Source organism: Panthera pardus, unplaced genomic scaffold (genome assembly GCF_024362965.1).
Source record: "Panthera pardus isolate Hobbes unplaced genomic scaffold, ASM2436296v1 HiC_scaffold_4, whole genome shotgun sequence".
NCBI lineage: Eukaryota > Metazoa > Chordata > Mammalia > Carnivora > Felidae > Panthera > Panthera pardus.
Window position 1 is genome coordinate 12,716,514 of NW_026526969.1, and position 144,179 is coordinate 12,860,692.

General features: G+C 50.3%; 1 long non-coding RNA gene across 1 annotated transcript; it reads right to left on the reverse strand.

The window, feature by feature from the left end:
• Positions 1-19,181: 19,181 nt before the first annotated feature.
• LOC109251152 (uncharacterized) lies at positions 19,182-89,750 on the reverse strand. Its single transcript, XR_002073381.2, has 5 exons — positions 89,639-89,750; positions 88,975-89,123; positions 82,104-82,235; positions 63,128-63,252; positions 19,182-19,693 (listed from the first exon to the last, which is right to left on the reverse strand). It is a non-coding gene; the product is annotated as an uncharacterized LOC109251152 (long non-coding RNA).
• Positions 89,751-144,179: the final 54,429 nt, after the last annotated feature.

Genomic DNA, 144,179 nt, shown 5'->3' on the forward strand with positions numbered 1-144,179 from the left:
GTAACGTCTGATGAACTTTCACCCGAAGAAATGGCGAGTCCAGCCACGAAACATCCAAGAAGGAAGAGGGTAGTCAGATGTCATAACGTCCCCTGCATGGTTCCAAACGTTAAAAAAATGAACCACCGGCCGACGAAGAACGCTTCTGGGAGTCACAGATCCTGAAATTCTTTGCGCTTCTGTCTCTTTATCAGTGAATCGGGAAGTGATAACCCACCCTGTATCGGGGCAGGGACAAGGCGGTTCGGTGCCCGTCTCGGCAGAGGGGAGCTTTGCTGCTATTGTTGTGACGATTATTTCTATTAATTCATCTGTCGGTTTTGAGTGAGCTCCGTGAGGGCAGGAACTTGTTTTCTAGAACTGGAGACTCCGCTTTTAATAGAGTGCCCAGCACTTGATAAATAGTTCAGTGAGTAATTGGATGAATTATGTTAATATTAAAATCCCCCAAAGTCTACGCTTTTATCTCTGAGGCTGGAGACTGAACACTTCTGTCTGCTATGCCAGTTCTCAAATTCTTTGTGACCCCCTCGTGGTGCCCAGCAGGGCGCCCAGGAGGCTCTAAGAACACTTTGGTTGAATGAATGGTTGCATCACGACGGACACTTTTTTTTTTTTTTTTAAAGTTTATTCATTTTTGAGAGACAGAGAGAGACAGAGCATGAGCGGGGAAGGGGCAGAGAGAGAGGGAGACACAGGATCCGAAGCAGGCTCCAGGCTCCGAGCCGTCGGCACAGAGCCCGATGTGGGGCCCGAACTCACGAACCCGTGAGGTCACGATCTGAGCCGAAGTCGGACGCTTAACCCACTGAGCCACCCAGGCGCCCCAACGATGGACACTCTTATGGCTCTTTGCATACAGAGATTTTGATGAGCGTTACTTTGTGGTTGGAGAGAAGTATCCCTCGGGAGTCGAGCCTGGTGCGTAGAGCCCCTGATGCTCTGGGTGAGTCTGGGGAGTGTCAGCTGGTGGCACCGGCCAGCTTTGTCCCCGGCAGCTCGGGGAACCACGCAGCTCCGACCGGCTCCCGTGTCGTGGACCCACCAGCAGGGCTGGCTGAGCCGAACACACGGCCTGTGTGTCTTTTCCGTGGACGGCTCATCCTCGCGGCAGGAGTCACTCCTTACACGTGGAATCCTGCCAGGACTGGAGGGCCAGCCTCGGGGTGGGCAGTGATTGCTGTCCGGGGGCCCCCTGGGACCGCAGAGCTCTGAGGGGTTGGCGTGGACCAGTGTGCATGGCTGAGGCCGCAGCAGACCGTGGCTGTGAGCGTCTGAGGCCAGAGAAGCTCCCGAGAAGACGAAGCCGGCGATCCAGCAGGACCGGCACAGGGAAGCGGCCAGGGTGGTGGACACAGGCTGTCACCTTCTGCTTGTTGACAATGCTCTACCTCTGGCTTCTCCTGCCATTTCCGTAAGTAACTCTGACTTTTGCAGAACCCCACTTTGGTGCATGACTCACTGGCAGCCCTGATGGCCCTCCTCCGTTTTCTGAGAGGGAGAGAGGGAGAGAGGGAGAGAGGGAGAGAGGGAGAGAGAGAATCCCAAGAGGGGCACAGGGGGAGACAGAGAGAGAGAAGCGGGGTTCACCCGAAGCGGGGCTCAAGCTCACCCAATGTGGGACTTGAGCTCAGACAGTGAGATCGTGACCTGAGTCCGGGTCAGATGCTTAACGAATGAGCCACCCAGGCGCCACGTCCTCCTCCTTTATGGTGACCCATCTGTCCCCCAGTAAAAGGATGCTTCCACCTCCTGTGTGCCAGGGCCCGGCCAGGTCACCACGGGGAGCCCCATGCCACCCTCACGTTCTGATGAGCAAGTCTTGTCTGCCCAGTTACCTGAACGCTTGACTGCATTTTGCCTTCGTCTTTCAAAATAGTACTCTTACAAATGACCTACTGCTAAAGCTGGGAGCTGGGGGGCTTCAAACAGAAACGTGTTCTCCCGCAGGTTCAAAATCCAGGCGTCCACAGGCCCACGTTCCCCTGAGGGCTCCAGGGGAGGATCCTTTCCTGCCTCCTCCAGGTTCCGGGGGCCCCTGGGCTTCCTTAGCTTGTGGCCGCGTCGCTCCGATCTCTGCCCCCCGTCTTCACACAACCTTCATCCGTGTGGCGCCCCTTGTCTCCAATCTCGCTTCCTTCTCTTACAAGGACACTGGCCATCGGGTACGAGACCCAGACGCAGGATGAGCTCATCTCAAGATTCTTCATCACGGCCTCAAGGACACGGTCTCCGAGTGAGGTCACATTCGCGGGGGCCTGCAGTGCGGGCTGGGGCGTATCTTCATGAGCGACACTGTGGCCGCCGAGGACGAGGAAAGCGCTTGAACGGATTCCTCTCTCACTGCCTGGCAGACAGCGGGGTCACGTAGCCTGGAGAAGGAGGTCAACTATTCCCACTTAGGATTATGCCGGTAACTTCCGTCTGCTAATGTGTTTTCCTCCCAACCTTGGTCGTCCTATTTTTGAACTTACACACACCTTTACAGAGAAACTTCTCAAGCGTTAGCTCTAGGCTCCCAGCTGCAGATCCGGGGGTTGGAGGTCCGATCGACTGGCCGCTATCCTGGGTGGGGGGAACGGGAAGGGACAGTTGGGTTGCGTCCAGCGCCTGGAACTGAAGGAGGCCCCGTATGCAGCAGACAGGTACTAAATTCTTAGCGACGGCTATTAAAATGATGTGAAAAACACAACCGCACCAGGAGGTTTGGGATTCCTGTCATCCACACGTGAATTACCATCTGGCAGGTAGAGGACGGTATCCAGGAATGAGAGGGAGCCCGGGGGAAAGATGTTGCAAGGAGAGATATTTATACATTCCCTTCTTTTGGCTAAAAGGTCGTTGGAAAGCCGGAGGTCCCCTCCCTCCCTCACCTGCTTCTAAATTGGGCGGACTCTCCTATTTAAATCTCTGCGAAAGTTTTGATTCTTTATGATAACATCATCCATTACGGAAGGCCTACTTTGGAGATCTAGGCATGGCCGCCACCTGCCTTGTAATTTATCCGCCTTCGCGTTTCATTTGGGATTTGGAAGGCCGAGATAGGTCAGAAGCTACACGCTTCTGCCTTTTTCGGTTTGGATTTACTGTCAGATGCAGCAACAGAGAACGAAGGCTGCAAATCCCCGCTCTCACCCCTCGGGCCCTGCAGAAGACTTGGGAAAATTCCTTATCAAAAATCAGATGCAGACATCCCTTCTCCATATTCAAGGACAGCGGCCTCGGGCAGGCCCGTCATCTGCTTTCACAAGGCTTTATCGAACCCTCAGACTCGGAATATTTTTCAGGTTGTAAATCTAACACTAGGCGTAGTATGAAAATACTATGTTCCTTGCATCAAAACATCACTCGTGTTTATAATTAGCTTCCTATCTGCACCCCTTTGTTCCTACTTTCCTGAGACGCCCTTATTTCCCAGGACCGCACAGATGGACCTCACGTTGTGTTTCCCACTTTCCCCCTCCTTCCTTCCTGTTTCTCGTAGTGTGGCCTTGATCACGTTGGTTCTCCTCTTGAATGTCTCATGGGCCACGTCGTGGCCACGATGCTCTGAGCATCTGACTCCCCTTCTTCTCCCGGTTCCCCGTAAATGAGGCGCCCGAAACCGTTTCTCCAGACATGCCTTCATGGCTCTCTTTCGTGCAAATTTTACTAACTGGCTCCCAAAACCGTCTGTCGTCAGGTGTTCATGGGCCCGGCTTGGAGACTCCCAGGGAGATAGTAAGACCGCTTAGAATAAGAGACAGGTCCAATAAGATTATGGGAAAAGAAAAACGAATCAAAGCCATGAAAAAGAACAAGTAAGATTCCTCAAGGACTAAGCTACTGTGATTACATTTTAAAACTTGCACCGGAAATCCTTGTGGTCTGGGCAGTGAGGGAAATAGCACTGCCCGAGTCATGTTATTTAGTGGGGAATAAAGCTGGCTTGTTTGTCATTTTCTGGTTTTAAACTATAAAAGGACTTTCTCGGTGGATGTCATACAAGGGACGATGCTGAGTAACACAAAATGCAAAACAGAGACGACCTTGACCTGAAAGCTTCCTGCCCACCCCCCCACTCCCCGGGACCCGAGACATCCCCTCCTTGGGGACACTGCTGTGTGCCTGAACTACAATGCCCCCCGCCATGGGACTGAACGGGCCGACCACCCGAGCACAGGGGACAGAGGCGCCCGTTCCTTGTGGGGCAGCACCGGCCGAGCTCCGGCATAGACTCTGCTCTCCAACTACCTTCTGCTCCCTGTTGGTGCCACGAGGGGCGTGGGGTGGGCTCCGGGCCGACTGCTCCCTGGAGCCACTCTGGGTCTCTGACGATAAGACAAGCTCATTAATTTTACCTGGGAAAGTGGGCAGCAAGCGGGTTTTTCCACAACCTTGGCTTCACCGCTGGCCAAAAATCATTACCTGGCCCAAGGGAAGGCCTCAAAAATGATGATGTGACGTCCGTGACCAATCAGCAAACCTCAGCCTCACCTTGGTTTACCTGTCCCTTGACCTTGGGGCTTTCCCTTTCTTGGTTTCTTCCCTCGTGTTGGTAGAGGGCACCTTCTTATTTTTATTTATTCCCAGGCTTACTGAGATGTAATTTACAAAGGACACTGTGAAGGCGTCAGGTGCACAACGCGACCGCCCAGCTACGTGCATACACAGCAGAGTGCTTCTCACGGGAAGGTTGCTTAACTCACCCTTTGCCTCACGTCTGGAGCTTTCTGAGAAGAGATGCATCATGGTACTTTTTTTTTTTTCCTTTAAGAGCTTGCACACCTGAATGTGATTCTGCTTGGGGGCTAGTTTAAGCATACAATTGTAGGAAGGTCCGTAGGCTTGGCGTAAAGCTCATCACTCCCTCGGTGTGGGGGTGGGGGTGCTCATCTGGCCAGCTGACCAAAAACTGGGCAGCGGCTTGGCCAAGGGGACCCATAAAATTAACCATCACAGGAACAAAAAGACATTTCCCCCCTTTTTGCCTAGAAGAGAACTCCCCCTGGGCTATTACTGCTGGGTGAGTGCTGTCTGAACCCCCTCTTTTGCTGCGTATGGTTGCAAATCCCAGCTTAGTTCCTTAGTAAAAATGCTCCTTTTCGCGGGGGGACGTTCTGGGGTTTCAGACTTTCCAGAAATGGTGCCAGAGGCCCCACCCAGCAGTGGCCAGGTGTAGCCCAGGGCTCTCTTGTCTGCTGTGAGGAGTCTCAGGTTTCCCCTCAGCTGGCAGCCCGGCCCTCTGGCTGATTCAGCCCAGGACTTCCTCTTCCAACTTGTAAGCATCACCGAGAGGCTTTTTTCTTTCCTGGCAGGTGCAGATTCCCAGGGAGGCACAATCGTACTTGGTATTGGGAGAAGCGCGTCCAGGGGGACCCTGGTAGAGGCTCGTCAAGCTCGGTGTGCTAGAGTCAGGCTGTTCTGTTCCTGGCACACGCTCTTAAGGAGCCTTGTTTCCCTGGATGGTTCTGGAACTTCAGTTTCCCGAGCAGCCTGAGATTCACCTTTGGGGAGTTTGCACACATTTGCAAACTCTCCCCCCCCCCCCCCCCTTATTTCCAAGGCTGCTTTTCTTCGGGCACCTTCTCAGGAGGCGCCCTGGGGCTGACTTGAGCAGGGAGGGAGTGTAACTGAGGTGAGATGGTGCTTGTCTATTGATTTCAAGTTTCAACCTCCCAATGAGGTGTGTGTGTGTGTGTGTGTGTGTGTGTGTGTGTGTGTTTAACACAAAGGGAGAATCACTGATACGCTAGAAAAGAGATGCTTTGGCAAAATTATTAGGAAGTTAATGTAACAATAGACTCGACACACAGACGGAATGCTGGTGGGGCTGTTGAGGCTAATCCAGCTGTGATCCTTCGCCCCAGGCCGGGCCCCTGCGCGGAAGGTTAGGCGCTCACGACCAGAAGGCCAGCAGCCAGGGTCTCTACTGCAGGAGGCTCTCTGCTTTGGATTTCCTTTCCTGCAGACCTGACCTGATCCTTGTTTCTGAAATCCCACTTCTCCCGCTCAGGCCCTCAGTGCCCAATTACTGCCTAAGAACTTCCTGGACTTCCTTCCTCCGAAAAAAAAAACCCAAAAAAAACCAAAAAAAAAAAAAAAAAAAAACCCCGACAACAATAATTTCCTTTCCACTTTTCCCAGATCAACTCCTTCGTGGACGCACCCCCAGACTCACAATTCTGGGACCCTGTTTTGCACAGTGAAAACATCAAAATCACAGCCGGAACTCAGCGATGGGTAGTTTTGGTGTTATTTATTTAAGTGACAGAAGTGAAAACTCGGAGCAAGTGTTTTATTTATTTTTAAAATAACTGTATTCTTTTTTTAAGTTTATTTTGAGAGAGACAGAAACAGTGTGTGTGGGGGGGAGGGGTGGAGAGAGAGAGAGAGAGAGAGAGAGAGAGAGAGAGAGAGAGAATTCTAAAATTCTAACCAGGCTTCACGCTGTCAGCACAGAGCCAGACCGGGGCTGGAACTCACGAACTGTGAGATCATGACCTGAGTGGAAACCAAGAGTCGGACGCTTAACCGACTGAGCCACCCAGGCGCCCCAGAGCATGTGTTTTCACATTAGCTCCATCTTTTTCGGAGAGGTGACACTGTCCCCTCTTGTCCGTTTGCGGTGGACGACTGGAGGGCAAGTCTCCCTTGTCATTCATTCATTCATTCATCCGTCCATCGCTTTCTCAATCAACAAACACGTCTCAGACTTAATGGAAATCTGCTAGACTGAAAGAGGTCACCGGTGTCTTAATTTCCTAAATCCCCTGGAAATCTAGCAGGGCTCCTGAGATCAGTGAACAGGGTGGTAACTGGGGGTTCCGAGTGTGCAGGCCACGCTGGCTTTCCCTCAGCATCCGTTTTCCCACGTGGCCCTGGAGGTAAGAATTCAGACGGTTATGAGATTTAAAGACAACCCACGTCCCACCAAACACATCAGAAAGCACGGGGTTATGCGGTCTTCACAGACAGGCTAAGATGTTCGGACTCTACAGTACTCGCAGACAGTTCGAGAGAGACTTGAAATTCTCCGTTTCGATATTTCCTGTGTCCTCTCTCCTTTTCCGTAAGACGTCACGAACCCCTGCGGTGACAGGTAGTAAGTCGCATTTCATCTGCTCTGGGTCAGTTCTGTCCTCATTAGGGGCAGGGCTCATTACATTTAGATTAGTAATATGTTTTCTTTCTTCTCCCAGGGATTTTGTGATTTTGATGCAAGATGTTTTATAAAGCAATGTGGGGGTGAGTTCTGGAAACTTCCAGCTGACAGGCTTGCTAGGATGAGGCCCCTGTGGTGTGGACGGTCTCTGTCGAGAGCCCCTTGGGATGAAGGCCTCTAGCGAAAGCCTCTGGAGCCTTCCCTTCCTGGATCCCATGAGTCACCAGGTCGAATGTGAGTCAGGCCGGGAGACCTGCAGGGCGTCACTGATCTGTGGCCATTGGTGCCCAGGGACCCCCAGCATGGCTTTCTGTCTCGTGATTACCCTTCTTCTCCATTTCCCCTCCTTACGTCCCCTTTAAGTGCATAAAATGCATTATTTCAAGCCCTTGTAATGTTTGCCCATCAATGCATGTCATTACCTCTTTCCCACATGATTCACTTTTCATTAAAAGCCCCAAATCCCTTATTGAAATTTTGGATTAAATATGTCATTTTGAAAAGTGGGCTATGGGGCCATCGGTGGGGAAACCATTTCTGTTCAACTTTTCTTACTTTCTCTGCAAGTGTGGGGTTTGTTTGTTTTATGTTTTAACATTAAGCCAAGATTTTTCTTTCAATAAAAAAATACGGAAGAGGGGCGCCTGGCTGGCTCAGTCGGTTGAGTGACCGACTTCGGCTCAGGACATGATCTCACGGCTCATGAGTTCAATTCCTGTGTCGGGCTCTGCTGACAGCTCAGAGCCTGGAGCCTGTTTCGGGTTCTGTGTCTCCCTCTCTCTCTGCCCCATCCCTGCTCGTGTTCTGTCTCTGTCTCTCTCAAAAATAAACATTAAAAAAAATTAAAAAATATGCAGAAGATTGGGGCGCCTGGGTGGCTCAGTCCATTAAGTGTCTGTCTCTTGATTTGGGCTCAGGTCACGATCTCATGATCTGTGAGTTCGAACCCACATCAGGCTCTGTGCTGACAGCATGGAACCCGCTTGGGATTCCCTCTCTCCCCCTCCCTCTCTCTCTCTCTCTCTCTCTCTCTCTGCCCCTCACCTGCTCGGCTCTCTCTCTCAAAATAAATAAACGAACTTAAAAAATATTTATTAAAAAAAAGTATACATGAATATTTCTGTACTCCAGTCTATGGACTTGAAGGCATGTAGGATATTTCTAGATCACGGTGGTTACTGGTGCGCTGGGGTTTGGTGAGGCCGAGGGAGGGGTGGAGTGTGGGGCTGGGCTGCTCACAGCCAGCGGGGGTGCCCCTCCCTCCACCCCTCTTCATCTTCTCTCAGTGGCCAAAGAGAGGAAAGTTGAATATATTCACACAGAACTGATATAAATAATAAATAGAAATATAAATAATAATGGAAATATTTCTCTATCTACCCATATCTAGTGAGGTAAAGCAACGTTGTCACTCTCTCAGAAAAGAGCAGATTTATCGTGTATTTCTGTGACATAAATACTCCCATTGTGGTCCATTTCAAGCTGGTTTGGCATCCAGCTCATAAAATTCCATGGTGGTGGTGGTTGTGGTGTGTGTGTGTGTGTGTGTGTCCATCCAGATGGGTGTTTGTTTACAGGTGTGTGTGTGTAAAAGGGTGTATGTGCATCAATATGGGTATGTTTGTGTATAAGTGTGTGTGTGTACAGATGTGCATACAGGTGTGTGTGTGTGTGTGTGTGTGTGTGTGTGAATATGTACGGGGTGTGTGCACACACATTAAAGGGCAGGATCCCAGCAGTTGTGTTGGGACATCGAGGTCCCTGGCGCCAGTGGGCTGTGCGGGTTGAGGGGCAGCGTCTCCCTGGATTCATTAGCCAGCTCGGCCACCTGAAAGCTGGGGGATGTAGTTACTCAATGCTGGGGAGCCTCAGTTTCCCCATCTGTGATACAGGGATGATAATGGCACCTATAGTGGGGTTTTGGTGACGTTGAGGACGTTAATGCGGTTGATGCTCTCCTGTGATACGAGACACCACTGAGCCACCTAGAGTGCTGGCCAAGGTCGCTGAGATTCGTACTTGCTGCGCAGGCTCTTGTCGGCTGCAGAAGCGACACAAGTTGCCTGGTTTGGCACAGATCTATTTTTTTTTTAAGTTTTTTTAAACGTTTATTTATTTTTGAGACAGAGACAGAGCATGAGCAGGGGAGGGGCAGAGAGACAGGGAGACACGGAATCTGAAACAGGCTCCAGGCTCCCAGCTGTCAGCACAGGGCCCGACGCGGGGCTCGAACTCACAGACCGCGAGATCGTGACCTGAGCCGAAGTCAGACGCTCAACCGACTGAGCCACCCAGGCGCCCCTAGCACAGATCTATTTGCTGAAGAGCCAGCTTGCTGAATGACTCAGTCCCGGGATTCCTGAAGATACTTTCTGAGGTTCAGTTCTTCCCCCACGCCTGACTCTGCTGCGAAGAAGACGGTTTTCCTGGAACACACTTTACTAATTTGCATCAGGACGTATGTCCTGCCGTGACACCTGCCCATCCCTTGCATTGTCCTCTCTTGGGCCCCCCTCGGCCCCCATTCTGTGGGCACACTACTGTTGTATTTTTGTGGAGTGATGTCTCTGTCTCTGACATTGAAACGAGAGTGATGGAAGTTTCTGGGCCTCACGTCTTGCAGTTTTGGCGAACAGACTTATCTTGAGTTAAGAACGAGAAGGAAACGCTGGGCTTAAAGCCAGACCACGTTGTCATGGCCGCGGCCACACTGGCCAAAGCTCGACCCTCCTGATCGCGGTGGCTTTCAAGAAGCTTGCGTCATTAAGCCCACGAGCCTTTGTGTCATGCCACAGGAACGGGAACTAATGATTATTTAAGTGGCCTGTTTGCAGAGTAGTGTGGCCTCTGCACCCGCATCTGCCTCCGCACACTCTGGCTGCTGTAACAAAATGGCACGGACGGGCCGGCGTATAAACAGCAGGCGTGCATTTCTTCAGTTCTGGGGGCCAGATGTCGAGGATCAAGACTTCGGCGGATTCGGTGTCTGGCGAGGCCACTTGCTGGCTCATCCCCTGGCACCTCACGTGGCGGGAGCAGAAGGGAGCTGGCGGGGGCGTCTTTTCTAAGAGCGTGAACCCCAGTCCTCAGGGCTCCACCCTCACGGCCCTCCTCTTAGTACCACCACTGTGGGGGGTAGGCTTTCAACCTGTGAATCTGGGGGGAGGGGACACGAGCCTCCAGATCACTGAATTAGAAGGTGGCCACGCAGAACAGATGATTCCTTCGTTCATGATTCGTTCAAAATCAGCGTGACCGCGGCGGTGCACCCAGGGCCCAGGAATGCAGAACTGAGCCAAGTGTGTTCCTACTCAGGGGGTCTCGTTATTATTATTTTATTATTATTATTATTTATTTATTTATTTTTGAGACAGAGAGAGACAGAGCACGAATGGGGGAGGGGCAGAGAGAGAGGGAGACACAGAATTGGAAGCAGGCTCTAGGCTCTGAGCCATCAGCCCAGAGCCCGACGCGGGGCTTGAACTCACGGACCGCGAGATCGTGACCTGAGCCGAAGTCGGACGCCCAACCGACTGACCACCCAGGAGCCCCTCGTTATTATTATTAATGCAACGTCTTTAGTGTATATACAGTGTGACAGATGTCACCATAGGCACTTTCATGAGATGCCGCCAGGTTTTGGAGGAGGAAGTCAGGACAGGGGGCATGAAGCCGTGCCCTCCGTGGTCCCATGCCACCTGTGTGGGACCCGGTGCCCCGGTGAGGGTGTTCTACAGGCATTTCTCCGGCTGGATGTCTGGCCCGTGGGACCTGCCAGTGAACGGTGACAGAATCGACAATCTCGGTCGTAAAAAAGGTGCCTTGGGACGCCTGGGTAGCTCAGTCGGTTCAGCGTCCGACTTCCGCTCAGGTCACGATCTCACAGTTCGTGGGTTCGAGCCCCACGTCGGGCTCTGTGCTGACAGCTCGGAGCCTAGAGCTGCTTCCGATTCTGTGTCCTTCTCTGCCCCTCCCCCGCTCATACTCTGCCTCTCTCTCTCAAAGATAAACATTAACATTTTTTTTAAAAACAAAAGAGGTGCCTCAATGTTTGGAAGGAGCTTTTGAAATATTGAAAGACATAAAGGCAAAGGTAGCCAGCACCACACCCTACTGCTCAGAACCCAGAATTTAAACCATTAATGTGTTGTTTTGATTTCAGATCAATATTTTCTAATATTTAAGGGCCTCAGGCTAATGCGATAGAGACGAAATACCCTCTGTACCCCTCCCCAGTTTCAATCTCTCTTTTTCGCTCCCCGGAGGCAGTATCATCATAAATTTGTTATGTGTTTGCCTACTCTATTTAAAATGATTTCATCACGTTTCAATGAATATGTATTTCTATACCATATTGCAGACTATCATTTCATGCATTTTCAACTTTTACACAAGTTATTCGTTATGCATAACATCCTAGAGCTTGATTTCTCATTCAATGTTGTGTTTTCCAAGCCACAGACATCTTGACACATATATTAGCTTACTAATTGTAAATGCTGGACGGCATTCTTTTTTCTGTCGAATGACTATTCTATGATTTATTTATAATTTTTTCCCTACTGATGGACATTTAGGTTGTTTCCACTTTTTTTTTTATTAATGTTTATTTATTTTTGAGAGAGAGAGAGAGACAGAACACAAGTGGGGGAGGGCGGAGAGAGAGTGAGGGAGACACAGAATCTGAAACAGGCTCTAGGCTCTGAGCTGTCAGCACAGAGTCCAAAGCGGGGCTCGAACTCGGGAATCGCGAACGGCGAGATCGTGACCTGAGTCGAAGTCGGACGCTGAACCGACTGAGCCACCCAGGCGCCCCGTCCACTTTTCTGCTCTTACCAGCAGTGTTGCAAAGATGCCTGTACATCTCCTGGTGGAAGGCTGCAGTTTTGGACCGCAGCGTGCGTGTGCCGTACCAGATCAAGCCACAGCGCTCTCCAAAACCGCGGGACCAATGTACAGAGCTTGCACGTTTTAATGCATCTTTCTATTAAGCCCCCGGTGTCGTCAGGCTTTTTGATTTGCCAGTTAGATGTGCGAGATGGTAGCTCGTCGCCAGCCATGTGCTGAAGCTGGTCTGGATCCCAGGAGAGCCGATCGTGGCCGGGCTCGGGGATGTCACGATGTTAGCGTGGAATCGGCTCTGATGGGAGCACCGGCACCACGGAAGCCGGCCAACACCGCCAGTCAGGGTTTTCCTCTTGGGGGGCCAGGCGAGAAGCACTGACCAGCACAGCGCCGAGGTCCGCTTTCCTCCCCGAACCCCGTCTCCTTGACCCCCAGGTGACGAGGTTGAGGAGACTCCTCTTTTTGGTGGCCGTAAGTCTTACACAGGGTAGCTGTGACAGCTGTCACCGTCACAGAATTTAACAAGGTGGCGGCCACCCCACTGTTCCAGACTGAAGGGGCGCCAGCGAGAGGCTCTCCTGTAAGCAAATTTTAAAATACATACAGACCGCACAGGTCTCTTTACCGAAAGGCTAGGCAAACACATATTTAAATACGTTACTACCCCGTTCTTAGACTCCTCTACTATCGAACTCTTTTGCAGCTTTATTTTTCTCAGTTAACAATATTTTTGGGAATCTGTTGTACAGATTATGTTATAATCCGCTTCGTGCCTTTTTACAGCGTCCAAATGCTCCATTTTAGGGGTCTACCACAGTAGGACTCAGTCCCCTACTCATGGACATTTGGGTTGTTTCCAGTCTTTTGCGTATACAAAAAATGCTACAGTAAATAGATTAACGCATGGCCATTTTGCAGTTTTGCTAAGGTGTATTAAGGATCGATTCTTGGGTGCAGAGTTTCTGGGTAACGTATAGAACACGTTTGTTTGTTTTTAAACAGCTTTATTGAAGTATAATTTATATACCATAAAACCCAACTGTTGTAAGGGCAGGCTCAATGGTTTTTAGTAAATTAGTATCTTCTGCACCCACCCGTTACCCTGTTTTAGAACAATTCTGTCACCCCCCGCAAATTTTCTTACGTCTGTTCCTAACCTCAAAGTCAGGCAATTATTGGTCTGCCTGCCATCTCTGAAGCGCTATCCTTTCTAGAAATTTCATATAAGTGAAATTATACAACATGTAGACTTTCGTGTTGAGCATAATGCTTTTGAGTTGCAATTGTGCTGTTTAATATATTAGCAATTTCTTCCTTTCTATTAGGGAGTCAGAGCCCAATGTGTGGATGTATCACTTTTTGCTTATCTATTCACCAGTTGATGGACCTATGGGTTGTCTATTATGAGTCATAATACCACGAACATTCGTGCACAAGTCTTTATGTGGACATATGTCTTCATTTCTCTCGGGTAGAGACGTACGAATGGAATTGCTGGCTTATAAGTGTACGCTTAACACTTAAAGCAACTTCCAAGTGTTTTCCAGTTTTACATTCCTACTGACAGTGTGTGAATTGAAGCCCCTCCAAGTCCTTGCCAACTGACAGTCCTCTCGATTACAGCTCCCTCAGGAGGTGTGATGGGGTTCCACAGTAGTTTTAACACGTGTCCCCTTGATGACTAATAATACCAAGCATTTTTGCTTGTGCTTATTAACTATTTTTTGGTGAAATGTCTCTTCAAACCTTTCACTCATTTCTAATTGGGTTGTCTTCTTATTATGGGCTTCCTAGAGGGGACTTACATATCATGCAGGTTCTTTGTCAGATACATGATTTGAAAATACCTTCTTGGGGCATCTGGGTGGCTCAGTTGGTTGAATGTCCGGCTCTTGATTTTGGCTCAGGTCATGATCCCGGGGTCGTGGGATCGAGCCCTGCATCAGGCTCTGTGCTGAGTGTGGACCCTGTTTGGGATTCTCTCTCCCTCTCTCTCTCCTCTCTGCCCCTCCCCTCTGCTTGCATGTTCTCTCTCTAAAAAAAACAAAAAACAAACTTTCTCTGTGGTTTGTCTTTTTGTCTTCTTAATGGTGTCTTTGGAAAGCAACAGTTTTTCATTTTGATAAAGTCTCATTTATCCTTTTTAAAAAGGATTGTGATTTTGTTGTCACACGTAAGACGCTTTGGCCTAACCCAAAGTCACAGGGCTTTTTTCTTCAATGCTTTTTTCCTTCTAGATGTTTAGGAATTTAATTCTTACAGTTAGGCCTAGGATCCATTTTGAGTTTGCTGTTGTACACAGTGTGAGGTAAGGATATCGACCTGTGCCATCACTGTTTATTGAAAAGGTGATTCTTTCCCTTTGGGTTGCCTTGGAGTCTTGGTGATAAATCAACAGGCTACCCATAGGTGGGTCTGTGTCTGAATTCATTTCTTGCTTCTGTGTATCTCTCTCCTTTCAATAGGCTTTTAAATATCCTTTGGACGGGATCACTTTCTTTTTCTTTGAATTGGTCTTTTTTTACTGTTCACTGTAGGGCCTCTTCTTCTTGGGAATCTGGCCTGGGTACCCTTAAGGTTTGGGTCAGGTGAGGTGTTCACGGGTGTCTAAGGCTGTCTTTTGAAAGCATTTTCGTTACTCAGCCCACCATTCCCAGTCCCGGTGGGCCCCTGCCCCATGGGACACAGTACTCAGCTGGGCCAGGAACCACCCATCTCCTCCGGTTTGCCTTTCCTTGGAGTCTTCCTAAGACCCTAGAGATGCCTAAAGTCTACGACCCTCTGCTATACACACCACAAAGTCATGAAGCGTGCATGTTTATGGTCATTATATGCCCACTGGAATTACATTCCATCTCCAAATATTTGGGTCTTTGCTCTCTGCCCTGGATGGCTGAGAAACTGCCCGGTTACCATCATTCCTTCATGCACCCTCCCCACAACAGCCCTGGCCTACCGGGGAGACACGTGTGGACCAGCAAACAAGTCGCCATAATAGTACTTGAAAGGATGGGGCATCTGACTGGCTTAGGTAGTTGAGTGTCCAGCTCTTGGTTTTGGCTCAGGTCATGATCTTGTGAGCTCATGAGTTTGAGCCCCCATCCAGCTCTGCACTGACAGCGGGGGGGGGGGGCGCTGCTTGGGATTCTCTCTCTCTCTCTCTCTCAGCCGCCCTCTCTCTCAAGATATGAAAGGACAACAACAGAAATACAGACAGGGCAAAGGGGTGGCTCCCAGAGAGACTGGTAAACTCTCCCAGCACGCTGTAGGTGGTCAGATAGGAGAGCCTTTGGAAAGTTGACGTGCGAACTGGGTTTGGTTAATAAGTAGGATAAGGAAAGGAAGATAACCCCGGGACAGGAAAGAGAAAGGTCTACCCTACTCTGGTATAGACCAGCAGAGGGTCACCAGGGAGTCAGGAATCGGTGGGATCGTGAAGCCCCAGGTTCGGCTGAGGGATTTCAGTAGTTGTGTGACTTCACCCCACTTAAAAAGATGTTATAGACTGTGATAAAATACATATAACAGCTTAACCATTCTTATGAGGAAGACTCCATGGTGCTGAGAGCATTCGCACTGTTGTGTGGCCATCACACCATCCATCTCTAGAACTCTTCATCTTGCAAAACTGGAACTCTGCCCCCATTAAATATGGACTCCCCACCCGCCTCCCCAGCCCTGAGGACCCACCCTTTCATCTTCTGTCTCTCTGAACTTGACTACTCTGAATCGAGGGGCACTCCATGATAGAATCACACAGTGTTTGTCTTTTCGGGACCGACGTTTCACTCAGCACAACGTGCTTAAGGTTTATCCGCACTGGAGCGGGTGTCAGAATTTCCTTCCTTTTTAGGGCTGAGTACTATTCTTTTGCACGTATGTATAGGCCATATTTTGCTTATCTGTTCATCCGTCAACAGGTACTGGGTGGCTTTCGCCTGTAACAGCGTCACCAAGTAACGCTGCCATGAACATGGGTGTGAAAATACCCCTTCGAGGCTGTCGTTTCTCCTCTTTAGGGTGAATACCCAGAAGGAGAATTGCAGGACCATATGGTCATTCTCTTTTTAGTATTTTGCAGAACCATCATACTTTTCCCACAACCACAGTACCAATTTCACATGCCCGCCTGGAACGAGGGTTCCAATTTCTTCACATCCTGGCAACACTTATGGTTTTCTGTGTTTATTTTTCTTTGGGTGGAAGCCATCCTAACAGGTATGTTCACCCCACTTTTGACAAGAGACTCATTTATCTCTGAGCCACTGGATTGTAAAGATTAGCTACAGTTAATGAATTTTTTAAAAAAAATTTTATGACCAAGGACTTGAGTGAGGTCAGTCAAAGCTTGGTTCTTTGCATAGCAACAAGTCAGTGAGGGTCATTTCTGGATCGTCAACCACCAGGTGGTATTTTCATTGCAAACCTTGCCAGATAGGTTCTAGTTCACCAGAGCTCTGACTGACCCCTGCTGCTGCCGAGCCCTCTGCTCTGTGAACATGAGCTGCTCCTTCTGGAACAAGGGAACAGGGCGGCGTACCGAACACAGGGAGGAGGAGAGAGAGCAGGTGAAAGTCAGGGAAACAAGGACTTATTTCTGAGCATCGCCACTGAAAGCTGGAAAAGGTTACCTTTTGGTCTCTCCTCTTTTTTTTCTCTAAGTGAAATTGTGTGAGTCCTTGGCTCCCTTTAATCGGATGAGAGAGTGTTGGATGTTCTTGACAAGCTCACGGGGCTGTTATAAGGATCAAATGAGATTGTAGATGAGCAAGCACTCAGGTTTGAAGTGCTACATCAATGTACGGGATTATTATTAATCTCCCATTGATCTCTTAATACAGAAAAAAATAAAGTCTCATCCCATGGGGTTTCCATGGCAAAGAGATGGCTGTGACTCTCCTCGCCCCGGCCCCGCCTCCCTTTGTCTGCTGGATCCAAAGTTCCGGCCCTGGAAATTTAATCGCCTTTGTGCATTATTACCCATTAGACTTCACTGAAATCGGAGGTTTCGAGTCTGTTCTGAATCGGGCGCATGTATTTGTTTTGGCTGGCTCGTAGAATGTTTAAGAATCTTTTTTGTTGGCAAATTACAGAAGTCAGGAGAGTCCCCGGCCAAAAAGCAAAAATCTGGGTTTCCGACATGTTGGGGAAAATGAGAAGACAGGGCCACGTCGGGACCGCATTTCTACCTGCTAACAAGGGTCCTTTCCCCTCCTGCCTGGCTCGCTCTGGGGGCTTGAACGGCAAGTCTGAGGTGAGCCAAGGACCTTCATGAGGATGGCAAGCTTGAAACTGACCGGCAATCTCCTTGGGGAAGTTGTGGACAGCATTGAATGGGTTTGGCGAATGTCTGATTTTGGTGTGTCGTGGTGTGTGTGTCCTTCCTGGGGCCTGGATGTGGTCCTCGTCCCCGTCTCCTGGTGACTTAAGTCCCTCCGAAATGCTGGGAAGCAGTGTCAAGGCTCAGAGTGATTTTCAAAAACTCACTTTCAGGATAAGCCTACGTGACGGTTCGGTTTTAAGAGGAAACACATCCCAGACAAACTCGGAGTGTAATCGGATTAGGGGATCCGGAATGATGAAGGCGTCCAGAAACCAACGTGTGAAATAAAAAGTCCTGGCCAGCAAGATGGTCGAATAAGACGTTCCTCACACGTGCTCCCCGCCCCCATGGACAAACACGTCTTTGTGGGAGCCCTGGAATCCACGTCGGAGACTGGAGCCTCGGCCCAGCCCGAGACCAAGGTGAGGATTTTGGGAAGGAGGGGTCTGAACCCAGGCAGCTGGTTTGCCAAGTGCAGTCCTTGCCACAGCCCCAGAAAGAGCTCTGTGCCCCCAAGAACTCGGCCACGCCCCACCGGGCTTGGTCCTGTCATCGGCACCGAGTGCACGGCACCGGTAAAAACAGACACATAGACTGATGGAACAGAGTCGAGAACCCAGAAACAAACCCATGCGCATATGGTCAGCTAATATTTGACAGGGAAGCCAAGAATACTCAGTGGGGAAAAGACAGTATTTTCAGGAGCGTTGGGAGAACTGGGTGTTCACGTGTAAAAGACTGAAACTGGACCCCATCTCACACCACTCCCGAGAATGAACTCAAAATGGGTTGGAGATTTGGATGTAAGACCCGGAACTGGTCTAGAAGAAGAAAAGGGGGAAAAATCCCCTTGATATTGGACTTGGCAATAATGTGATGATGTTTTGGATATGACACCAAAAGCATAAGCAAAAAATAAAAAAGGAAAATAAACACACAGGTTTCCATAAAACTAAAAAGCTTCTGCACAGGGGTACCTGGGTAGCTCAGTTGGTTAAGCATCTGACTCGATTTTGGCTCAGGTCATGACCCCAGGGTCGTGAGATTCAGCCCCACATCAGGCTCTGTGCTGAGGGGGGGGGGGGCTGCTTGAAATTCTCTCTCTCTCTCTCTCTCTCTCTCTCTCTCTCTCTCCCCCCCCTTCTGCCCCTCCCCCACTTGTGTGTGCTCTTTCTGTCTCTAAAATAAAATTAAAATAAAGTAAAATAAAATAAGCTTCTGCACAGCAAAAGAAACGATCAACAAAGAGAAGAAGCAACCTACAGAATGGGAGAAAATACTTGCAAATCATTTATCTGATAAAGGGTGAATGTCCAAAATACATAAAGAACTCACACAACTCAGCAGCAAGTTAATAACAATAATCAATAATAATCTGATTAAATAAAATGTGGACAGAGGGCATGAACAGACATTTTTCCCAAAGAAGCCGTACAAATGACCAAGATGTACATAAAAAGGTGCTCAACATCAGCCACCATCAGGGGAATGCAAATCAAAACCACAGTGAGGTCACCTCACACCTGTTCCAGTGGGTGTCCACGGGGATGTGGGGAACAGGGAGCCCTTGTGCACTGGTGGTGGGAATGTGAATTGGTGTAGCCACTACAGAAGGCGGCATGGTCGTTCCTCAAAAAATTAACAACAGACTACCACATGATCCATCAATCCCACCTCTGGGTATATATCTGAAGGAAAGGAAAGCACTATCCCCAAGACGTGTCTGCACCTCCATGCTTGTTTTAGCATTATTCACAATAGCCAAGACACGGAAACAACGTAAGTGTCCATCAATGGATAAATAGACAAAGAAAATGTGGTGTGTGTGTGTGTGTGTGTGTGTGTGTGAGAGAGAGAGAGAGAGATATGTGTGGTTTATATACATATAAAATGGAATATCATTCAGCCTTAAAATGATAAGGCACAATGCCATTTGTGACAACATGGATGAACACTTTGAGGGCATTGTGCTAAGTGAAATAAGTCAGACAGAGAAAGACAAATATGATATGACCTCACTCACATGTGGAATAAAAAAGAAGAGTCAAACTCATAGAAACGGAGAGTAGAATGGTGGTGGTCAGGGGTGGGTGGGGGGGGAAATGGGCAGACCCATCGGTCAAAGGGCACAAACTTCCAATGATGGCATGGCTACGTTCTGGGGATCTCGCGTTGAACATGGTGACTGTAGTTAACAACATCATATTATATACTTGAAAGTTGCTAAGAGAGTAGATCTTGAATGTTCTCACCGTCCCCCCCAAACACCATCGTAATTATGCGATGTGATGGATACGGTAACTAACCTGGTCGTGGGAACCATTGCGTAATGTATACTCGTACTTTCCGGCTTGTTGGTCCGTTGTCTTCTAGCACCAGTGCTGCCAATGAGAAGATAGAACCCAATTTGACTTTTGTCAAATTGACAACATTGTAGTCAATGGACAGATTGTAGGCAATCTGTTTCCTTTTATTTTTGTCTGCTTTTTAGGACTTCCCCTTTATCCTTGACGTTTTGAAATTTCCCAGCGGTGCTCTGTAGGTCCTTATGTGTTTCATGCATTCTGATCAACTTCCAGTGAACTCACTCAACCCCGATACTCGTGTGTTTATTTAACTGTGGATAATTTTATTATTAATTTTTTCTCCCCTTCATTCCCACAATTCTCTGCACATGAAATTCATATTAGGTGGCTCTTGGAATGGTTTGATTATCCAGGAAGGAATTCGTTTTTAGCTGCATCGGCGTACTGGCCACCTGATCTGTTGAGTTTTGAGGTTTTAATATCGAATTTTAAACTCCTTTGACTTGTGTTAAACGTCTGATTCTTGGCTTCGGCTCAGGTCACCATCTCCCGATTCGTGGGATTGAGCCCCGCCGTCGGGATCTGTGCTGATGGCTCAGAGCCTGGAGCCTGCTTCAGATTCTGTGTCTCCCTCTATCTCTGCCCCTCCTCTGCTTACGTGCACTCTCTCTCTCTCTCAAAATAAATAAACATTAAAAAAAAATAAGTTTCTTCGACTTGTACTTGGTCCTTTTGTAAAACTCATTCCCCTTCCACCTCCACTTCTACGCACATATCTGCTTTACTCTCACAAGGTGTTCTGTATCTGGGGCAACAAAAAACTTTACGAGAAAACAGAAACCTTTTCAGTGTTACCCAGTATTTCAAATAGCTTGAAGATTATGCATTCGCAGTTGACCTTCACCCTGGTCAAGTGCGGGAAGATCTGAAGGAAGTAAATCAGCCAGAAGCGCTGCTGTCTGAAAAAAAATTACTCCTGTCAAGGCTAACGTTACCGATCTTGAGATTCATTTTAAGCTGAAGCAGCATGGGACTTACTCTATTCCCCAAAGAGGGACAAGTAAGCGAAGCAGACATTGTCTAAAAAGATTCAGGAACTCTGCCATTGCTATTCCGACTTGTCACACAGCCCTATCCGTAAGCTTAATTTTAGAAGCGTTCCTTGTTACAAAACCAGGACATTCTGTTTTCGTTCAAAAAGGAATGACACACAAGTCAGTTCAGCTGCTTTTAATTCATAAAACAGATTTAAATTTAGCTGAGGAAATAGAGATGTTAATTACGGCATTATTTATAATAGCACACATTGGAAACAACCCAAATGGTCAAAAAGAAGGAAAGGAGAAAATAGATCATGCTACATTCAATCAAAGTATATTATGCAGACATCAAAAATGAGAGCTATGAGGAGTCAGTGGCAAGATGAAAAACACTTATATAAGGTTAAGTGAAAAGCGGGACATAAAATTATATATGTCTACAAATTATACATAAAAATGTATCATTATGCATATGTAAAATACACTCGAAAGTAGGGAAATAAAAAAGAAATATAAAATATAAAAGAAAAGGCAATGAACTGGGATGCTTTCCTATGAGGGAATCTTTTTATTTTTATTTTATTCATTTTAAAAGATTTTATTTATTTTTTATTTAATGTTTATTTTTGAGAGAGAGAGAGAGAGAGATACAGCATGAGTGGGGGAGGGGCAGAGAGACACGGAGACACAGAATCCCAAGCAGTCTCCAGGCTCTGAGTCATCAGCACAGAGCCTGACGCGGGGCTTGAACTCACAGACCGTGAGATCGTGACCTGAGCTGAAGCCGGATGCCCAACCGACTAAGCCACCAGGCGCCCCGAAAGATTTTATTTTTAAGCAATCTCCACATGCAATGTGAGGCTCAAATCACAACCCTGAGATCAAGAGTGACATGCCCCTCCCACAGCCAGCCAGGCACCCCTTGTTTGCTTTTTAACGCCGAAGTTTTGTAATCTGAGCTTACTTTTAAAGTATTAAATTATTTAGGAGAATATTTACCAGAGGTACAGAATGTGATAGAGAAGTCAGTGGACAGCCGGGAATTCTGGGTTCTGCTCTGGGCTTGGAGCGTCCCTGAATGGCTTTAGCTTTTGTGTTGCCTTTGGGCTATTTTTTGTTGTCTTTTCCCCTATAGTGTGTCATATCCTGTGTACTTCCTATTTTTTATTTTATTTTATTTTTTATTAATTTTTTTATTTTTGGGAGAGAGAGTGCGAGGGGAGAGGGGTAGAGAAAGAGAGAGAGAGACTCTTAAACAGGCTCCATGGTCAGTGCCGAGCCCAACTTGAGGCTCGATCCCACGACTCTGGGATCATGACCTGAGCCAAAATCAACAGCCGGATGCTCAACCAACTGAGCCACCCAGGCGTCCCATATCCTGTGAACTTTCTATACTTCGAAAAACCTTCTAAAGTTCTGCTGTAGTACTATTACGTGTTTATTTTCTTTAAATTATATTTTCTGCCATTTTATGGGATTTGGAATCAGAGGACAGTGACACTTCGGTACGTCATTTTGTTATGTCTCCATTGTGTATTTTTCATAGACTAATCGCAGTCTGTGTTCTTCGAATGGCATTTCTCCCATAAATCTTTGTTTCTTTTAAACCATAAAGCCTCATTCAGTTGTTTCTAGAAACTTAACCCATGAAGCCAGGCATAGGATAGTATATGCTATTTGTAACTCAACTTTAAGATTTATTTCAGCCTTTAGTAATTTGTCGCCTCTTTGAGTTAAAAGAACGTCTTATTGCTCATGGTATTGATTATGGATCTAGATTTTTGCTCTTTGTTCCACACAGCCTGGGTAGGAGGAAATGTTCAGCACTGATTATGTGACATCACACTGAAAGTCACAATGCGTGGGCTCTGCTTTTAGCCGAGGCTCCAGCTTACGGAGCAATTTAATCTCGCCGTATCAAGTTTTGTTTTACTTGACACGTATTTCACGATGAACCACCTCCTGTATTGGCCAGCCCAGGACCCATTCCTTAAAAAACAAACAAACAAACAAACAAACAAACAGCGTCAGTGGGTAAATGTTCATGGGACTAAACTGTGGCTGATTAAGACGGCGGTTCCATAGCGGTCCACTTTTGAAAATGTGGCTACTAGAAAAATGTAAAATTACATATGTAGCTTACATTTACATCTTGCGTTGTATTTATATTAGGGCTGAAATAGAGAACCCAGAAATCGATCCATATGCATATGACTGATTTTTTTAGCCTTTGAAAAAAATGCTTATTTATTTATTTTGAGAGAGAGAGAAGGAAAAAATAGGAGTGGGGGAGGGGCGGAGAGAGAGACTGTGCTGTCAGTGCAGAGGGCACAAAAATGATTCAAAAGCAAATTATGAAACTTAAAGACATTGATAAATTGGACTTTAGAAGGCATTTAAAACTTCCTGTTACAAAACCATTAAGTAAACAACAGGGATCATTGGAGGGGTTTTTCATTTGTTTGCCACATTTGTAATATGTAGATTTTACAAAGGGCTCTGGTGATACATATCTTGTTACAGCTCGATGATAAGAAGATGAATTGCCAAATATTTGAAAAGACAATTCACAAAAGGTGATACTGTTGGAAGACAGCTCCTCATGGGTTTCTTGTATTCCTGCATGGTCCAGGCCACCTGCACAAAGAACACGCTGGAATAGCAAGCCCGTGCTGGAAGCGAGAGATGCTCCCACCAGAGAAACGTAGAGAAATACCTCCCTGGTGATGTCTCCAGATAGGAAAGATAAAATCTCCTTCCCCTTCTTGAAATATTTGCTTACGTTCCGGGGGAATGAATAATCTTTCTCTTCAGAGAGGAGGACAAGCAGATACGCCAGCAGCTTCACGAAAGTTCAGAGGCTTTCGAGTTTAGGGTCCTGTGGCGCCTGCACCCCACTGCACGTACGGATAACCTGGCCCTCGGTGCCTGGCCCTGTGGGGATTAGGGTAACACACAGGATGCTGCTCTGTTTATCGTTCTTGCTGTGAGTAGTAACCCCTCCCTGTCTCTGACCCAGGGGTCTTGTGTCCTTCTGCTAGGATATGGATATAAAATTCTGGCAACCCAAGCACTTGGGATGCAAGTTCAGTAAAATCCCAGGCCCTTCCCAGATTCGGACTTAACGCTTTTGGCAATGAGGCTGGGGTACTGGGCTTCTGGACAAGGCAGATGAGGGCCCTGAAGACCAACTGGGGGGACGTGAGGGAAGTTCAGGAGAACTGGTACTTGACACAGTGGCCATCCTGTATGGTCAGGCGGGTGACACGGTGTCCTCTGGTTTGTTGCCCGCAGATAGGATGGTTTGGAGGTGGCCGTGGGGTGGAAGCAAGTAGCCCACATGGGGTTTTGGGTGTTGCCCTCTCCTGCAGGTAGAGGGAAAGGGTTGCGCGTCCCAGGGCTGGCAGAGGGCTTTGGGTGGATTGTGGACATTGGGAGACCGGTCGGTTGAGCCACAAGCGGTGGTCGTGCTGTTGAAGCCTGAATGCCAGAGACTCGTTCTCCATGTCACCCTCTGCCCCTCGGTGGCTTTCGCGGTTCAGGGTGGGGCCGAGGTCTCCTCGTGCCAAAGGAGGACTGGAAGCCTGGACGTTCTGTGAGGAGAGCATCTCAACTTCTCTTTCTCTGTTGGCCATGGGTACCTGGGTCACCACCGTACCTGGTCCTGCGGGGGAAGGGGCCCCGGGCGTGGGGGGGGAGGAGAGAAGGTACTGTGACGGTTTATTTCATGCGTCACCTAGGAGGCTGGTTTTGGATGAGATTCACATTGAAAGTGGTGAACGCTGAGTAGGCGGGCCGCCCTCCAAATGTGGGAAAGCTGTATGTGCAGAACCGAAGTGCGTTAAGCCCCTACTGTTCGCTGCCATCGATGGATCGGCATCTTGCGGGAATGCTTTTAGCTGTAGGGGACAGACCAAGCATGAAGACATTGCTAACTGCAGTCCCTGGGCTCCAAAGGGAGGCAGGCTTCCCCAGGAGGACCTTTGGGGTTTTGGACTTGTGGCTTTGGCTTGCCTACTAGATACATGACTTTTGAAAAGCAGCTATTAATACCTTGCTACTGACCTTTTTCTGAAACTGAATGCCTGACCTCTAGATGTCTGGGATTCTCCGCCCGACATTCCTATTTTGGGGGGAGTGAGGAGCCCTGAAGACAGCAGACGGTCTTGTATGAGAACGTGGCCGCCGGTCTCCCACTCCGCTGCCTTTAGCAAAGGAGTCGCTGGCTCTTTTGGGGTCGTTCATTCACAAAATTTCCCCCAAACACCTGCGCTTGGCTAAGCTGACACCCACCAGTGTCTCACAGGGGAACACGGCCTCAGCATGGGCCGTGCAGGCTGAGCACGGACAGGTCTGTTCCACCAGCGAGGGGAGCTCAGACTCTCAGACCAGGGTAGATCAAGGACACCCCGATTTAAGGTCATGAACTGTGGAAACAGATCACGATTGCTGAGTGAGCTGGCTGGGTCCCTCCCGGAGGTGGGACAGGGCGGGACAGGGTTCCTGCCGTGGATGGTAAGGTCTGTGTTCACCGGGCACTCGCTGTGTTCTCCGAGGAGACCCACGGGAAGCACGTGGTGGACGGGGCTTGAGACTTGTCTTCAGTATTTCACAAACAAGGCCGTGTGAACATCCAAGGGCATGACTTCTGTGCATGAGGGGAGGTGTGCATCCAAAGAGACAGAGCTCTGGGGTTGCAGGGTGTGAGAATTGAAAACCTTTGGAGACGCTGATAAATTACCTTCCAAAGCAGGATAAAATGTGCTGTTTTTCCTTGTGCTTTTTAGTCTATGGCTTAAAATATATTTTCCTAAAACGTAGAGTGTCTGGCTTATGTTTCATAACAGTATTTTCGTTTGAAAAGCTCTAGTGCCGCCTAGCACCTGATACGTCGTTTTCCACTCGGAAACACTTCCCGAGCACCTACTCTCCGCCGGGTGCTGTCCTAGATGTGAAAATGCAGCCGGAAGCAAAACAAAGCCCCTCTCCCTCGGAGCTCCAGCTGGGAGTGGGTCAAGTCAGCAGCACAACGCACGCTAGCGGAACGGAGGTCAGGCAGTGGCGGGAGCTAGGAAGAGAAGCAGACGCGGTCGAGGGGGTGGGGGGTGCAAGGGGGTAGGGGGTGCAAGGGGGTAGGGGGCGCAGTCTTCTCTAATGTGGTGCCATATGCACTTAGAGCAGTACACGTCCAGGAGAGTCCACATGAATGGCCCCAGCCAGAGGCCATGGATGGAGGACCATGGATTTGGATGGACCCCAGACCCCTCCTGGACCAAGCTGACGACAGTTGCCAGACCAGGGAGCAATAGGGCTTTTTTTTTTTTTTTTTTTTTTTTAATGTTTATTTATTTATTTAGAGAGAGCGAGAGTGAGCGAGAGCATGTACGCAGGGGAGGGGCAGAGAAAGAGGGAGAGAGAGAATCCCAAGTAGGCTCCACTCTGTCAGCACAGAGCTCGACATGGACTCGACCTCACGAACCACGAGATCATGACCTGAGCCGAAATCAAGATCAACACTTAACCGCCTGGGCCCCACAGGTGCCCCACAATAGGGCTTGTTTTAACCAATGGTGCACACACCGAGGGGATCATTCCGTTCTGTCCACGGCCGAAGTTGTCAATTGTTCATCAGCAACCCCCTGTCTGGGATTTAAACCTTGCCTTTCCGCTCAGGGCTTTTCCTCATGGGCACACTCTCCTCTGCCGTTTGAACAGACTCGACTTTGTGCATTTTATTTAAGCTCTGATTAGTCTTTGTTTTCATTTTTGACGGTATCCATGCCGATCTAAATAAAATAAAGACACAAAGAGTCAAAGATGTGAAAAGGTCAGAAGTAATTTTTATTCATCTGCAAAGCCTTGCACGGAGGATTAGCTTAATTTCGGTGTCTTTGTTGTCTGTGGCCTCTGAGTACTCGGCTGCCGATCCCTGCTGAAACGTGGTGCCCCCCGCCCCGGCAGCCGTGCCATCAAAGATGACCACCAGCAGAAACTAACTCCCCAAAGGCTTTCCAAGCAGGCCTCTCAGACAGTGGAAGGCCAGACAAATGTCTCCATGACACTCAGGAAACCGGAGAGAATTTACTTTCCATAAGAGCAGGTGATCCGCTAGAGGTTTGCGCCGGGCTTCCAGCTGTCTGGGCTTCGGAGGCACGTCATTGTGGTGCTGACGGAGCCTCCGCGAGGCTACTCCGGATGCCCGGTGAGTGGAAACGCACGGAGCCAAGAGCTGAGCCAAGATTCGACAAAGTTTGCTCACGACGCTGAAGACGGCAGTGAACGTAGCAGCACTTGGGGCACAGACGGTGTCCTCGTGGCCTCCAGTATTATACTGTGCTCTTCAATAAAGATACGACATGGAAAACACTGTCTGATGCCTCGTACTTCTAAGTGGAATGTATATACTATGCTGCACTCTGATGTTACTTAATTTTGATGTGTTATGTTTATAACTTGATGATACGATATAACGTGACACAACATGGCACAACGTAATATAATACAACACAATATGATATTCATAGGATTACTTGGTTGTTTGGGCATCTCAGTCCTTGGAGGAAGAGCTTTAAATCAGATAGAAAGAGCAGAAATCCAATCTGATTGTTAAATAGCTGGGATTTAATCCACCCAAACTTTGCTCGCTAATTAGGCTGGAAGTGTGCTTCTTGAGCTCTAATGAGCACATAAATCGATGGTGATCCTGTTTAAGATGTGCAGTCTGGTTCAGAGCGTCTGGGGCGGGCCCTGAGAACCTGTGTGTCTGACCGGCTCCCGGGGGGGCCGGATGCCGCGGGCCCGTGGACCACATGCTGAGCAGCAGGGACTTGGGGCCTCTCCGTGGCCAGCCTGGAGACGCCGTGTGCCTGGTGTGGGTCCTGCGGGTTGAGATCTCTCTCTGCAGCCAGGCAGACCCTCTTGAGCCAAGAGCAGCCCCCACTTTACTCCAGCTGTTCTGTTTTTCTATGCGTTACACCAGGCCAAGAACCAGCGGAACCATCTGTATCGTCAAATTCTTTGGATTTCAAGGGACAGAAAACCACAATCCAAGATGATTTTGACGAAAAGGAGGCATGGGTTCCTGCATTTGGAGTGTCTGGGAACAGGCCTGGCTTGCAGCATTTAAGTGGTGTCACCTCGACCCAGTGTTTCCCCACATTCTCCTGGGTCCACGTGGCACCAGGAAGGGGCTGGCTCCCTTGTGTCCACACGAGCGTGGGCTCCTATCCTTCCGTGACGGGCCCCAAACAGCTGGCCACGTCGGACCTCACGTCCTCCAAGCTCCAAGCTCTGACCCAGAATCTTAGCGGTGTGTTGTTGCATCTGATTGGCTCCTGTTGGGTCACATGTGCCCATGACTATACAAATCACAACTGTCAGCGGGGTGCCTGGCTGGCTCAGTCAGTAGAACATGTGACTCTCCTTCTTTCTTTCCTCTTCTTTCTTTCCTTTCCTTTCCTCTCCTTTCCTTTCCTTTCTTTCTCTTCCTTCTTTTATGTTTATTTATTTATTTATTTTTGAGAGAGAGATAGAGAGCCAAGTGGGTGAGAGGCAGAGACAGGAGGACAGAGGATCCTGTGCTGACAGCAGAGAGCCCGACGCGGGGCTCGAACTCACGAACCTCGAGATCATGACCTGAGCAGAAGTCAGATGCTTAACCGACTGAGCCACCCAGGCACCCCAGAACGTGTGCCTCTTGATCTCAGGGTTATGAGTTCGAGCCCCACGTTGGGCACAGGGATAACTTAAAAATAAAATCTTAAAAAAAAAAAATCACCATTGTCAGTGATTGTGATTGAATTGTGTCCCCAAAGAGATGTCGAAGCCCTAACCCTTAGTAACTGTGAATGTGACCTTATTTGGAAATAGTCTTTGCAGATGTAATTAGTCAAGACGAGGTCTCGACGGTGGCCCGATGACTGGTGTCCTCATAGAAAGGGAAGTTTGGGCACAGGGACCGGAGGGCACACAGGGAGAAAGCGGAGATGGGGGGGGATCCCTCCACAAGCCCAAGAAGGCCCAGGGTTGATGGCAAACCACCCACGGCCGGGAGAGAGGACGGAGCACACGTCCCTCGCAGCCTCGCAGGACCCAACCCCGCCACCCTGCCCTCAGACACCCGGCCTCCACACCGGGAGACGGTAGGTGCCGCGGGGTAAGCCACAGGCTCCGTGGCCTCTGTTTTGGCGGGCTCAGGAGACCAATACCCGGGGCAGCGCGGGACCCACCACGCTCTCCCGGCACTGTCCTCCGCTCCGTGCCCAACCCGGTGACCACCCCGGGCTGCCCTTCCTTCTCCCCTCTGCGCGCTGCCCTGCTCCTTCAAGCGGCCGGCGAGGGATGCTCACCATGTGCTCATTGTCCATCTGGAATCCCCGGGGGTCAGGGGCAGCTAGGACAAGTGCCTTGGAGGCCCGAGTCTCGGGAAGCCGGCCTGAGCCGTCCCGTCCTCAAGCCTCCCTCGTTTGGGGTGCTCAGCTCGAAATCTTAGCACTCACTCCTCGCAGCACTGCCTGGACCGTCGTCTCCTCTCATCGCGGCTGCAGCCAGGCCTGGGAGCGGAGGGCCTCCGTCTCACTCGGGCACCATAGGCGCACCAACTGGCAACTGGGGTCTAGATTTGGGAGGAGAAAGCTGAGAGCTCCTCTGTGGCCTGTGTGTCAGGAGAGGGACCTGTTTACCCACGACCTCTTTCCTCTCCACATCCTGCCATCGTTCACATTTGTGTACGGCCCGACGTGCCTCAGTGCGGTTCTGGAGAACCTGGCCTAATTTACGACGTTAGGAGGCAAAACCGCTCCTGCTTTTCCGAGAGTTTTAAAGCGAGGAGTTATTAGCGGGAGCGCCGGCTGTTCATCAGCCAGAGGGAAGCGCGGGCACCGCTCCGGGGCTGGTGCTGTGTGTGACAGCTCGCCCGCCAGCCCCATGCCTGCTGCCGGCCACAGGCCCCTGCCACGGGTCTTCTCAGGCTGAAGGACAGGGGCTCCGTTCTTGCTCAGCCCGTAGGACTCTGGCCACACGCGTGGCTGGCGAGTCCCTCTGTGCCAGTCCCAGGGCTCTCCCCCGACTCCGGCTGCCAGGACTAAGAGACGAAAAGCTTACGCTAACGGTGGGGAGGGCCCTCCCTCTCCAAAGAGCCTTGAAACAGGATAAGAACTCGGTCAACAAAACATCAAATCGGCGTTTTATTTGCCCAAAAAGGACACCGAGCTTACCAGTGAGGCAAGGCTGGCTCTTTTCCTCCAGGCAGAATGGGTGGGCTAGATAGGGCTGCGTGGGAACACCGGTGGACTCAGGAAGAGCGTAAGTGGTGACAGACACCTGCACAAGCAGCTATCATTGCTCCCCTCGAGTGCCCCCTTCTGTGGGCTTCCCCAGCCTGCTGCCGTCGGCACTGACCCTGGCCCAGGGGGTGTTGGTGGACATGACGTGAGCAGGAACGTGAAGCGTGCTTGTGTGACTGAGCATACACTCTTGACCTTGGCCTTCTACCCTGACAGAAGAAGAGCGTCCCCTAAGTTGCTTCTGTCCTTTAACCTGGACCCCAAGTGAACGCACGGAATCCCAGAGGAGGACGGGGAGAGGCCAGACAGACTCGCAGCTTGAAGAAGCTGGGACCCCCCGATTGAGCCCAGCACAGGCCAATAAATGCATGTCATCTTTCTCTGCCACTGAGATTTTTGTGGCTGCTTATCAGGCAGCAACAGCTGACTGGTACAGGGGGCAAAGGCACCGGGAAGGAGTTGACAGGCGAAACTGTCTTCTGCAGGGGCCCTGCTCCCGTATCAGAGACCACAGGCCCACGCGTGGATTTTTCAATCACCGAACTCTTCTTGCCTCCCTCATTATGATTTGCGGGATAATGATGTCATTAAACAGCTTTTAGAACTTTCACATTAGCCAAGTGATGCGATCGTAACCAACACTTTGGCGAGATTTCAAAACTGAAGGGGAGTTGTGAGGTGGGTTCGTTCGTAATAAAATGAAACGACTCAAAGGTTTTAGTTTTCAATTATGAAAAGTTCTAGTGCCAAAGGCTCAGCTGTGCAGTCTGGTCCTCAGCTGTTTTCACTAATATCTCTTCTGTACCTGACACCCAGATACTCAGTCAGTGGCCATCAGGGAGCTCTTATCATGGGCAGGGCTGTGTGTGCAGCCGGGGGGTGGGGGGAGGAACACAAGTGAAAATCCTCCCCACCCTTCGGGAACTTATAACTTAGAATAAACCTGAGCTGCCAAAGAGATCAATTATTCATTTAAAATGCTAAAAGAGCTTTCACAATGGGCTCTTTAGGCACCTTCTTTTTATAAACCATCATAATGATTTGTGTTTATTTTAAATAACTTACCAAATATAAAAAGGCACAAAGAAAATACAGATTGCCAGTAATCCTAACACTCAAATAACTGTTGTTAACGTTTTGATGAATAACTTCCCAGGCATTTTTTTCAAGGCATGAACACAGTAATTTTGTACACGCATTTTCTTCTTTTTTTTTTTTTTAAGTATCGTATTGTTCTTTTCACTTACCATGGCATGGCCATCTTTGCGTATCAGTGACCATCGATCTGTAGCGTAATTTTAATGGCTGCAAAGTAATCCTTTGCACAGATATGCCACGATTCGCTTCGTCAATTTTCCATCAATTTAGATTGTTTTCTGATTTTCTGGTTATAAAGAGCAATGCAGTTCACACCCTCCTACATTTGGGTATGTCCAACGGTCCCCTTATGACCTTAAGACAAGTTGTGATGCCTAGAATTCTTAGGTCAAATGTAAGCTTTTTTGTATCAAGCATTGGATATATTTGGGTAGCCTGACTTACAAGGGCTCAATTGCAAATGTCTTCTCTAAACAAAGTTAGTCATCATGATTAGATGATTATGTCACAATCCAAACATGTCATGGATCTGAGTCTCTCTCTTGAGGTCCAAGGCTGTTCTTTTCAAGTTTATAAGTTGGTTCTGAAAGCCTGATGCCCTCGTGACTCCGTCAAAAACTTTGAGGGTCGTTCCTTTCGACTGATGTTTGCCAGTCCTTCTCTTCCCTGTGGTAAGGTCTGGCCCGAGGTAGGGACGGCCATGCACGCGCATCCATGGAGGGACTGTCGTGCACGCGCACCTGCGGGAGGGACCCAGGTGCTACTCATCTCTGCCGACTTCGGCCCTAACTTGCTCTGCACACTTTATGCTTCCCCTCCCAGCCCACTGACCCACGATAACGCTTGTTTTCAGCAAACCAGTGCTGACCTCTCATCGCCACACACCTCTTTTTGAGCTGGGAAATTGTGGGTGTTGAAAACACGCAGCCTGTAGACTCACACGTCCCCACTGGTCCGCGATGGTTAAGGCTGCTGGGTTCACCCACCTTCGCTCCCGCCTTGTTTCTGTGGGTACATGGGCGTCGGCTCTCCTGTTTCCCACCCTTTTCCACCCGTCTCTTGTCTTTAAGAGGCACATCTAAAGCATAAGGCCCACAGAGGTTGAAAATAAAGAGGATGGACGAAAAGGCCTATCTGTAATACACCACCCAAAAGACACTGTACTCGGGTAAACAGTAGGCAGAAAGAGTTCAAGCCAGAACGCGTGGGAAAGCATGAAGCCAGTCTCTGTGCGACGGCACGGGCTCTGTTCAGTGAGGAGAGACGGCCATCCCAGATGTGGAGTACCTAACAAGACCCACACGGAGGAAGCCAAGAATGGACAGAGCTGCAGGGGAAATGGGTAAATCCACCTTTACAATTATTCCCATTATTGGAAGTAATCAGACAGCAAATAAGCAAGGCTATGGGAAATCTGCACGGAGCTGAGCATTGGCCTAATTCAGCCTGAGGGCTGTAGACCAGCCTGGCGCCCACGGGTGGTGAGCGGAGTAGGGGCTGTCGGGTAGCCCCTACCTGTCTGACGGGATGGCTTTCAGACAGCCCATGTCGTCCGATGGCATCGCTGTGAAGTCAGAAGCTAACACGGAAAGACAAATTAAAAAATGCACACTGGGTGGGGGGTGCCTGGGTGGCTCAGTTGGTTAAGCGTCCAACTCTTGGGTTTGGCTCAGGTCATGAGCTCCAAGTTTGTGGGTTTGAGCCCCACGTGGGGCTCTGCACTGATGGTGTGGAGCCTGCTTGGGATGCTTTCTCTCTACCCGCCCCACCCCCCCTCCCCTGCTCAAGTTCTTTTTCTCTCTCTCAAAATAAATAAACTAAAAAAAATGCACACTGGTTGGGAATTTAATAACCTATGGCTGGATAACTTGGGGGTTAGAAAAGAATTCTGAATGGAAGTATAAAAAGAGCCAAAAAGTTGATTATCTTTGGGGGGAAAAACCCCAAACTAAGGATTGCAGACAAATTTCTGGAGACACTGATCAAGGCCCAGATAAATCATGTTTTATATGAAGAATTACAATTATGGATGAGGTGGAGATTTTAAAAATAGAAGAATACTATTAATAGACACCGTTGATTTCAGTTCTTCCAGCAACTGTGTTTTAAAATCTCCTTAACCTTTATTTATTTTTCATAGAGAGAGAGAGAGAGAGAATGTGTGAGCAGGGGAGGAACAGAGTGACAGGGAGACACAGAGTCAGAAGCAGGCTCCAGGCTCCGAGCTGTCAGCACAGAGTCCGATGTGGGGCTCAAACTCATGAACCGTGAGATCATGACCTGAGCTGAAGTTGGACGCTTAACCACCGACTGAGCCACCCAGGCGTCCCCGGTGTCTGTGTTTTATAAAGTCACCACGAACACTGAGTTAGTGAATGCTGAACCGTGGCTCCCGGGCTGAAGTCGGGTTGTGTCACTGCCAGCCTCTCTGGTCACGACATTTTCATCAGCCGATCAATACATCACCTTGTTTTATGTGCATTTCTGTTTAAAGACACCTTATCGAATATATATTGTTGATTCATTAACATTGAACCCACAGCCAACAGCGCTATAACTCACGCCTGAATCAAGCTTAACTAAGTCGCGTATTTTCTCTGCAAACAGCCTCCTGGCACTTACGAATCCTAGAAAGCATGCTAGCACTGTGCTTTGGGGGCCTTTTAAATAGCAAAAAGCACAAAAATGCAAAAACCATGGCACCAAATAGATGCAGAAAGGACACTTGTTTGCACAGCGAGAACCAAACTAGAGGCCAAGGGCTGCCTCCCTCGACCGTAGCTAAGAACGCGTGGATTGTGCGAATCCAATCTTTCACTGCTCCGCCCATGTCTGTGGATGACCCCCCAAACTCTGCAGGTGTTTACCTTGAGGTTACAAATAGGTTTTAGTGTGTACGCAAAGCCAGAAATTTGGAATCTGTAAATAAGGAGAATCAACTCTATGTGCCAACGATTTTTTTTTTAGAGCAGTTTTAGGTTCATAACGAAATTGAGAGGGAGGTACAGAGGTTTCCCGAGTGCCCCCCACCCCCAACACAGCGTCCCCACTGTCAACATCACTCACCAGGATGGCACATCTTTTACAGAGGATGGACCGCACAGACACATCATCACCCAAAGTTCATGGTTCACCTTCAAGTTCGTCCTTGGTGTGGTACGGCCCGTGGGCTTGGACAAATGCATAGTGACACTCATCTGTCACTGTAACATAACATGGGATGTTCGGTGCCCTGAAAACCCTCTGTGCTCCGTGTATTTATCTCTCCCCCCTCCCCCACCCAAGAAACCACTGATCTTTCTACTGTCTCCGTAGTTTTGCCTTTTCCAGAATGTCATATGGTTGGAATCACACAGTACGAAGCCTTTTCAGACTGCTTCTTTCACTTCAAAATATGCATTTGAGTTTCCTCTATCTCTTTTCGCGGCTTGACGGCTCATTTCTTTTCAGCACTGAATAATATCCTGCTGTCTGGATGGACCGCAGTGTATTTATCCGGCACCTACCGACGGGCATCTCGGTTGCTTCCAAGTTTGGCCGTGGTGAATGAAGCTGCCGTAAACATCTATGAGCAAGCTTTCGTGTGGACGGACCTTTCCCGTCGGTCTGGGTAAACTGCCAAGGAGCGGCACTGCTGGGTCCTACGGTAAGGGTGTGCATGGGTTTGTAAGAAACCACCACACTGTCTTCCACAGCGGCCGTCCCACCAGCCCCGAATTCGAGAGCGCCTGCTGTTCACATCTTGACAGCGATTGGCGGTCAGTGTTCAGGGTTTTGGTCGTTGTCATGGACGTGCAACAGAACCTCTGTTGCTTTAACGTGCGTTTCCCTGATGACGCCTAATTTGGCCAAGGTCCACTTTCGTCGAGGCAAAGCACAGAGCTGAGATGATGTGGAGAATTTTACCGAGTTCCTGGACTCAGCCAGACTCCAAGCTGAATGAGGGGGAAAACTGGTGTTTTAGTCACCGCTGACTTTCTAGTACTGAGAATGGGGCTCGTCGGATGATAGAAGCCTTATCTGCTGAGTGAATCCTGTTCGTTAAGCAAGACATTAGCACGGATTTGTTCAGGAGTCAGCAAATGTGGCCTCGGTCTGTCATTATAAATAAAGTTTTATTGGGATACAGACACACCCATTTATTTCCCTGTTGCCTAAGGCTGCTTTTGCACTAAATGGCGGAGTTAAATAGTTACAAATAAGACTGTCTGGCTCCCAAACCTGAAGGCTATTTATTATCTGGCCTTTCGCAGAAGTTTACCTGGCCTCGGATTATCTGCCAGGAGGGCAGCATTTTGCAGAACGGATGGGGCACCTATTTCGATTCCTCAACACTTCCTTTTACTTTGTCATTGGTTTAGTCACACGTTGTACCGAGGCCTCAGATTTTATGGACGGCCAGGGAGCCAACATGTCTTTGCTGGTGTTCAGGCTGGTGGGGTGGAAAGATATGTAAATGTCTTTTATATTTTATTTTATTAATTTTTTTCATGTTTATTCATTTTTTGACAGACAGAGACAGAATGCAAGGGGGTGGCGGGAAGAGGAGAGAGACAGGGAGACACAGACCTCGATGCGGGCTCCACCGATGCGGGGCTCAAACCCACGAACCGTGAGATCATGACCTGAGTTGAAGTTGGACGTATACCCGACTGAGCTACCCAAGTGCCCCAAGATATGCAAATATCTTAAAGGTCCACGATCCTCACATGTGACCCCGAAATCCGGAAGTTCTGCAGATGGAAAGAGTTTTGAGACTCTTTTGGTTGCAAAACCTGACCTGAACTGATGAGACACTACTTATAATCATTATTTTCCCCGCTTAGTCTGAATATTCATGTGTTTTCCTACAGAAATATTAATGGGTTTGATTACAGGGTGCTGTCCCCCTGGAGCCTTCGGGATTTTTAATGTAATACAGAGCACATGCATGCATTATCTTTTGGAAGCTGCAAAGTTCTGAATTCCCAAACACATCTGGCCCCAGGGTTTCAGATAAGGCACGTGGGCCTCTAATGGCAACACGACACGACGGAGTTCTAAGTGAGTTGTAATCAGCGCTCAGCTTGGAGCTGGAGGCCAGGTGCGCGCAGTTGGGGTTTTGGGGCCTCGAGGAACTTGGTGGGTACCTGGCAGCTGAACCCCGGCCGTGAGCGCACCTGAGGCACTCAGGGCACTGGGGCGAGACAGAGGAAAGATGGGGCAGCTGTGCCAGAGGAACTTTCTGACTGTTCCTAGGACTCATCCGCCTCCAGGCGAAGTCGTGATGTTTGTATCGCCCTGGTGTGCTGTCCATGCTCCCTCTCCCGGACACCTAGTGGTCTTGAGCTGGAGAAGCCCTGCCCCCCCATCACACTTCGGAACGGGTTCTGCCAGGACTGTGTGCCCCTGAAATGATAGGGAGCCCCCCTCCCTGGCTCCTGACGTCACTAGTGCAGGAGTTGGTGCGGGCAGCGCGTCCGGGGATGAGCCTGAGCTGCAGGTGGTCGAGGAGAGTGAGCGCCCAGCACTCGTCCTCAGCCCTCCCCCCACCACTGAGAAGCAGGGCCTCGTCGAATGTTTGGGCCGAGATGCTGGCTGGCAGGATGAACGGCAGGGCTGGAGTGTGTCAGAGAAGGGGGATGACAGGAGAGCAAGACGGAAGCAGAAAACCAATGAGGTTGTCTGCTATCCTTCGGTACCGGTTTTCTCTTCTTGTCCACGGCCGTCTTTGCATTTTCCCCCCTTCTCACTCGGGATCAAATTATGCTTTCAAAAGCTAGTCATTTTTTAGGGACTGATTGAATGACTTCATTGCCTTGAAAAGAACTTTCTGCCAACTGGCTTTAATTGCTTTTTTTCCTTTAAATCAAAGGTGCTTATATTCAGTCCTGGATCTCCTCCAAATTAAGTGATTATACGTTGTTGCCTCGATCCTCGCCTCTAATTTCCTCCGAGTAAATGGACTATTCACATCCCTGCCTAAAAGTAATGACCCATTCACGGAGGGAGCACCTGGCAGTGTGCGTGATTGCCTTCCCGGGGAGAGGTGAATTTGCACAGGTAGGAAACTCCCTCAGAATTCTGATACAAAGGACCAAACTAAAAAGGCAGAAAAAGGTCAGGGGAACAGGCGGGCACCAGGATGACAAATTGAGAAGCACGGTGGCCGTGATCAAGTTGCTTCCCCCCTTGGAGTCGATTCATTAAAACGCGGGGAGAGACAGCGCTCATCCTGCGAGCGCATCCCTGCAGGAATTGTCAGGGGGACTCGGTGGCGTCGTTGAGGAGGACGGTCCAGGAGGAGACACAGCTCCAGCACAGACACAAAGGCAGCCGTGAAAAGAGGCGTGATGGGGTATAACTGCGACGCCTCGGGCAGCCGACGCCGGGTCTCCGGCCCCACGTCTGTTTTCCCAGCCTCTGTGCCAGCAGCTCCTTGTGTGACACCAAACCCCTTGGAAAGTCAGTTTCTGGGGCGCCCTGCAAAGCACCGAATGCAAGTTGCTATCATGAAATATAATCTCGTTAGAACAAATTGCCCAGGCATGAAGGTGAATTAGCTAGAGACGCCGACTGGTGGGGAACTGCCTGATTTGGTGATTGCCATCTGCTCAATTATCAGGGTGATAATTATTTGAAATGACCTCTCAGCCCATCTCTAGGATAGCACAGGAATAAATATATTCCCCGACACATTAACTGGTTTTATTTATTTTTTTTCCTTCTCACTTTTGTGTCTTAGCTCAGTTTGAACGCAGGGAATTTAGGACAAACTGACACTAGATAGGGGCACGTGGGTGCCCGTGTGAGGTGGGGGGAGTTAGGAAATGTACCCCAACAGCATCCCCAGATGGGAGGTTTCTGCTATGGGAACAAAGGAGGGAAGAATCCAAGAAGGTATCACAGCCGAGAGAAGAAAGAGGAAACGAAGTTCCTGCCTCGTGAAAGTCACTCTCTACTCAGCCTGTCACCTCCTGCAAACATCACCTTCCTTGGTGGCCTCTGTGGACATTCTTGGTGGCTCAGTCTGCAATGTGGGTGCCTTCGCTAACCTTTCCAGGGTCTCTCTCCTCCAGTGTTTCCAAGAAGAAGATGCCACCACGTGAGGGGTCAGGAAAACAGTGCTGAAAAGCAGACACAGTCCCCTCAAGGCCTCCAGTGCAGAGGAGGAGACAGAAGAAGCCTTCGTAAACCATGAATAAGTCATGGAATTACAGATTCTGAATGGCCACAAAGGAGAAAAGGCAGTGGAAGAGAGAAGCAGATGGAAAATGAGCTTAGGGAGGGTTTCCCAAGCCAAGACCTGGGGGAGAAGGCATCTGCTTTGCAAAGGAAAGATTGTTTTGAACAGGACCTACAAAAGTCCTGAGGCAGATTGCCGCAGGGTTGTGTCCAGTAAGTTTTTGGAGTTTCTCAAATAATTTGCTAGAGGAAAAAAAAAAAAAAAAAAAAAAAAAAAGAAAGAAAGAAAAGATAAGAAAAGAAAAAGAACAGACTGGGAGTGAGGAAATCTTCATGGAAGGAAGTTGTCAGCACCTTCCCAGAAACTCGAGGTGTGTGTCTTCAAAGGCTGACAATCCCACCTTTGGCTTTGCCTGCGGGTGAATTATTTTTCTTGTTCCCGTGTTGGCAAGAGAAAGAAGTAAATTAATAACCCCTATAAGAGCATGTCCGGGCCTTACGGTTTATGTTTAAAGATTTAACATCACCCATTTATAACATCTTCATTAATTTACGAGGTTACAATGCTGTAAGTTACCTAAAACTCTTGTAGAGATGTTGTAGGATGGGAATAAATACGTAAGTAATTACAATGATGGTGTCTTCTGAGCCTGGGGTCGGAGAAAATAAACCATCAACGGTTTCGGGCTATTTGCTCGGCTGACCGCAGACTGCTGCTTTGTTGTTAATAAGTTCAGTAATGGAGAGCTTTGGAAGCGTCAGGAATAAAACATAACACTTGGAGAAGAATTTCATAGAAATTAATGACATCATGCTCAAGGTGGGAAAGCGATCGATAAATACACAATAACAATACCCAGAGTAGCCAGAGGCCAGTCTCATGCGGTGTTGGAAGCTGGGCTCCAGGGGCAGACCCGATCGCTGCCACGCCACTCGTGACTGTCCGACCTTCCGGAGTCACTCAAAGTCTATGCCTCAGTTTCCTCATTGATCCAGGGGCAACTTCGCTATCACTCACCTCACCATTTTTTTTGGGCCCTCATGTAGTGTAATCTGACCTGACACTTTGTATGGGCTGTGAGCTGAGAATGGTTTATACATTTTTTTCTTCTAATTTTCTAATGTTTATTTATTTTCAAGAGACAGCACGAGCGGGGGAGGAGCAGAGAGAGAGGGAGACACAGAATCAGAAGCCGGCTCCAGGCTTTGAGCCGTCAGCACAGCTGACACGAGCCGTGAGATCGTGACCTGAGCTGAAGTCGGACGCTCAACCGACCGAGCCACCCACGCGCCCCTGTACATTTTTCAATGGTTGCGAACACGAAACAAAACAAAAACCCAGAAGAATAATATTTTGTGACACGTGAAAACTATGTGAAATTCAAATTTCAATGTCCGTAAATAAGCTTTTGTTGGAACACAGTCGCGCCCACCAGTTTAGGTACACCTTGTGGCTGCTTTTGCCCACACGGCAGCGTGGGCAGTCAGATCGAGACCGCACAGCCGGCCAAGCCCAGGGTGTTTTCACCAAACCCAGCTGCCCAGGGGTGTGGAGGTGCTAACCAGCACCTTGCCGTCAGAAACGCAAGCTGGACTGCGACAGACAGAAACCTGGTTTTGTGCCGAAGATACAATAAAGGTTACAATCATGCCGTGAACATTTAATTGTCAAGTAAATGAAAGGTAAGAATCACACCAGAAAAAAAATGAGTACACTTGAGGAAAAAAAAAATATATACATATATATATACATATGCTCTCTAAGTATGGATTTCAATAGAAACACAAATACAAGTTCAGTAGGACATCTAGTTTTCAAGTTTTTTTTTTTTTTTTTGAGAGAGAGAGAGCTCACGTGGGAGAGCGACAGAAGGAGACAGAGAAAATCCCAAGCAGGCTCCACACTCAGCACGGAGCCCGAGGCAGTGATTGATCTCAAGACCATTGAGATCACGACCCGAGCCAAAATCAAGAGTCAGCCACTCAACTGACTGAGCCATCCAGGCGCCCCTCAAAGGTTGATTTTTAAATGTGTATCAGGTTAATAAAACCGCCTTCTTTCCTGAACATCTCAAAATGAAGCTTTTCATTGCCTCTGAGCCCAGCTTTCTTTCTAACCAGCCCAACTGGCTGTTTATGTGGCATCATTGAGCAGTTGTGTGTTCTGTGGAAGTTGAAACTTTATCTTCCAATTACCTTCCGTGCTCACTGGGCTTCAGGTTCAGGCGGAGACAGCGGTCAGTTTTGGCATTTATGGCACCCGCGTTTGGGAGTTTTCCGTGACGCGACCCTTTCCCCCAAGGACGGGTCTCCCGGCGTGTGTGCCTGTGACACAGTCTGAACCATGATGGGGCATCAACAGTTAGGGCAGGACGTGTCTTCGCCTTTCCCTGAAACATCTGCGGGAGGTAAGTCACGGTCTTCCTCTGAAAGTTCGAAGTTCTGTGCTTTTAGGTTTTCCAAAAATAGTCTCATGGCCTCTGCCTGCCAGAATCCCAGGCAGCCGTCTTCAGGATGCAGAGCTCATCTCAGAGAAATAGTCGTCACGCTGCTCTGGGGAGTTCTGCCCTTGGAGTGGGTACTTCCTTAATGCATATTCTGTCCAGGGTCTCGGCACAGATGGGAAAATTGCTTTAGCATTTCAGAGTATTCCTAATCGGCCCAAAATGTTTCACTGGCGCTCATAGCTATGAATTCCACATGCGAGAATTTCTGATACAGGGGAACCAGTGCCCCACTTCCTACATAGCTCACAATTCAGAGGAAGAGCAAGGAGAGAGACGGACTTTATTCTGAAGAGTAAATCACAGAGCTGTCACAGGACGGGGACACGGAAATCTCCTGTCTCCAAGCTGGGCCGGGACAGGCAGATGTCTGGTGGTTCCATCAGCGGTAGCCTGCTTGGAGAGAAGGCAGAGAATTTACATGGGGCTTGAGAAGATGGGGAGAGGAGGAGCCCTTGGGAGCGGGAGCGGGTTGGGGTGCCTTTGCGAGAACCCTTGGGGTAACCTGACGCGAACTGTGTGGAGTGGGTACCAGGGTCCCTCCTGAGAAATGCAAGGTGACAGCCGTGTGGAGAGCCCCCTGGTGGCAGGGCAGAGAATGAGGGCTCCTCGGGAACAGGCTACACCCCGTCAATGGCGTCAATGGCGATGGGACCGAATGCACTCGCTGGTGGCGGTGAGCGGACGGTGACCCAATGGGGACTCAAGCACTGAGCCGCTCGAAAGTGACTCCCATCCTATGAAGACTGCCTGGTGGGCTTGGCGACTCAGCAGATGGGTGGACTGCAAAAAGCCTGGGGTTGTTGGAAGCAGTCAGATGGAGGAGGCCCTGCTTGGGCCGGGGAAGTGGAGTGAGATTTCCAGCAGTGAGTCCCTAAGGGGACCCCACAAACACCCTTCAGAGCATCTGCCGTATCCAGGACGCTCCGACCTAGATCACAACCATAGCAGCCAAGCAAGAGCTTCCTTCTCGTTCCTCCCCTTCCCCCGACGGAGCCTGACCCTGGGGGACCGATGGTGACAGCTGGTGAGTGTGCATGGACACCGAGCAAGAAACAGGAAACACGGGGCCCTTCGTCTTCACACAGAGGTTGTTTCTGTTTTTGCTTTTGCTTTTTTTTTGTTTTTCGTTTTTGTTTTTTATTTTTTCCTAAAGGCAGCCAGCCCAGCTGATGGAGGAAAGACGTTTCAGAGCTAATGAAAATAGAAAACTTTTACGCTTTATCTCTGAAAAACAAATGCTGTTTGTTGATGGTTTCTGGAAGTGACCCCAACCGCTTTGCGATCTGCCTGAGATTTCACGAAGGGGTGAGAAGAAACGGAGTTCCAAGAGCCAGTAGCAGGAGAGAAGGAAGGTGCTTCTGTCTGCTCCTCTGAGGCCAGCTCCAGGATCAGAATCTTCTGTGGGCTTCTCCAGGAAGGACCGAAAGGCATAAGCCAAATGAGGAGTTCATTGTCCTAATTCAAGGGAGCCCATCCCTTCCAGGCTGTATGTGGGGATCCGCGGCTTATGGGGGGTCCTCAAACATCCACCCTAAGAGGCAAAATGTACCGGCACATACAGCCAACAGTGCCCCGAGTCCGAGGGGCTTACGAGAGGTGTCCTCAAGCTTGGGTGAGGGCAGGGGTTTAGCACTGGGGCCGTATCTCTCAGGGGCACACGGGTGGGCTTCAGAGGTTCTCCAGACCCCACAGGACCGCGGGCAGAGACCGTACACGCTAACGTACATTTTTGTGGGGGGAAAACGTAGCCTTCGTCATTTTCGCAAAAGGGTGTTGAAGTTTCTAGGTCCGAGATGGAGCTGCTCCTGCCTGGGATGCCACGTCCGCAAACCCAAACGCTGGGGAGCGCTCGCGTCCCTGTGAATGCTGCGCTTGCCCAGACACGCACTACCAAGGCAGCCAGTCCCCAGCCTGCACGGTTTCCTCGTTCCAGCCTCCGTGGTTTCCAAGGAACTCCATGAGTTCCTCACTCATGGTTTCCTCGTTCTAAATAAGGGCGGATTTGCAACCCCTCCAGTCGGCTAAGGACACACGCACGCTCCTCATTCCCTCGACTGACCTGCAAAGAAATCCCCGGCCTTCTGGCCAATCAGGCCGTTTCCTCACCGTGCTTCTAATGCCCCATAAAACTCGCTCTTGCCCGAAACCCCTGGGGAGGGGCCATGTTTTACAGTTTGTGGGGCACTGCACTCCCCCATCCCATGGATTGCTTTCCCTGGAATGAAGGATGTCACCCTCACTACACAATTGCTTTATTTTTGTCACTTGACAAGGGTCTCTGACCTAAAAACGGCAGCGCTTTTGGTGCCAGGAGCCATTTGAGCCAGAAGGGACAAAAGTCCCACCCCAGTGGCCAGGGGGAACGGCTTGGGGTCTCCAGAAGCAGACACAGTGATGAAGTGTGGGGCAGGATGGTCACGGCAGCCCCCAGCACCTGCAAAGGGAACCGGAGGAAGCAGGAACAGTCAGGTGGCCGCCGTACGAGCCCAGGGGCCCTGGAATGAGCAGCACCCTGTCCCCAGGCTGGGGTGGCCCCGGAGGCTGCCCTGGAGCTCCTTCAGCAGACGTAGAGCCCCCAGGAAGCGATGGCCTCTGCAGGGGAGGCTCCCCAAGCTGGGGGTCCCGTGGGCACAGCCCAGTACCCCCCACGGGGATGTTGCCTGTCGTTCAGGATCATCGAAACCAAGCCCTCCAGAAAGATGGTCTCCCTTCCCTGATTCGCCTTCCTTGCTCAGAGCATCGGGCGGGCACCTGTCCCTGCCATCCGGATAGCTTAGGCTCATGGCCACAGGCGGCTCATCTCGCATGTGCTCTGGAACGCTACTGCAGAAGGCGCCCAGGCTTTTAAAGAGCGTCACGTTTGATGTTCAACTTGGTACCTTTCCCACGAGAAATGCACCATTCCAGTTTCCAGAGCGTCTCCACCGCAATTTCTAAAGCGGCAGAGAACAATCGGAAGAATCCAGAGAACGCCCAGCAAGGTGCCCAGAAGGGGCATCCGTGGCTCCTTCCAGCGCCAACCTGCTCCGCCTGGCGTGTCCGCCCCAGGACGGAGCGCCCGCCTGCGCCAGCTCACGGCCTTGTGGGGAAGTCTCGCCCCGTCAGACTCAGCGTGGACTCCTCTGCTGGAGCACGTGTCTCACGCTGCACTTGGCCAACCCCACTTCTGTATGTGTCCCCTTGGGGTGAGGGGACAAGACCCTCCTGTCTCAGCACGAGAGGGGCGTGGGTGGGCCACTGCCCTGCATCGGCTGCCGGGAGGGACCCGCGGGCCGTGGGGGACAGACGCCCATTGCTGAAGCTGTTCCCGCTTAGCCTCTTGTCTGTGTGAGCAGAATGTTCCATCCAACAGTGGACTGTGTTGTGTTTTCCTTGGCAACCCCGATGCCAAAGTGCAGTGGGCGAAAGAGCTTGGATGTCCACGCCTGGCGACCGGCAACGGGTGCCCCGTGCCCAGAAGTCTCGCCCCGCAAAGTGCTGGTGTGAGAACCCCCTGTAGGAAAAACGTAAGGAGCAGTATATGCAAAAGAGCTAGAATATATCAGGTTGTACCTGAGTAAGCCGTACGTCATGCATATCATCGTGGCATTTCAAGAATCCTAGCCCAGTTGTAGGAGACACGGAACTGGTTTTATTTTCCCTATTAAGTAAGTTCCAGGGCCATAAATTTCATGGAACTGTCGCTGGTATGGAGATGAGGAACCATTGACCAACACGGCTGAGATGAACTCACAATTCTGAGATCTGATCTGACGTACCGCACAGACAATCGTAATCCTTCACTCCATCGCCCCCTTGGTCATGAATTTAGATCAGGATGCCGGGTCCGGGAGGGGGAGATGTCTGGAGGCTCCAAAGGAAGCGAATTCTGCGGTTTTGATTCACCGTCACCAGAGCCTGTGGCGGCTACAGACATAATGACCAGCGTGTGACCGGTGGGGGCGTGGGGGCAAATACTGATCCCTTGAGTAACCCAAGCGTTGGATGGAAAACTCATTTGTATATTAGTTATCATTCTTAGAAAGTCGCTCTTAGAAGTGAGACTATATCGCTGCCTTGCTGTTGCAGAGAAGGAGAGAGACCACTCTTTCCAAGGCGGTGGGTCCGGGGCCACATGGCAGGCACCTCACTGAGGACTTCGGCATCCTTGACCATATTACTAATTCCCCTGATTTAGGGGAAACCAGCCCTGCTCACGTCCAGCTTCCCGGCGCCCTCATTCTGGCTGAGCCCCGAGCCCTCTGCTAACCTAGAGGTTGGAGAAGCGCAGGCTCTCCCGGGAGGCTAGGGAAGGCCCGCGTTTGATGTCATTCCCTTTCAAGAACTTTAAAGGCACCCAGCTCTGCAGGTGTGGGAGACAGAGATGTCACTTGGCAATGTTTTTTGTGGAGAAGATCTGTGAGCTCCAGTTAACCACAGGCTGACTTGGAGCCAAAGCAGCAATGTTCCCGTGAACAGACGGATAAATCGCTTCCCAATCACAGGAACTGCCACCACCAGTAAAATGTCCGTTTTCCAGAACACATTGGGGTATCGGGTTCGATTTCTCCTTCGCAGGTCAAGAGAGACGCTGACGGGGGTGCCTGGGTGGCTTAGTTGGGTGAGTGTGTCTGACTTGATTTCTCATAGTTCGCGAGATCAAGCCCCAAGTCTGTCAGCACAGAGCCCGCTTCAGATTCTCTCTCTCTCTCCCTCTGCCCCTTCCCTGTTCGTGCTCTCTTTCTTTCAAAATAAATAAATATTAAAAAAAAAGAGACACTAGCCAATTAAAGAGAATTGTGATGTCGGGAGGAGTGAGCCTGGAAAGCACGTCGCAAGAGAAGGGGACGGAAGGACTGGAGATACTTGTTGGTAAAGGCTAAGGCGCCTGCAGGTGGTGATTTGGTAGAGGAGGGTTCGTTCAACACCTGCGAGGAGACGCTTAGGGTGTGCTCTCCTCTGCTGTAGATGCAGGATGTAGCAAGAACCAAATGGATATGGTACCCACCATCAGGGAACCGGCATCTGGGGGGCAGGGCAGGTAAGGGGACACATACTACAACAGACTAACCAGTATGGTGGGTCGGAGGGAGGTGGATAGGGCCTTGGGAGCATGGGGTGAGGCTGCAATTTTAAACGAAAGGGTCAGGGAAGACTCTAGAGATGATGTGATGTCAGAATGGCCCCCGAGAGGGGAGCCCGGGTGCCACGTGGGTGATGCAGGACTAGCACGCCAGGCAGAGGGACAGCTGGAGCAAAGGCCCTGAGGCACGAGCGGTGGGAGGGGGGATGGGGACTGGGTCAAGGAACTCCCTGTGGAACACTGAGCTACCTCCTAAGCTGGGACCTTGGAGGGTGCCGTCAGTGCTGACGTCAGCGTGGAGGCCCGAAGGGCAGCCCAGACAGCAGAGAGGGGCTGCGGGCTGGGTCCAGGCCAGTGGCAAGGAAGCGTCCAATTCTGAAGGGGCCTTGCGGGCAGAGGGACAGCGGGTCCTGATCAGTCCTCACTCCCTGGGTCTGAGCGTTGCAAGGACGGGGCCGTATTAGCTGAGCCAGGAGCACGGAGAGGGCCCGGGCCAGTGGCAGCGAGGAGGCCTGCTGGAATAGGAGGGAAGGGAGTGGGAATCTGAGTCTCAGGGGTGGGGGGGACTCGGCTGGGGCCCCACCAGCATGAAGATGGAACCGAGAGTCCCCAGCACGGGTGAGGCGGCCACCCAGGCACAGAGCTTATTGGCAGAGGGACCAGAGCCTGTGCCTGCCCGACGTGACAGGGAGGGGAGGACGGTGGGAGGTGGCAGAGGGGTCCGGGAAGGAGCCTCTCCCCTCCCCCCACCGAGAGAGAGCCGGCAGGGAAGCCCAGGGGGCTGGTGTCCTTGTCCTGGGAGCCAGAGAAAGCGGCCGGACAAGAAGAGCGGGAGGGGGGCAGGGGACCAGTGATGTCACGTGTTGCTCCTGGGAGCAGCGAGACACAGGCTGCACACAGAGCACTGCTCAGGGCGCCATTCTGGTGAGTCCACAGAGGGCGGCTGAGCTGCAGTGAGCCGGGGAGACGGCAGAAGGGGAGCCGGCCGTGGTTCCAGGAGCAACATCAGGACCCGCGCTGGGTGGCGTCTGGAACAAAGAGCGAATGACCGCTAGGGTGGCCCATGGCGGACACTGATCAACAGGAGCCCCTGTACCGGACCCGGTCCGCCCGAAACCCACGCGCACATTCGTCAGGAACGCCGTGGCAAGGATGTCTGCAGCACGTGGAAGGTGGTGAGAGGTGATCTGGAAGGCCACCTGCGGCTCTAAGGCTCTGTCGTTCACTCTGTCGTGGGCTCCGTGGAAGTCACCTGCGGTGGCCACACGGTCCGCGGGAGTGAGAACATCTCGTCCCGGTGGCAGCATTAAGGCAGACAGAAGCTCTCGCAGGAAGCCTCTGTTTCCGCCCTGCGTTCTTTTCTTTTCTACACTTGTATTTATATTCCCAGCTCCTCTTCTTAAGCTGCTGAATGATCCAACTCCCCAAAGAGGACGAGGATCCTTCGTCGGATCAATAAGCAAGATGGAAAGAAAATCGCCCAAAAGGAACTTGCACAGTAAGCAGGGCCTCCCGGCAGAGAGGGAACAAATGTTCTTAAATTAAAGATGAGAATGAAAAGTCTCTCCAAGATGGAGCTGCATGGGGTGTTCACAGGCCGGGCGCGTTGTTTCCCTGAAAGGAAGGTTTCCAGGAGCCGCGGAGGGGCCGGCTGGGGAGGGAAGCAAAGTCACGCCGTCACTTTCAGTAAGAAGGCGGCTGGAGTTTTGAAAAATGTGCGTGGTGCTCAGTGTGGCTTTTCACAAACGTTACTCCATGTTTTGGCCCGAATGATTCATGTCTCTGGTATCACGACCCCATCGTGCCCTTTTATTTTCTGTGAGGGTCTGTCACACTTGAAAATGATTACGTGCCTCCTGCCGATGTATCCTCCCTAAAATGTGAGTTCCACGAGGAACCTCAAAAACCGTCTCTGTCTTGTAGATGGCTTGGCATCTAATGGATGCTCACTGTGAATCTGTTTACTAAATTTGATTCTAGGTGGTCGAGGCGATGGCACCAGCCTACTTCCCCAGGGTTGGGAGTAGGTGAAGCTCTGGGATGGGCCCTAATTAAAAGAGATGTTCACTGTCAGACAGCAACCATTCCCAGCTCCCTTCTCTATTATTTACCTTCCACTTTGAGAACGCAAAATGGCCAGATGTTGGCTTTCCAGTATCTTGTTTTTTCTTTTATTGCCACAAGGGATTGTCACATGTCATACTCCTAAGGGGATGCACTGATGGGCTTCAACAAAAGCTCTTCCTCTGGTGTTTATAAGAGAGAACAATTACAGGAAATAACCTTTGGCCACTGCCCCTATTGTTTCCTGCTTTTGAGGTCATGATGCCCGGAGCTGCAGCAGCCACCTTGTGACCATGAGGCAACAAGCATGAGATCAAAATCTCACATCTTAGAGATGAAGGAGCAGAAGAATGCAGTGATCTTGGATCTTTGACGACTCTTTTAAGCTAAGGGCAGCCACCACATGTCTCCTTGCCAAGTGAGTAAGGCTCTATTAGTTGAATTTTCTGTTACTCGCAGCTAAGCGCATTTTATGTGATATGACAGCTGGCACATGGATGGCATCTGTAAGGTCAACGCTGGGCCTTCCAGTCAGTTCCCAGGATGCTAATGAGTCAGGTTCTTGGTTGAGTCTTGAGTTCCCTATGTCTAGGGCCACGTGGATGCCTGGCCATTGGTGACCGACTTCTACAGAATGATGGAGAAAGCCTCTGCCTGCAGCAATGGGTCTGCTGTAGGCATCTCTGAGGCTTTGTGTTGTCACTTTAAACATTTTTTTAAAATGTTTATTTTTGAGAGAAAGAGAGAGAGAGAGAGAGAGAGAGAGAGCACGAGATGGGGAGGGGCAGAGAGAGAGGGAGACACGGAATCGGAAGCAGCTCCAGGCTCCGAGCTGTCAGCACAGAGCCCGACGTGGGGCCCGAACCCACAAACTGTAAGCTCATGACCTGACCTGAGCTCATGACCTCACCTGGCAACTGAGCCACCCAGGTGCCCCCGTGGTGTCACTTTATACAGGGTTAAGATTTCGGGTGGATCCCTGATGGAGGTTTGGACCTTCCTCCTCTGAGTGTTTCTTGCTTCAGATTACTGACAACAACTTAACATGTAAATGCAGATATAAATTCAACTCCGCTCCTCCTGCATCAGAAACACCAGAAATACACATGCGGATAAAGGACAGTCTCTGCCCTTGAGATGCGGTGGGCATGAGAGCACAGAGGAGGGAGAAGACAGAATCGTAAAATAATTGGGATATCAAGTTACTTATAATAAAAGCATGCATAGGGAGTGGCGCTATCATCGAGTGGAATGTTGATGAGCTATCTTTAACGGCTATATTCTACTCGGCAACGAGAAAGAACAAACTCCTGCCATTTGCAACCACGTGGATGGAACTGGAGGATATTATGCTAAGTGAAATAAGTCAGTCTGAGAAAGACAGCTATCATACGTTTTCACTTATATGTGGAACTTGAGAAACTTAACGGAGGACCATGGGAGAGGGGAAGGGGAAAAAATAGAGAGGGAGGCAAACCGTAAGGGACTCTTAAATACAGAGAACAAACTGAGGGTGGATGGGGAGGAGAGGGGCAAATGGGTGATGGGCATTGAGGAGGGCACTTGCTGGGATGAACACTGGGTGTTGTATGTAAGCGACGAATGACGGGAATCTACCCCAAAACCAAGAGCACACCGTATATACACTGTATGTTAGCTAATGACAATAAATTTTAAAAATGAGTTAAAAAACCCAACTATATTCTATTTAATTCTTAGAATATTTTTGAAATAGGTGTTATTACATTTTTTGACTGAGGGCACTGGGGCACAAGAGTTTACTAACGTGTTTAGCCGTACACAGTGGGGAACTGGGTCACCAGAAATTGGCCTCAAACCTGCATTCCAATCAATTCCAATTTCCCCCGTACTTTCCAGCCATTGGAGGTAACGGATGAAGCCAGTGCACACGTAGTGGGTTGGGTGTGCGTGGTCTGTGACACCTGTGGAGGGGCTGTTTCCGAGGTGATGGCTTACTCCCCCCTGGTTCTCTTGGGGGGGCTCACTCCTGGAACCAGATGCCCTGCGATGAGGGAGCCCAACTAGCCCCTGCCCAGGGACCGCAGAGAGGTCACAGGGGGGGATCCCGGCCACCAGCCCAGCGTGGGTCCCGGCGGCCAGCTGGCACCAGATGCCGACGCAGGAGTGAAATTGACTTTATGTGTGGGCTGTCCACGTGGTAAGCCATCAGCCACGTGACGCCATTTAAAGGTAAACTACTTGAAATTACGTAAAGTTTAAAATTCAGTTCCTTGGCTGCACAGGCCCTGTTTCAAAAATGCTCAAAGGCCGCATGATACTGTGTCACCCCAGCTTTCGAGTTTGCCCAGCGGAGGCCTCAGACCTGGTGGAGGAGACGTAGGCGACAAGCCGCCCCCAGTGACCCGAGTCTGGATCCACAGAACCGGGGAGCGTAAGAAGGTGGTCGCTTCCTGCCTCTAAGTCTTGGGTGGCCTGCTGGGACCCCGGGGAAGGGCATGCTGGGATTAGCACAGCTGGGTGTGCATGGGCAGCGCGTCCAGAGCTGAAGCCCATCCCGGCCACCCTGCATGTCAGTGTAGGGGCTGGAAGGGACCAGAGTCACGCGGCTCCCGTGTGGAACCTCCTGTTCTTGGGTGCGGGTTTCCCGGAAGGTTTGCATCCTGGCCTTGTTTTGGCAGTGGCCTTGGAGCCTCGCCGTGAATCACGAGAGGCTGGGTCGCCTAAGAGGCGGCATCCCGTGGACAAATTGCCTCGCTTCACCTCCATTTTATTCCCTATTTGCCGTCCACCAAGGTTACCGGTGATTCCTTTTATCGTGACTTTTGGAAAGTGATAATAATAATAAAAAAAAAAATATATATATATATAAATTTCACCTTGGGTGTAATAAAAATCACATATATTTTATAAATAGGAAAGCAGCGGCTATGACCGAGGTGTTCCTTGGGTAATAAGAATGAATGTGTTTGAACGCTTTTTTCTCTACCTGGCTGTCAGAAAATCTGTCATTCGGAGTAAAAATCAGTAACAAGAGTAAAAAGTGGAGGAAAAAAGGCTGTTGGTTTGGAGTAACATTTAAGGTGTAGGAGACAAAGTTTAGATCTATTAAAACCATGTGTTCGGTAGCGATTTTTCTCTGTGAGATTCCTCCCAGATGTAAGGTGCGGAGGCGTGGAAGGGGGTGTCTCTGGACAGTGGCCTGCAGGCCTCGCTCCCTCTGGTGTGGGCCCCACGCTCTCGCAACACAGAGCCGCGGGCTCTCACTGGCGTAACAGTCACTGTCGCGACTGCCGTCTTCCCCGCAGAGAAGGCCGAGTAGGAAAACAAACCAGGATGGTGGAGATCAGGCACTCGTTTACCAATATTTCTTCCTTTCTTTCTCCAGAATTGTTGTCTGTTGTAGGAAAGTCAGACAATGAACTCAACCAAAAGATACAAGAGGAAAGTTGCCCAGAACTCTGTCCACCCACCCCCGGAGCCCCCTGCCAAGGTCTTATGTCTCAACTTATCTCCATGCAGATGTGTGTGCAGCGTTTAGAAACTCTGGGTTACACTACGTGGGTATGTGATGCTGTGATCTCTCTCGCTTGAAAATATATGCTACTTCCCATGCAGTTTTCTTCGAATTCAAAAGAACTTTCTAACCTGAGTTGAGGAAAACAGGATGAATAATCAGTGCTTTTTATGCTTCTTTGCCAGTTGAAAACTTTAAAGATATGGTCTCTTGGGTCACAGGATACAAATATATTACCTGAGAAGATGTTATTAACTGGAGGACTTAAATGGGTTCAGCAAGAAAAGGAAGTGACGATACGCATCTCTAAAGGATGCTGTCTGTGGGGCTGGGCCAATTCTAAAACAACTCTTTTGGATGCGAACCCGGAGTACTGAATTTCATCGACGGAAGCAAGAGGGTGGTCTGTTCGCAGTAAATGTTCTCTCTGGGATCTCTTTGTAAAAGTTTAGGGAATTTTGGCTGGCTCCTTGGGGTTAAGGCCCTAGCATTTCGGGGTGAGGGTGAAGGTCCTCCCTGGCTAGTGGTTGCTATGGACTCTGGGTCTCCTCCAAACTCCTGTGCCGAAGTCCTGGAAGTGATGGTTTCAGCAGGGGCCGGGAAGGTGGAGCCGTCCTGAGGGGATGAGTGCCGAGTGGAGGAACTCGAAGGAGATGGCTTGTCTCCGTCTCTGCCCCGGGAGGGCGCAGCGGGAAGGCATCTATGTGCAAACCGGGCAGAGGACCCTCACCAAGAACCCGCGTATGCAGGCACCCCGCTCGGACTCTCAGCCTCCAGAGCAGCGACAAATAAATGTTTGTTGTTCAGGCGTCCAGGGTAGGGTAGTCCTGTTAGGGCAGCCGTAAGGTGTGCTGTGTGCTGTTGCCGTCCGGGCGCCTCCCAGACCGCCCCCAGGCCCAGCGATTCACCGGAAGGGCTCATGAACGAGAGAAGATGCTACACCCACAGGGAGGGTTTATGGCAGCAGAAGGATACTGGCTAAAATCGGCAGACAGCACCCATTTCTCCCAGCAACGACCCGTGACCATATGTGCGGAGTGCCGCCCACCGGGGACGTTCACTCACACCTCGGTGTCTAGAGTGCTCGTTGGGGTCCGTTTCGTAGGCGTGGCTGACCACCCACGTGGCTGAACTTAGTCTCCGGGCCCTCCGGAGGCCAAGCTGATACCGTGTGGCCCAGGGACGCCACCATAAATCACGTCGGCAGTGTTGACTGTGTGGCCGGGCCCGGGGCCCCAGGTAGACAAAGACACTTGTGTCAGGCAGGATATCCTAAGAGCTTTAGCAGTCAAGGGCAAACCTTTCATGTGTGGCCTTTGGACGACCCGGAGCTGCTGCTTAATCCTTTACAGGCACAGGCCCCCTCTCATGAGTGGCCACCTTATCCATGCGCGCCGTGGTTTAGGCTTCTCCAGTGCCGTCCCTGCCCTTGACTTGGAGTTTGTCCGGGGGCCGAGATGACAGATGATGAGTGAGCTGTCAGGGATTCCCTCCCGCCCAGCTCTCGCCCTTGAGTCTAATTAAGAAACTAAGAAAGGACTTAAAAAAAATTTTTTTTTTTATGGCAGGTGGTGAGGTTCTTCCTGATGTGTCGGTAACCAAAGAATGGTTGGATAAAAAAGGAACGCCAGCTACACAGAGCCGGAAAAGCTCGGACTGTGGTCAAAACATGAGGGGGCTATTCAGAATCTCACGGGCCCAGGCAGAGAGCTGGCAGTGTTTAGACTCCCCGGGGCCTCGCGCGGTTTAACGAACACAAATGTAGGCTAGTGGTTCGAGGGAAAGCGTAGTGGATGTGAAGGAATCGTGATGTGGTTTTTTTGGGGGGGCGGGGGGAGTAGGGCTCTCTTCTTATCGGGATGTTATTGTTTATACGTTAGTGTTCCAGTGGTTCATATCATTACTATGATCTCCCCGTTAAAGGCACTTTTAACTATTTTGCGTAGATGACTTTTTTTTTTTGCTTGAAAAAATCCTCAAGGTGAACAGAGAATCCACAGACACACACACACACACACACACACACACACACACACACACACAACCCTCCCCATGCCGCACACATGGGTTAAGGAATCAAGCACTCAATACCAGACTTTTGCCGCAAAGCATTCAGTGGACGACAGGCACGTCCTCGTTAAAGACGATGGAAATGCAAATGACAGGCTTACGTATCAGTGGCAACAGTTAGAGACACGGACTGTAGCAAAGGCTGGTGAGGACGTGAATCGGGAGGAATATTCATGAACCCGCCAGAGACCGCGGCAGTCGATGCGATGACCTTGCAGGCCATCTGCCGATACCCAGGGCTGGAGGGGCGCCCACACCCGCCTGAGAGCCACTCCAGCACCCGGGGCGGAGCCTGGAGGAAATCCGGCCCACGTTTGCAGGGACTTGTTTGGGAACATGCAGCACAGCGGCGTCACGAAGGCAAAACCACGGGAAGAACACGAGTGTCTGTCACCAGGAGACTGGGCCACACGACGGTGCCCGTGGGTATGGCCCCTGCGTCCAGTCGCGGGGTCCCGTGACGGAGCCCAATCAGCACTCATGCGGCGGGACTGGAACTGCGGGGTGTCAGCAGCCCCCAAGAGCTGTCCCCGACGTCGGCCGCTGGAGGGTGGTGGCTACTGAGCTCACGGGCCTGTCCTGTGTCTCTCGGAGCCCCCGCAGGGTGGAGCCCCACGCTCCAAGCCTGAGCCAGGCTTTCCTTTCCCTTGTTTGTCTGGAGTGATCCCAACAGGCAGGGGTGCGGATTGTTATTTTAAGAGTTGTCATTTATTACTACTATTTTTATTTCCCTCCAAATAAACGACCTGGCCCCCAATCCCCGTCTGAGGGTCGGCCTTTGGGGAAGGGCAGCCTAAGACGCGGCTGGCAACATCCCGGAAATCCTCTGCAGATGTCCTGCCGGCTCCACCGCAAGAAGCACTAATGGTCTCTACTTCCCTCATTTCCCTCTGCTGACTCCCCGTACCCTCTTCTCTGTAGCCGCCCCCCCTCGAACCTCGGGCAGGAGAGGGGGGCTCTGGCCCCTGACCATGCCCTGTGTTGTTTCTGGACGGGAGCACCAGCTCGGAACTTGCTAACCACACTCCCCAGAGAGGTTTATCTCCATAAAATTCCTCCGGGAAATCTCCGCAGCTCTCAGTGCAAAAATCTCTCCTCTGCTCTCAGACGTTCAGACACCCGAGAACAGACTGACTTGTGTCCAAACAAAAGCACGTGGTTCTATCCGAATGTTTTCATAAAGGACCCTGCTGCTCACTGTGTCCCCTTGTCCTCATATTCTGGATCCTGGCTACCCCGCAGACTGGGGAAGGGCGTTCCTGCTGGAGTGACTGATCTTCAAATGGAACATGGACGGAAGCCCCTGAAGATTGTGTCCTCTCGGCAGTAAGGACGAGTCCGATAAATGATTAAGGATGAAATAAAAGAAAAACTACTCAGTGATCCTAATTTTATTTATAGTAACAACTCATCAAGTCAATGTCATTCTAGCTTGAAACTAGTCATTTTAATGAAACGCAGGACGAAGATTGGAAAGGGCTCTGGGCCCCCAAAGCTGAGTTAGTGAGGCTGAAAGCCGGGGTGGCCCAGGTCTTTTATGTGGCCTCAATCTCTTCTGGAACAAGAAGGGTTATACAACGGGCTGACCACATAATTGTTTTTGGCCCCAACTGGGAAAAATCTGAAATGAAAAATCAATGCTAAAATGGAGATAATGTGAAAAATACTTATTTTTTGGCTGACAAATTCGTTTCATTATCTTGGTGGACCTACAGTTCTTTTCAAAAACTGTTTTCAAAACATATATATTTTTTAAAAACCTCCAAAATCTATGTGCATTAAAGGAAAAACAATTTAAAATTCTTTATATTTAAGAACATATCTATACCATAACATACTTAAGATAGTGTTCATCTGAACACTGGATAATCACGTGGGAAGGATAATGATCCCTGACAGCTCTTCTCTTGACATATTTGTTTTTAGCCACATCTTCTCCTACTATAACATCACTGATGTTCTTCTGAAAAACAAAGTTTTTTAACGTGTTCTAGTTTATTTTTCATCAAATTGCCTGCAGACTTCTTCAAAGTGGTTTCTTTTATGGTCCATGAATTTGAAATCCTCGATACCTTCCATCAGTTTTTTTTTCCGTTTTTCATATTATTTAAAATTTTTATTATTTATTTTTGAGAGCGCACAAGCGGAGGAGGGGCAGACAGAGACGGGGGACAGAGAATCCGAAGCAGGCTCTGTGCTGACAGCATTGAGCCTGACGTGGAGCTCAAACTCACAAACGGGGGGATCATGACCTGAGCCCGGGTTGGATGCTCAAGCGACTGAGCCACTCAGGCGCCCCTCATAATATATTAGATTGCAAGAAGGCTTCCAGAAGTCTTCCCCGTGCAGGTGCTGAGGTACCTGTAAGCTCAGGACAATTCCAGTGAACAGAGACTATTGTATATTCTATTAATTTTGTGTTAAAATGTCTTAACATTTCAGTCCAAATTTTTATAGGTCCTTTTTGCTTCCATCCAGAATACTTTCTGCTGACAAATATTTTTGTGAATCAAAATTCGTGAACTAAGTTTACTCTATTTATGATTCTTTTGAGTGTCTCGCCGACCAAGGATGCTGGGAAGTTGTATGTACTAAGTATCAATGTATCCAATAAAAAAATAGAAGCTTCGTCAAAAGAGTCTTCCTGTAAGTCTCAGTACTCTTAGACACACTTTTAGAATTTTAAAATTAAATCTTGTCGTGGGTTGAACTCATATCGCGTAACGTGTTTACCTCCATGCTTGCTTCTGTGGGAACACGTTCAATACCTTCCTGATTGCAGCCTTTATTTTCAATAATTGCATTTTGCGAACATCTTCAAGTGCTGAAGATCTTTTGGAACTCTGTGATTACTTTAATTAAATATTTCCAACTGATTTTTTTTTAAGTGGACACAAAATTTGGAGGATTCAGGTATTTTTTAAGAAGTCACTTACCACTGTAGGATACTTCAAGTTTTCTCTAAAGCTTCAGACATTTCTAAAACGCAACCATGGGAAACCAGGAGAGAAAGTGCCAAGTTTTAAAAAAGTTTGTCATCGGTTTCATTTCAGGATTTTTGTAGTCAGGTTCCTCTATGCCTAAGTAGAATATCGTAAACTGTGACAGGCAGGGTTTCTGTTTCTATGGGCAGAATATTGCTGCATATTTGGAAGTAACTGGCTGTGTACCTTATATGGGCATGTTTTTGTCCCGCAGATCTTAAAATTTAGTGCGAATGCTGGGGTTTTTTTTTAAATTTTTTTTTAACGTTTATTCACTTTTTTGAGACAGAGAGAGACAGAGCATGAATGGGGGAAGGTCAGAGAGAGAGGGAGACACAGAATCTGAAACAGGCTCCAGGCTCTGAGCCGCCAGCACAGAGCCCAACGCGGGGCTCGAACTCACGGATCGCGAGATCATGACCTGAGCCGAAGTCGGACGCCCAACCGACTGAGCCACCCGGGCGCCCCGTGAATGCTGTTTTTATCTCAATGTTGTTCTCCATCAAATGTGTACTGTACGACCACCGGCCCCCACTTTTTAACTCTAACGTTGAACTTTTTAACTGAAGTTTCAAAGGCATTCGTAATAATTTTAGACATCTTACCTTCAACAATATGATGCATTTTCAAAGGCTTTATTTTGATCATAGGAATGGGATGCGAGAAAAAATCAAACTCTACTTGGAATGAACTGATTTTCTATTATAAAGATTTCAGGGTGCCTGGGCGGCTCAGCTGGTTGAGCTGCTGGCTCTCGATTTCGGCTCAGGTCACGATCTCGCAGTTCAGAAGTTCGGGCCCCGTGTGGGGCTCTGTGCCGGCAGTGCGGAGCCTGCTTGGGACTCCCTCTCTCCTATTCTCTCTGCCCCTCCCCAAGTTGCACGTGTGCCTTCTCTCTCTCTCTCAAAATAAATAAATAAACATTAAAAAACGGAAAGAAACATCTCACGACTCTGATACAGAAGTGGCATCACGTGGCTGCTTGTGAAATTCGTCCGCTAATGAAGTGAGCGCATTGGCAGCTACTCCTTCACTTCTGTGCAGAAGTGATGAAACTCAGGAGTAAAGATGAGCGACGCCAATTTAAAAGAGCGATCGTTTGATCCAAGGAGGAAGCCATGCTTGGAAGATTACTATGTGAACGTCACACCTGCACACGCGGTCACGTGGTCGTCTTTGAGCAAAGTTCAACGGCAGTGAACTTGTGCAGTGGATGCTAAGCTTCTCTGCCTTTTTCCCATTTGCACACGGGGCGGCGGGGGGCGGGGCTATCACAAAAGCCAGTTGTTAGTTTGTGCTAAGTACGCACTTCGCCTTTTTATCTTCAGTTTATTACTATTTTAAGAGTTTGCTGCTAAATAACAAAAGCATCACTGAACCACGCGCTACACAACTATTTGCTGACTCACTCCGTGCAATCAACGTCCGAGCTGAGGCAGCAGGAGTATCCGGGTTCTTCTAACACACCCGCTGGCCCGGCTGCCTGGGCTGCATTTCCCACGCGAGTTTCGCCCGCTTGTCTGCCTTTCTCACCGGCCTCGCCAAATGGGCGCCCGGCAGTTAAAACCTTCTGCAGCCAAACCACAGCCAGCCAGGCTGAGTTCCTTCCCCCGCCCCCACGCTGGACGGAGTTAGCTGTGTCTGGCCTCTCCTGTCCGAGTCCCCCCCCCTTTCATCAGCAAGCCTGCTTTGTTTCACCAGCGAGACCCTCACTAGGAAGAGAGGCAACTGTTTGTGCCGGAAATACGTGAGAAGCAAGGGACGGGTCATCACCACGGGCGCTGCACGCCTGTCTGGCGCTCGGCCCGACCGCCGGGTGGCCCGGGTCTTGCGCACACAGAGCGCGCTCTCCGCACGCGGCCATCGCAGCAGGTGTTGCTGCAAGTGGGGAATCCGAGATGAACGCCAACCTGGGACAGAGGACGTAAACGGGTACTGTTCGAGGCACATCGGGAAGTGTCCCACCCTCGTGGTGATAGATGAAGAGACAGACGGATGACAGAGACGAAGGCAGGGTAGCTGGTAGGTCGATACACAGGTGACAGATGGCACGGAGACCGGACAGATGACAGGTAAACGCATGACAGACGGACAGGTTTGCTAACGGGCAATTACTTCTAGAGCCAACTGTGTGCGAGTTGGTCGCTGATATTTGGCAAACTTTGCTCTTTTGTGATATGGGTGGTTTCACTGTGCGCTGAGAAGGCTTCTCTGCTAGGAATTTATAACTAAATTCCTTCCTGTTTGGTTTCCTTATTTTGTAACTGAAGGTAAGACACACTTCCTGCTCATAACATGAAGGTATGACATCGAATCAGACAATGTTTATGAGCGAGCACTGGAAAATGTGAACTAAAATCATTCTCTTTTCCTAAGAAAAGGATGTAAGAGCTCGGTCATTCCAGACTGTATCCACAACTCTGCCGGTTCCGTGAGGGGAGAAAAGGAAGGGATTTCTCATGCTGGCGAGATGGGAGACACGGGGTAGAGATGGCTCTTTTTCCACATTCTTAGGTGTGTTTCCTCTTCTTCCAACTAAAAGAGATCACTTACTGTGCTTGATCTTTTTTTAATGTTTTATTTATTTTTGAGACAGCGAGAGACAGAGCATGAGCCAGGGCGGGGCAGAGAGAGAGGAAGACACAGAATCCGAAGCAGGCTCCCGGCTCCGAGCTGTCAGCACAGAGCCCGACGTGGGGCTCGAACTCACAAACCGTGAGATCACGACCTGAGCTGAAGTCGGACGCTCAACCGACTGAGCCACCCAGGCGCCCCGTGCTTGATTTTTTAGTTGAAATATTTATCCAAGTATTATGGACATGTGGTTAAAAAGTCAAATACGTAGTATCACAGGGCTTACCCTGAAAACCAGTCCTCCTTACGCGCAAGTCCCGCTTCTCACAGATAACCACCCGTAACGTTACTATGGCAGGAGACACTAACATAAATTTTACCATCATAACCATATTTCAGTGCAGGGTTCTGTGGCGTTAAGCGTGTTCACACTGTCTGTCCGTCACCGCCATCCGTCTCCAGAACCCTTTTGTGTTCCCACACTGAGACCCTGTCCCGATCACACGCTACCCCACCCCCCTCAGCCCCTGGTTCCACCACCAACCTTCTGTCTGTGAATCAACGTCTCCTGGAACTCACAGAAGCACAATCATGCGGCATTCACCTTTTGGGCCTGGCTTATTTCACTTAGCATGTTTTCAAGGTTCATCCATGTGGTGGTAGCAGGTGTCAGAATTTCACCGCTTTTGAAGGCTGAGTAATCTTCCATTTATGTGTAAATATATGTTTCAATGGAACATACTATTTATAAAACAACATGTATAAAACATATATACCACATTTAGTTCATCCATTCCTCTGTCCCCGGGCACCTGGGTTGTTTCTATGTTTTCTACTGGGAACAGTGCTGCTGAGAACATGTAGGCTCCAGAGCAGGTGGTACATTTAAAACATAAGTTTAGGGGGGCCTGGGTGGCTCGGTCGGTGAAGTGTTCAATTCTTGATTTCGGCTCAGGTCCTGATCTCATGGTTTGTGGGATCAAGAGCCATGTCAGGATCTGAGGTGATCATGGAGCCTGCTTGACATTCTCTCTCTCTCTCTCTCTCTCTCTCTCTCTTTCTCTCTCTCCACCCCCTCTTTCTCTCCTTCTCCCTCTCCCTCTTTCCCCAACCCTCTCTCTCAAAAAAAAATGTTTAAAACGTTAAAAAAAAAACCAGACATTTACATTACAGACCACCCAGCTACTGACGGATGAGAGAACTATTCTTTAAGTCTTGACCAAATCTGATGCTGAGAGACCACGGCACTGCTCCTTCGGTGTCCTCTGCACGTGGGGAAAATTCTCTACCGTGAGCAAAGCCACGTGGTGGGAAAGTAATCGCTGTTGAGAGGTTGGTAACACCAGGAATGTGACTCTACGTGGAAACTCACGGTAGCCTCGAATGACGGCACGGGGAGTGTCGGTCCTCGAGTTCTCTCTTGGGTGTTAGGACGTCTGGGGATACGGAATCCAAGCGATGCTGGAAGGCTCCGCCCGGCCCCCCGCCTGCCAGAGGGGGAGGCCCGCCTGTAGGAGTGAGGGGCTTGGGGAGACGTGATTCAGCACACCTGTCAACACACCTGGTGAGGAGCCGCCCGTGGTTACAGATCGGAGCAACCAGAGGTGACGCGTGAGGTCGTGGCGGGATCTGGAAACTCTGGGGCCCCGGAAACGGCTCACTCCACTCCGATCCCTCCACCAGGGATCTTACAAGTGCCGTCCCGTAAGTAGTGCTTTGGTGACTGTAATCATTTTGCATTTCTTAGCAACGCAAGTGAGAGGCCAGGCAGACTCTAATCCCTTCCCTTCGGGATGCTAGTTTTGGGGGAGACACAAAGTATGCAGGACAGTGGCCTCATCTCCAAGCACAGTCTTATTAGATCTGTAGGCCACTCCAGCTTCAGACACGGGACAAAGGGATGTCACCAACCCTGCCCTTTGGCCCTCCGGGCTCCAGTAGCACTCAGGGCGACACCGTGACCCGTTTCTCAAGATAAAGCCAAGTGGGCAGTGGTGACACCGTTCTGCCTTTCCAGAAAGAAATCCCTGTGGCTGATGAGCCAGAGACAGCGGACTTGTAAAGGCCAGACAAGCTCTAATGCTCCCAAGACCACGGGCGTCTTGGGCTGGATGTGTATTGTCCAAGAGGACAAGGACAGAGACTCTCTGGGGAAAGTAGAGAGAGGGCAGACGCGGGGCGGAGGGACGGCCCAGGTGTTTTCCAGAACACTGCGGAGCTTGAGTTACCTGCTCCAGGGAGCCATGGCCGCTGCTGGCGGAGCAGGGAGGTGATGCTCTAGGGTGCCTTCCGGCGAGCCCGGAGCTTCCTAGTCTGGGCACTTCTCAACCCCATTTTCACGGTGCATCTTCCACCATGTCTCCATCTTCCCCCCAAGGAGGCATCTGTGGGTACAGAGGCGTCCCCACCCAGGGCACTGGGTCAGGGAGCACCCTGGCCTCACTCCTGCCGGGCTCCAGCAGGAGGCGCTGCCTCTCCCTGTGTGCGTTTTCCAGCTGGCGTCCACTGAGCAGTGGTCCTTGTCCAGATCCCAGGATTCGGTGGGCATCCGCAGGTGACTCCCAGCTAGGATAATCACAGCCTGGCCAGTGCCCTTCTCAGCGGGGACGCTCCTTGTTGGGGTTGGTGCTGAGACCCCATCTCATGCCTGATGCCAACAGTTGTCTCGCTTTGGTATCGTGTGCTTCAGGAACTCCTCCAAAACCAACTTATCTGAACCACAGATTTCCCAAACAGACTTTTTCTAAGATATGAGGTTGCTCGACCGGTAAGACATTTGCTTATCAAACAACTGTATTCGCCAAAACTCCTTCTACATCCTTGCCTTACTGTGCCCACCAAACCTAAACTATTACGTCGAGAACTTCGCACAATCCCAGAGACGAGGGGGCCAAAGGCGAGGTGGGGGCAAAGCGCAAGCTAGCGACCTCCCCCCCGCCCCTGCCAGGTGGGGTATGTGTGACATTCCTCAGGCACTCGCAGCTGTCCGAGGGCAAAGGAAGGGAAGAACCGATGGCTAACTGTCAGAGATCAGTCACCCAGGACATGAGCTTCTATCAGTTTACAGAGGTCTCAGTACATCACGAGAAAAAGGCAATCTTACCAAGAGCCGAACCTCCAGAAACCCACAGACTCAATTTCCTGGAGCCCCCACATCATCCTCCCCTCCACAGTGATGGAGGGGACAAAGGTAAGACGAAAATAAAATAAAATAACATTTCTTTATAACCTGCAGCCCGCTGACAAACATTTGAGACAGGCAGAGTATAACATTCCTCCAATTAGCTCCCGACTGTCTTGTCTCAATGTTAATGCTTTACTAGAGGGAAAACAACCTCAGCTCGACAACAGCAAGGCCTCCAGTATCTTGTAGTAAACAGACACACGTGTGGTATCTCTGTAGCATACGAAAGTCCTTTCGCAAACCTCCCTTCTTTCTTACCTCCCCCAACTCCCAGGTCACTCCTCACAACCCCAGCACAGCTCTTTTTGCCCAGGGGTCCTGACCCTGTGCTCTGATGACATCGAAGTCCTTCTGCACCAAAGACGTCTCAAGAATTCTTTCCTGGCGGTCAGCTCCAGACCCGCCCCCACCACCCCCAAACCCCATCACCGGTACGGTCTCCCTGTCCAAAGCCCCACCCTAAACCAGTGAAGACGCGTAGGGGGCTGAATGGTGGCCCCCAGACGAACGTCCACAGCCTCATCCCTACAATCTGTGAATGTGGCCTTATTTGGACAAGGGGTGTTTGCAGATGGAAAGACGGGTCTCGAGATGAGGAGATTCTGCCGGGTTACGTCGACGGTGCCTGACTTCAGTGACGAGTGCCCTCACAAGGAACACGGGGGCGGGAGAGGAAGCAGCACTGCGGCCACGGAAGCAGAGACTGGAGTGCCAGCAGCCACGAGCAGCCGGGGGACAAAGACCAGATTCTCCCCTAGAGCCTTTGAGGGGAGTGTGGTCCTACCAACACTCAGCTCTGCACCTCCGGGCTCCGGAACCGTGGCAGAAGAAATCTGCATTTTCTTTTAAAGCCACCCGGTGTGTGGCGGTTTACCACAGCAGCCACAGGAAACGGATACAAGCCTCTCGCCGCGGGGACCCCACCCGTGTGGGCCCCGGACCCCGCGTCCGAAGCGCGCCTACTGCCGACGAAGGGTCGTACCTCGGTTCCGGGGGTCCAACGCGCGGCTCTGCTGGCTCGGCAATTCCACGCGGGCCTCTGGGGGGCCGACGGCCGATCACTCTCTTCCCTCGTCCTGCATGCTGTGTCTCGGGGCTCCCGAGGCCCTACAAAGAGGACCAGCGACACTGGCGTAAAGACACGCGTGAAAGAGAGAGAAAGGCACGTGGAGGGGGCGTCGCTTCACGCGAGGATTCTCGCTTTGGAATATGTTGCGTCTGTCCCGGGGCATCTCGATCCAGAACACCGGTAGAATAATTCATTTGCTGTACCGGTCACACATTTACTGGGTTTGTGTGTTTGTTTATACGACATTTTACCAGGGACCTGGGGAAACTAGGGTTAGAACAGAAAAATAGTTAACGGCGTGCAGAGTGGAGAATGCTTAAATAAAGTAGATTAAGTGGGAAGAAAACACACATCTAAAAGGTGCATTATGGAGGCTTAATGGGCTATATTGTAGGAGTATTGATGCTTCGCCCAGGACGGGGCCACTTCCTGCTAACGGCGGTCACTGCGCACAACAGGAGAATTACAGCATGCCCGAAAATACCCAGAAAGGGAAGGAATCGCAAATTTAGCACCACTCAACGTGGCTGCTTAAAGACGTGCCGTTGTGTCGGTATCGATACAGATCAGCGTGGCACCCACGTGCCCAGTTCGTCCATAACAGTCTTCCTTTCAAATCCTCGTCCTTCGGTCAGATCCTGTGTTGTCACGTGAGCACGGGGTTACAGGGAGAAGCCCAGCCAACCCTGGGAACGATCTGTTCGTCTATTCAAGAAATATCCGAGTGACACGAAGTGGAAAGTCACAGATGTCAGACTCTGGTACTGCATGACCTGTGACCTCGGGCCAGTCGCTTCGGCTCTCCCTGAATCTGTTTCCTCCTCGGTAAAGGAAGGTTGGTAACTGGTACGGAATAAATGAGATCACTCATGTGTAGGGATGACTTTGTGGCGAATTCACCCGGTTCCTCCTCTTCTCTGTTTGTCCCTGAACGTTGTCACTTATAGCCTGAGGACTCCACCCCCACCCACCCCCCCCCCCCCCCCGCCCCTCGTGGGCCTTGGCCCAGGGGAACAGGAACATCAAATCAAATCATCGGATTTCAGGTTTTAAAGAATTAAAGCCTGGAGAGGAGGCGGCGAAATTTGGTGTAAGTACCGTGGAGTCAGCATCTCCAAACTGGTGTCACAACAGGGGAAATATATTTCCGAATCTGGGGTGAGAAGCCAGTTGGAAAGAGGCTTCTGCACCCCATGTCCTCCACCGGGTGGACAAGAAGGGTAGAATCTTCTGGAAAGTTCTGGATCTGAGCATAGAGGGGATGCCTGCCTTCCTTCCAACCTGGGAGGGGTCCTCTTCACCACTGAGGTGTGGGGACAGCAGAACAGAGGCGAAGCAGGTGGCTGGCAGCTCACTGTGCTTTCTGCGGCCCCTGAGTAGGAGGGGCAGCAGCCAGGTTTCCTTTGCAGTAGGCTGTGTGGAGAAGGCAGCAGAGGTCTGTGAGCTCAGAGACCCGGCGGGAACACGGGGCTCCCAGGGACTTCCAAGCACCCTTTGGAGCCGTCTGGAACCCTCTGTAACCTTCTGGAAGCTTGTAACGCCCAGGAAGAGGCAGAGTCTGTCTCCTCTCTTGCATCTGGGTGGGCTCTGACAGAGGAAGGGACAGCTTCCGCCATGCATGCTGGAACGCTGGATCTTCAGAGCCATGCAGGGAAGTCTGATTGTCCTGAGGTCACCATGTGGTGAGGAGGCCACGTGGAGAGGCCGTGAGACTGTGTGGAGTGCGCCCTGCCCCATCCTGCTGTTCCCGGCCCACATGCCGTGTGGGAATGAGAGACCCGTGGCCAGAAACGCCCAGCCAGACCCCTCGTGACTTCGTGACCCACGAGAACTGCAAAAATTAAGAAATAGATGTTTTCGTTTTAAGCCTTTAAGTTTTTGGGTGACTTGTTAACGTCGCAATCGAAACCTAAAACCAAGGCTGACGCCACCGAGGACGCCCAACACTGTGAGTAAACCTCTCACTGGAGGGAATGGAAGTTGAAGAAAAGCTCACTTTAAATAAACTTGTATTTTATTCTTTGCGTGGTGGTTTCGAGCCCTGGAAGTTTATACGCACGCTGCCTGCGTCCCTCGGCAGCTAGCAGGGTCCCGAGGGCCCCCCAGTGCTGGGTGCACAAGGCTGGGTGTGATCCAGGCTCGAGGGCCTCACGCTCGCCTGCCTGGAGCTCTGCTGAAGAGGTGGGGGGAGCGCAGCCCCGGTGGTCCTTCCGGAATTTATTGGAAGAGGAGCGTAGAGAGTCCAGCCCATGAGTGGTCTGAGGGCAACGTGACATCCCAGCACCCCAGGGTCCTCTAGAGCCCATCTCCGGCTTGGGGCCCAGCCCATAAGGGAACCCAAATCAGTAGCCCCTCAACGGGAGCCCAGCTAGCCCAGTCCTGAGCGTGGTGTGGGATGGGGGCTGGGGAGGGGACTCTGCAGCCCATCCCAGGCGGGTCTCACAACTTTGCCTTGTATCCTCACTCCTGCTCCCACCACCCCCAGCTTGACAAGCGTGAGCTCATTCTTCCTGGGAGCTGGATAAGGAGGAGGGCACGACATCACAGCTTACCAAAGCCTCCCAGAGCACGCAGATTTGAGTTTCAGTATTGCCTTTCCAAGATACTCCCCTGTCCTGCAAAACGAAAATATGGCCATGTGTAACAAAAGGAATATGGTCACTGAAGACAGGAAAAGGGGAGTTCGAACCCCGTCTACGGTGGCCAGCCTCCGAGCGGGCCCCTGATGGATACCGTCCTGGTATTCACAGCTTGTGTTGTGCTGGGCTGGTCCGTGTGACCTGTAGGACACAGCAGAGGTGACGGCTTGTTTCTTTCTACATTGGGTTATTGAAGACACTGCCCGTCTGATGAGGAGCTGAGGCCTCCTGCCAATAGCCTATCCTCCAACCCAATCGAGCCTTCAGATAACGTCAGCCCTGGCTGACAACATGGCTGCAGTTTCCCGGGAAACCCCAAGCCAGGACCACCCAGCCAAGCCATTCCTGAATTCCTGATCCTTAGAAACCACGGGGGATCATCAGTGTTGCTGCTTATATCTTCTAGGTTGTGGGATAATTTGTTACACAGCAAATGTAACTACTACACCATCTCTCCCAGTTATTGTTGGGTAACCTTGAGCACGTGGCTTCCCGTTTTTCATCCATAAAATGGAGACATCAGTGCCCCACCCATATCCCCTTGGCCCTACCAGGGGGTCCCCACGGCTGGGTCTTACACTCACTAGCAGCTCCCCGTGTCCCCTGCCCAAGTCCATTCTTGTGCCACAGGCGTGTCCCTGGCCCACGCATGTTAATGCCCTGGGAGAGGCCCTCCGCCAGTGCAGACGGGGTGGTGGGTGGGCACCCCAGCTCCCCTGCTCCTGGCGGGAGGGCACTTCCGGATGCCGTGCACAGCTTTTCGGAGGGTCTCAGGGGACAGTTGTCACATTCACACACCGGCTACCCGTCCTCGTCTGTCTCGCTGGCCCACTCCCTGGCTGTGCTCCCTGGGGTCGCTCTCAGATGAAATACTTGTTCCCAAATCCTTGTCTCAGGCTTTGCTTTGTGGACAACCCAAACCAAGACGTCCTGATCAACTGAGGTGTCGTGGGTGATGGGTAGTTCTCTTCCTTTCAAGGAGCCTGGCCTGGAGCGCTTGGGGCAACGGTGTGCTGCCCCTGAGACACCTTATTCAGAGTGCTTCAATCATGGTGCGGCTTAGTCGTGGGTGACTTCCTGTGTATTGAGTCCCTTCCTCTCCCTCCTTTCTCCTTTCCTTTCCTCCCTCCCTCCCTTCCTCCCCCATCCCTCCATCTCCCCTTCCTTCCTTCCTAACTTCCTTCCCTCCCTCCCTCCTTCCTCCCTCCCTCCCTCTCTCCATCTCCCCTTCCTTCCCTCCTTCCTAACTTCCTTCCTTCCTCCCTCTCTCCTTCCCTCTCTCCCTCCCTTCCTTCCCCCCTCCCTCCTCACCTCCCTCCCTCCCTCCGTCTTCCCTTTCTTCCTTCTTCCCTCCTTCCTAACTTTTCCTTCCTTCCTCCCTCCCTCTCCTGTCCCTCCATCTCCCCTTCCTTCCTTCCTTCCTTCCTTCCTTCCTTCTTCCCTCCCCCGTCCCTCCATCTCCCATTCCTTCCTTCCTTCATTCCTTCCTTCCTTCCCTCCTTCCTTCCTCCCTCCCTCCCTCCTCACCTCCCTTCCTTCCTCCCTCCCTTTCTTCCTCTCTCCCTTCCTTCCTTCCTCTCTCCCTTCCCCCTCCCTCCCTTCCTTCCTTCCATCCTCCCTCCTCCCTCCCTCCCTTCCTTTCTTCCTCTCAATTACATTACGTGCTTTTTATTTCTTTTACATGTAAGAAACAATACCTAAGCATAGAAGGCTCAAATTTGAATGACGAGTTGATGCATGAATAGAAGAACTCAGGGAACAGTTTCTAAAATACGTGTAATTAAATTCTTTCTTTCCTTGGTGGTCCCTCTTCTAAAGAAACAAACTGTACCGTAGTGATTTTTTAAATTTGTTTTTAATGTTTATCTTATTTCTGAGAGAGACACACAGAGTACAAGCAGGGGAGGGGCAGAGGGAGAGGAAGACACAGAATCCGAAGCAGGCTCCAGGCTCTGAGCCGTCAGCACAGAGCCCGACGTGGGGCTCAAACCCACAAACCGCGAGATCATAACCTGACCTGAAGTCAGACCTTTAACCCACCGAGCTGCCCAGGCCCCCGTGTACCCTAGTGATTTTAGGAAAACCTTTGTAAACTCCATAAAGGAGGTTGTGCAAACATCTGGACATTCAGCCTACGAGTGCTGAGAATTATCTGGGACCAGGGTGGGGGGTGGGCGGGCAATGAACGAATTAAACAACCCGAAAGGCAGCTCAAGCGGCTCCTTCATACTGAATGGGCTGAGCCAAGCTTCGGGGGTTCTCTTATTCGTAGCTCTGTCCTATGAGGTGACTGAACACCCAACTGGCAGATTCCGGAGCGACTTCGTTTACGTTCCGGCCGGCCCCCGGTCACACTTGGGTCGGTCAGTCAGGTCAGAACGTGACTCTGTGCCGTCTGTGTCCGGCTGGTGCGTCTTGGCCAGTATACGCTGAGGACGCGGGAGCTGAGCTCAGGACGGACAGCACCACGACCCCGGGCTGAACGGCGCTCAGCTCTCCGCGCCTCGGCCGCTCAGCTCGCGGCAACCTGAGCTTGGGGACACCGGCCGGCACCTCCGCGCCGTGCCCGAGGGCCACTGTGACGGCAAAACGCCCAACAGAAAGCACACAGAGGTGGAGCGCGTGCGCTACACGGGGACACTTGTGAAAGGGACACTTGTCGGCAGCGCGGGAGCGGCCGTGGCAGGCAGAGCGGTGGCCTCGGCCAGCCTCCGCCCGAAGCGAGTGTGTCGGGCCACCGTGAGGGGCGGGACGGTGGCCCCTCCGCAGGTCCGTGCCCGGAAGGGGTGACCCCAGCGCGGCAGGATCTGACTGTCGGGACTCAGGCCTCTAAAGAGGCGGTTCGGTTCACGTGAGGTCATGGGGTGGGCCCCCGCCCAACCCGACCGGGGTCCCAGGAGGAGCCCGGGACGCACAGAGGGACCCCAGCGGCCCCTGGCCGCACAGGAAAGGCCGGGCGAGGCCCCGGCGGACCGACGGGGACCCCTGTGCTGGCGGGACTGCACGTGTTCCCAGGTGAGCACGGAGGCGCCGTGAGCACCGAGGGCGGTTTTGAATCAATCTTAGCGGGGACGCGGACCCCCGAGTGTCGGGTGCACGCACCGCGGGGGTCTGCTGGACCGCCGCCCAGGCCGGCACCCGGGGTCTCTGTGCAGCCACCATCGACTCTGACGGCGCCACAGCCCCCCGGAGACAACAGGCCGGGACCTCGGAGTCCTACACGAGTGGGTAAAACGGGGCCCGTCGGGGAGAATTTCTCACCAAGAGCCCGGCTCAGCGCTCTCTGGGGTCTGTGGTTCCCCAGCGCAGTTACACTTGGTTTTCCCTCCACAAAGGTCATTCACTTCGTTTTAAGTGCTGAACATCGTTTAGGGGCCAGAGCCCGAGGCGGGGGACACCCCAAACCCGAGGGGCGCGCGGGCTTTTCCCGCGCACCGATGCCACGTGGACGGGTGCCTGGCCGTGGGCCCCGGGCAGCCGCAGCTGGGCACCGAGCGCTGACCACTGAGCACTGGGTACTGAGCACTGACCGCCGAGCTCTGACCACCGAGCGCTGACCACTGAGTGCTGAGTACTGACCACCGAGTGCTGACCACTGAGCACTGGGTACTGAGCACTGACCACTGAGCTATGACCACCGAGCACTGACCACCGAGCGCTGGGTACAGAGCACTGACCACTGAGCACTGACCACTGAGCGCTGGGTACAGAGCACTGACCACTGAGCACTGACCACCGAGCACTGGGTACTGAGCACTGACCACCGAGCGCCGACCACTGAGTGCTGACCACTGAGCACTGGGTACTGAGCACTGACCACTGAGCTATGACCACCGAGCACTGACCACCGAGCGCTGGGTACATAGCACTGACCACTGAGCTCTGACCACCGAGCACTGGGTACTGAGCACTGACCACTGAGCGTCGGCCACTGAGTGCTGGGTACGGAGCACTGACCACCGAGCGCTGGGTACCAAGTGCCGACCACCGGGACAGCGCATCCCACGGCCACATGGACACACCTCTCGACTCCTTCCCAGCAGTCATCAGGGATTTGCACGGACACATCTGCCCTTTTAGCCCGAAACCCCTCAGATCGCTGGCTGGGACTTAAAAGGGTGACTGCAAGGGGTGAGCAGTACCTCTCGTGATTCCCCCCAAATACTGACCCTGTGACACTGGCCCCCTCAGCACCTGCTGCAGCAGCAAGGCTACGGCCCAGGTGGAGGCCCTCCTTAGCAACAAGTGGCCGTTACGTGCCCAGCTGCGGCGAAGAGCCTCTCCCTTTATTCCCCAAGCACACATCTTACTCCGCATTTTGACCAAACGGCGCCATGCTTCACGCACCCCTGCGCGTTTCAGAGAAGCTCTCATCGCCTTAGCGAGGACCTTTTTTAATGAAATGTGTGGATATACAATAATTATTTTTAAATCATGGAGACGACAAAACTTTGTATATCCTAAAATTAGATTTTTTTCCTTTTCAGAGTTGATCAATTAGCAATCTTCTAGATAGAAAATACATTTGCGTGGTTCCAAGTTCGGAAGATACAACACGATCCGTGAGTAAAATCTTCCTTCCGCCCCTGTGTCCTGCTACCTACTTCCTCCCTAAAGAGGAAACCGATCTTACGGGTCCTCGTGTGTCTGTACGTTTCCACACTCTTGTTACGTGCAGGTGGCTAAATAGGTGTGTGCGTGTGAGCACGTCTGTGTGTGTGGACACGTGCACACACACACACGTGCGCTCGGAGTCTAGCACATTCGCTGCTCCATTTCTTGTTTGCTCGACCACTCTCATGCGTAGGTTCTGAATTTGGGGATTCGCCTGCTTGCTAAAATCTGTTTGCACCCCGCACATCAACGCTCACGGTGTAGACGCTCCTCGGAATAGGGAAAATCCGAGTCTCGCCACTTCCACGCTCCCAGCTGAGGTCCAGCAAAGCTAAGCTCCACATTCTTGTCACTGTTACTACTTTAATTTTAGAGAGTGATTTTTGGTCACGCATTCGAATTAGCTGTTGTTTTATATGTTCCGTATTTTTTTTAACCTGTATTTATTTTTGAGAGACAGAGAGGGACAGGGGAGGGAACAGGGGAGGGACAGAGAGAGACACACACAGAATCCGAGGCAGGCTCCAGGCTCCGAGCCGTCAGCACACAGCCCGACGTGGGGCTTGAATCGACCAACTGCGAGATCATGACCTGAGCTGAAGCTGGACACTCAAATGACTGAGCCACCTAGGTGCCCCTGGTCAATCGTTTTTTATATATTAATGTCCCCCTTCCTTCCTTCCTTCCTTCCTCTCTTCTTTTTTTAAAGTTTAAATAGAAGTTAGTTAACATACACTGTAGTCTTGGCTTCAGGAGTAGAACTCAGTGATTTATTTCTCACATGACACCCGGTGCTCATCCTGAAAAGTACCCTCCTCGGTACCCATCTTTTCTTTTCTTTCCTTCCTTCCTCTCCCTTGCTCTTTCTTTCTTCCTCCCTCTCTCTCTCCCTCCCTCTCCCTTTCCTTCCTTCCCGCTTTCCCTCCTTCCTTCCTTCCCTCCCTCCCTCCTTCCTTCTCACCCTCCCCCCCTTTTTTCCTTCCTTCCTTCCTCCCCTCCTTCCCTCCTTCCTCCCTTCCCTTCCCTTCCTCTCTTTCTTCCTGTGGTTTTACATAAAGCACAAATCTCCCCTCCACTTGTGACCCAATTTCGCCCCACTTCCACTGCTGATTCTCAACATTCACCCTTCACTCCCAGGGGATTGTGTCTCCAGGGCTGGCATCCAGCTTCTGTGGTTGCGGACAGGCCAAGGCCCTCCCTTGCCAGAAGTGACCTTTATAAGGACTCTTTCTGAGACGTGCAGCCACAGTCGGTCACATTTCCTGTTATTCACCAAGACAGTCCCAACCAATAGAGAAGACAGCATGGTGACAGCCAGACCTCAGCGATGGGGCGGGGCTGGGCTGGGCCTGAGGACATTGTTGCACCTGGGCTGGGGAGAGGTAGACCTTGGAGGTTTTAGTTACAGGAGCCGGTAATGCTGTTTGGTGAGAAGCCATCCGGCCCCTGCACCAAAAGCTTCCTCAGTGACTCAGGAACGACCCTCTATTCATCCGTGCGGCTGCCATTCGCTGGGTGTCCTTTCGTGACGGGCACGTGTCCTGGCCTGGGGATTTCCATCGTCAGATAGCGGAGATCTATCTTGTTCCTTGGAATGTGTCACGTTTCCCTAGTTCTTCACGTTCCTTGTAGCTTGGCATTGGTGTCTGTGTATTTAAAGCAGCAGCCCTCTCCCAGGTTTAATGGACTGGCTTTGACTGGGACAGACCTTCACCATCAACGTGGCCTGACGTTCTGGGTCGTTCCTGGCCGCCCCAGATGTCCAGTCTTCCCGGCTCCCCTCCCCAGGAGCCCACAATCTCTTGCTCCTTCTGGTGTCCGACTATGCCAGCTCCATGCGGGGCAAGATAGAAATCGGCCCCTCGGGTACGTATTGAGCGAGCCCCCCCCCGCCAGTGGAGCGAGGAGGACCGTGGCCATCTCAACAACTCTCCTCCACCTGTCCTGTCACTCATGGAACGAATGACTCAGGCCACCGAGGTGGGTTGGACCATTGCAAAGTTTAAAATGGCTTTCGATCACACAATTTGAAATGGTTGTCTTTAGCCATTTAATCTTTAGCCGTTGCTTCAGGCAGACACTGTTCAAAGGAGAGACACATATGGAACCCCGAATTTTAAATATAAGCTAAATAGAATAGAAAAGAAAAAGGAGTCTTTACATTTGACTCAGGTTGAAGCCCAACAGCCCTTTACTAGGTCCGCGAGCTACGTTGTATAGAAAATGGCACAATGAGCTTCCTTTGTATGTTAACCACTGGCATTACGAAAAGACAGTGCAACCCTGGAGTCAGCTCCATGGATGTGCGTGCCGTCCGTGGGGAACACGGTCTGTATTCCGTCGGCCTCTGCCCTGCCATGTGCAACTTGTGACAAACCCCTGGCGGCCTGAAACTCTCTCTCTAATCTTTTCACTTAAAAGTAAAACACAACACTGATTTAAAAACAATCATTTGAGGGGCACCTGGGTGCCTCGGTCAGTTAAGCATCGGACTTCGGCTCAGGTCATGATCTCATGGCTCGTGGGTTCGAGCCCCACATAGGGCTCTGTGCTGACAGCTGGGTGCCTGGAGCCTGCTTTGGATTCTGTGTCTCCCTCTCTCTCTGCCCCTCCCCCCACTCATGCTCTGTTTCTCTCTGTCTCCCTCTCTCGCTCTCAAAAATAAATAAACATTAAAAAAAACCACAGTCATTTGTTTTGAAAGTAAAGATTCAGGAATTTCAAACATCAAGCCAATTTATGTCCATTTTTAGGATGTAATGAACAGTTGAATTTCAATTTATATTTCCATACTCGTTTACTTTTAATTTTTTGCAAACAAATGAAGCCTTTTGTACAGAGTTTATTGGAAAATACCCGTTTCTCTAGATTCCATGAAATAAATATGGTTGCAAAATAACTTGTGTTTAGGTAGACTTGTGAAATCACAGTGCCTAAAATGAAGTATTTCGTCTTACAATTCCTTCTTCGTCATACACGGTGTGTGCAGAATTATCTGCTCATCTCGGCTGGGGCCGAGGACTGCCTTTCCTGGGGACCCCAGCCCCTCACGCTTCTGGCTAGACTTGGTGGTGGAGACCAGATGAGGAAGCAGTGACAGCCGCTGTTCCCAGAGGAACAGCAGGTCAGGTCGGAGGGGGCTGGACAGAGCCGAGGGGCCCCAGGGTCCCCCTGCCCTCCTTGCCTCCGCCCTGCCCGGGGCTCCACGTTACGGGCCCTCCACACTCACCACCTGCACACCCTCGGCTGCCTGTCCGGAGGGATGGCAGCCACACAGGATTCGTGGTCCTGTCCCCAGCCTTCCCGGGCGCAGCCCACTGGGGTTGTGGCTCGTACTGGGCTTCCTGACGTCCCCCCAGGAGCCACTCGCCCTGTGCTTCAGGGGGACGCTGAGTGACTTCTCCGGGATCTCCCAGTTCCGCCCTCTAAGTGTTCATCTCTCCAGCCTACCCCACATGTCTGTAAGTGTCCAACGCCTGTCATGCACCCCCCATCCTGTCACACTTGGGGTGGCTCTGCTCGGCTGGCTGAACCCTAACAGATACACTGAGAAGAAAATTTGTGAGATGGCTAAAATTCCCAAGGTGGTTCCCGTGATTCAGAATAGGCTGGAAAGCCCTTGACTCTCAGGCCTGCCACTTGACCTGCCAACTCTCCAGGAGCTGTTACTGTCGTGCACGAGACAGGGTGAGCAGGGGACATCTTGCCCTGAGTGTGGAAGCTTACATTTTGGTCAAATGACGCTTCGGTGGGTTTTTTTCTTTTTTTTTTCTGCCTGCGAGATCTCGGCCCACTAATAAGATTTTTATCCTTCTGTTTTCTTCTTTTTTCTTTCCAGTCCTTTGTGGGCTTGCAGAGCCTGTCCGTCTGGATGATATTGTCTGTTTCCGAGACCCTTGGTCTGTCTACGGCAGGCAGCGCCTAACGAGCAGGTCTCATCTGGAGGTTCCGGCATTTTCCAAGGTTGTGATTTCATTTATTGTTGTACGGCTTTCAGGTCAAGTTTTTCTTCCACTACTTCAAAGTCCCTCTTGAATCATTTTCAGGTTTTCATGGCAGGTTTTCCTGCAGCGATTTTGGGGCGGTCGATGATACACTCGCGTCGTAACGGCGTGCAGGGTGGGGCAAGCCCCCCGTTGTAACTCCATCCCTAGTATTCCTTCCCCTAGCGTTCCACGCTCCAGCCAGATCCACGGACACTGCACACACTTCCTTTCCGCGTAAGCCTTTCCCTTCCCTGAGCCGCCTGTGGACTCTCAGTCTCAGCTGCCGTCTTGGGAAGGTTCTCCGGTCTCCCGGGGGAGCGCAGCCCTCCACCATGTCTCTGGGTCTCTGTGGCCCCGGCTCATACATCTGTAACGGCACCTAAGTGTTTTGTGCGTGGGGCACAAGTCTGCGTTTATTTCCGGCTCACACGTCGGCTGGGATTTGCTCGAGGCCGGGGTTGGCGCTGCTTGGCTCCAATGTGAGCTCAGCCCAGGTCTGCTCTGTGTGTCTCTTACTCTTCTAGGATCTCGTTCAGGGGCACCTGAGGCGCGTTCTTCACGCGGGGACGGCCTACGTGCAAGGGGGCGAGCCCAACTGGATGAGCGTATTTTGACCCTTTGGATCTCACCCCGCTGGCCAAAACGTGATGTATGGCCAAGCCCTGTGTCCAGTCGTGGGGAAATCCTCTGCCTGCCATGAAGCCACGGCAGGGACGTGGATATACGATCTAACTACAAGAGAGCAAAGAGTTCACGCCAGCGATTCAGTCTACCCCAGCGCACTTAAATATGTGTTGCGTCCACAAATATGGAATGTTCAGGACATCCAGGAAGATTCCTCATGGTTGTATAGAATCTAGCAACTGCTAATTTACCCACATGCGAGACTAAGCTTCTTCTCACCTGTCCCCAGCACCACTCCATCCATTTCTCGTTTTTAAATTTATTTAATTAAAATTTTAAGGTTTATTTATTTTTCAGGGAGAGAGAGACAGAATGTGAGTGGGGCAGTGGCAGAGAGAGAGGGAGACACAGAATCTGAAGCAGGCTCCAGGCTCCCAGCTGTCAGCACAGAGCCTGACGCGGGGCTCGGACCCATGGACCGCGAGATCGTGACCTGAGCCAAAGTCATACACTCGATGGACTGAGCCACACAGGTGCCTCCCCACCCCATCCGTTTCTAAAGCAGCAACGACTGCCTCAAATCAGCCTGAGGGTCAGCACCCCAGGGCTCAGTGTCATAAGCTGACAAGAGCCCCTTGGCTGGGGTTGTCCAGCCGCATCGTGAAGCCACACCACACAGCGCCATCTGGGTCACCCTACGTTCAGCCCTATTTCTCTGTGAACATTCCCTCCTGCATCAACAGGGAACAAAGGGCTGAAACCATATGAAATTTTTGAAGACCATCTTCCTTATTAGCTCATCGTGGTAAGACGAGTTTTGGGGTATGCATGGCATTATTAACAAAGCTTACAAAAGAGCAAATGTTTTGGCTCTTTATTGTTCTTTTCTTAATGTTTGTTCTTTGGATTATTTGTGGAATTCTATTAAAGAAAACCGAGGGAGATGGGCCCTTTCCTGCTTCCGGCCCACTGATGTTAACCTGAGGGATTTTTTATACAGTGAAATTTGTTTTTCAGGTTCGCTTTTGTCATGTTGGTGCTGAATTTTCCATCACAATTTGCAGCGAGGCAGAGGTCAGGAATAATATGCATAAATATTTATTTCCTAAAAAGTTAATTCTTACTCCTAAAATGATTTTGGAAAGTTGAAGGGAATAAATTTTCATTATGTAGCAGAAAATGCTGAATAATTCAGTCGGCATTTTCAAACACCTGCCCACGAAGTAAAGGAAGGCGCATTAAGGGAAGGGATGTTTGGAGCTGTTCAGACGGGGAGATCGGCCGGCGGCACCGAGGGTGGGAGAGGGACAGGAGCGACACAAGGGATCGAACCAGTGAAGGACGCAAAGCCTACTGATCTGGTTCCCATCACTTGAAGCTGGAGAGGAGAGCAATGCCGACGCTGTCCTATCGTTCATTACTGGCACTGGGGCGTCCTGCCCGCCAGCCTGCCTGTGTACCTCCCTCGAGAGGGCAAAACTCCAGACTTGCGGAGGGGAGGAGGTTCTGCTGGGCAGTGTTTCATTATCATCATTTTCTACAGAAAGCACATGAACTGTTTTAGGGCGATGTCTCACTGCCATGGTACCGCGGCAATGATGAGTTTTATAAAACACCTCATCTGTGTGGGCGTCTTAGCTTGGGCAACGTTGACCTCGTTTGTGCGGCCGTGCGCTGCACCACAGAATGTGCAGTAGAAGCATCCCTGGTCCAGGGGGACAACCAAAAAATGTCCCCAGACATTGGCAAATTGTTCCTCGGGGTGGGGGGGGCGGCGCAGGCAGGATCGCCTCTGGTTGAGAACCACTGCTCTCATCCAATCTCAAAACAATTATGTGGTTGGTAATCAGGGACATGCAAACCAAAACAGGAATTAAATACTATTTCCCCCACTAGGTTTGCAACCACATCGAGCTGGATGATGTAGAATGTTGGCAAAAGGACAGGGAACAGGTTGTTCCTGGCAGGAATGTTAGAACAAGTATTTAGGGGGAGGGCATTGGTAGTTTCGATTGAAATAAAAAATGCACATATCCAATGACAGAGACTTCTTTCCAGTATCAACCAGCAGAAATAGCGACACTTTTAGATAAGGAAGCATTGAAGCAACATTCACTGCAAAATTACTTGCTATAGGGAAAAATGGAAAGCCTACGTGTCCATCCACAGATAAGTAGCTAATTAAGTCATTGTGACTGGTGCTACGGACTATTTCGCAGCAGCTAAAAATAATTAGGTACATCTGCCTGTACTGACATGGAGTTCGACAGAACATCGAGACACAGCATTAAGAAATAAAAAGCAAAGTTACCAAACGAAAGGTACTGAATAATTTCACCCATGCTGCTCTCTGTCATGCACACAAACACCGCATTTTCTTTAGGTGCACGTTTCTGCACACAAATAGGAATACGTAAAAAAAAGATGTAGAAACACTGAGAGTGGCAGGGCCACTATGACCCTCATCTCCTTTTCCTTAGGGATTGGTGAGGGCTTGGTGGCAACTATGCTGGGAGCCTGGAAGGAGAAGGACGGGGAGGATGAGTTGGAGAAGGAGAAGGAGTTGAGAGTCTGCCTTTCAGAGCAGTGCAGACATCGAAGAAGCTGAGTTGGGGGGGGTGGCTCTGGGGAGAGAGACTAGGGGGAGGCATCAGGGGAGACAACGCAGACCAGCGTTTGTGCAGAGGGCATCATAAGTGCGTGTTCACAGCAGCATCATTCACAACAGCCGAGATCTTGGAGGAAACAACCCAAGTGTCCACCAGTGGATGAATGAATCAACAAAATGGAATCCATCCAATGGCTCTTATTCAGCCACAGAAAGAAAGAACTCCTGACACCTGCTACAACCTAGATTAACCTTGAAAACATGATGCTGAGTGAAAGGAGGCAGACACTAAAGGCCATATACCGTGGGATTCCGTTTATGTGGAACGTTCAGAGTAGGCGGATCTGTAGAGGTAGAACGCTGGCTGGTGACTGCCAGGGGGTGGGAGTGAACCTCATCATCAGTCATTGGGAAAAGTGATTTTTTTTTTAAAAGTAGGCACCACTGATTCTGAGAACTAGGGAAGAAAACAGGCTAAGCAACTCTTCCATAACACCAGAGCCAAGAGCGAACCCTTTACGGATTCATGTCTGCTGTCGGGGATGTGGAAATTTTCACCCTGTTAATTGACAGAAGGCAAATACTTGGACTCCTGGCAAAACACCAAGGTAGTAACTCAACTTTGCCAAACGCTTCGTTGAAAAACATGGAGGAGGCATTGACCTGGTCCTCAAGGCCTCGGCAAGTAGCAACAGTCACGAAAACAATTATGTGATAGACTGAGTGCCAAAAGGATGTTTCTCGTTTAGGGGAAACACAAAGAAGGAAATTCCGAACTCCCTGGGAAGCTTGGAAGAGGAGGAAAACTCCTGAGGGAGGTCCTCAGTCTTGCTGGGGGGAGAGGGCCGGCAGGGGAGAGCCTGAAGGTACCTCCAAGGGCACACAGAGCACCCGTTTGAGATGGCAGGAGACGAGGTTTACCTGCAGGCGGGCCTCTAGCGTGAGGGGAAGGCCGTCCGGACTCTGGCACGTCCGTTAGGTTCCAGTCATGTGCAACTTTGTCCGCTATCCCGTGAGAACTTCAGCTCTTTTCAAACCCATGTCCACGTCCCAACTACTCCTGCCCTCATTTTAAGAAGATGACTCTGTGTCCTTCCCCACGGAGAAAAGGGAGGTCACCAGCTTGAAACGCCTCTTGACTTCCCAGTCTGTGTCTATAGGTCTCCCTTCCTTCCACCTGCTATGGCGGGGGGGGGGGGCGGGGGGAGAAGGTGTTACCCCAAGTTAGGGCCCGGCCCTCCCCTGGGCCCTAGAGCCCCTCCTCCACAGTCTCCCTATGGTTTACATCTCACATGGTGTGGCACAAAAGGGGCACCTGGGTGGCTCAGTCAGTTAAGCATCCAACTTCAGCTCAGGTCATGATCTCACACTTGGGGAGTTTGAGCCCCACGTCGGGCTCTGTGCTGATAGACGGGAGCCCGGAGCCTGCTTCCCATTCTGTGTCTCCCTCTCTCTCTGCCCCTCCCCTGCTCATGCTCTGTCTCTCTCAAAAATGAAAAAAAGTTTAAAAAAATTAAAAAAAAAGGAAACACTGAAAGGCCCTGGTTGCTTCTGCTAACAGGCTGGGGGTCTCTGCAGCCGCGGCCAGGCTGAGTCTGGCCCGCTTACACTGCTTCTCGGGCGCTGCCCGGTCCTGGGTCCCTGCTCACCTGGCCCTGCCGCCCCACGCCCTTGCGGTCCTGCGTCTTTTCCTGTGTTGCTCCTGTCGCGGTCTGTGAAGCGTCTCTGTTCTGGCTTCACTGGCTCCTGGTTCTCTCACGAGATCCTAAGGTCCAGTGGAGTCACGCCCCGCCCCCCTTACTTCTGCAGCACCAAGCACCTCGCCCAGCTGGCGAAGATGTGCTCAGTACACGCTAAACACGTTTACTAACGTTAATGGAAACGCTGATTGGCTTTCACACACCTGGGAGGCTGTATCAATACTCTCCAAATGCGTGCAAAAATCATCACAATCGCTCTCGTCCTTGTTAGCCGAGAATAAATTCCTCACTATTGCCCATCTTTTGAGTTGGAAGGAAGTTTGGAGGAGACACGGTCATCGACCGTTTTAGGCCAACCAGCCCACAACCGAGCTAACCTTGTCGTCTGCAGGCTCCCGGTGGTGGGGGAGGGAAGGGTGTGTGGTTAAGTGGGGACTTGCACAGAAACCCGAGTTGGAACCCCGGAGTCCCCTTCATTTCCCTGTGAAAGGCAGGCCTCTGCCGGGATCTTGACGTGAACTTGGCAGACTCATTCACTCACGTCAGTCTTAGGTTTCAAGATCTTTATTGTTTCCCGAGAGCCTGTTATAAGAAGGTCGCAGAGAAGCATGAGAATGGGGGACTGATGTCAGGGCAACAGATTTTCCAAGGATAAAGTCGCACAACACTTAGCAAAGATCTTCTCTGACGGGGCCCAGCCTCCTGTCCAACCAGCAGCCCGTTATCGGTCTGAGCGGGCTGCCTAACAAGGCACCACAGGCTGGGCGACTTAAACTACAGACTGGTTTTCTCACACCTCTGGGGTCGTAAAGTACAACATCAAGGTGTCAACAGGTCTGGTCTCCCCTGAGGCCTCTCTCCTTGGCACGGAGACAGCCACTGCCTCCCCGTGTCCTCACGCGGTCGTCCCTGTGTGTGTGTCTGTGTCCTGATCTCTTCTCGTAAGAACTTCAGTCCTCCTGGAGGAGGACCCACACTAATAACCTAATTGTAACCTAATTACCTCTTGAGTAGGAGACGCTGTCTCCCGATGCAGGCCTTGCGGGTTAGGACTTCAACATGTGAACTTGGGGCAGGGCACAATTCAGCCCATCTACGTGAGTAACAACGGACAAGGTCAGAGAGGACACAAGCACATACAACCCTGTCCCGAGGAGTAATGCCAGAATTAGATATTCTTTGAGTGATATTTGGATCAAAAGGAGAGAAAGCCCACCATGACTCATAGAACACACACTTTTTATCAGCCTGACATGTTTACTTATCACCTAAATAAATTTGGAGAGCAGCCCCCACAATGTCAGCAAATCTGACAATGCAGTCACGGGGTATGACACAGATGGGGAGTAAATGTTTAAAGAATTAATCAAAGACATTTTCATCAGCGGGTGGCCCGTGCTCCTGTAAACAAAGCCCGTTTCTCATCCGATGGCAGGGCCGGGTACGGTCCTCTCCTCTCCGGGCATCTTCACACACCTCTGGAGACAATCCCTCTCCCCTTATTTTTCTATCCACTGCCTGGGGAAAGTGTTCAAGCTGCGCAGGTTGGATAAGAGGTATTTTTAGGCAAACGGAACCTGTGGCTCTTCCTTGGGTCTTTTCTCACCAAGGGTCCCTGATGGCGCATCATCTGGCGAGGGGCTGGGGCTAAACTATCCTACACTTGACATCTTTGCTGGTTTTTGATTTCATAAACAAAAAATATTTTGCCTTTAGGGTTTTCCTTAGCAGAAGACCTAGGGAAAAAAACCCCATTTGTTCTGCTCATAATGCTTGTGGAGCCATTAGTATTTGCCAAGCATGAAGTAGGGTGCTTGCCTGGGTGGACCCGCGAGCTTGTCCCTGCCTTGGGGTCGAGTCTCTCCATTCAACGGTGAAAAATTTCTAGATGTTTCCAAAAGCGTGGCCCAAAGATTTCTTTTGGTCAACTGGGACACTTGTTAAAAATTTAGATTAGAATTCCCTTATGAACATATCTGTGAAACTCCCATTTCCTGTATGCTCCAAAAAAAAAAAAAAAAAAAGAAAAGAAAAGAAAAGACTAATAAAAGAAGCAAACTTTGTTTTCGGCAATGAAAGTAAACTCCACAGAAAGGGAGATGCTCCCGAGAGCATCTGCGTTGTGATGAGAGCTGGTGCAGGGAAACGGAGACACGCTGAGGCCAGATCTAAGGGGTGACAGTCCAGATGCCACAAAGCTCAGAAAACATCAGCAAAAACACAGTTCTGTAGAGCCAGAGACACATCCTGACGGGCACAGCTTTCATTTGCTGTTCCATTGTGGGCGGGGGGGGGGGGGGGGGTGGGGAGGATCGACAAATGCCCCCACTGGAACCACGCGGGTTTAGAGATGTCAAGAATCACGAAGACAGGCCATACAGGAAGCTGTCTGTTCTGGTTGTAACTCACAAGTAAGAGCTGGCATCATGAAGGCTACAACCGGGTCCTCCCTGCCCTGACTCATGCAGTAGTAAGTAATACGTAGAGAGAAACATACGAATATGTCTTCTTACTTATGTTACTACATTTACGTCTACATATGTCTCTCTCTATGAATACATATACACATATATCTACATGATGTACTAAAAGAAAAAAAAACAGCAGCAAATATTTATAAAGAATACTCAGATATTTTGCAATGTGTATTAGTTTCCTATTGCCACAAAAATTGCCACTAGATTAGTGGCTTTAAACAACACAAATTTATTATCTTACAGTTTTGGACGGCTGCTGAGACTGGAGTCGCTGGGCTGTGTTCCTTCTGGAGGCCCGGGGGATGACTGTTTTCTTGTCTTTTCCAGCTTCTGGAGGCGCCTGCATTTCTGGGCCCACGGCCTCTTCCTCCAGCTGCAGAGCCAGCAACGGCCAGTTGAGTTTTGGTTCTACTTCACCACCCTGACCCTCCCCTTCCACACTCCAGGGCGCTTGTGATTACATTACACCTACCCAGATAATCCAGGGAAATATCCCCATATTAAGGTAATCCGATTAGCAACCTTAATTCCATTTGCAACATTTATTCCCCTTTGCTACATAACACAGTGCGTTCACAGGGTCCATGACCTAGCACGTGGATATTGTCCTTGGGGGCGACACTATCCTGCCTAGGGCTCCACAGCATCGAGAGGAAAACGGCAAACAACCATCTCACCGTGAATTTTTAAAACCTTAAGGAAATGATCTCAAATAAAGGAGACCACAGATACAATGGCCAAAATATCAGGTGAGAGAGAAGGGGGATAAAACAAAAGTTGACAGAACTCAGGAAAAAGAAGAAAGAAAGAAAGAAAGAAAGAAAGAAAGAAAGAAAGAAAGAAAGAAAGAAAGAAAGAGAAAGAGAGAGAGAGAAAGAAAGAAAACCATCTCAGGAATGCAGAGAGAGTCGGAGGGAGCAAAAGGGATGCCACTGAGGCCAAAACTCATACAAAACAACAAAGCAGTAGCCTGCCTCTCATTAGAGAGAAAGGAAAAGAAAAAAAAAAAACCGAAAAGAGACACAGTTTTAAAATGGAGTGCAGAGCGGAAGACACAGAAGCTGTGGGAGAAGAAACCACAGATGTCGTAACTGGAGTCCCGGAAGGAGGAAACCAGAAAGGGAGAGAAGAAATATTTGAAGACATGGTTCAAGAAAACGTCTTTGAAAGAAAAGAAGCCTTGAGCCTGCGGAGTGAAGGAGCACGTCAGGGTACGCGGAGCGGATAACGCTGGAACTAGCTGGTCGCTACGCTTCAAGGATAAAGAAAAACTTCCTTTGGGCAGCCATGCAAGAAAAGGGAGACAAGCTGAAGAAAAACCCAAGCAGGTCTCAGATGTTTTTATAGCAACATTTAAAGCGAAAAGAAAGAAAGCAAGCAAGCAAGCAGAGAAATCCTTACAACATTCTCACGGAAAGAGGTTGTGAGCCACAATTTTACATCCATCCAAACTCTACATAGAGTGTAAAGGCTACCCACAAAATACCTCTGACATTAAAGACTAAGAAAACACCATTCTATGAGGCCTTCTTGGGGCAATTACCAGAGGATCTACTCCAGCCACGCAGTGTGTGCCCAGAAAAAGGAGGAGATGTTTCAAATTCTTTTTATGAAAAGAACATAACCTTGACATTAATACCCACCAGATTGCGGTGGGAGCAGACACAGTGATGGCAACAATAAAAAAACTCTCACTCACGAATGCAGATGTAAAAACTCTAAATAAAATATATTAATGGCAAGATTTCATTCTTTTTTTATGGCTGAGTAATGTTAATTATACTTCAATGAAAATGTATTGGAATGAACTAACCCAGTAACATTTTCGAATCCATCATGACCAAGTATGTCACGTGAGGAGTATAGGAACAATTCAATTTGAGGAAATCTAATGAAATAATATAATTCAAGGGAAATGGAAAGATCATCTTCATTTTATGCTAAGGGGGCATCTGAAAAATTTCAATATCCGTTCCAATTAAAAAAAAAAGTACTCAGAGAAACAGGGGTAGATTCATACTAGCTTATCCACCATGGATACATAATAAAACATTTATCCTAGCTCAAAACCCAGCGTCATTCCTAATGGCAATCCCCTACAGGTGTTTTCACTAGAATCAGCAACATGAAGACGATGCTTTATTATTATTTAATGTTGCACGGGGCGGGGGGGGGGGGGGGGTTCTAGCCTATGCAAGGACACAAGAGACACCACCTAGAGTCTCACCAAAAGGATGATACATGGGCCGCATCAAGCCTTTGGATTCAGTTGCCAATTAAGCGAGGGTCACGCTGAACTGTGCTGTGGGGTTGCAATCAGCCCCAGATACCCCAGAACTTTCCACAGGTAAATTGCAAGAAAAAAAAGGATGTAAGGGAAATGGCGAAATTGAACGCAACTTAAGAGACATAGCACGATTTTTTAAAGTGGGCGAGACTGAACTGTAGTGTCCTAGGGATACGCACTGGGTGACCTGTTCAGGAATGACAAGAGGCGATGGCCACATAGCTCAGGAGAGTGGTCACTTTGTGCAGAGAGGGGGAAGTTGCGACGGGAAAGATGGCGATGGTTTCTGAGGCTGTTCCCGTCCCAGGCGTAGTTTACAAGGGTGTCTGCCTTAAGACCACTCATTAAGCTAGACATCTCTCTTATGTGCTTTCCTGTACAGAAATTTTATTTTGCAATAAAAAGGTTCTGAAAGTGCTCAGCTCTGCACAGCATAAACCACCATAAAAATACCAAGTCAAAAGACAAATTGCAACACTGTGTTGGCAACTTCGATCAGAGGCAAAGCACCGAAGACTTTCTTCAAATTAACAAGAAAAAAAAAAAACCCACCAGTTTATTGCAAAAACTGACAAAAGACATGAACACGGGGCCCCCAAATCTACAAAAGATCTATTTTGGCTTCACTTGAGGGGGTATCCATGATGGCGCTTGTCAGGATTTCTGGTTCCCCCTCTTTTCCGGCCCATGTGCCTTTGAGGTCATGTGACTGGCTCTGGCCAATGGCACAAAGCAGAAGGGAAACGTGTTAGTCGTAGGTGGAAGCATTTAAATGCCTGTGGAAGAGGGTCTGGCACTCCCCTCCCTCCTGCCCAAGTGGTCCTGGGAGCGCGTTTACTCCCAGGAAACAGAAATGAGCCCCTGCACGGAGAGCAGCTGCAGAGACATCACTCAGTTCCGCCAGGACTTCAAGTGGGCAAGACACAGACCATTTCTGTTCCAAGGCACTGAAACCCAGGGGCAGTTTGTTGCACAGTGTCACCTAGCCTATCTGAGTGTTACGGATGTCCTAGGCGTGCCCTGTGACAATTATTATCTCGGTCCAGACTAGGGAGAAAAATGCCACCGTTCCCAGCGGTGAGCCATCGACTGCATTACAAAGTGGCGAGGCTTCTAAATGCAGCTGATAAGATGAAAAAAATGACAGCCATTTTCGTAAAGCGGAGTATCTTCGTATTTCAAAATGCTATGCTGCAGACAATACGTTTTGATGACCACACAATTTCATTTCCTTTGTGATCTCAACAAATGCACTCTATTATGAAAGAAATAACCGCCACTTTCTTTATTTCACTTATTTATTCAACAAATATTTATTGAGCGCCTACTCTGAGTCTGGCACTTTGCTGGGTGATATATCAGGGAATAAAGGAAGTAAAAATGCCTGCTGGCCTAGAGTTTACACTCTGGCGGGGAGACATGGACAGTAAACACACATAGTACATAAATAAAGGGCACAGCATGACACAAGGCGTTAAGGGCTGTGGAGTAAAAATAGAGCAGGATAAGAAAGATCGGGGATGCTGGGGGAGGTGATGGTATTTTAAATGAATGGACAAGAGAGAACTTATTGAGAAAGTGACCTTCAAGCAAACATCTGAAGGTGGAGAGATGCCGAGCCATACAGCTGTCAGGGGAAGGGTGCTCTAGGGAGATGAAGCAGTCTGTGCAAAGGCACTGGGGTATTAGAGGAACAATGAGGAGGCTGGAATGGAATGAATGATAATGGGTGAGTGAGAAACAAAAAAGGGTAGAGAGAGAGCAGTTGGAGGACCCTGCAATAACCCATCATACGGAAGCAGGGGAGGGGACAGAGGGGAGCTCAGATTCTGGGTTCATGCTTTCAAGGTGGAGGCTACAAGATGTCTTGACAGTTTGTGAAATGTGCAAGAGCGAGAAATCAAGACTGTCTCCCAGGTTGTAGCCTGAGCAGCTGGCAGGAAGGATGCAACCGACTCGGGCAAGGTCCTGAGTACAGTGGCCCGGGGAGGAACCCAGAGCTCGGTTTCTGGCACGTCAACCATGAGACGACTATTAATCACGGTGTCGGATCCCTGTACGAACTCCCGTGAACTAGGTGGTCTAAAACAACAGAGATTTCTTCTCTCGCAGTTCAGGGCACTAGTCCCAAATCCCACAGGGGGCTCCGGGGGAGACTCTGTTCCTGGCCTCTTCCAGCTTTGGGGTGATCGGTATTTCTGGGCTTCCGGTACCACACCGAACTCCCCCTCTATGGTTACGCTGCTTCCTCTCCGTCTGTGTGTCTTTCATAAGGGTGCTTGTCATTGGATTTAGGGCCCGTTGAGATAATTCAGGCTGCTCTCGTCACAAAGTCCCTCAGTTACATCAACAAAGACCCCTCCCCCCAACCCACCTTTTTTTTTTCTAAATAAGGTCACAGTCACAGATTTGAGAGATTAGGATGTGGACATATCTTTGGAGCCCCCATTCAGCACCCCCCCATGTGTCTTCAGTGGTTTAGGGAGGGTCTTTCCGTGGGGAGACTATATGGGGATTGTGCAAAGCTCTCGACATAATGGTTTAGGTTTGGTGGGCACAATAAGGCAAGGATCTAGAAGGAGATTTGAAAAGTACACAGTTGTCTGCCAAGGAAATGCTTTGACCAGTGGAGCAATCTCGAGACCCAGAAGGCTTGTATTTGGGAACTCTACGGTTCAGATAGATTGATTCTGAAGACGTTCCTGAAGCAAAGAATGAAGTCCTTTACTGCTCTACAGCTGTAGGTGCCTGAGCGAGGATGCCCAGTTCTCAGCTCCGGTAATTAAGCTGATGCTTAGGAAAGCTGGACTCGGAGCTCCAAGGGGCAAGATGAATATCCTGACCTCCCTCCCTCCTCTGGCCCAGACGCTTGGAGCAGATGCATGTTACGGGCAAAGGAGAAAGCGGACCACAGAGAGCCTCTGCTGGGTCCACTGCCGGAGCCCTGGGTCAGTGCTGCTTCTCCATGGGCCCACGCGTCCCCCGGGGGCACGGGCCCTGTGGCAGGGGCAACGGCACCACCTTTCCACCCAGAGCCGTCGTCCAAGCGGAGACACCAAGTCCCGTCACGTGGTTAGATACCACGTGATCATGTCTTCAGAGCTGGGTGAGGTCTTCAGGTCATTTGCTGTAACTCCTGCATTTTAGGTGGGGAGCCCCACAGGCAACGGTTAAGAATCTCACTGCGCTTCTCCAGGGCCCTGATGAGAAGGCTGGCTTTCGGATCCCAACTCCCGTGCTCTGCGTGACATCTTTGCCCTGGCTACCTGCAGACCCAAGGAACGGATGCTCAGAGCGCAGCAGCATCTCGGGTTAGGGGTTTTTGTGACTAGCGACAGAAACGGAAACTAGTTAATTAAAGCCGAGAAGGAATTTATTAAAAGGATCAGGGCGCTCACAGACCTCCAGGAGGTCTCCGAGTCGGGCGTGGAGGCCGCTTTGCTGTGAGCAGTGTCCCAGTTCACACTGGCTGGAAGACGCTGCGGCCCCCACCCCGGGGCACTGACAGATCTGTCCACCCCCCTGGCCTCTCCGGTCCCTAACTCTGGACACTGGACACAGGGGCTCTGCTGCGGCCACTCCTGGCAGACCGGTCCCGTGAGGTCTCTGCTCCTTTGCCTACTGGCTCTGAATCCAAGCTAGAGCCACGAGCCCCCGTCTGGCTGGTTGGGAGGCGTGAGGGTGAGAAGCCGGCACTTCCCGCCTGTCTGGCGGGAGGTCTAGGGGCAGATTTCCGAGTCCCCAAACACAGAAGGGGCCCAGGGGCACGACGGCCGCAGTTAACAGCAATGGTCACAGCAAGAAGCTGGGGTGTGCCCACTTGAGACAGTAACAAAATAATCCTACCTTCCTAAAATGCAGTTTGGGTCACGTCAACTTTCAGCGCATCCTATCTAGTGGCCAAACAGTCCGGTCACCTGCTCAGGGCTCGGCGGTCAGCTCCGGGCTGTCTGACCAGTCTAGCTCTCAGCACAGCCCCCACCCTGTCTCCGCTTGCCTACCATAGGCCACTTACTCGCCCCACCTCACCCACTGGGTTTCTTTTTTTGTTTTTTGTTTTTTTTTAGGTAAAACGCACTAGTCTGAAGTGATATGATTTGATGGGTGCTGACAAGTACACACACCTGTGACAGCCAGACCTCTATCAAGATCTAGACTTTTCTATCACCTGGCTCATTCTCTCGTGCCCCCTCCCTGGTCAATCCCTGGAAACAACTACTGATTTGCTTTCTGTCACTACAGATTTGCGTGTTCTAGAACTCCACGTCCATGGAATAAAACAGTACATCCTTTTATCGTGTCCAGCTTCTTTCTCTTATCAAGATGCTTGTAAGCATCATTCAGGCCACCGTGTGTGTGAGCAGTTAGCCTAGGGTTTCTGCCCAGTGTGACAGGATGCAGTGGCCCATGGCAGATCGCAGAGAAGCTGTGACCTCTGCCGTTTTCATTTGAATGAGGATGGTTCCGATCCCTGAGACCAGCTGAGAAAGGAGGAAAGGGGGTCGGGTGGGTTCAGAACCACCTTTCCCAAGCGCCACAGGCAGGCCCTCTCGTGTCTCCTTAGACACTGACGCTTTTAGGTGAGTTTTCGTTTGGGGATGAAAAGAAGTTTCTTGTCTAAACGTCATCTGGGAGAGCGTGGGCTGGTAACCTAGGTGAGCTCACCGGCATCTGTTCTGAGAACTGAGCGCACCTCCAGATAGAAACCACCTTCAGTCGAGCGAGGTGGAGATTTTTAAAGTCAGCGAACACACATTTGGCTGCCCCGCGTGGGCAAAGCACGTGCACGACTCCGTGGAAGATTCCCGAAACCTCTAGACTGTACCTGCAGTGGTCCACAGCCTCACTGGCGAGAGGAGCGACAACACTTGTCAGGAGCCCTTGCTGCGTTTCCACCGTGAGCTACACTCGGTCCCGTTCAGAGAGCGCAGGCCTCGCAGAAAGCCTAGGCCCCTGACAGGCCGAGGCTGAGCTCTGAAATAGAAGGAAAAGACGAGAGGGGGTGACACGTGCCGTATGCTCTCACCGTAGGGTTGTTGGCGACACATTTTTGTATTTCTGCACAGGTGCAGCTTTTTGGGCACACGCTCCTGAAACGGGATCCTGGATGAGGACCAACTTGGGGAGTTAACTGCAGAGGGAGAGAATTCCAGAGAGATTCGCCGAATGCTGCGGGAGGAGGAGGGGCGCAGTCCTGGGACGCCGGGCTTCCCTGGCCCCCAGAGAGGCTGATTTACACCCAGAGGGTTGGGGCGAAGACGCCCTCGGAGCCCCTCCCAGGCCGCTAACTCACTACAGCTTTCTGTGTTGGCCACATCCCGCTTCTAGGTGCCAATTTACATAAGGGCACAAAACAGAGCCTATGGGTTAAGGACACATAACCCATGCGACAGCCCCGCGGTCCTGCGTCCTGGCCGTGGGGTGGGTGGGGCTCCACACCACACGAAGTCACCCGAGACCCAGGTCCCTTCCCTCCTGCGCTCTCTCACCCCCTAGACTCCTGTCCACACGGAACACAGTGGAAGCGGCATTGCTCCCGCATCTGCTTTCCAGCCTCCGAACAGAACGGAAAACGGCAGACGTCTGAAACAAGCCGCCCGCGCTTACGCCTGACGCTGCTCACTTCTCTTCTCACACCCCATTGGCCCCTAATAGTCACATGACTACAAGGGGCTGAAAAGGAGGCTGGGAGAGTCCTTCTGCTTACCTCCCATTGGCCCCTAATGGTCACATGACCACATGTGCTGGGGGGAGGCTGGGAGCTACCCTTCTGCTCGCAACCCTCTAATTGGCCTCTAGTAGTCACATGGCCACATGAAGCTGAAAGGGAGGCTGGGAGATGTAGTCTCCAGGTTGGCGGCCCTGTGCCTGGCTGAAAACTCCATTCACATGGAAAAGGAGAGGGAGAATTTGGGAACACGCTCAGCCCTAAGTCCTTGAGGGATGGCAGAATTAATTCGTCAACCTGGGTGGGTTTTCCTTCTCCCCTGCCAGGGTTAGGCTATAAACACAGCTCCGTTTTTTACAGCCCGGCCTCCCCTGCATCTCTGGACCAGATGAGAAGCCGGCAGGTGCGGCCGCCGGGTTTCGGGGCGAACCCCTCATCCTGGGACCTGCAGGTTACCCGGTGTGCTCCTCGGCTGCCAGCGGCCTTCCCGCATTCCTCCATTCCCCATCCCGCACGGTTCTGCTCCCTCCTGCCCGGTTGTCAGTCCGTACACGTCCTTTGAAGTCTGTGGGCTGTATCTATTTTCTGGTTTTCCCGAAAATGGAGTTTATGGGGTTTTTAAGTCCTCCTTGTTCTTTATGCATGATTTCCAGGAGGAGACGTAGAAAAATGGTCTTATGTGGCCACGTTCATTCCGAAAGGCAATGGACTAGTTTAACGAGTCACTTTATTCTGGTTAGGAGTCAAGGACTTAGCCTCTCTGGAGACGGTGTTAAAAGGGATTTCTCTGTGGGGCGAAGAGACTGCGGCAAGTAGCAATTTAGGCTGGCGACAGAAAATCGGCTTGATTAACGACGACAAGATCAGACAAGGAGGGGAGAATGCATCTGAGTTAGGGTGGAAAGCGGAACAACCTTGATAACATTGCTCTGGGCAAGATGTGAGCTGGTTTTCCAGCTCGGAAATTGGTCCAGATGTGCCTCGGGTAGGATCATAGGTAATGATCCCACAAAAAAAGTAAGAAACTACAGGAAGAGAATGTGTAAATGCCACTGAGTAAATGCAGAGAGATGTCCGTGGGCCCCGGCATCCTGCGTTGGGGGCAGGAACCAGCTTGTAGAGTTACCCAGAGCAGAGGTCAGGGAAATGTGCTGTGCGGGCCACACTGACTACGTCCTGTGTCCCCGACCCATTCTGGCGCCACGTGACTGTGCCTTGCAGCACATTTTCTCCACAGCATCCGGATTTTCCTTCTGAAGCAGAGTGCTGGTCTCAGAGCCAGAACCATGAACGCTTCTGTTATCATAATGAAAACCACCACCAGGTTAACTCTAGACATTTTGCGATGGATTTGGATAGATAAAAGCAGCATGGCTTTCTTCCCGGAGCGTCTCTGTTCAGGACATCCTCGGGAAGCCAGGTGCCCTGCGGGATGCTGGGGACGTGGTGTTGCACTTTACAGGTAAGTAACTGAAGCTCAGAGGCCTCGCGTGTCTTGCTCAAAGTCACTAGGATATGCAAGCGGTCAGGTGGCTTGGCTGGATACCACTAACTTGTCTGTAAAAATCCTCATCCCTTTCTTCCTTGCTAACAGGAACCCGGGTGTAAGGCTGCAATGCACCTAGCCCCAGATGATGACTTAAGATGCAGACAATCATGACAAAGCTGTTTCCCAGTTCCTCAGTCCCTTCTGCAGCTAGGGGGAGCCATGTGATCCAGTTTTGGGCCACGAAACCTAAGGAAAACACTGTTACGTGTGGCTCTGAAAAGCTTTTTGGTAAAAAAAAAAAAAAAAAAAAGAAAAAGAAAAAAAAAAGATGTGGCTCACATGACTTTTCGCACTTCCTTCCTCTCACTGCCTTGTTAGCAGATGTGATATCTGGTGCTGCTGCAGCCATCTTGTGACCGTGAGTGGGGGAAAAAAAAGAAAGAAAGAGAAAGAAGGAAAATCCTGAGTCTCAGGCTTAACATGGCCTGGGTCCCTTATGGTATTATTAAAACAGGTAAAGCAATGCCAGCAGCTGCCTACCTCCAGATTTCTATGAGAAAAATAAGCCTCTCTTTTACTTATTTAAAGTGTCTTTATTTATTTATTTATTTATTTATTTCGAGAGACAGAACGAGCGATCAGGGGAGGGGCAGAGAGAGAAGGAGAGAGAGAATCCCAAGGAGGCTCTGCACTGTCAGTGCAGAGCCTGACGTGGGGCTTGAACTCACCAACCACGAGATCGTGACCTGAGCTGGAGTTGGAAGCTCAACCCACTGAGCCACGCAGGTGTCTCAAGCCTCTTTTAAAAACCCACGTTGTTCAAGCTGTCTCTTGATTGTAGGCAAATGCAAAATTAGAATGTCTTCAGAGCTGTCTGAGCCTAAAGTCCTGTGGTTTCCACTCTACCGTGGAGGCTGCTTGGCCAAAGACGCATAAGCAGGTTCTCAGACTCCCAGCGAGTCTGGCAAAAAAGTCACGCCACAAGGTCAGGCTGAAGGAGTCACGAGGCTGAGTCTCACCTTGTTGGATGCCAGTCACTCCGGTCCTTTCTGCCCAAGGCCTCACTCAGCCCTAAGTGGAGCCCGCCCACACGCGAGGTCTGCAGCGTGTGCGAGGGCGGGGCAGGTAGCTTTGCCGGCTGAGGACCAAGGGCACTGAGGCAGGGAATCGGTGGCGGGTCTCGTCCTAGAGGAGCGTTTGGAGTCTCCACCCCAGGCAGCCCTGGGTAGGCCAGCCTGCTGTTAACGCAGCACCGGCCCTTCCCGGATCCTTTGAAGCGACTGGCAAATTGCTGTTTTTCTATGGAGAAATATAGTTTCCTTTTTTTGCAAAACAAATTACCCTAAAACTTAGGGGCGTGCAACGATACTTCTTTTATTTTTCTCATGATTTCGGGGACAAGAAGGTGAGGAGGGTTTCAGGCAGTTCTCAGTTGGGCCACTCATGCTGCGGCCGCCAGATGGTGGTTGACATTCAGCTGTATGAGGACCTGGCGGGACGGGCATCCGGGATGGCACGTCCAATGGCCTCCCTCCTCAGGCTGGCGGTTAATGCGGCTGGTGGCAGAGCGCCTGTGGTGGCCTCTCCAACAAGGTAGTCTCAAAGCTGCTATATTTCTTTTATTTAAAAATTTTTTTAATGTTTATTTATTTTTGAGAGAGAGAGATGGAGCGCTAGCGGGGGAGGGCAGAGAGAGACGGGGACAAAGAATCCGGAACAGGCTGCAGGCTCCAGGCTCCGAGCTGTCAGCACACAGCCTGAAGCAGAGCTCGGACACATGAACCGTGAGATCATGACCTGAGCCAAAGTCGGATGCTTAACCGACTGAGCCACCCAGGCGCCCCTCAAAGCTGCTGTATTTCTAACATTGTGTCTGGTTTCCTCCAGATGCCTCCAGAGCAAGCATCCAAAGAGAGAGGGCTATTTCTGACCTGACCTTGGAAGTCATACAGCATCACTTTTCAATTCACCCTGCTGGGTCACGAGCAACTCACTGAGGTCAGCTTTGCTGTGGCAGGAGGGACATAGCAGCAAAGAATTCTGTGGATGAGTTTTTAAAACCAAACACAATCATCTGGAAGGAAATTCTTTCTGCTGGGGAACCATCTAGAAGAGAAATGCGCTGTTAGCCAAGAACACGGTACTGAAGGCAGAGATGTCCCTACACTGTAGGCCATTTTTATAATTGTTCTGTTATTTTTTTTATTTTTTCAACTTAGTTATTTTTAACTTAAAAAATTTTTAATTTTTTATTGATGTGGACTTTGTTTTTTTTTGAGCATCCATTGCCTCTTTCTGATAGAAAATCATATGTGTTAATTGTGGAAGCTCTGGAAAGCAGAAAGTTAAAATCATGCCGCACGTAATCTCATCAGAATTTGAACCACTGGTGACGTTCTGACAAGTTTCCTTTCAGCACTGTCGTCCCCAGGATAATCTCAGATCACGTGTAGTTCTATGCAGGCAATGAAACGGGATGGTGACTGGAACTGGCCTGGGGACTGGGGAGTCATTGCCTTCAATGTTGTCAGGGAGGCCTCTCAAAGGGGGTTTCCACTGAGACCAAAATGAGGGGCGACTCGGTGGCTCAGTCACTTAAGCATCTGAGTCTTGATTTTGGCTCAGGTCATGATCTCATGGTTCGTGAGTTCGAGCCCCACTTTGGGCTCTGTGCTAACAGCTCGGAGCCTGGAGCCTGCTTCGGATTCTGTGTCTCCCTCTCTCTCTCTCTGCCCCTCCCCTGCCCAGGCTCTGTCTCTCTCTCTCTCTCTCAAAAATAAACATTAAAAAAAAATGATAAAAAGACTTGGACAAAGAACAGCCAGTGTAAAGGCCCTGAGGTAGCAGAAGATCTGGAAGGTCTGTGGATGAGAAGGGGGGTCCGGTGAGCTTGGAGGGCACTGCATTTCGGCAGGAGGCATAAAGCAGGGTAGGTGTCGTCAACGACTGGGCTGCGCAGGGCTTGTCTGCCTTGGTAAGGAGGGCGGATTTTATCCTAAGCGTGATGGCGAATTTTAAGCAGAGTGGAGAAAGGGTCCAATTTAAAAACGATCTCTCTGCGTCTGATAGTTTGCTGGGGCCACCATAACAGAACACCACAAATGATGTGGCCTGAATAACAGAAATGGGTTGTCTCACCATTCTGGAGGCCACACGTCCGAGGTCAAGGCGCCTGTGTGGTGGGTTCCTTCTGAGGCTGAGAGGGAGGGTCCGCCGCAGGCCTCTCCAGCTCTGCTTCTGACGGGGCTCCAGCAGCGTGTGGCCCTCCTTGGCTTGTAGGGGCATCGCCCCCATCTCTGCCTTCGTATTGATGTGGCCTTTGCTCGTGTGATGTCTGGGTCCAAAGTTCTCTTTTTTACGAGGATGCCGGTTGTATTGGATTTGATCCCGTCCCGATGACCCCATCTTTAGCCGATCCCCTGCAAAGACCCTATTTCTGAATCAGGTCACATCACAAGTACCGGGGGTCAGGGCTTCAGCATCTTTTGGGGGCTAGGCGGCACAATTCAACCCATAAAATCGGTGTTGTGTGGGTAGATGAGTTTGGGAGCGAGGGTGCAAGGCAGAAGTCTGACCTCATTTCCTGAGCTTTGTTCTCTATTCTCCAGTGTTCAGAGGCCAGAGGCAGGCAGAGTCCCTGTGCTGGGCTGACCGTGTCCCCGCCGGTGGCCTACCCCTGGCCCGCGGCTGTGAGGCTCCTGTGAAGAAATCAGGCTCGTGAAGGTCACCAGGGCCAGGCCTAGCAGGCCCCCCAGGACTCAGGGTCCAGGCTTCTTACCAGCATGAGCCTCGTTTTGGCCCCGCTGTGGCGAGGCCGCTCCATTCTCTCCCGTCCCATGACTTTCGTGGGACAGGGTGACAGACACCTTGCTGGCAGGTCTGCTTTGTCTGATATGCTCTGTATCTTTGTCGTTATCATGGGCCCAGACCCGGTAGCCTGATCCCAGGTCTGATTAGAAGAAAGCTCTTTCTGCTTATACTTAAAATTCAACACGGTAACTCTGAGAAAGGAAATATTTAAGATCCCGACGTCTTGAGTTGAGATAGTAAATCCATGGGGCTTAGCAGGCGCTTGAGGGATGGGACTCATATGGGCTGAACTGCACATTAAGCCACATTTTACAGTCCTGACGGCCGGTATCTAAGAAGGGCTTGCGTCTGTAAGTGGTACCTTGGAAAAGGAAGGGGTAATTAAGGCCAAATGAGGTCCTGAGGGTGGGCCCTAATCCAGTCTGACTGGGGTCCTTCGAAGAAGAGGAGATCAGGACACAGACGCATGCGGAGGGACAACCACGTGAAGCCACGGGGAGAAGATGGTCATCTACACGCCAAGGAGATTGGCCTCGGAAGGAACCAGCCCTTTGGAGCCTTGATCTTGGACCTCCAGCCTCTGGAAGTGTAAGAAAATAAATTTGTGTTGTTCAAGCCCCCCAGTGTATGTGCTTTTTTTTATGGGGACCCCAGCACACTGATACGGGGACACAGGATGGAGATGTGTTGATAGGGAAGGTGAACAGAGGTTTAGAGTATGAGGACTGTCCCTTCATCCAGGGATTCCACTTTTACAAGTTTGCCAGCTCCTTTAGATTTATTTGTGACCCTGAGATGAACACCCATGGCGCTTTCGTGGTCATTCACAGACCTGTGCACGGTGGTGACAGATCTGAGTCACCCAGTGGGCATGTTCCCAGCTACGATGGAGACAGGCCACCCTCTGCCTTCTTGTTTCAGCTCATACCTTTGACTTTCATGCCTTTGGCTGGTGACTCCGCTGTTTAAAACGTCCCCAAGCTGAAGCCAGGAGTCCACGGTCCAGCAGTGATGATTCCACGATATATACGGGTGAGGTAGGCTGACCTTAAGCAGAAACGCACGTACGCAAGGTTATGTATTGATCTGTTCACGAAAACCTTGTGACCAGAGGCTCCCTCGGGAAGAGTGTATTTCCCCCGGGAGCGATGGTTCTGCACTGGAGATTCAGCTTTAGCAGCGGCTTCATAGAACACTTTACGGAAGGGACGTATCTTGGCTGCTAGTGCGTGAGCGAGGCGCTTTGTGTTCACGTGCGGACGTCACCCACCCATCCGTTTCCATTGTTTCCGTCAGCAGAGATGATAACTGAGTGTTCTTTCCACATGGGTCGGTCCCGATATCAGCATTTTTGAGTCACCTACCGGCCTTCATATTTAAAAAAAATTTTTTTTAACGTTTATTCAAATTTTTTGCGGGGGGGAGCAAGTGAGGGAGGGGGAGAGAGAGGGAGACACAGAATCCGAAGCAGGCTCCAGGCCCCGAGCTGTCAGCACAGAGCCCGACGTGGGGCTCGAACCCACAAACTGTGAGATCATGACCTGGGGGCCAAAGTCAGACGCTCAACCGACTGAGCCACCCAGGTGCCCGTTGGCCTTAATTTTATATCAATGAGCGTTAGGAGAGAATATGGTTTGTGCCAGGCTAGAGGCTAGAATGTCTTCATGTGCACTTGGCCACGAACGCGGGGTTTTGAGCCCCGCGTCGGGCTCTGTGCTGACAGCTCGGAGCCTGGAACCTGCTGCAGATTCCGTGTCTCCCTCTCTCTCTGCCCCTCCCCTGCTCGTGCTCTGTCTCTCGCTGTCTCTCGAAAACAAACATTAAAAAAAAAAAAGTAAATTGGAGAACAAATTCGTTTCTCTTTGAGAAAAGGTTTTCATGGTTTTATTTTATTTTTTTTAGTTCTTAGCTTGAACTTTGGTTTTACTTTTGATCACCTGGGGTCAGAGCTCTCTTTCCATAAGATGAACCACAGAAATTTCCCAGAAGGTAGACGAGAGAAATTTAGCAGATTTCTAGAAGGGAGGACTATTTTAAAATAAGGGGTTGAGAGTGCATTTCACTGGAAAGGGAAGGAGAATAAAGTCCTTTTATCCCTACATTAACTCTGGATTCTGAAGTCTGAAAAGAAAGTACCGCCAGGGTCTCCCCCTTTCTCCCGCATAAAGGACCCAGAGCCACGTGACTATTGATTACAGACCTTGGAAAGGCGGAGAGGGAGCTGAAAGTCAAAATGAAGGGCCATCAAATAAGGAGAAATACATTTTTCCTCTATTGAGATATGCTCTATATTTTAGCCCAGCGCCCATTGGGAGATATAATTAACGTTGGGCAGGCGGACAAGACAAATCACAGCAAACTGATTCAGCAGAAATCATATCGGAGCTGGTTACTGACCTCAGCAGGGGAGAGAAAAAGCAATCAAGGAGGCTCCTAGCTGCCAGTAAATGAAATGCACGCCGCCCCTCCCCCCCGGCAGCGCAGCCCTCTACTTGGGATGAACGATTGGTAATCTGCACGCAATAAAGTAAGAACGGCACATAAACAATACTCAGTGTCTTAAAAAATGGAACCATTAGTGTTACTGCATATGCGGCCCATCCTTTCCCTCCTGAAACGCGTGAAAGATTCCTTCGCCAGGGCCAATTAGGATCTTCCACCCCGTGTGCGAGAAGGCCACTTATTATGGGTGACAACATAATGCTGAGAAGATGCTTAGAAATAAAATCCAAGCCGTAATCATTTGCCTGAGTAAGAGTCCCCGGCTTTGGCGGCCTCCTGTATTTGCTAAAAATTCTCCTTTCCACAAAGGTTAGGTCTCTGTTTACTATTTATTACTGTGCGTGTGTGGGGGGGGGGGGTGTGGGGGGACGGACGGGAAACTTGGTCCACAACTTGGGTGTGCCAGCAATGGTTTACGTCTTCCGTGTCTTTAAATCTGCGTAATTTTATCTCTGCTTGGCCGGTGGGAATACAAGAGGCATTTTTAGGACGCCCTCCCTCTGAAGCTTCTTCTATAGACTGAGCCTCGCCTTTGGAGTTCCAGGCAGGGCAGAGGCGGCTGAGAGGGTGCTTGGGGTCATGGATGGGTGAACGCAGGGACCCCATCGCCAGCCCCCACGGACCCTGCAAATCTGAAGCTTTACTGCTGCCTCGGAGCTAGGTCTGGGGTCCTGGAATCTCTGGTGAAGCCGGGAGTCCAGACTGAATCCACATCCCTGGGGACGGCTGTCTCTGAGGTCTGGGCACAGTTTGGCAGAGGTCCCCGTCTGTCCTGTGGCCTGTGCTCCACACACCCAGGAGATACTCCTTTTTTATCTAAGAGAAACTCTCTGCCTCCACATTTCCCTCAGGAGCTCACTTCTCTCTTCAAACTTCTCTTTCCAGCAAAAAGGGTGGATTCATACTAATCCACGTTTCTCTTCTCCTTTTGGTTTCTAAGACCCCATTCAGGTCCCGGTTCTGGGTAAGAACCTGTGTTTTCCCCTGTATCCAATGACCCTGATTTAAAGCATTACCAGTGGCGATGCTAGCAGCTGCCATGTTTTCCCTCCAGCCTGGCTTTAATGCAGCTGGAAACCCAGATGTGAGCTGTGGGGCACAGCCAGTGAGTGCTCAGGGGAAGCTTCTAGCCCTGGCTCAAAGTTGGAAAAAGGGAATCCTAGTACCCAGAAAGCACAGCAGTGCCCTGGGCTTCCTTTTCTCCCTTCCCTCTCCATTCCCCCATTGTCTCATCTCCCAGCCCCCGGACGGTCCCAGAGACAGTGGCTGGCGAAGGGGCCAGTGGGAGCCCAAACTCAGAGAGGGGCGCTTCCTTCTGTGTTCAGTGGAGCTGGGACCCTCAAAAGGGCGCCAACCCTGGGGACTTTTCTCTCCCTGTCCTCCCCACGTGGGCCCAGGTGCAGTCCTGATCGCACAGGTGGCCAGCAGACCGCAGTGACCGGGGCCGTGAGCCTTGGCCGGAGGACCATGAAGGGGAGCCTCAGAGATGTGGAGAAGTTGTACACTTAAGGTTGAAACGATCCTAAATACAGTTCCCAACAACAGTTGAATTACATGAGGGATTAATGGCGGGAGACAATTTGGGAAACTCAGAGAGACACAGAACCAAAAAACACACTCCTAAGTAACCCATGGGTGAACGAAGAAATCACACAATTAAAAAGTATTTTAGCATGAACGAAAAAAAAATGCAACATACCAAGATTTACAGAATGCAGGCAAAGACTGCTTAAGGGAAATTTATAGGAGTTACACAAAACAAAACAAAACACAAAGAGGGAGGGATGGTTCAAACCAATCACCAGCCTTTCCACCTTAAGAAACAAGAAAAAGAAAAGCAAGCAAAACCCAAAGCAAGTAGAAAGAAGGAAGTCTTAAAGATTACAGCAGGAATATGATAAAATAGAGACTAGAAAATCAGTGTAGAATAATATCAACAGAACAAAAATGGGTTCTTGAAAAGACCAACAAAATTGACAAACTGACCAAGAGAAAAAACCAGAAGAGTCAAAATACTAAAATCAAGACTGAAAGAGACGGCATGCTTAGTGACTTGACAAAAATAAAAGAGATTATAAGAGAATTCTATGGTCAATTACAGAGATAACTGTGGTAACAGAGGAGAGAGACAAATACCTAGAAATTCGCAAACCACCAAGAGTGTCTCAGGAAAAAGTAGAAAATCTGAATGGATCTATAACAAGTAAAGAGATTGAATTAGCAATAATAAGAATAAGAATAAGAATAAGAATAAGAATAAGAATAAGAAGAACAACTTCCCATGAAGAAAAGCCCATAACCAAATGGCTTCATGGGTCAGTTCTGTCAAACATTTAAAGAAGAATTAACATTAGTGCCTAACGAACTCTTCCAAAAAAGAAGAGGAAGAACATTTATGAACTAATTCTGAGGCCAGAATTACCCTGATACCAAAACCAGACAAAGATATCACAAAAACAAAAACACCCCAACACTACCCATCAATATCCCTTATGGACAGTGATAAAAAGAATCCTTAACAAAATATTAGTAGATGAAGTCCAGCAATATATGAAAAATATTATATACTATGACCAACCGGATTGTACCCCGGAAAGGGAAGCTGGTTTAAGACATGAAAATAAATCAATATAGTAAAAATATTGATAGAATAAAGGACACAAACCATCTGATTGTCTCAATGGACACAGAAAAAGCATTTGACAAAATCCAATACTCTTTTGTAATACATTCAACAAACGAGGAATAGAAGGGAACTTCCTCCACCTGACACATAGCATTTATGAAAAACCTGTACTTATCACAGTTAATAGTGAAAAACTGAAAGATTTCCCACCAGGATCAGTAACAAGACCATTATGCCTGCTTTTACCACTTTTGTTCCACGTTGCACTGGAAGTTTCAGTCAGTGTAGTTAAGGAACAAAAAGATATAAAAGCATCCAGGTTTGAAAGGAAGAAGTAAAGCTCTCTCTATTTGCAGAGATGTGATCTTATATTTAGAAAATTTCAGAATATACACACACAAAAAAAAACCCTATTAGGACAAAGGCCGAGGTTAGCAAGGTTTCAGGATGAAAGACTGACACACAGAAATCACTTGTATTTCTCTACACTAGCAGCGAACAATTCTAAAATAAAATGAAGAAAACAATTCCTTTTATAATAGCATCAGAAGAATAAAATAATTAGGAAGAAATTTAAAAAAGGAAGTTCAAAACTTGTACACGTTAAACTAGGAAGCACTGTTGAAAAAAAGTTCAAAAGATCTAAAGAAATGGAAAGACATCCCATATTCATGGATTAGAAGACTCATTTCTATGATGGCGATGCTCCCCACATTGGTCTACATATTCAATGCAATCCCTATCAAAATCCCAGCTACCTTTTTTTGTTGTTGTTGTTGAAATTCACACACTAATCCTAAAATCCATATGGAAATGTGAAGGACCCAGAATAGCCAAAAAAAGTCTTCAAAAGGAGAATAAAAATGAGTACTAACATTTCCTCATTTGAAAGCTTGCTACAAAGCTATAGTAATCAAGATAATATTGCACTGGCATAAGGATTGACATTTGGATCAAGGGAATGGAATTGAGAGTCCAGAAATAAATGCTTATATTTATGGTCGATTGATTTAGAAAAGGCTGCCAAGACAATTCAGTGGGAAACAATAGTCTTTTCAGGATATGGTGCTGGAATAAGTAAATAGCCACATGCAGAGGAACAAAGTGGGCCCCTTCCTCGCATGATACACAGGTATTAATTCAAATGGACTGTAAACCTAAGGACTAAGCTAACACTACAAAATTAGAAGAAAACACAGGAGCAAATCTTCATGGCCTTGGGTTAGCCAAGGGCTCCTTGGATATGACATCAAAAGCACAAATAATAAAAGAAAAAAAGAGAGAAATCTGACTTTATCAAAATTACAAACTTTTGTGTTTTCAATTAAAAATTTTTTTTTCATGTTTATTTTTGAGAGAGACAGAGCTCAAGCAGGGGAGGGGCAGAGAGAGAGGGAGACACAGAATCCAAAGCAGGCTCCAGGCTCTGAGCTGTCAGCACAGAGCCCGACACGGGGCTCAAACTCACGAACTGTGAGATCATGACCTGAGTTGAAGTCTGATGCTTCACCAACTGAGCCAGCCACCCAGGCGCCCCTTTTGTGCTTTAAAGGAAAACATCAAGAAAGGGAGAAGACAACCCACGGACTGGGACGAAACGTTTGCAGACTCGTATCTGATAAGGAACGTAAAACCTCTTAACAGCTCAGTGATAATTGATTTTTAAAAAATAACCCAACTTGGAAAAATGCGGGCAAAGGTTCTGAACAGATATTTCTCTGGAGAACACATGCAAAGAGCCAAAAAGCACAGGAAACGATGCCTAACATCCTTACCATTAGGGGAATGTGATCAAAACCATGAGAAGCAACCACTCCCTCCCCCGCCCTCCCACCCACAATGGCTGCCGTCACTAAGACAGAAGACGCAAAGCGTGGGCGAGGACGTGAAGCCAATGGGACCCTCCCGCGGTGATGGCAGACACACGGAATGGACTGACCACGTTGGAAAGCACTTTGGCAGTTACTCGAGATGCTAAACACAGAGTGATCATCTAGCCCGGAAATTCTGCTCCTAGGTACATACCCAACAGAAACGAAGACACACAACCTTGTACGTCAGTGCGCAGGCAGCATTGGGATAAAAGCTCAAAAGTGGGACGCAACCCAAGTGTCCATGTTTACTGAGGAAATTATGTGCTATATCCATGCAGTGGGATCTTTTTCAGCGATAACAGAGAACGAATTACTGACACATGCTGCCATATGGAGGGGCCTCGAAAACATGTTAGATGAAAGAAACAGTGACCAAACAGCACATACTGTATGATGCCCTTTATCTCAAATGCCCAGAAGGCAGGTCTTTGGAGAGAAAGTAAATTAGTGTTTGCGTGGGGCTGGGGATGGAGGTGACGTGGGGGGTGAATCCTAAGGTACAGGGTTTCCGCTGGGGGTGATGAAACTCTTCTAAAATTAGATCGAGGTTGGTTGGTGTCAATATACTAAAATCCACTGAATTGTGCCCTTTAACTGGTGAATTGTATGGCACCTGAATTCTCTCTCTCCATCTCTCTCCGTCTCTGTCTCTCTCTCTTTCTATACATATATGTATTTAAAGAACCAGCACAGGATTCCGGCTGATTCTTATGACCTCTTTACCGCTGACATCAGAGTTTTTAAGTGTTAAAATATCGCGGTATTCTGGGCTGAGGTCTCACTGGTCAGCTCCTGTTTTGGCATGTGAAACGGCACTGGGCTTTGGCCCGGTATACTCATCAGGATGGAAGCCTCTGTCAATCTGGGCGAGAGCTAGCAGGTCTGTGACGCATACGTTCAGGTCCCAAGCAACCCCAAGCCCTGTCCTGGTTAGAAGCTCCACCTCTAGAGACGGCCATGGGCACAGAAGGGCCACTGAAAAGGTAGAAGTCCTACCTTAAGGCGGCCCTGGCGCACAACTCCAGGGGGCACTGTTGACATTGCGATCTATGTAGGGGGCGACCTCTCGTGTGAATGACTGCACCTGCCGGCTCACAAGCTGTGTCCTTACACACTCTCCGTGAGTTCTCAAAGCCAACGATTGCAACCGGGGGATGTTTCTTTCTTTCTCGATGTTCCTGTGGCCCATTTGAACCTGCAGAAAGGAAGACAGGACACTACACAGAAGCTCATGAAACCACCCCAGATTTATGACTCTTGCAGCCTCAGGTTGCTGCCTGAGGAAATGACGGGGTCGCCCCCGACAGCAAGCCACACGGGGAGTCATTAAGGGAGCCCTGAGGAAGGGGAAAGTCTGGTAGTAGTTGTGTTTTCAACAACCTCTTCCTAGTTTAACTTTTATCCGCCCCCCCCCCCCATAGGATGGGCGTAGCGAATGACCTTCAGGCGAATGCTACAGGTGCCACACTGTTTTACCTTTCCCCAAATATCTAGACTCTGAAACCATAGTTTTAGGACCATGAGTATAAATGTGAATGAACAAACCAAAATCTACTGGAGTAGGTGGTGGGATAAACCAGACAGAATGACTGGGTTCATAACGCAGCTGGTTAATCCGAATCACATTATTTTGTTTGGCTCAAAAAATGACACTCAATCTTCTTTATTATCTGTGCCTCAGCTGCTCTCCAGGAACGTTTTAGTAACTGTTGTTGACAGATTATGAGACGGCCTGGCTCTCCGAGCTAAGAGGGTTTTTGGATTTCAGGGTTACATTTTATTTTTTCAACTCTCTAGAAATTTGGGTCACCTTGTGCATTATTAAGGACGTTTCACCATCCGTGTTCATCTGCGGTGGCCAAGGATGGAAAGTAAGCCAGGATTCTGTACAGCCAAATTCAAAATGTGGAGGAAGAGTGTTTTCCACGGGAGGCAAGTGGCCTTGAAGGACCAGCACCTGGTCCTGGTGTCCACAGGGACGTGCGTGCCTCTGAAGCGTTCTCCTGGTTTCTGACAAAACACCTGCCGTGAGCCAGGAGTGACAACCTCTTCCGATGAAAGAGATAGTAGATTATCGACTGGGAATCAAAAAAGAAAAAAGCAAACCCAATGACATGTTTTTGTTTTTGGTAACAGTTCAGTTTTTGTTCTACACAGGGGTCTGGAACGGAAAATTAAACCCTGATCTCCTTCGTTAGAAACAAAGAGCTGTTTCCTTATCCAGGTCCGACATCTGTCTGTTCTGCTTTTGCTTCGTCAGGATTTGTATTTGATTGTTTTTGCCTACTTGTGACTCATGGACAACTTTCAGTCTTTTTGTTTTTTTTAAATTTTTAGTGTTTATTTATTTTTGAGAGACAGAGAGAGACAGAGCGCAAGCAGGGGAGGAGCAGAGAGAAAGGGAGACACAGAATCCCCAGCAGGCTCTAGGCTCTGAGCTGTCAGCACGGAGCCCAACGAAGGGCTCGAACTCACAAACCACGAGATTATGACCTGAGCTGAAGTCGGATGCTCAACCAACTGAGCCACCCAGGTGCCCCAACTTTGAGGCTTTATCTGAGTTGACATTACTACAGACTTCTATTAAAAAAATTTTTTTTTTTCTTAACGTTTATTTATTTTTGAGACAGAGAGAGACAGAACATAAACTGGGGAGGGTCAGAGAGAGAGGGAGACACAGAATCTGAGACAGGCTCCAGGTTCTGAGCTGTCAGCACAGAGCCCCACACAGGGCTCGAACTCATGGACCGTGAGATCATGACCCGAGCCAAAGTCGGATGCTCAACCAACCGAGCCACCCAGGCACCCCAACATCCCTACAGGCTTTGAAAACTGAATCACGTGATTTTCTGATTATAAGGTCAATTCACGTTAATGGTAGAAAATTGGGGAAATGCACAAAGTCATGGATGCAACAACAATCACACCTCCCAAAAGCGAGCGTTCCAATCTTGCTGTGCTCTTATTTCCAGGCAATCCTTGCACGCTATTACCCAGTGCTTGCCATACGTCAGGCACTGCTCTGTTCAGTATTTTTTTTTTCCGTGCACATTTCTCTCTGTATTTACTTACTTTAGATTCGGATCTTGCTTTCGCCCCCCTAATGTTTTATCGGTTGCATTTCCCCAGGCCATTTGGTAGCGTTGTCACTGGTACGGAGAACTGCCATACAGGCTTATGGTTTATTTAACCGTTTACTTATTTTTACATATTTAGGAGATGTCTCATTTCTGGTTGTTAGTAACTCATATCTTCACCTAAGCTTTTGTGTGTTTATTTAACCGCTACTTAAGCATAAGTTGCTAAGTGAGACTCGTAGTCAAAGGTATAAACATTGTACACGTGGTGAATGCTTATGCCCCGATGGTGCTCCAGAAACATTGTGGGACTTTTCTCTTCTGTGAGCAGTTGAATGAAAACATCCATTTCATTGCACTTATACTAACGGTGTATGCTGTTTTTTTTTTTTTAAATCTTGAGGCTTCAATTTTTAAAACTTCATTTTTGCATTGTTTTATATTTTTGATGAATATATCAAATATTGTACATGTCTGGTAGCTATTTATTTTTTCTAGTTTCAGAACTTTCTTTAAAAGTCAATTTTTTTGAGGGGGAGCCTGGGTGGTTCAGTCGGTTGAGCGTCCGACTCTTGATTTCGGCTCAGGTCATGATCCCAGGGTCGTGTGTGGGATTGAGTCCTGCATCGGGCTCTGTGCTGGGTGTGGGGCCCGCCTCAGATTCTCTCCCTTTCCCTCTCCCTGATTTCCTGCGCTCTCTTTCTCTCTCTCTCTCTCTCTCTCAAGAAAAAAAAGCCATCATTTTTCATACACACTGCAAATGTTTCTTCCCACTTTGACTTTCCTCTTTTAATTTGGTTTGTGGGGTTTTTTTTTCTCCCTGATATCAGCATGTTAGTATAATTTCATTGATCTCTGTTGCCATTTCTTTCACATTTTTATGCTTGGAAAATCCTTTCTGCCTTCCTATATACTCCCTATATTTCTTGTTACATGTTGGCTTGGTTTTTGTATTTAACTCTTTAGACCATCCATCATTTATTCTGGCACATGATCCAAGGAGGGAAACCGACCATTTTTGTCCATTAGTCACCTATCTAGCTGCACGTCGCCAGTGAGTCGCGGGTGGTGTGAAACGCCCTGGCAGATACGGACGTAACGAAGCAGGATCTGGGGCCCCACTGCTGGCCTTTATGTCCCCAAACCTCTCTGTGCAATCCCTAAAATGCAGAGAATAGCAGACTTGTTTTAAACATCAAATTACTATTTTTAAATAGTTCTCCTTTGAGATGTAATTCACACACTTACGCATTCACTGATTCAAAGTGTATAATTCAAGGGCTTTTAAATATATTCACGTGGTGGCATGTCCGTTACCATAATCAGTTTTAGAACATTTTTATTACTCCCCAAAAGCATCCTTGAACCCTCAGGCGTCACCGTTCAATTCCTCCATCCACCCCAGCCCTAGGTACCACTAACTTACTTTTCCGTCTCTATAGAGTTGACTATTCTGGCTTTTTCTTACAGAGGGAACCACACAATAGGTGGTCTTTTGCGGTAAGTTTCTGCCACTTGGCATGTTTGCAAGGCTCTTGCATGCCCCCACACGTACCCATACTTCCTTCCTTTCTTTGCCTGAATTCTGTTCAACTTCGTGGCTATACTGTGTCTCACTCACCCATTCGCCAGCTGACGGACATTTGAGCCGTTGCTCCTTTTTGGCTCTTACGAATTACGCTGCTGTGGATATTCCTGATGCATTTTTGGGTCATCGTTTACTTTCATGTCTCGTGGGTGCACGCCTAGGGATGGAAATGCTGGGTCATACGGTGACTCTGTTTAATTGTTCGACGAACGGCCGGACTGCTTCCGAAGTGGCTGTACCAGCCTACGTTCCCGCCGGCAGCGTGTGGGAGTTCTGATTCCCCCACGTCTTGGTCAACCCTCGCTATTTATCTGACATCTTAAAAAAATCCTTTTTTTTAATTTTCTTAATGTTTACTTATTTTAGAGAGAGACAGAGTGCGGGCAGGGGAGGAGCAGACACACACACACACACACACACACACACAGAACTTGAAGCAGGCTCCAGGCTGCCAGCACAGAACCGGTGCAGGGCTCAAACTCATGAAGGGCGAGATGATGACCCGCGCCAAAGTCGGACGCTTAACCGACTGAGCCACCCAGGCCTATCTGACTTCTTGATTACAGCCGTCCTACCTGATGTGAAATGTGGGTGTGATCTACATTTCCCTGCTGCTAAGGAAGCATTTTTTCACGTGCGTATTGGCCATTTGTATATCTCCTTTGGGAAAAAAACCATAGAATATACAGACAACCATGTCCTTTGCCCATCTTAAGTTGGGTTACTTGCTGATTATTGAGTTGGAATAGTTCTTTATACATTATAAATAGAGTCCCTTGTCAGATCTAGATTTATATACAAGCACAGTCCCAATCAGATATAGGATTAGCAGTTTTTTTCTTCCGTTCTATGGATTTTCTTTCCAATTTCCTCATGGTGTCCTTTGAATCACAGAAGCTTTTAATTTTGATGATGCCTTACTTTATCTATTTGTTCTTTTGTTGCTTACTGTTCTGGTGTTGTATCTAAGAATCCATCCTAATATAAAGTCACGAAAATTTACACCTCCATTTTATTCTGAGAGTGTTATACTTTTAGCTCTTACGTTTAGGTCTTTGATCCATTTGGAGTTAATTTTTGTATTTGGTGTGACGTCAGGGTCCAATAGTCTCAGCACTATTTGTTGAAGAGACTATTTTTTTCCCCAATGAATGGTCTTGGCACCCTTGTGAAAAGTCGCCTGACCATAGATGTCTGGGTTTATTTCTGGACTCTCAGTTCTATTCCCTTGATCTTTATGTGTAGGCTATGCCAGCACCACACTTTCTTGACTGGCACAGCTTTGCAATAAGTTTTGAAATCTGGACACGTGAGTTCTCCAGTTTCGCTCCTTTTCAGGACTATTTTTGCAATTCCGTGTCCCTTGAATTTCCACCTAAGTTTTAAGATCATCTTGTCAATTTCTTCAAAGAAAGGGATTCAGGAGGAATTTTGAAAGGGATTGTACTGAATCTGTAAATCACTCTGAGGAGCACTGCTGCCTGGGAAACATTAAGTCTTTTGTTCCATTAATATGGGATATCTCTCCATTTATGTAGATCTTTAATTTCTTTCAACAGTGGTTTGTAAAGTGTGAACATTTTAGACTTCTTTTATTAAGTGTATTCTAATTCCTTCCGATGCCATTGTAAGTGGGACTGTTTTCTTAATTTATTTTTGGATTGTTCAATGCTAGTGTACAGGCTTTTAACTGACTTTCTTGATTGATTGGTCTTGTATCTCGCAAACCTGCCGATCAATTAGTTAACATTTTAACCAACAAGTATCTGGCCCCTAGTAAGAGTAATGTAGCTGCTGAAAATAATGAAGCAAAATAATACAGTGAAATGAAATGAAACTGTCATGTGACACCACAGAATGGTCCCCACGGCTTTTCTTTGTGGCACGGTACGACTCAGACCACTTTTTCAATTTCTTCTCCACCTTCTCAGGTGTCCTAAATGTTCGTGAGTTAACTTTGGCCCCTCACAGTTACCTGAGAAGTCATTTGTTTCATCTAAATATTCAGATTTGTTGGTTGATTAATAATTATTCATCCTAAATCCAGAGTTATTCCCACAAATATTGGGAAGTGGGAGACAGAACGTGGACAGAGAGTGAGCTCATTTCTGTGTCTCGTGTAGCAGGAGCCAACAGAGAGTAGTTCATTCTTACTAAAAAACAACGGTTCAAGGTTTTCTTTTAAACTCAGCAGTAGCCACTAAGGGATAATTAAAAGCTGTCTTTTGCGGGGCGCCTGGATGGCTCAGTCAGTTAAGCATCCGATTTTGGCTCAGGGCATGATGTCTCAGTTCGTGGGTTTGAGCCCCGCGTCGGGCTCTGGGCTGACAGCTCGGACCCTAGAGCCTGCTCCGGATTCTGTGACTCCCTCTTTCTCTGCCCCTCCCCTGCTCACACTCTGTCTCTCTCTCAAAAGATAAATATTAAATAAATTTTTTAAAAAGTTTATTTTTTTAATTTAAAATTTGAGTGTGGTTGAAACTAAGGGAAAGTTTCTGATTTGAGGTGGGGTGATCCGGTCATGGCACAGTGTCATTCTCGGTCTGTGCACCGTGCTCCTGTGTCGTGCTCGCCTGTTCATGCCACCTTAATGCCTTGTCCCGCTCCCGTCGCCTTCCTCCACCCCCACCATGGGCAAATATTCTTTCAACGCCTATCTTTCATTTGTGTTTTTTTGCAAAATGCATCTTGTTGCTTTGTGTGGCTGGGTCTTTAATTTATGTAATTGTTTTGTGCCCTGTTGTCATTCTTTTTCCATTTTTCCATTCTTCACCGGGCACCATGAATGTAATTAAGATCCATGTTTCTGTCTATACGTCTAACCCGCCAACTCCTAATGCGTGCATTGCGCATATTGTATGATCCACTGTGTTGTACCCATCAGCCTCCTGTGCTGATGGCCCAGCTGGCTTCTGTCTATTGTATGTGCCCTGCAGACTGTGGGAGAGGCACCCTGGGACGTATTTCCTGGGGCGGGACATCATCGTGGGGATGATGGCCATTGCTCTTCAGACTGGCCACTCCGCTCTGTATTGCCACCACCAATCTACGAGGCTCCTCCACACCCCCCCCAACCCAATCCCACCCAGTAGGAATGATTTGATTCACCAAAACACCCTAGCCAATGGATCTATGGATCCCTCACTGTGTCATTAAAGACATAGCCCAGCAAGGGGTCTGGCCCTTGCCCCGTGGCTTTGGGAGGTGAGCTCAAAGCCCTTGGGATATCATGCTTGATAGAAGTGCGTTTGCTCACCCAGGGGCCTTGGGTCACGCCAAATAGTCGCATGATGTGAATTAGGGTGGGGGCCGTGGGTGTTGCAACATCAGTGCGACCTCCAGGGGGGCCTGAGGTCAGCCACCAGGAAGTCAGTCGAGCTTACACCCCAGGGAAAGTTGAGGGCACCCCAGGGAAATTCCTGGCTCAGAGGAGCCTCCTTGGCTGGCGATGCTCTGCACGCTGTGTGACATCATTGCAGGAAGGTCATACTATGCATGGCTCCGCCTGGGAGGGGGCAACCGGAAGCCCCAGGCTTGGAACCTTCTGGGACCCTGCCCTGAGCACCGCTTTCCTGGGCCTTTCACTGTATCCTTTCGCTGCCTGAAACAATTACCATGAGCCCAACAGCTTTCAACAGGTTCTGTGGGTCTTTCGGGAAACCACCGAAGCTGAGGGTGGTTTGGGGGACCCTGACCTTGTAATTGGTATTAAGAGTGAGGGCGGTCTTAGGGACTGTCCCTGACAGTGCATTCCCAAGCCAGCCCGGCTTCTCGTGGACACACCCCAAAGCCCACGGGGACGTCCAAATCAAATCCGATGAAAAGTAAAACAGTGCCGTGTTGTGTCAGTCTCTCTGCAAGGCTCCATGAGAATGGCCGGGGACGGGCACGACCGGGGAGGACCTCATAGCAAGGAGTGCACACCTCCCTCAGGGCGGCACCACAGGGAGGGATAAACCGGGGGCTCCAGTTCCCCGTTTCCTGCACGGATCCGAGGTCCAGGCAAGGAGAGCGTTAGGACCAGGAGAGAGCGGAACATCTTTGCTTTTGGACATTCATGTAAATTCAGATGATGGAAGAAGGCCAATGAGTGCTTGGCTCACTGCTTTCCCCCAGTACCCGGCGAGTACGGATGAGGCCATACTGGTGGCTCTCAAGTCCAACGTGACCGGTGTCATCATACGAAGAACGCCGCATGAAGAGACAGACACGTGGAGAACGCCATGGGAAGGTTGGAGTGACGCCATCACAAGCCAAGGAGCCACCAGGAGCTGGGACGGAGGAGGACGGACGGGAGGCGGGGCTTGCGACGGATCCTCCCCCCGCGCCCGCACGGTAGTGTGATTCTGCCGACACCTCCGTCTCAGACGTGTGGCCTCCACAACCGTGAGCCGATATTCCTGATGGTTAGGCCACTGGGTTCGTGGTACCTTGTTAGGGCAGCCCGAGCAAACTCATACAGCGGAGTGGAGCCGTCGTCCAGGACCCAGGCTTGCAGCGACCGCATAGCCGCACGGCGGCTCTGAACGGGACGGGCTTTGCAGCAAAGGCTGGGCCTGCCTGGCTCGTGACATTCTTACTCCAGGTGAGTACAGAATTAATCCGTGCTGTGCCTGACTTGTTGTGCAAAGCGATTTAGTTAAATAGGTTCCAGGTGATTCCCGATTGTGACCAAGAGGCTTTATGCGAAAAAGGACGCAGACTTAATATCCTTCTTTGAGGCTGTGCTTGTTACGGATCCAGCCCACACACGGGGCTGCTAAATCTTCCTTGGTTCGCTGCTCGCCTGGGCTTCCGATGCCTCCGTGCCTGCCTCATTTGTTAGGCTGTGACCCCACAGCGAAGCCGGAATGTGACTTGCTCATAACCACAGCTGGAAAATTAAATTTTATTTTCAACACATCTTTACCCTTCTTGCCGCTGATTTGTCTGGCTCTAAGCCAGTCTCCCTATGGCTTTGGTTTTAATATGTGGCCATAAACCCCTCTGTGTTACAGCCACTATAAGGTGGTCGTCCCTTTTTCTCAATACAGTTAATTAAATTCCAAGCACAGTGTGCAGACGGAGATGATAAAACTCCTTGGCTGGAGAGGGTTGGTAGGACACATCCAGGCGAACATTCAGATTATCTTTTTACAATGGTGTCAACGCCGAATGGGAGGAGGCCACCTGTGACCGGACGGAAGTGACGCTTTTAAGGTCCTTCCAGAAATTCCACGAGGCTCCCACCTTGAGATATCTACCCTGGAGAAATGAAGACACGGTCCCCAAAAGGCTTTCCCGAGAATGACGACAGCGCTATTACTGGCTTTAGCCCCAAACCGGAGACAGTTTAAACGTCTGTCACCAGGAGAATGGTACATTGCTCGGTAATAAAAAGGAACAAACAGCACAAAAATACATACTGGATGATTGCATTTTATGAAGTTCAAACAGCCAGCAAGACTAATCTATAGTCACAGAAGGCAGGACAGCGGTTCCTTCTGATGGGCGCAGACTGCCTTGGGAGGAGCACGCGGAAACCGTCGGGGGTGATGACCATATTCCATGTCTTGACATGTGTGCTGACGGCATTGGTACGTGTGTTTATCAAAGCTCAACTGGGGCGCCCGGGCGGCTCAGTCGGTTAAGCGTCCGACTCGATTCGGCTCAGGTCATGATATGACAGTCCCGACACTGAGCCCTAAGGCGGACTCCACGCTGACAGCACAAAGCCTGCTTGGGATTCTCTCTCTCCCTCTCTCTCTCTCTGCCCCTCCCCTGCTCATGTGCGCACATGCTCCCTCTGTCTCTCTCTCTCTCTCAAAAAAAAAAAAAAAAAGGTCCAATTTATTAAGTGTGTTCTTATGACCTGGGCATTTCACTATGTGCAAATGTCACCTTGTAATGACAAAAAGGTCCATGACTATAAAACCCTGAGTTACCAGAAATCTGAGTGCCCCGCCCACTTACCTCTCAGGACAGAACTCCTCGGGCTCCGGCTAGTGCTTGGGATGGCGGTGTAGAAGGCAGGTGGGGATGGTGGTGTAGACGGTAGATGGGGATCATCACCAGCATTCCCTTGGAGGTAGTCACCCCTTGAACTCTGTGGTTTTATTCCAGACCCTTCCAGACATCCCCCTGGGGATAGAGCCTGTGGGATTCATTCACACCTTGTTTAGATTCTCCGTCTGAAGGAGGACCTCACGGGCAGGGTCCGCCTGCCGGAGAGAAGGGTGTTTATTAAGTAGCTGCTGAATGGGCCTGGCGTGTGCTGCTAAGAAAATAAGGACTTCTGTCTTTCTGAATTCTACGAGGGCGCGTCTGCCCGCTCAGAGCTATCTCTAGAGCAGGTGCTGTGAGCTCCAGGTGACATTGGGTAGAACTGTCCACAGCTCACTGGACGTCATCACGACACGTTTATGTCTCTTCCAGGGGGTTAGGGGTGGTTTGGCTGTGCGCTGCAGGCCCACTGACTGCGTGTAGGGTTGGTACCACCTTTCCTTTCTCAGAATAGTCTGTGTCTACGTGCATATGCACGTCTGGTGGGCACTCGCCGTCTCCCTGGGACGGCGGACTCAACGTGGCCTAACTTCTCTGACCCTGTCAAGATGTTCTTCCCGACTCCCCCCTTTTCTGTCAGTGGTGCAACCATCCACCCGCTGTCTCAGGCACAAAACCTACACGTTTTCCTCGATTCTTTCTTTTTAAACACACCCCGTCCAAGCCATCAGTCCCACCTCCCAAAAGTCTCTCTGATCCAATCGGTTTCTCTGTATCCACCGCGGTCTTCTTCCCCACCTGGACCTCCGCCTCCTCACTGACCTCCGTGCCTCCATTTTTGCCCCCTGCATCTATCCCGTCACATCCCCCCCCTGCTCAGTGCTTCTCACTGCAGTGAGGTCAGAAGCCCCACTCCATCCCATGGCCTACAAAGCCCCTCAGGATCTGGACCCTGCCCTCTCCCCCTCTGTACCTCCTTGTCCCTCCACCCAGAACTTTCCATGGTAAGGCTGCCTTCTCAGGATCCTCCCGAACACTGGCTCTGAGGGATGCCCTGCACCCAACCCCAGCCCCAGCTCTGCCCCCTCCCCATTCTCTAACCTGCTGTCCTGTTGTATTTTCTTCACTGAACGTATCACCATTGCCTTTCTCTTGCTTATCACCTGTGTGCCTCCTCCCCATCCAGGAGCATTTATGTATTTGCAGGGCTCAGGGCCAGATGGAAATGCGGGTCCCCTGTCTAAAAATTAAGAATTTCAAGATCACGACGGTGGAACGTTAAACCCAGTGTGGGACTCTTATGTTTGTCTGGGTGTTCCCACCCACGCAGCCATCCCTGTCTCCACCTGTCATACCTGGAAGGTGAGCTCCTCCACCTGGTCTGCTCAACAAAGGTTTGCTGCATGCACAAAAGTCAGGCTACTTTGCGCACACTGGGTAATTTCAGCGTATTCTTAACTATATTTGTTCTCTCAACACATTAGTGCTGTTGAGGCAGGATTCCCACTCTGCACCGTTCTGTGAGATCCTGGAGTCAATATCTGGCATCATCTAACACATAATTATTGGTTCAATGGTGTCAGCGTTCCCCCATCTGAGAACATTCTAGAATTTAGGCTCACACTTAAAACACGAGCCTTCCCTATGAAGGCTCCCAAGCCACTTGACCTTGTTGGGCAAGGCGCTATTTCCTCCCGAAGTTTCTCTTGCCCCTCTGGGTGAGTGGCCGGGTTCCAGGAAGCAGAAACCCTGGCCAGGCAGGTGGCGGCTTGCAATCACCCATCCCATGATGTTTAGTTGGAAGATGATGGTCTGGGGAAGGTCCTGGAAGGGGAAGGATGACGGAAAGATGGCAAAGGCTCACGGAATTTTACGAGCTGGAGGCAAGAGCCCATAAAAGCCAAGCCCCTCGAATTACAAATTGAAACCACAATGACATATCCCTTTACGCCCATTAGGATGGATATTAAAAAGAAAACAAAACCAACAGGCACACAACCTAGGCAGAAGCAAGTGTCGGCAAAGATTTGGAGAAATCTGAACCTTGTGCACTGCTGGTGGGAAGGTAAAATGGTACGGCCGCTGTGGAAAACAGTATGGCGGTTCCTCCAAACGTCTAGAAAATGACCACAGAACCCAGCAGTTCCGTTTCTGGACAAATACCCCAAAGGACTGAAACCAGGGTCTTATTTGCACATCTGTGTTCACAGCAGCATCACTCATGATGGCGAGAAAGGAGGAAGCCACCCAAGTGTGCACCGATGGATGAACAGATGGACTGGCGACCCACACGCTCACACACACACGCACACACACACTGGAATGCCACTCAACCTTAAAAAGGAAGGAAACCCTGACACCTGCTCCATCATGGGTGAACCTTGAGGACACGATGCTGAGTGAAAGAAGGCAGACCCAGAAGACATTACTGGCTGAGTCCACGTCTGTGAGGTCCCAGAGGAAGCAAACTCACAGAGAGGGAGAGCGGGACGGTGGGTACGGGGGGCTGGGGGTGGGGAAATGGGGACAGAGTTTCCATTTTACGAGACGAGAAGTCATAGAGATGGAGGGAGGTGACGGCTGCACAAAATCCGTGCCCACAGCCCCTGAACGGCACACTAAAAACGGTTAACACAGTCAATTTTATGGTTTGTGTATTTTACCCCGATTTAAAGAACAAGCCAGCTCTCCGTTTGGGAGACAGGCCCCTGGGCGCCTCTGGGACGTTACCTTTGGGGGCTTGGTTGTCCGCGCCGATCCCTGGCCGGCCTGGGCGTCCGTCGATCGTTTGCTGTAGGAAACCCATCGGGTCCGGGCAGAGACTCGGGGGCGGGGGGAGTGACGATGGCGAAGCTGACAGTGACCGGTGTCCGGACGCCCCTTACTGCTCCCTTGGGGAGGGCAGGGAGGCTGCCGCCTCGATGCCCCCAGCCTTCGGCCGTGTCACATCCGGACCGTCCCCGCAGAGCCAGAAACTGGCCACCTCCTGCCCTTGTCTGCTACTGTCTGCAGCCCAGTGCCCACCTCCTGCCCTGCCCGTTCCCTTGCAGAGCGCAGCCTAAGCAAAATTACTAAGCAGGAATTTCTGCCTCTATTTTCATGTGAATTATTTTTTAGATGTCTGTAATTTTTGGACATTCAAAACTATGATAAAAATTAATTGTAAGGCAATTGCTAAAGATACATGGTGTTGTGCAGTTACGTGTTTCCTCCCAGGCTTTTCTCAAGCAATGTTTACGTGGATAAGCTGACATTCCGCGCACAGTCTTCTGTTTTGGTGTTTGCCACGTAGCATTATCATTTTGGCCTTTTCTCGTGCCGTAAAATACTCTTCTGCAGGCAGCTAACGGCACCGGGACGAGATCCCAGCATGTGACCGTGCCGTCTTTTCTGTCACTCTTGCTGTGTTTCTAATTTATTCCATTTTGCAAATAATGTTCCAATAAACATATCTTCTTGAGAATCTTTTTTTTTGGGTACACATTTCCAACTGTCGTATTGGAAAAGACTTCCAGATATTTTTTTGAAGTGAAATCACCAGGTTAAAGGTGGGAATTATTGTATTTTATTTTATATTTATCTTTTTTTTATAAGCATTTTTTTTCCCGAAGTTTATTTATTTATTTTGAGAGAGGGAGGCGGGGGTGGGGGGTGGGGGGAGGGAGAGAGAAAATCCCAGAGCCTGATGTGGGGCTCGAAGTCAAGAACTATAAGACCATGACCTGAGCCCAGATCAAGAGTTGGACGCTTAACCGACTGAGCCAGCCAGGTGCCCCTATTTTATTTGAGAAAGAGAGAGAGGGAAAGAGCCTGCATGAGCCGGGGAGGGGCAAAGAGAAAAAGAATCTCAAGCAGGCTCTGTGCTGTCAGCGCAGAGCTCGACGTGGGGCTGGAACTCAAGACGCTGGGATCATGACCTGAGCTGAAATCAAGAGTGGGAGGCTCAACGGACTGAGCCACCTGGGTGCCCCAAGGGTGGGAATCATTTTAAAACTTGCCCCTTTTAAAACTTTCCTTGTAGGAATGTGAGCTGAACACTTTTTACTTTTTTCATTATTTATTTTTCATTGTTTTCTAGGGACTTTCTACCAATGTATAGTTTCGCTGAGAGTGTTATGCCTCTAACACTTCCCACATTTCATATGTATACTTCATGTATATGTAACGTGTACATATTATATGTATGTACATATATATACACACATAATATACACATACATATAATATGTGCACATATATGTATATGTATACAGTACATATGATAATATATAATTATAATAATTTAAAAATTCTAATTTGTTAGTAAAATAGAACACAGCGCTTAAAAAAATCTCTGTTTTCAGTTACTAGTGAGGTTGAATGTCTTCCCACACGTTTATTTACAGCTGTATTTCTTCTCTTATAAAATTTTTTTTTAACATTTATTTATTTTTGAGAGAGAGAGACAGAGCATGAACGGGGAAGGGTCAGAGAGAAGGGGAGACACAGAATCCGAAGCAGGCTCCAGGCCCCGAGCTGTCGGCACAGAGCCCGACGCGGGGCTCGAACTCGTGGACCGTGAGATCATGCCCTGAGCCGAAGTCGGACGCTCGACCGACGGAGCCACCCAGGCGCCCCTGTATTTCTTCTCTTATGAGCGTCCTTTGAATGTCCACCTGTGGGGCCTGGGATTCTTCTCACTGATTCACACAAGCTCTTGATAAATTCAGTCTGGGAACACCTCGTCATATTTTGGCAGATACTTTGCCCCCCTTGCTGTTTGCAGGTTGAATGAACTGGTGTTCTTGGGGTTTCTCTCTCCTCCTCCTTCCTGCTCCCGGGGGGCTCTCTCCCGCTTTCCCACGAGGGTCAGCGTGAACGGGTGCCGTGTGGAGGCGGCCTGGGCGGTCGGGGGAGCCTCGGGGGCCTGGGGTCTCCGCGTTCGGGCAGCTGCTCACCGCGGGGTTCGGGCAGATTCTGTAACTTACGTGAGCCTCAGAGAAACGTGGGACGGGGCCAGTGGGACGGTGAGGACAGAGACCACTACGTGGGAACACCCAGCCCTCGTAAGAGAGCCCCGCTCTCGGGGCACCACCGCCTCCTCCGCCAACGTCGCTTTCAAGCACCATTTCTGCTTTCGTGCCAGAAGGACAGCACCGCTGCGCTCAGAGAGGGTGGTGGCGAGGTGAGAACACACGGCGAGAGGAGAACGGCCGTAAGTAAAGTAGGCGGGTCTGCCCGCAGGGAAATGCGGCCGAGGAAAAGCTTTTTCTGTGCCACGAGCCTCGCCATTAAAGAGAAATCTGAGAACAGAGCGGGCGTGCCGCGTCTGGGGACACGCAGAGCAGTCTTTGGGAGTGCAGAAACTGCTTTTGAGACTTCTCTTTGCATTATTTTTCGTTGAGCCTGCAAAAAATGCCAATTTTGGAGTATGCTTTATTATGTACATAATATATTCTCACAGAACTACATGCGGTGCTTCATAAATAAATAAATACACGCACACGTGCGAAGCTCAAAACGTGGTTGCTCACACGGGTGTGCGGTCAAAAGAGCTCAGAGCGCCCGGAACACACGGGGCGTGTGGATAAAGGCTTTGCTCTATTCTAATCGACTCCTGTGAAACCGCACTGCAGCACGTGGGGAGTCCTTCCTAGCCATGTGGGGCATTTCTTGACTTCTTTATTTGTCAGCCGCAGGCTGGCAAACCGCTTCCCCACACTTGAGCTTATTAGATGCCCACAGCAGCCCGGGGAGCGGGCGGGTTTTCGGTTTCTTCCAGGGCAGCTGCGGGGAGGGCAAGGTTCCCCAGGGAGCACCGTGTGCTTCAGGGGGGGGCAGGGAGGCCCCCGTGCTGCATTTGCTGGGAGGAACTCTTTCTGCCCAGAGGAGGACCAGAGGGCTCAAGAAATGGCACATGATCTCCGCGGCAGCAGTGGTGGGGAAAGTCACCCCCATTATTGACGGGATCTGTGTCCACACCGCAGGAGGTGCTGCTGAGGACGTCCAGACTGTGGCCCCCCAACATCTGGAACTCAAACGGGACTCAAACTCTAAGGGAATAAAGCAGAGGTGGCAAAGGGGTCAAGAGTATCCAGGGACCCCCTAGCGCACCTGTTGGCCTCCTCGCTGGTCCCGGAGCCCTCGCTCGGAGCTCGGTGGTGTTGGACTCCCCGGGCAGATCAAGGGAATAAAGGGCACCGTCCTCCCATCACATGTGTCCGTGGCGTAAAGGCTCTGCCTGGGCCAGCGAGCGATGTTACGACATGGGCGCGGGAGAGTCTATGAGGGGACACCCACGGTCTCCCTCGCAAAGCTGGTCGTCTGTCTCTCCGCAGAGGGTCGGAGAAGGAATGAATCATGGAGGTCAGTGTCGCAAGGGGCTTCGCGGAAAAGGTGAGCTACAAGATGAGCCTGGAGAGTGGGAGACAATTTCAGTAAGCGGAGCAGAGCACGAGTGGGTGAACGTGTTCTCTGTTCGGGAAATGCACACGAAAGCCACGATAGGCGTCCTCTGCGCCCCCGCCAGAATGAGGACCCGCTGGGACGCACAGACCTCGTTGCTGGACACACAGAGTGGCCCTTGGGACTTGGGAAAACAGTTGTGCAGCTTCTCCTGAGGACAGACACGCACACGCTCTCACGACCCAAGAAACCCCCTCCCGAGTAGGTCTCCGGGAGAAATGGGTGCTTACGTCCCTGAGAAACTATGTCCAAGTATCTTTGTAGGAGTTTTTGAATTATTTTTAATTATTATTATTTTTTTTTAGAGAAAGAGCAGGAGAGAGGGGCAGAGGAAGAGAGAAAAGATGGAGGGGGAAGAGAGAGGAAGAGAGAGAGAGAAAGAGAGACAGGAAGAGAGAGGGGAAGGGAGAGAGAGAATCTCAAGCAGGCTTCACGCTCAGCATGGAGCCTGACTCGGGGCGCGATCTCACCATCCTGGGATCATGACCTGAGCCCAAATCAAGACCTGATGCTCAACCGACTGAGCCACCCAGGTGCTCTGTTTGTAGCAGTTTTAATTATGAGAGTCCCAACCCAGACATTCCCAGCCCTTCGTGAACCGTGGGCTGGAGATGCCTGGCGTATATTCGCAGCGAACTGTAGCCACGCGCGGTACAGACAGTTCTCTCAGACACAACACGGAGCAGAGGAGACCGGATGAATGAGAGCCCAGAACAGCCCTAGGGCGTCACCACACGTGCACGAAGTTCAAACATAGCCGAACCTCGTCCACAATAAAGAGGATGAACAGGAAGAGAAGTAGGAAACTGGCTGGGGGTTGGGGCATGGGTGGGGGGGAGAACAAGGGAGAAGGACCACGACGGAACCTTCTAGAAGCTGGAAATAGTCCGTATCTTGATGTGGGCGATGGTCACACAGGTTGGAACAGATATAAAAATGAGGCCACTCTACACTTAAGATTTGTATGGTTACTGCATAGGAGTTATATCTCAATAAAAGCGGTTTTAAAAACGACCAAAAACAGCGGCATCTGGGTGGCTCAGTCGGTTCAGCGACCCGCCCTTGATTTCGGCTCAGATCACGCGTGATGTCACAGCTTGTGAATCTGAACCCTGCATCAGATTCTGCACTGACAGCACGGAGCCTGCTCGGGATTCTCTCTCTCTCCCCGCCTCTCTCTGCCCCTCCCCCTTGAGCGCGCTCTCTCTCAAAATAAATAAAACAAACAAAACAACCAAAAATAATCATCAAACTAAGAAAAAAAAAAAGGCCATTCAGGTAAGGAGAAGAAACCACATTCCAGTAATTCACGGGAGAGGCTTCTTCTGTCTTTTTTGGGAAACCAAAGTCTGATCTTTTGAGTCATTTGTCCCCCTCACACCCTTCCCGAAGCAGAAATCCATACCTTTGCAAAAACGTTTGTCCAAGTCATTGCCTGCTCGGGTCCTCGTCACCGAAGGCTGTAACGTGTCATTCGCCCAGAGCTGCAGGGCAAGTGCTTTGAAACGCATCAGTTTCCAAAGCAAAATGGTCCTTTCCTGGAAGCTTCGTTGAACAAGATGTGTTTCGGAGACTGGAAACATGCAGATTTATTTCGTTTCTGAGAACGACACCCTGTACTTGAGGGCCGCTGAGCGAGTCTGCTGAGGGAGACGGGGAAGGCTGTTGGGACATTCGGAAAACCGTGGGCGGTGGCTCCTCGGGTTGCCCGTTGGCACCGGCGGGGGTGGGGCAGAGACGGACGAGGGCCCAAGGTGGGCGGGCGGGCGCCTTTCCTGGTACGGGTTTCCCACGGAGAAGAGAGTTACAGGGGATCCGGTGGGTGGCATGAAACGTGCCCGTGGCAGGCGCCCAGCGAGTACTCGGATGTTGAACGAATCAAAGAATAACCAGAAGGCCTGAAGTCTCTCTTCTGCTAATAGCACAGAGCCGGCTCCGGATAAACCGCCCAAGTTACCCCCTGGCTTTTCAGTTCTGTCCCCTCGGCCTCCCTCGAGGGCACCCCCACCCCCAGGCCCCCACAGGTGCACCTGCCCTTCCCCAAGTCTCCCCGGCAATTGAGCCTCGAAGACACCTGTGACCCGTCTTCACACTGAGGCGCTGAGTTGGGCCGGGAGGGGGTCATGGATGAGGGGCAGGGGAGGGGGATCTGCACACCAATGGGGATCAGCACTGGAGCCTCTGCCCCGAGTGTCCGTTCCCTGGCAGAACCCCGGCAGCTCCACAGGACGCGCGTTTGCACGGTGCGATGTGCCTCTGGGCTTCACGGCCTGGCCAGCAGGTGCCGGAGGCCTCGGGCCATAATTTCCAGCTCCAGTAAAATCCTCACATATCTTTTTATACCTGTTCTAAATTCATTTGGGCTCTGGGCCTTTTAGGCCTCGCTAATAATGTGCAGGACTGGGACGAGGCAAATGGGGCTCGTCTGGCCTCGCGCTGTCGTCTATAAAAAGGGGAAAAGAAAACCCTGAATATTTATGCCTGGGCGCCTGGCCCCAGACCCCCCTCCATCCATCTTTTCCAGTTCCCGGACGCCGTAAAGAGCCAGCGGCCGCCCCCCTCCTCCCCGAGGGCCACACAACTCGATTCCACGGATGCGTTCCCAGCCACTGCTTTCCTGGGATTTTACACCAGAAACTCTCTGCAGCATTTGGTGCGGGGAGACATCTGGGGGCACAAGTGACATCAAAGCCATTTGGCATTTGGTCACTGATGTGCCCGTGGGTGACCGGCGTGGAGAAGGACATTTGGGTGCTCAGGGATGCCCCGCTTTCCGAAAGTTCACTCGATGCCACCTCGCTTTTACGAAAGGTCAACAGCAGTGCCTGTTTGCACTAACCGGAAGAAAGCTGAAGAGGGATTTTGGATTTTACAAAAAAAGCTGGTTTCCGTGCTAATGAGGGTCTTTTATGAACGGGCATGGCGGACTGCGGACTTTCAGGAAGCAGGGATGCTTTGCCGTACGTCACAGCGGCTTACGGAAGGTTTTACGGACACGCTCTCTCTGGGTGACCGGGGGAAGCCTGCATCTAATGTAAGCCCTCTAATGGCCAGAACTGTTGAAGTCAAAGGGTTTCGGGTGGATGAAAAGAGGCATGACATATTCTGATTCATTAGCTTGAGCATGAAAAGGACTTTAACTTCACTGTGGCTGTTCAAATGTTTCTGGAGCCCGAACTGACTTCCTGCTTTTGCAAATCCTGTGAATATAAATCTTCCTAGGACATAAAGATCATCTTAGTTGAAGCGATCACCACGCTGGAGAGGCAACTGGCCGGAATTCTAGATGGAGGGGTCTCGTGGGTGTGTTGGCAAACATCTACCGACTGGCTCCCTCCAAGGGTAGACAGTCTGGTTCGAGGTGTTTCCCAGTTTCATGATGCAAATACTCGTGTGTGGCTGACTTCAAGTTACCAGCTTGATATCCCTGCACGTCAGTGGGGTTGACCCGGGTATAATCGGCTCTCACAGCTGATTCCGGCCAGTGGGCGTGCCATTTCCAGAAGACTTTTTTTTTTTTTTTTTTTTTTAATTTCAACTATGAATGTATTTTGCCTAAAAGCAAGTGCACATAAAAAACAGAGGGCTGAAATGGTACCATAGGGGTCATCCCACTGTATCCTAGTCTGGCCAAATTGAGGGTTTGGGTTTGTTCCTGGCTGAGAAAAAATGTTGAGATGGTCCTTTCCTTTAAGGCGCTGTTAGTTGAGGGGCGCTTGGGGGGCGCAGTCGGTTAAGCGTCTGGCTCTTGATCTCAGCTCAAGTCACGATCTCACGGTTCATGGGATCAAGCCCCACGTTGGGCTCTTACTGACAGTGTGGAGCCTGCTTGGAATTCTCTCTCTCCTTCTCTCTGCCCCTCCCCCGCTTGTGCTCTCTTTCTCTTTCAAAATAAATAAATAAACTTAAAGAAAGATGCTAAATAGTTGGATAGGAACTAGTCCAACAAAGCTCATTGTGGAGCTTGGCTTTTACATTTCTCTCTGCTGAGAGACTGGTCTGGACTGGAGAGCACGCCTCACCCTCACCCCCCTTCCCCCCGCCCCGCCTGCCTCCCACGCCTTGTCCTTGAAGAAGTCCTCCCCATCCCTGGCTCCGGGGGAAGGGGAAGCCACGTGGGTTCTGCCGGCTGCTCCTGTATCACTGCCCTCCACCTGTAGAATTCCCAAGACATCCCTGGGTCCCCTGGGTTGGGCGGATGGGGACAGAAGACACAACGGAAAACAATGGCATCGCCATACTTACGTTCGAAAACTTGAGTCCTGGATACCTGCTCCTCCCCTTCCCTCCACCCTTCTTAAAAACACAGATTCAGGCACGGCTAAACCATCCTGGTAGCCACGGGTACTTTCTCCGGCGCAGAGAAGCCAGAAGGAGGGGTGTGCTGCCTCCTCAGGGAGACCCCCCTGGACCCGGGTTACCCAGGCTGGCGGAACTGGTTCCTTCCCTTCGGCGTCATAGAAGTCTGCCACTACAGTGTGAGTAGCATGGTTACAGGTGCCATTTTACCGTCGGTGGCTGGCTCCTAGCAAAGCCGGATCGGGGAGAGACAAGCCGGATGGGAGAGGATGACAAGGACAGAGGAAGAGAGGAAGGGAAACCGATGATGGAAAATGAAAGATGTTTCAAGACCCTGACCCCCCCCCCCACCCCGCCACAACAGCTCTTTGGGGCTGGCTGACTGGCCAGCACTTACCTCCTGGAGGTTTCTGGGGGCGAAGGGTGGGGACGTGACAGTTCTGAGCCGTTTTCATTTGTCATCCTTGGCGAAGATGAGGCTTGATTCCAAACTTCCATTTCAACCTCGGTTCTAAAGCAGATTAAGTGAATGAAAACAGGTACAGCTCGGGGTCGAGAAATGGCTTGGGAGTTTCTCCAAGGAAGGATTAGATGCATTACCGAGAAAAGAAAAAATAAATGGACTCGGATGATGTGCGATGCTGCCTCTTTCCAGAGCATTCTGAAGGGGCATGGAGGCAAGGTGGCAGGCTTGGGCGCCGTGTGTGGACAGCCACGACCGAGCTCCACGTGCGCCCGAGGCCGACGGACCTCTGTTATCGTTGTCAGGGTCTCAGACTCGTCCCCTCTGCTGAGCAAGCCCGTCTGCTTCCCTGCTGGGAGTCCAGCTGGGGGAAATCATTAGGCATGGATGTTTCTGAGTGAATCGTTTTTAATCTAATGTAGCTCGCCCGAGGGAAGGCTGTTGAAATCTTGCATGAAGAGTAGATAATCTCTTGGATGGTCATCCTTTTGGAAATGTGAAGAAACCCGGGTGTCTAGGGGACCTGTGGCTGATTTGAACCAAATCTGAGGCTGGAAACTGGGACTTTGGGACTTTGGCCACTAACAATACGTTCAAAACGTGGGCAGGATGGTGAGGGAAGGGATTCACATGTGGTCTTGACCCTGAAGTCCCCACCTAACTAATGCCCAGTGGTAGAGATTTGGTTGTGACGACCAGTGGTGGTGAGACAGATTTTTGGACAGAGGCCTGCCCAGGACCTCTCGAACTCCCTGCCACGGAGACCGCCGCTGGTGAAGGCTTGTAATCCATTGAAAGTGCTCAGATCCTGGCTGCCTTGACATATGGCCATGTTAAGTTCAGCAAAAGGATAAATTGTATTGTTCTGGATGCCACCATTGGCCAGATCTAGTCATTTTACATTAACCTGCCTTCATTTTCCAAATGTGGCTGCCAATTCACCGACGACCCCTCCACATCTTAGATGCTGGTGCGGTTGCCAAGAGCCACACCGTGTCTTTCAATGCCATCAGAGTCTGAAATGACTCCAGGACTATGAAAAGGAGCTTCAAGCCTATCATCTGATGATTAATTCCTTTCTCAGGTTGAGAGGGAGGGAAGTTGTTGTCACCAGCCCAGAAAGCTCAAGTCTAACTAGCTTCTGGTCGGAAACAGGCAGGGAAGAAGCGACCTCAGGCTCCAACCTACCCTTTGGTTGGGGAAAAGGGTGTGAAAGTCCTTCATCGGAACACGCATGATGAGAACAGTGTCCAGGAGACCAGGACGAGCTGTCTGCCTCCAAGATGCTGTTGCACACACCACGATTGCCAAAGAAACAGGCAACGACGTTATTTAAGAAAGGTGCCTCCACGGGGCACCTGGGTGGCGGAGTCAGTTAAGTAAGCGTCCGACTTCAGCTCAGGTCATGATTTTGCGGTTTGTGGGTTCGAGCCCCGCGTCGGGCTCTGTGCTGACAGGTCAGAGCCTGGAGCCTGCTTGGGATTCTGTGTCTCCGTCTCTCTCTGCCCCTCCCCAACCTGTGCTCGCTTTCTCTCTCTCTCAAAAATAAACATTAAAAAAAAAAAAAAAAAAGAAACATGCCTCAAGCCAAAACATCCTGGTTGGCTAGTCAGGCATTTTGATGATTTCTTTTCTGAGAACATCAGTATTATGCAAGCTCCTATCATTTCCCCCTTTATAGCATAAACAATCTGAGTGCTTAATTTTCAGGATAATGCCTGACAGGATTTCTCTCCCTAGCTGGTTCCATCCACCTCCCATTTTATCAGGCATCTTATGCTCCAGCCGGGTGGAGAGCTTTAGTCTTCACTGTGTCCAGAATATTCCAGGACCCTTCTTCCTCATTCTGCTCTGGGACACGTAATTTTAAGAGGTCAGTTTTAAGAGTTTTGGCAATTGTGATCACCAGTGTGCAAACTAAGATGTACACATGTCCACCACCTAGAAAGGCATGGTCGATTTGCTACCCACCTCCCATCCCCCAAACCACATTCTGGTTTCTACCACCACAGGGTTGGGTTTTTTTGTCTGTTCTCGGACTTCATAGGATGACATCCTATTATCTGTATTCTTTCCCGTCTGGCCTCCTTTGCACAACATAGTGGCTTGGGAGATTCGTGCACACTGTGTGTCACTAGTTTGTTTCTTCTTACAGCCGAATAGGATTCCATTGCATGGAATTTACTTATCGACTTTCTAAGCAGATCCACAGTGTAATCGATTTCGTGTTGATGAATGTTGGGATTACGAACAAGGGTTTGTGTTTGGCACATTTAAATTTTTCTCCGGTGAACTCCCAGGTGAAGACTCTCTGGGTCACGGAGTAAACGTGCGTTTCATTTTATAGGAGGCACAGATCTTCAACGTGGTGGAGTCACCTTACATGCCCACCAACAATGCGGGAGCTTCAGTACCTCCGTCAACCTTTTATATCGTTAGCCATTCCAGTGGGTGAGAAAACAGTTCTCTCCTTTCTGTTTGACTAACTGCTCTTCATCCTTCGAGACCGCTCGGGCACCACCCTTTCCGTGTGGCTTTCCGGCTTTCCGCTGTGCTGAATATTCATGGCCTCAGTGACGAGTTTGAACCATCCGTGAACTGTCTCTTACAGCCGTGAGCTCCCTGGGACAGAAGTTGTGCTTTATGGGTCTCTGCCCCCAAACAGTGCTTAGCAGTGTTCCTGGCCGGTGGCAAGAGCCCAAACGAATGTGACAAATGAATGAGGAGTAGAGACGGAGTTAGAAGCTAGTTTCTGGTTTTGAAATCTTGGCATTTCTGATTCTTTTAAAATGGGCATTTCAAGAGATGTTGAGGTTAAATTGTATAAAGTGTGGTCAATATACTGATTGATGGTTTCCTTTTTTTTTTTTTTTTCAAAAATTTTTTTAACATTTATTTATTTTTGAGACACAGAGAGAGCATGAACAGGGAAGGGTCAGAGAAAGAGGGAAACACAGAATCCGAAACAGGCTCCAGGCTCTGAGCTGCCAGCACAGAGCCCAACGCGGGGCTCGAACCCACGGACCGTGAGATCATGACCTGAGCCGAAGTCGGACGCTCAACCGACTGAGCCACCCAGGTGCCCCTGTGGTTTTCAATACCATCTCCCCTGTCCTCAGATTCCTTACTGGATCACAGTGGGCAGCAGCACTAAAATCTGTTTTGTTTGAAGCCCACGACGGTAGAGGGAGATTGTGAAGGCCAGGCTGCACTGTCCACAGCACAGAGTGCCTGCCTAGGCTGTGTCTCTCATGTGAACCTGTTTTAAAGAAGTCAACCTCCATGCACACTGGAGAAGGTGCCCGTCTTGCTACAGGGTAGTGGTGGCCTTCTGCTTCACCCTCGTGGTGACTGCTAGTGCCCTTGAGGCCACCTGGGCCAGCTGGGTCCCCGGTGACTCTGTGCGTCCTCTGTATCCTGCCCCAGCGTGTTGCATGTGAATTGATCCACATCTCACCCACAGGACCCCAAGCTTCTCACGTAGCCAGCTCTGTTCCTACACATTTCTCAAGACCCCACTCAGGTCTCACCCTATCCGAGAGGATTCTGGAAATTCTAGTCCTTGCCCCATGCCCGATTCAGGGCCCTGTCCACAACGGAGGTCCGAATATTGGTTGATTAATTTTCAAGGTGATGAAGCTATAGCAATGCCTCCAAATCCACCACGTGAGATGGGGTCTTCTACAGCTGACATGACAGTGGGCACTGTGTTGGCTGCCATATTCCCCGACTGGCTGGCGGGCGGGCTTTTGTACCGCATGGCGGAGACGGAGAAGGCCCAAACTGCCTTACCTTGAGGAACATTCCAGTTCACATTCCAAAATCCCCTGGGGAAAAAGAAAGCCCTGTTCCAGGTGATCTACTGTTATGTCAACACTGCTCAGACGCTCAGGGGCCCCCCTTCCACCTTCCCATCCGTTGTGTCCCGACGTGGCCCCGCGTGATGGCTCGGGCAGCACACGCACAAACACTTGTTAGGTCAACAGGAACTCTTCTAAGGTGAACTAGAAAAACATAGAGTTAGTACATGTAGTTTAGAATTTCTAAGATATTATTTCATAAGATAAAGCGACATTGATTTAGGTTAAAAAAAAAAGTACAAAGTTCAACGTAAAGAAAATCATGGAGTGGATTATAGTACAGTGTTTGAATATGGACAAAATGGTGAAGGTAGTACCTGAACGTCGAAAAAGCAGTGGACTGTCCCAAAGCCCTGATCATGACAGAAGACGATGTGTTAAGTCATCCCCTCTGGGCCTGTTGGGTTCCCACCCCGGGGGTGGGAGAGGAAGTGATCTACGCACCTGCCTGTGGGGCTCAGCCAACGTTTGACCTGAAAAATCAGCACTGGTTGGTATCTGAACTTGCAAATTAGTCTAAGACGTGGCAATGAGCTTCAGTGGATGGGCCTTTCCTCATGTACAGACCTCGTTCTCGAGGACGCCCCACGGACAGGGACACTGGGTCCACTCACTTCTTCCCGAGCTCTTCCTGCCTCGCTTCCAGGGTTTTGAAATCTTTCTCTCTCCTCTTCCCACCTATGGCCATGTCTGTTCCAGAACGTTCTGTCCCTCTGTCCCATGACACACTGGTACTGCTCTCCTCTGAGGCACCTGCTGTCCCTCGTGCCTGTCGTGAGCACCACGTCCTCTGAACATCTGAAGTGACAAGGTGGATGGCTAATGTCTGCAGTGTGGGGGCCGTCTGTCTCCTCACACCTTCGTCTGGGGCACTTGGGTCCACATGACTTAGCCGAGGACCCCCAGCATCTGGCATGTCACACACAGCACTTTACTCGGCCTTGTCTTCTCGATGGTAGTTCGTGTCAGTGAAGCCCTCCTGTCGCTCACAGATGGCTCAGCACACATCACAGGGATGAGCAGGGAACCCTCCCAACACCCTACTGACCCTCCCCAAGACCTCGTCCTACTTTGGGAATTCTTCCCTGCCTGGATCCCTGGATTCCCCCTTCCACCACCCCCAGGACTGTCCCAAAGGCCCTGTCGAGGTGGACAGGAGCTTCCTGAGGGTCCGACAGATGCGTTATCTGAGGGCCTGGAGATTTCTCATGCTTCTCCAATGTCAGGATCCTCCTCTGTCACCCCTACTGCCCTCCCACCCCATCCTCACCCCTACCTAGCTGTCCTCAGGCCCCCAGATTCCAGGGGAGAGACAGCACCTCCCCTCCCCAGCCTGCCCCCCCACCCCCCCCACAGCGACAGGCCCAGGAAGCTGCGTTCCGTTGGCGACTCAGCAGCAGGAGCGTGACGCAGGCCAGCAGGTGCGTCCACATCTCCGAGGACAGGCCTAGAAAGATGTTCATGTCCACAGCCTGGAGAGGACTGGGCAGGCACTGAGAGCTGCAGGCACATCTACAGAAGTCCTTCTGTGTCACTCATTTGACTGCTGTTATGAGTCTGTCCCCAGAATGCCAGCCCGTGCCGTCTCTTGCATAGTTTCCCTTTCTAATAAAAGAGAGGTGAAGGCTTTGCCCCCCACTAACTTCCTGGCAGGATCTGTGCTTTGGCTTCCAAGTGCTGGGCTTGTCCCTGAGCCAAGGGCACTCGGTGCCCCCAGCCTGCTTCAGGGACACATGCCGAGTCCTGGGAGGAAGGTATACGGTCCCTGCCAGCGAGAGGGATTTAACAATGTGTGTCAGACATCCCTGAACACCAGGGTTTGCTGAGACCCAGGGAACTTGTAAGGAGTGACAGGATCTGTATCTGCGGTCCTCGCGTCAGCTTTCCTTCTCTTCCTGCAATGTTCCCTTCAGCACTGCCACGGGGCTGTGTGGTAAGGACACAATTTTTACACCTAAATGTGGATTGGGGGTCACAGGGGGAGCCTCATGGGGCTGCAGCAAAGACTTGAGACCAGTGAAGGTGGCACATAGTAGCCAGAGTCCGTGCGGAGGGATGGCCACACACCCCGCTGTGGCTGGCTGCCTGGGTGGGAGCGGACCGGGGGGGCAAATGCCACCCTGAGCTCTGGTGCACCATCAATTCTCCCCAAAGAGTGTATTTTTTTCTTTGTTTTTATCCTTACGCATATAATCCACAAATGCATCTTGTTTTTCAATGTTAGCAGCTTTATTGAGGTATAACTGACCTATCACAAACTGTACATATTTAAAGAGAACAGCATGAGATTACACACAAACACACACAAGTCTGCACCCCCATCAAAGCAGCCAACATATCTGCTCCCTCCCCAGACTTTTCTCGAATCACGTCCTCCTGCCCATCCCCCACGAAGGAACTGCCTCCTGTTGCTGTGGATTTGTTTACATTTCCTAGAATTTTTTCTTTTTGTTTTTTTTTTTAATGTTTATTTATTTTGAGAGAGAGCATGTGTGAGCAGGGGAAGGGCAGAGAGAGAGAGAGAGAGAGAGAGAGAGAGAGAGAGAGAGAGAGAGAGAGAGAGAGATCCCAAGCAGGTTCCACGCTGTCAGCATGGAGACCGATGTGGGGTTCCATCCCGTGAACCGTGAGATCATGACCTGAGCTGAAATCAAGAGTCAGATGCTCAACCGACTGAGCCACCCAGGCATCCCTGCCTTTGCTAGAATTTTCTATGGGATAAAATCATGTTCTCTGCTTTGTCTGGCTTCTTCACTCAGTGCACTTCTTTTGAGACTTGTCCGTGAGGCCACGTGTATTCTCCATCCATTCTTTCTGTGGCCGAGCAGTGTCCCGCTATCTGAATGTACCGTGGCAGGCTTATTACTTTCCTGCCGATGGACATCTTAAACAGCCTTTCGTTCTGTGGGGTAAAATACCCAGAAGACCTAAGTTATAGGTCTAACCAGTACGTGTTATAGTCAGTCATTTTCATTTTAGTCCCTGATAGGTGGGCAGGGGTATCCCACTGTGATTTTTAAAACTTATTTTATTAATAAAAATTTTTAAGATTTATTTTTGAGAGAGAGAGAGACAGAATGTGAGCAGGAAAGGGGCAGAGAGAGAGGGAGACACAGAATCGGAAGCAGGTTCTAGGCTCCGAGCTGTCAGCACAGAGCCCGACATGGGGCACGAGCCCACGGACCACGAGACCATGACCTGAGCTGAAGTCGGACGCCCCACCAAATGAGTCACCCAGGCGCTCCTAAAACTTATTTAAAATGGTCACAGATACACAGGGGGTTGCAAAGTTATCACAAAGAGTTCCGATATACCTTCACCCCATCACCCCCAATGGTTTCATCGTACACAGTGATTGTACAACCAGGAAGCTGACACTGGTACAATGTGCATGTGAGTAGTTCTGTGCTCCTTACTGCATCCTGGATCTGTGGAACCACTGTGGCAATCGAAACAGAATTATCCCATCACCACAAAGCTCTCCCCCCTGTATCTTTTCACAGGGACAGCCACCTCCCCACCACCTCTCTCTGTTTTCCATCTCTATAATTTTGTCATTTCATGACCGTTATATAGATGGGACCATACGTTTGTCTTTATGTTCACGCAGCACGTTGGTGAGCAATTTTCTTTTTTTTGAACTGTGCTCCTCTGATTCTAGCATCAGCCTAGTACTTGCTTCATAAAATTGGCTGGGAACAGTTTTCACCTCTTCTATTTCCTGGAATAGATTCTCCAGAATTGGTGTTAATTTTTCTTTAAATATTTGGTAGCGCTCTCCTGTGAATCCATCTCAGTGCAGAAATTTCTCCATAGGAATCTTTAAATGACGAATCAATTTCCTTGATAGCTATAAGGCTATTCAAATGATCTATTTCCTACAACTCCAGTGAGTTGTGGTAGTTGATCCTTTTCAAGGAATTCATCCATTTCGTCTAAGTTGTCAAATTTATGTGTGTAGAGGTATTTGTAGTATTCCCTTATTATCCTTTGGACGTTTGCAGAATCCATAATGACGCCCCCAGTTTCATTCGTAATAACTGTGTCTTTTATTCTCAGTCTTGGTGGAGGTTTGTCCATTTTCCTCAATTTTTCAAAGAACCAGCTTTTTGTTTTACTGATTTTTCTCCATATCTGTTTTTTAATTTCTTTGATTTCTGCTATCATCCTTATTATTTACTTCCATCTCCTTGCTTTGGTTTTATTTTTCGGTTCTTTCTCTGTTTCTGGAAGTGGAGGCTTTAACTATTGGCTTCAGAATTCCCTCACTTCTGATGTAAATATTCAGTGCTATAAATTTCCTTCTCAGAGCTCTTTTAGATGCTTTGCATTTTCATTTAAATTCAGTTATACATATCTTTAAAATTTTTCCCTGAGACTCCTTTGACCCATGGATGATTTAGAATTGTATTTTGTGGATATCAAATATGGGGAGAACTTCCTGTTATCTTTCTGGTATGGGTTTGCAGTTTGAGTCTGATGTGCTCTCCGAGTATGTATTATGTACAATTTCAGTGCTTTTAAATACATTGAAATGTGTTCAATGGTTCAGGATATGATCTTGGGTAATATTCCATAAATACATGAAAAAAATGTGTATTCTACTGTCTTTGAGTGGCTTTTCTATAAATGTCAATTCATCCTGATGGTTGATGGTGGTGCTGAACTTTTTATGTCACCTTGTTTTTTTTGTCTAGTTGTTCAGTCAACTGTTGTGAGAACGGTGTTGAAGTCTACAACTGTGATTGCAGATTGGTGTTTTTCTCCTTTCAGTTCTATGAATTTCTGTGTCATATTTTCAGTTCTGTTGTCTAGTGCGTACATATTTAGGATTGCTGTAACTTCTCATCAGATTGACCCTTTATTCATTATGTAATGTCTTGCTCTGTCTCTGGTAATTTTCTCTGCTCTGACGTTTACTTTATCAGATTTTATATAGCTCGATTTTATATTCCTTATCTTTTTATTTCTATTAACTTTTTTCTATTCTTTTACTTGCGATCCACCTATATCATTATATTTGAAGTAACTTTACTAGAGAGAACAGTTTGATCATTTCCTCCCTGCCAATCTCTGCCTTACACCTGGCTTATTTAGATGATTTACATTTAATGTAATTATCGAAGTGCTGCCCCTGCCATTTTGTTTTTTGTTCTGCCGTTCATTCTCCCTATATTCTGTTTTTCTGTTTTCCCTGCTTTCCTATGGGTCATGTGAGCATTTGTTTTAGAACTCTGTTTTTATTTGTCCAGAGTGATTGAGTCGCTTTCAATTTTTTAAATCATCGATCTAGAATTATATATGTAAAATATAAATATATGTATATATTAAGAGTCATAGGCATCTGAGGCATGTTATGTGTCTCACACGTATATAACTTACCACAGTCTATTTGTGTTGACATTTTATGAGTTCAAAGGAAGTGTAGAGACTTACATCTCTTTTCATCCTTTGCCCTCTCCATTTATAAAATAACTGTCTTAAATATTTCTCCTACTTGCAATGAGAACATATTAAAAAGTGTTATTTGACTTTTGCTTCATAATTTGGAAGCCTCAGAAGGGAAGGAAAGGCCGTCATATTTACACACGTTTCTGTCTGCTGTCCTTCCTTCCTCAGGGTTCCAGTATTTTTTTCTGGTTTCATTTCCTTCTAGTCTGAAGAGCTTCCTTTAACAATGTTCTTTTAGATCTTCTGGCTATAAATTCTAGTTTTCCTTCATCTGACACTGTCCTTATTCTCCCTTTATTCCTGAAGGTTACTTTCTGCTGGATATAGAGTTGTAGGTGACAATTCTTTTCTTTCAGCACTTGGAAAATGTGTCACTTTTTTTCTGGCCCCTGTGGTTTCTGATGAGAAAACACCATCATTTGAATTATTTTCCCCTAGAGTTAATGTCCCATTTTCCTCTGAATGCCCTCAAGATTTTTCTTTTCTCTTTAGTTTTCAGAAGCTGGACTATGATGTGTCTTTCTTTGAGTGTATCTTTCTTGGGGTCACCCAGCCTTTTGATCTTGTACACTTATATCTTTTCCCAATTTTGGGAAAGTGCAGCCACCATTTCTTTCAATACTTTTTCAGCCACACCCTCTTTGTTTTCTCCTTCTGGGACTCTGATGACCCAAATCTTGTTACGGAATTTTTTTGTAGCTTCAAATGTCTCTGAGATCCTGTTAATTTTGTTTTTCAGTCCATTTTCTCTCTGGTGTCTGGGTTGGGTTATTTCTGCTGTTTTACCTTCGACTTCCCTGTGTCTTTGGTGTGTCCTCCCTCTTCTGTTGGTGAATCCCCCACCGTGACTTTTCGTTCGGGTACTGTGTTCTCCATTTGGTTATTCTTTATAGCTTCCAACTCTTTGCTGCATTTTAAAATTTTCATCATGTTTGTAATTGCTTATTTTCTTTTTTTATGATGGCTGCTTTAAAATCCGTGTCAGATAATTCTAATGGCTGCGTTACCTTGGTGTTGGCATCTGTTCACTGCCTGTTCTCATTCAGTTTATGGGCTTCCTGGTTCCTGGATCTGGATCTTATTTAAACCTGACACCAGTCCAGAGGGGGCAGAGGGACGCTACCTTGTTACCGCCGGGTGGGGGCAGGAGTTCAGGTTCTTCATGTGGCTTCCGTGGTCTGCTGGGTGTGGATGTTTCTCATTACAGTCGAGCAGAGGGGAGGTTGGGCTTTCAGGCTCCCTGTGGAATCCGTGGGTGGAAGGGGGACAGACATCTCACTACTGTCATCCGAATGGCTTCTACTGACACTGGGTGGCGGGAGGGGCGGGGCTATTCCTACCACTCCGTGGCGGTAGAAGCCCTGAGTCTCCGCCATACTCGTTTAGCACGACCCACCCCCCCGTCGGGGAGGTGGAAGGAGGCCAGGCTCCCTCCGGGTGATGGTGGAAGCCCAGGTTCCCCATGTGATCTTGGCACCGTCTCAGCTCTCCCCTTGGCCTGATCTGGAGCCATCAGGCAGCAGGAGGGGGAGGAGTGGGGACATCTTGTCACACACAGCCTGGCGAGCTGCGAGTCTGAACTCTCTGTCTTTGCTGGCAGGGGTAGAGCCACCGTTTTTGTCTGTGGCATTTGGCTGGAGTAGAACAGGCATCGTCTAAAATGTTTGTTCTGCTAGGTTTCCTTTTCCTGGGCGTGTGGCTGGGGAGAACAGGCTTTCCTGGGAGCTTTTTCGTCTGTACCTGGTCCGGGTTACTAGATTCCCACCTGGGAGCTACATGAGGCCACAAGGAAACCCGGAGAGTCACTGCCGTGTCCTTCCTCGGCTCCTGAGGTCCTTGGCCGATCTGCTATCTCTCCATTCTCCGGTCTTTTGTTCGTTTTATCTAAATACCTGGGATTTTAGCTGTACTTAGTGGGAGGAACAGAAAAAAACAAAGGCACACCTACTCCATTTTTCCAGAAGCAGGTCTCTTTTCTGGGTCTTCTTTCTAAACACTTGTCCTCCCCTCGTCAGACCCTCTGTATTCTGATCCTTCCCGAGATATTTCTCTTGATTCAATGTGTTTCTTCATAGACCTTTCCCCCTCTGTATTTACCTACACACATTCACACACAGAGAAAAGTATGATTTTGCCTTTCGGAAAGAGTCAGATGCTGTATGTGTTATTCTGTAGTTTGCTCTGTCCATTTAATATGTCTCGGGTATCACTCCATGTCAATACACAGCATCGTCCCCATTGATTTTAGCTGTCATAAAAAAAGGAAAGCGTCTTCCATATTATAAATAAATGTAATTTATGTAACTACTCTGCTACTGAAAAACTTCACGTTACCTCTAATTTTTTGTTACTATAAACAGCGGTGGTACTAATATCCTTATTCCTGGCTGTTTGAGCACAACCCCAGATTGGGAGAAAATATCTACAAATCGTGTATCTGGTGAGGAACATGTATCCAGAACATATAAAAAGGTCTCAAAACTCAATGATAAAAAGATAAATAGCTTAATGCAAAAATGGGCAAAGGGTTTCGAGAACCATTTCTCCAAAGGCGAGAAATGAATGTCTATCACACACGCGGAAAGATGTTCCACAGCATTAGGCTGCAGGGAAATGCAAATTAAAACCACAATATACTACCCTACGCCCACTAGGATGGCTGGGGTAAGAAAGACATACGATTACAAGCGTTGACAAGGACATGAAGAAAAGCCCTCATCCGTCCACGACGGGAATGCAAAACGGTGCAGCCACGTGGGCAAACGGTCTGGCAGCTCCTCGAAACGTGAGCGTTACCTACGGCCCAGCAATTCTGGGTGTACACGTCGTACGTGTGGACATACGTACTCAAAGGAAATGAGAACCTACGTCCACACAAACATTTTTACGCAAATGTTCATCCAGTATTATTCACAACAGACGAAAAGGAGGCACCATGAGTGTCTGTGGACCGCCAAACGGACGGACAAAATGCGGTCTATCCACACAGTGGAACATCACCGGGCGAACAAACTAACAAAGAACGAGTTGCTGATTCACGGCACATCTTGAAAACCTGCAGCTCGGTGAAAGGAGCCAGTCCTAGATAGAGGCCATTTGTGATGCGATTTCATTTCTGCAAAACGTCTGGGAGACGGACAGTGGTGGAGACAGGAGGTAAATTGGTGGCGGGTCAGGCCGGGGGCGGGGGTGGCTCAGGGACACGTGGTGAGTTGCCATTAGCGGCTGCAAGGTTTGCTTTCGGGATGGCGAACACACTCTGAAGCCTGAATGAGGCAGTGGTTGCCCAGCCCTGGTCACGTGCAGGTCAGGATGCTGACGTGGAGGCTGTCAGCAGGGGAGCTACGGGGCCCGGCCCGCAAAGCGTCTCCCGGTAAAGCTGCCAGGAAAACCAGAAACCCGGCGGTGGTCTCGCGTAGCCTGTGGCCGCGGTCTGCCAGCCCGTGATCTAGACCGACGACCCCACCGGCCCCGCCTGGCACCTGCCTTCTGGCTCGAAGACCCAGGGCCCTGCCCGCGAGGCCCTTTAATAAATTCTCGGCGACCGCTCGTGGCACAAACCAAACAGCACAATGGGCCGCGCTCTGGATTTTCTAACGTCTTCTCAGAAGAGCTGTGTTTACCATTTTCTCCGCCCGTGAACCCCGTATCTCGCAGGATTTTGCGAGGTTTCATCTACTTGGCAAATCTCATCCCCCCCTCCTCAAGTAACAGTGTGGCGAGGTCCATCGAGTTCCTGGTGGAAGGGCCACTTTTTCTCTGAGGCCTCAGTCCCCCCACCCCCCCAGCTCTGCTCCTGTTCCTGTTACACTCACCACCCTGAGCAGCCTGTATGGTTTCGGGATTATGTTGACTGTTCATTTCTGGATCCCGTTCCCTGAAGGGCAACTCCACAAGAGGGGGGTGTTTTGTCTTCCTCACCGAGGAGCCCCAACTACTGAGCCATCGCACAGAGCTGGGGAGAGGTCCGTTCAGTGAGAGGGCGACTGTTCTGTAGTACTTTTCTTTTTTGTTATTTTTTTTTTTTCCCAGAATCAGCTATCATTTCCTGAGTATGCCAAGTGTCCCCATTTTACAGACGGGAAAACTCGAGCTCAGAGTCAGTAAGACCCCACCCCAGGTCACACGGCCAGTAGGGACGGGACCCGCTGTGAATCCAGACAGCGTGCCTCTGGAGCCCACCCTGTGGTGCCCGCCAGCCTGGGGCTGACCCCTGCGGCCACTCCGGACGGCTCGTGTTTCGGCCCCAAGCAAAGACACCTGCACGTCCTACGAAAGGTAAAGGAGAGAGCTCTCTGTCGGGCATTTGCAAACACTGGAGGTATCTTGTGAAACCCCCTCACAGGATCTCTGTGAACCCCGAAAGGGAGCGGGCTGGCCAGTTTAGAAACGACTCACGGACAGAGCGTATGGCTCCAGAAAACAGGAAGCGACATGCAGGTCCATCGGGACTTAGAGACACGGAAACAGACGGTCCACATGCTCGCACACCGCCGTCGTAATCCGCGGGGGCAAGGCTGGGAGGGGGGCCGCCCCAGGGTGGTGTCGGCAGCTGCCGTGGGGGTTCGGCTCCTGGAGACCCCTGAACCGGGAAGACGGCCGTGCAAAGGCTGAGCCTCCGGGGGACGGAGGCAAACACAAGTCTCTCAATCCTGGGCATTTTGCAATGTCATCGTCCCCCTTGGTTAGCTGGCTCCTGTGGCCTGGCTCTTTCCTAACCTCTGCGTGGCAAGGGGTCTCTCTTCCCATTCGCTAGACGGGAGCGGGGTTCCAAGGGGGCTGCACAGACCGGCTGGTGGTGAATGTGCCAGACGCGGGCACCGGGTGTTTTGAGTATGATGACTTCATCTAACCGACTGCCTCACCCGGCCTGGCATTAATCTTCCGGCTCTCCAATCATCTCTGCTAATAGCCGCCAGGATTCTCTGCAGCCTCATTGAGATTCCAGAGCGTCTCCAGTTTTAGTCCGAGCTGGATTCTGAGTCACTCAAAGGCCACAGAAAATTCAGACCCCAGATTTAGTGGTGATTGTTCTTGGCATCATGGAAGACAATCGTTGAGTAGAGGCCACTCAGGAGGCCAGGACAGGGAGGAGGTGATGGGGGGGGGGGAAGAGGGAGCAGGGCAGGAGAGCGGGACTTGGCCACCTATGTTTTCAAGTCACGAGTTACATATGTAAATATGTCCAAAACTTCATTAATAATTTTAAAAAATGCATGACAGTCTGTAGTATGACAGAATTCTAAATGGAAGCCGGGACTGACCGAAGGTACAATTTCTTCGCTGAAAGGGCGTAAGTTGTTCCAGAACAAAACGCGGACCACAGTCCTGTTCCAGGGTGAGGGGCTGAACCCAGGTGGCGGACCTGGTTTGGGATGGTGTGGACGGTGTGGTCTCAGTGTGGCTGGCGTGGGGCAGGTGGACCCCCCCGGCAGAGTGGGTGCCGCGGTCTTCCGCGGTGGGTCCTCTCGCGCACGCCTGGGCGGCCAGGGAGGGGGTGGCTCGCGCACCCACCGTGCGGAGGCCCCATTTCTTGCTCACGGTGCCCGGAGCTGGCGGCAGAGGTGACCACGGGAATGAACGGACAGTCACGGATCTCTGGAGTCTGCAGGCTGCTTTCCCACTCACTTCTCCCCTAAGTCTCAAAAGAGCTTAGTGTTTCATTATAGCAAAGGAATAAATCAGAGAGGATTAGCGAGTTTCCCAAGACCACACAGCTGGACGTCTTCGAATCACATCAATGTCCGGCACCCAGGATGCCCAGGAAGGACGGGCACTGGGGAGGAGGACAGTGGGCGTCCGTGCCCTGGCACTGCTCCATTTTCCTCTTTTCTGTTTGAAAAGATAATGGGGAGCCCGGGTGGCTCAGTCATTTGGGTGTCCAACTTCGGCTCAGGCCGTGGTCTCACGGCTCGGGAGTTCAAGCTCCGTGTTGGGCTCTGTCCTGACAGCTCAGAGCCTGGAACTTGCTTCGGATTCTGTGCCTCCCTGTCTCTCTGTCCCTCCCCTGCTCACACTCTGTCTCTCTCTCTCTTTCTCTCTCTCAAAAATAAATAAAACGTTAAAAAAAAGATAATATGTGTGCATGGCAAAAAGTCCAGACAATACCAAGGTCGGAGGCAACCACTGTTACCAAGGTCTTGCCTGTCTTTCCAGAGATGGTCTCCATACATGCAGACGTGTGTGTGTGTGTGTGTGTGTGTGTGCGTCTATGCACATGCGTGCACACGCATGAGTGACAGCATTCTTAATTTCGCTCACAAGGGCATCACTTGAAGATTGCTCTGTGCCCACAAATGTGATTGCAGTTCATTCTGCTCAACAGCTGTGTGGGTCCCAGTGTGTGCAGAGAGCAGAATTCATTTCCTGCTGCGGTGGCCTGGGGGTGGCCTGTAGTAGAGGTGGCACAGGGCCGGGAGAGCTCACGGGGGGGGGGGGGGGCGGTGAGTGGGTGCTCCGGGGGCAGATGGTGAAGGGGGGGCTCCCCTCACCGGAGCCCCCAGGAGGCTGGGTGGCCTCTATCGGAGATGTGCCGGAGGCTTCTGAGTGGCTTGTCTGGATTTCTGTCTGGCTTCTGTCACACATCTTCTCTGGAGCAGCCGGTCCCCAATTTCCTGACCCTCAATGTTCTTGAAAAAACACTGCCTAAGACCGAGTGAGCACAGGACCCCAGCCGCAGCTCTGGGTCTCCATCAGCCACATGGGATTTTCCCCTTGGGCTCCCTTTGGGGACCCCACGGGGCTCTCTGGGCCCCCAAGTCAGCAGGCCAATTATGCCATCTGCTGGTTGGAGAATCCCACGGAAACATCTCAGGATGCCTCAGAAACAGGAATTTGTTATTAAAACATTTGAACCTGGGGTGCCTGGGCGGCTCAGTGGGTTGAGCTCAGATCATGATCCCAGGGTCGTGGAGCCTACTTGAGACTCTCTCTCGCCCTCTGCCCCTCTCCCCTGCTCGTGCGCCCACTCCCTCTAAAGTAAAAGAAAAAAAAAATTGAACCTGGATCACATTCAATCCTGTAACGTAGCGGTGTGTTCAACGACTGTAGAATATTGTCTCGTCCGAGGAGAAGCAGGACGTTTTAAGACCGCAGAGCCCAGAATTAACAGCTTGGAATTTGTGCCCTTGCTTGGCTGCTAATTGACTTCAGCCATTAAAGGGAAGGAAATTCTGGCAAGCCCTGAGGTCCTTGAATGAGCAAAGCTGCGGCCACGTTCAGGTCCTCTAGCGGTGGGCGTCTGGCGAACCCATCCTTTCGGGAAGATGGGTTGTTCAATCAGAAGGTTTGCAAAAGCTTCTGTGGTTCCCGAGCGTAGTGTCCGTGAATGGCTGCACCTCACGACAGACCCACTTGTGAAGGCCACGCAAACCGGCTGCCACGCCATCGAATCCCGGTTTTCTGGGGAAACACGGTGCAGCGCTGGTACCAGCCTCCAGACCTGTCCTCGAGCTGCCCTTTCCTTGGTGCTGCCGGTGTCAGGGCCCAGGCTGGAGGCAGAATCGCCTTGGCGGGATCATCTCGGGATCGTTGGGCCGCGGAGGCCGCGGGGTCAGGGCCACCCCCGGACGCTGCCAGCTCCACACGCACAGGGCGTGTCCAGGTCACGCCCTCCCCCTCCCCTTTCCCACGTCCTGCGCGGTACGTCCACGGGGCCCACAGGGTCCCCCGCCCGCGGCTCAGGTCAGAGGCGGCAGCTGTGTGGACCAGAGGCCACGAGCAGGCAGCAGGGCTGTGGCTCCAAGTCCCCAGCTGCCCGAGTCAGCCCCGAATAATCCTGTCGGGTGCTCACACCCATCGGAAAACTGTCTTCTTTTTTCTATTGTCCCCCAAATGCCTCGTTTTGCAGAAAACGCATCTCAGGCTTCCATCCATAGCTCACTGGGAACCAGCCCCCGCCCTGGTCGGTGCATCTGTTCTGTAAGGACGGTCTGTTGGTCTGGCCCGAAACCGTGAGCCCAGGCAGGGTGGCTGTGGCACCCCAGGGCCGAGGGACCCTCCCCGGGCTTGGCCGTCATGGCCTCCCGCGGTGCCTCTGTGGCCTCCCGGGCTGGCCCATTGGGCAGGGGCACTGCGGGCGCTCAGAGCTCAGGCCCGAGGGGGACGAGGGCCCCCCAGGGGCAGGAAGCAGGGTTCTCCCCCTGCAAGGAGGTGGACGGTCTCAGGCTAACCTAAGCGAAGGGGACTCATGGCAGGAATGCCGGGAGCTTGCCCAGCTGACAGGAACCCAGTTTGGAAACTGGCAGAGCAAGGCGATGTCCCAGGCGAGATTCAAGGCGCCTCTAGCTCGCTTGTCTGCTGCCAGAGTCAGGTTCCCACGAAGGGGATGCAGGCCACCCCCTGCCTTGCCTAGACACTTGTCGCCTGGGAGGTCGGCCTGGGGGAGAGGTGATGCCCCAGAGGCAGTGGGGGTGCAGGCGGGCAGGGAAACGCGTTCTAGTCGGCCAAAGCGCTAACGACCCGTCTCTGCTATCTTGCTCCTGGGGCCCAGCTCTGCTCAAGCACCCTGGCGGTACCCTGGCCCCCCGTGTCCCGTGCACACGCCTGTGGGTGAAGGAGGGGAGGACCCAGAGACTCCCTTTCCTCAGAGGACGCCTGATTCACGGCATGCAGGTCCTTGCGGCCCCCTGTGGCCCCCGCTGCTTCCTGGCCCACCCTCTGGGGTCTGGGGGCCTGGGGCCTGACTCTGCAGGACTCGGGAGTCCTGGCTCCTCCCAGCCAGGCGGGGGCGGCACCCAGCATGCGGCCGCCACGCTCCCGCACCTTCCCCGTCCTGTCCTCGGAGCAGAGAAACCACTGTCAGGGCTCTGTGCCTGGGACGCTCACCCACGTCGCTTTTCCATCCCGAGACGGTCCACCTACCTGTCACCCAGCAAGGGAGTGGGGTTCTGTTCTCCGTGACGGGTGCTGCCTTTGGAAGGTCCTGCCTTTAACTTCCCAACAACAGTCGTCATCACGACGCGGGCCGAGCTAACGAGTCCGCTGTCTTCTTGTCAGCGCTGGAGGGGACGCCGGGGAGGATGAGGCCGCCCGCGTGCCCGCACACTCCCGCCAGGCTCTGGGCCGTGCCCACCAGCACCCGGCTCCTCCGAGGCTCTCCGTCCCGGGCTCCCAGGAAGGCTGGGGGAAGCAGACCCCTCCTGGAAGGCAGGGCGGTGGCTCAGGACCCCGGCTCTGCGGCCCCACAGCCGCCTAGGTTTGGACCGCCCCCTGCCCCTGTGCCAGCTGGCTACCCTGGGGCGGATGGCTTCACCTCTCTGGGCGTTTCCTCATCTACAAAACGGGAGCCCTGACTGTGCTTGCTGCACGTGGATTGACAATGTTGAAGGACACAGAACGTGCTTGGCAAACTGTATGGGTGCAGTAAAGGCAACTATCTGGGACACGGAGGCTGCGGTTTCTGAAAAGCGTGCAGGTTTCAATTTCGCATTTCTGGAGGGTGGAAAGGAGAACAAGGGAAATGTTCTTACCTCTGGCTTGTCCACGGCGGTGCTGGCTTCTGGAGCAAAAGGGCGAACTTGGGACCATAGGCCCCAGTTCTCCTGCGACCCGGACCCCCATCCTCCCTGCGGCCGGCAGCCCTGCCCCTCCCCCGCACAGGTCTTACTTGCCTGCGCGTGGGAACCGCCTGGGTAGCTTTCGAAACCAGAACCGCATGTCTGGGCCCAACCCCCAGAGATCCTGGCTTAGCTGATTTGGGTGTGACCGGAACACCGGGACTTGTACACATTCCCGGGGATTCTGAAACCCACCATGGCCGAGAACCCCTCTCTGAGGCTGGTGGGACGTGGGGAGGTGGGAAGCCAGGCCTCTCGGGGTGGGGGGGCCTGCACGGAGGGGAGATTCCTGCATTGCCGCCAACCCAGGCTACATTCCGTGGGGCGCAGTGTCTCCTCCGGGCTCTGTGGAGTCTGGCGGGGGCGGGGGGGCTGGGGCTGAGGAAGGCCACTGTTCACAGGATACGTGGCTACGTGGTGCCCCTGACGTGTCTCTCCCCGGGAGCGCTTAAGTCCCTGTGACGTCTGCATCTCGACAGGCGTGGGGCCTGGGATGGCTGTGCGTGTGGTTCAGGACCGCGCTGGGGCTGAGCCTCAGAGCCTAGTCTTTACAGGCCTAGAATTCAGGAGGCATTTCGTCAATACTTGAAGAAAATCACGAGCACATAAGGAACAAAATGATGTTTTTATTAAAAATCGTACCCATAGCACCTCTCTGTCATCCTACATTTTTTTTTTTTTTTTTTTTTTTCCAAATGAGATCTGGGATTCTGCACAACTCCAGAAAACATTGCCGGGAAAACTTCAGGACTGACCTAAGCTCTTGATAAACCGGAAGGCGACGCTGAGAGGAATGGAGAGGAGCCTCAGCAGACTAGCTCGGGTCACGGGTTGCTCCGGTGTTCCCGCCTTCCGGACCGGATCCAGGCTACTGGGATGCCGAGTTAAAGAGAGCCAGATTTGGATACGCGGGTGGATTGCTCATTGGGAGAACGACTACACCGTGTGCCGAGAATTCGTAAAAACTAGAGACCATGCTACGATCCATTACGCAAACACCATGCTTCAGTCCAGTCGTGGTCAAATACAAGCACAGCATCAAAAGAAGTTTACAGCGTGCGCGCGACCCTTCCTCCCCGCGGCCTGGACGGATTCCCTGGCCGAGGGCCTCTGCCATCACTTGCGGCGCAGGGGACGCGCCCCCACATTGCCCTATGTCATACTGTCCTCTGCTACGACGCTGAATCGAGTACGCCTTACAAGCACGGCGGTGAGTGAAACGGAAGGCAAGGCTGGGGCAGGACAGGGTTCGCTCTGGGCCAATTTATTCAGGAAGGGGTGCGTGAGGCCTTGCTGATGTGCTTAATGCCCGTTGGGTGCGGGGACCGCCCGCAGCCGCC